Source organism: Podarcis liolepis (genome assembly GCF_965112155.1).
Source record: "Podarcis liolepis genome assembly, chromosome: 12".
Lineage (NCBI taxonomy): Eukaryota > Metazoa > Chordata > Lepidosauria > Squamata > Lacertidae > Podarcis > Podarcis liolepis.
In genome coordinates, this window is record NC_139563.1 from 6,184,202 (window position 1) to 6,328,380 (window position 144,179).

At 47.6% G+C, this 144,179-nt stretch overlaps 1 protein-coding gene across 1 annotated transcript; it reads right to left on the reverse strand.

Moving 5' to 3' along the window:
• Positions 1-53,260: 53,260 nt before the first annotated feature.
• On the reverse strand, positions 53,261-109,711 carry WNT9A (Wnt family member 9A). The gene is made up of 4 exons (XM_083467176.1): positions 109,527-109,711; positions 63,879-64,138; positions 62,521-62,783; positions 53,261-55,423 (listed from the first exon to the last, which is right to left on the reverse strand). Exons 1-4 carry the CDS (start codon positions 109,634-109,636, stop codon positions 54,950-54,952), a joined length of 1,107 nt encoding a protein of 368 aa, XP_083323302.1. The 5' UTR covers positions 109,637-109,711; the 3' UTR covers positions 53,261-54,949.
• Between the last annotated feature and the right edge of the window lie 34,468 nt (positions 109,712-144,179).

Consider the following 144,179-nt stretch of genomic DNA (forward strand, 5'->3'; position numbering starts at 1 on the left):
TGCCGGACTATAGTGGTGCAGTCATGATGCGGGGTGCCATCATCGGGAAGGGGTAGTAGGGTAGCGGGGTTTAGCGAGTTGACACGTTTAATGGTGACATTGGTTGGGGTTAGTAGGAGGGCTTCATACCGGTTGAGGCGGGAGTTCGAGAAATGGTGACATCCTTTTAAGGTTAGGAGGGTTGAGACTGAGTGGGGAACGTGAAGGGTGATTTCGTGGCCCAGAACCGTTTCTTGGGCTTTCTCGAGGAGGACAGCAGCGGCTGCAATGGCTCTGAGGCAACTGACAGCTCCTTTAGCAGTGTTGTCAAGTTGTAGACTATAATATGCTACTGGCCTCTCTTGATCGCGGAAGGGTTGGGTTAGGACACCGGAGGCTACCCCCATTTGCTCGTGGATGAACAGGTTGAAAGGGATTCGGTAGTCGGGTAGTCCTAGGGCAGGAGCGGATCTGAGTTCCCGTTTTAATCGTTCAAAAGAGCTGTAAGCTTTTTCCTCCCAGACCAATGTGTCTGGGTGGTCCTGACGCGTCATGACAGTTAAGGGCTTCGTTATTTCACTGTAACCAGCGATCCATGCCCGGCAGAAGCCGGCCATGCCAAGGAAGCCGCGCAGCTGTCGCTTTGTTTTTGGGAGAGGGATTTTAGTGACTGCCTCAATCCTGTCAGTGGCTAGACTTCTGGTCCCTACTCCCAAGATGTGTCCCAGATACTTAACTTCTTGTTTACAATACTGGAGTTTCTTTGGAGATACCTTATGTCCTTTCCTTGCTAGTTCTGATAGGAGGTGTTTGGTATCTATCTTACACGCCTCTTCACTGGTAGAACATAATAAAATATCATCCACGTAAAGAAGTAAGGTGGAGCTAGCCGGTAGGTGGATGTCCTCTAAGTCCTGATGTAATACGGCCGAAAAAATTGCGGGTGACTCTACGTAGCCTTGGGGCAGTCTGGTCCACGTTAGTTGGCCAGGCCCCCAGGTAAATGCAAAAAGGAACTGGCTAGCCGGATCCAGGGGTATACTGAAGAAGGCAGAGCACAGATCCGCAGCGGAGTACCAGGTCGTCCCTGCTGGAATGGCGTTTAGGAGGGAGTTCAGGTTGCCAACTACCGGGTGTCGGGGTATCACAAATTGGTTCACTAATCTCAAGTCCTGCACAAAACGGTACCGTATAGGTGTCCCCTCCTTAGCGGGCTTCTTGACCGGGAGAACTGGGGTATTGCAGGGTGAAGCGCATGAGACTAGGATCCCTTTTTCAAGGAAGTCCTCAATCATGGGTGTTAGACCTTCTATGGCTTCTTTGGGCAGAGGGTATTGCTTGGTGCACGGGAAGGGTAGGTCACTTCGGTAAGTGATCTTGACCGGAGTAGCGGAGAGTAAGAGCCCGACTGAAGTTGATTCAGTGCCCCATAGGGAGGGGGGCAATTCGCTTTCCAGGTCTAGAGGGAGTTCGGGAAACTGTCGGTCCGCTTTAGATTCCTGGACGATACCTTGGAACATGGGGATAGAGTTCCCTGGCATATGTAAGTAAATGCCATCCGGGGAGCACTTTATAGTGGCGTTAAGCTTGCAGAGAAGGTCTCTGCCGAGGAGATTGACAGGGCTGCTTGTTAAAAGGAAAGTGTGTTCTGCTAGTAATGGTCCGAGAGTGACCTTGGCCGGTCGCGAGAGCGGGCAAGTGCGGGGTATCCCATCCAGTCCCATTACTTTCTTGGTCACTGTCCCTGGTTCCAGGTGACTGTCGGTTAGGGTGGAATAGGTAGCCCCTGTGTCCAGTAGACATTGATAGGGGTGGCCGTCTATCTCGATAGTACAGACCGGGTCCTCAGGTGACAATGCAAGGACAGGGCAGATGGTTTGGGTCTGACTGGGATCCCCTTCTAATTGTCAATAAGTGTCCTGATCATCGGGAGGTGGTTGGTTTGGAGGGTGCAAGGGAGGAGCAGTAGCATTCGCCCACGGGTGGGCAGGCTGGTCTATGGCCGGCATTTGGGTCCGGGGTCCCGGTTGTGGCCGGGTTTGAGGTATCGGGTTCGAGGTCGTTGGTGGGGTATAAGTCGCTGGGTTGTGGTTGCTGTAGCCTGGAGTTACGTTGGCTTGCGGGGAGAAAGGGGAGTGAGCTGTCCGAACAGGGAAAGGCTTAGGCTCCTGTCCCCCGTAGGGTGTCGCATTTAGGTAGGGGCAGAATCTTTTTATGTGTCCCTCTTCTTGGCAGTAGTAGCATCCTCCCGTCCCCGGTCCCCATTGCCTATAGGGATTTGGGGGTCCTCCTCCACGGATCCCCTTTCCTCGAGGGAGTCCCCTGCCTCGATTAGGACCATAGGCAGTTTCCATGCTCAAGGCTAATATTTGTTCAACCTCGGGTTTTGTTTCTTTCTTCTTTCTTTCATCCCGAGAGTTGTAGACAGATTTTGCAATGGACAAGATTTCACTTACGCTCTTTCCATCGTATCCAATTTGGAGATTCAGAGCTTTTCTGATATCTGGGCAAGCCTGATCCTTGAAAAACCCTTTAACGATTACTTCATGCTGTGGGTTTTCGGGGTCTATTCCTCCCCATGTTTTAATGGCAGAGACCAATCTAGTGTAATAATCGGACAGGTGCTCATTTGGTCCCTGCATGACCGACTGGACTTTGGTCCAATTAACGGTGCGTCGTCCGGCGGCCTTTACACCATCCAAAATGGCCTTTTTAAATAGGTTTAAGCACCAAATACCGTTGGTAGTGTTATAGTCCCATGCTGGTTCTACTCTGAGACATTGTGCGGTGAGCGCCTGCAATCCCTGAGGCCGTCCCCTTTGGTAGTCGGGTAGTTCTATGGCTTCCCCAGCTTTAGTTAGGATGTCCGCTTTCTCCGCCTCGTTGAAGAGGGCATTCAGAAGGACGTGGACATCTGGCCAGGTGGGATTATGTGTGGAGAAGATAGCGCTGACCTGGCGGTGGCATTTGTCCGGGTCGTCCCTCAATGAGGGCATCTGATTTGACCAAGTTACCAGGTCTGAGGTATAGAAGGGTTGATGCGTGTAAACCATCCGCGGGGGCCCATCAGGTACGAGAGGAGGAATGGGCAGGGCCCTTAAGGGCATCTGGACCGCAGTAGAACTCACGGTGGAGCTTACTTGGTCAGAAGTCCCCGGAGTCTCTTTATCGCAGCCCCGGGTCCCCGTTGCGGAGCCATGAGGTTCCGTAGGAGCGGGTTTATTCCCGATTTGGGTAGGGTCCTCAATGGTGTTGTGGAGAGTAGAGGAGGGGGTTTTAGTCTTAGCTTGTCCGGGGTTTCTAACTTGTTTGGCGCCCCCCTTGTCCTTTTTTGCTTGTAGTCGTGTGACCCTTCTATTTTCAGTGTCTTGTGCCTCATCCTCCCCCGTTTCCTCCCCACTACTAGAGCTGCTGTCGCTGGATGTCGGGGCTCGCGGCGGTGGTCCTTGATAGTAAAAGGGGACCAGGGTCTGTCGTACATCGTCATCTTCGTACGGGGGGGGCATTGGCTGTCGCCCGGGATTTAATATAGGCAGTTGGTAAGAGGTTGTTCCCTTTGGGGCTTGGAGCATTCTTCTTACTGCCTCAAAGGTGGCCAGGTATTCTAACTGGCGGGGTTTTTCTTCTATCAGGGCTTTCCTTAGGTGGTTCAAGCGTTCTTCGTTAAACGAACCCCCCGGTGGCCACCGCAGTTCGGGTTTGGCGGAGGCAGTACTGGCGGGCCAGGTTTCGGAGCAGAGGTCCTCTAATTTTTCCTTAGATAACAATTTGTGGCCAGGAATCGACTTCCAATACGCGATGACGAATTGGAGAGGAGAGTCGGGATCCCTCTGGGAACGGGATGGCTTCCGGGAAGCCTTCCTCCCAGAGTGAGTCCGCTCGTGTTTGGAAGCCTGGGTACCCATAGTATGTCTCACGCGTGTCTAGATAGGAAAGAGGAGAGAGGAGGGGGTCGATAAGGGTTTGTGGATCTAGGGCTGTCCGACAAAGGACTTGTAAAAAGAAAAGGTCTTTAGTCGCTTGGCAACTTCCTAGGGAGGTTTTAAAGAGCTCTAGCTATCCGGTATTCCTTCCTTCCTTTTTCCTTAACCATTTACCTGGGGTCCCTTTTCCACTCTGCCGGTCCCGCCCAATTCCTCATGGGCTATTCCCTCCTGGCAACCTCCTACCTATCGTCAAACTTCTCAGGAAAAGGGGCTCTACTGAACGCCCGCGCCGTGCGGTGCCAGATCGGGTGATCCCTGGACAGAGGTTTGGGTCGAAAATCCCCCTTGCTTTCGGAAGCGGGCTTACGATACACGGGGTACGTAGCCCGACCGGTGCGGCTGGGATTGGGATAGAAAGCAAGACCACTTCCTGCCCCCTAGAAAGGACGCTCGGGAAGATCGGAAAGAGAGCTCCAACCCCTTGCTTTCAACTGGGATACCCGTTTGCGGAGAGTCGGCTATCTTTCAAGTCGGATCTCTCCGTCTTACCCTTCGGGCTCCCAATTGGTGCGGCTGGCTGGAGAGTTTAGATAAAGAGATAGAGCTCAGAACCCCCCTTTCGGGTCGAGCAGCGGTCCACGATCTCTCTCACCGACTGGACCAAGAGAAAGACAAGAAGGCACGATAGAGAGAAGGGCAGAGAATTCAGTTGCCAGGAGACTCCCACCCCTTCCCACCAGTGCACTGGATTTTCCTATACTCACGCGTCTTCTACGTCGATCCGATCCCGGGATCGATGAATAAGCCGGCTGGATCCCTTTTGCTCCCCGGCTGAACTCCTGGGGCTGTTGATTACCGCCCGGGAGATGGCCGGAGGTCCAAAAGGGTCTTCTCGGGCAAATTGGCCCGCAGCCGGCTGAAGAATTCGGGGCCCCCGGTCAGCAACCCGGGAGAACCGCTCAGCCCCACGTTGGGCGCCAAGCTGTTACGGAAAATCTGGGTGCGTATTTACCCTGCCACCCAGCCAATCGGACCAAGTCCGTGGATTCTAGCGGAAGAAAAGGAAGCTCAGCCGGACGCAGGAGCAAAATGCGAAGATCCAAGTTTATTGCGCAACAGGTTCAAAGTGGAATTGAACCCCGAGAATGGGGCGACATGAACTTTTAAAAGTTCCCTCCAAGTCCCAGAATACAGTGCAACAGAACGTCATGAATACATTAAAAGAAGGCTGGGTTTTACAGGTTACATCATGAATACATTACAGGAAGGTGGGATTACATGGATTAGCATTTTAGGAAGGGAGGGGGAAAATATGCAGAGTAAGAGATATGCACAGATAAACACAGATAAACGTTTCCTGAGTACAGGTGATGGCAAGACAATGGCGCAGATATGCATCGTCTGCCACCTGGCATCGCCCGGAGGGAGGGTTCAGCAGAACGATCTGACAGGATTAAGGTCTTCCTGAGTACGTGACCTGCCGCTCAGGGGATCATGGAGGTAGGGGCAGCATCATGGAGTCCAGAGGGAGCCGAGTTGAATGACACCCAGATGAAAGAAATCGGAGTTATGGTTGATTTTATATCAATTTCCAAAGGTTTCCTATGCTGTCTGACCTATTCGGTGTTGGTGATTGAAAGCGGAAACAAAATGGACACATTGTAGCAAGAATGGATACATTTTGACAGTTTTACGAGGTCTTTGGTTTCGGATCCATTGTTCTCGCCGTGGGGGGCCGTCAGCAGCTTGTCAGTAGGTTCAATGAGGCGTGCAAGGGCTCCCTGAGCTAGCTCGTGCAGGATAAATGCATGGCTGTGATTGGCTAAGGCGCAGCCATAGGGATTAGCGGAGAAGCTGGAACGCCAGGTCTACCCGTTCTAAGAATGGAGCGCAAATAGCCATAGGAAGAGATAGGAGAATATGTTCATATATTTGAGCTTATTTCGCTCAAGAAAGAAAGAAGGAAAAAGGGGTGACGGGAGACGTGTGGTGCTTGTGTAACGGTGAGGGGACTGAGGGTGGGTGCATTGTGGGCACCCTCGAGGTCATCGCCTCGGTTGTTCAAAAGGAGAAGGGGAAGGAGGTACCCCCCCCTTTCCCGGTCCGTATCAATTATTATTATTATTATTATTATTATTATTATTATTATTATTATTATTATTATTATTACCTGTGATCGGGGCTTATTCAGGTTTAAACAAGCAGGCCTGCTGCCCCAATGATGCCTTTGAGACTCTGTCAACCTACATTGGTATCAGATGCTGCTACCAGGTCAAGGAGGTCAAACAGAGCCATGCAGCCTGTCTTCTAGCTTCTAGGAGTCTTGGTTGACCACAAACTTGACATGAGCCAACAGTGTGACACGGCAGCTAAAAAAGCCAATGCAATTCTGGGCTGCATCAATAGGAGTATAGCATCTAGATCAAGGGAAGTAATAGTGCCACTGTATTCTGCTCTGGTCAGACCTCACCTGGAGTACTGTGTCCAGTTCTGGGCACCACAGTTCAAGAAGGACACTGACAAACTGGAACGTGTCCAGAGGAGGGCAACCAAAATGGTCAAAGGCCTGGAAACGATGCCTTATGAGGAACGGCTAAGGGAGCTGGGCATGTTTAGCCTGGAGAAGAGGAGGTTAAGGGGTGATATGATAGCCATGTTCAAATATATAAAAGGATGTCATATAGAGGAGGGAGAAAGGCTTTTTTCTGTTGCTCCAGAGAAGCGGGCACGGAGCAATGGATCCAAACTACAAGAAAGAAGATTCCACCTAAACATTAGGAAGAACTTCCTGACAGTAAGAGCTGTTTGACAGTGGAATTTGCTGCCAAGGAGTGTGGTGGAGTCTCCTACTTTGGAGGTCTTTAAGCAGAGGCTTGACAACCATATGTCAGGAGTGCTCTGATGGTGTTTCCTGCTTGGCAGGGGGTTGGACTCGATGGCCCTTGTGGTCTCTTCCAACTCTATGATTCTATGATTCTCAGGTGTGTCAAGGAGAGGTCAAAGAGGATAAGGAGTGTGTTTGTGGGGGCTGCTAGTTACATTCTCTTGAGTTGCTTGAAAAATGCAATACAGGAGGGCCTTCTCTGGTGTAGGGGCTTCTGAACATAGGAAGGGCCTGCTGGATCAGGCCAGGGGCCCATCTGGTCCAGCATCCTGTTATCACAGTGGCAAATGCCAGTTCCCTCGGCCTGAAAGCGAGATGAGCACCGCAACCCCATACTCACATTTGACTGGACTTACCGTATTTTTCGCTCCGTAAGACGCACCTGACCATAAGGCGCACCTAGTTTTTAGAGGAGGAAAACAAGCAAAAAAATATTCTGAATGAAACAGTAGATGCACGATTTTTGTGGTTCATGCTGTAGCCACAGACATGTGACCTGATGGTGAATTTGGGGTGACCCAATGCAAAAATCCTGAGGATCCATGTGGATCCGTGCTTTGTAACCACATTTTGGCACCATTGCAGCCCCAGGAAACAGCGGGTGCGTGTTTTTTTTGTGCAGGCTGTAGCCATGGACATGCTATGTGAACTGATGGTGAATTTGGGGTGACCCAATGTAAAAATCCTGAGGATCCATGGGCTTTCACTTCCCTCCTCCCAGGCAGCCTCCACTAGCGTCCCTTATCTCTCTTCCGATCCCACCGATCAGCTGTTTCCTTTCAACAGTCCCATCCCTCTTAGTGTCTTTCCCTTTAGTGTCTTTTCCTTAGCTGGAGCAGTTTTTTGCTCCTCCTTTTCTTCTAGTTTCTCTCCTTATTGCTTTAGTATTCCTCCCCCCCCCCCCTTTGCAAGTTTGCTGTCTTTACCTCCCCCCTCCCAGGCAGCCTCCTTTATCTCTAGCATCCCTTATCTCTCTCCCCAATCGGCAAACGATCAGCGGCTTTGTTTCAACACCCACTTCCCTCTTTTTTAAAAAAAAAGCATGATCTGCTTTTTGCCCCTGGGCAATTTGGCTCCAGGGACCACGCATTCGCTCCATAAGACGCACAGACATTTCCCCTTACTTTTTAGGAAGAAAAAAGTGCGTCTTATGAAGCAAAAAATATGGTAACTGTCCAGGTGTCCTTCATCTTTTTACCTTTACATTAGGAAGGACTAATGCATGCAGAAGATCTTTGCATGCAGAAGGTCTCAGGTGCAATCTTTGGCATCTCCAGTTTGGACTGAGAAAGCCCTGCCTACAACCCTGGAGGCTGCTGCCAGCCAGTGTAGACAGTGTTGTTGCTAATTGGACCAAGGGTCTGAACCAGCACATTATGGGAAAGGACCATTGCTTAGTGGTGGAGCAGGTGTTGGGCATGAAGAAGGTCCTGCATTAAATACCCAGCATCTCCAGTTTGGACTGGGAAAGCCCCCGGCCTGAGAACTGCTGCCAGCCAGTGTAGACAGTACTGAGCTAGACAGAGCCATCGTCTGACTCAATGCAAGGCAACGTGTGTTGCAGTGACAGAAAACGCTGCTGAAAAATGCCCTGGGGAGGAGATTCTCCCCCCCCCCTTTGTTCCTCTTACAGACCTGTGTGTAATGCAGACGTTGGCCGAAGGCCGGCGATTCCACAATCACTCCGACCAATTCTTCACGCTTGCGCTGCCAGCTCCCGCATCACCCTGAGAAAACGCCTTCCCTTGGCATGCCATTGCACTTTCTTGGCATGGCGACCCCTTCCATTTTGTTAGAGCTCTTTGCTTTTTTAAAAAACGAAGAAGAAAAAAATCTCCCTTGTATCAAATCGCAACCCCAACATCATCTTGCGGTGAGAATTCAATCCCTCCTTTCCCTCTTTTGTTTATTCTGTGGTTAGTGGAAGAGCCAGCGTCCCCTTCTCCTTGACGCTCCCGGCATCCCATAGATGATCCACGCCCCTCTCTCCGCAGAGGACGGCAGAGCAGAAATTAAACGCTTTCGGCCTGCGCTTGTTTGCAAAAGCCGAGCTCTGAGAACAAATAGCTCCCTTCAGCCAGCTGCAATAATCATATTTGTTTGCGCTTGGCACGTGTCCTGTCGCCTTCAGGGCAAGTTCGCCCGGGCTCCCGAGACTTTGGGAAGGACCTGGAACCAAGGGAAACGGGCAGAGGGTTTTGCTGCAGGAACGAGCCTTTCAGGATGGCTTCAGGACAAGAGTATGGAACCTTGATAGGCTGCATGGATCCCTGTGAAGGCGGTGAAGGTCCTGTGTGAGTGTCTGGAGGCAGTTGGAGGATGGATGGCGGTCAACAGATTGAGGTTGAATCCTGACAAGACAGAAGTACTGTTTTTTGGGGGACAGGAGGCAGGCGGGTGTGGAGGACTCCTTGGTCCTGAATGGGGAAACTGTGCCCCTGAAAGGACCAGGTGGGAGTCATTTTGAACTCACAGCTGTCCATGGAGGCGCAGGTTAATTCTGTGTCCAGGGCGGCTGTCTACCAGCTCCATCTGGTACGCAGGCTGAGACCCTACCTGCTCACAGACTGTCTCGCCAGAGTGGTGCATGCTCTGATTATCTCCTGCTTGGACTACTGCAATGAGCTCTATGGGGGGCTACCTTTGAAGGTGACCCGGAAACTACAACTAATCCAGAATGTGGCAGCCAGACTGGTGACTGGGAGCGGCCACCGAGACCACATAATACTGGTCTTGAAAGACCTACGTTGGCTCCCAGTACGTTTCCGAGCACAATTCAAAGTGTTGGTGCTGAGCTTTAAAGCCCCAAACGGCCTCTGTCCAGAATACCTGAAGGAGCATCTCCACCCCCATCATTCTGCCCGGACATTGAGGTCCAGCTCTGAGTGCCTTCTGGCAGTTCCCTCACTGCAAGAAGCCAAGTTACAAGGAACCAGGCAGAAGGCCTTCTCGGTAGTGGCGCCTGCCCCGTTGAACACCCTATTATAAACACAATAAAACATCAAACAGGAATGAAATGTCAATATCAGGAAAGATTTCTGACATTGCGGTGGGGAAAACTCTTGCATGAATTCTCGAAGAGCTCGTTGTATCGTGGAAAACTTTAATAAAAATCTCATTTTAAAAAACAATTCATGAACAGCTGCAAGAGTCAGAGACACAGAGATGGCTCCTCCTCATTGCATTTCAGGAGGGAGACAGAAATCGGGGGGGGGGGGATCTGTGCAAGTAAATTTGATGTCAAGACTTTCAGAAAACCCCATCCCTTCCCATCATAGTGGGAGAGACTGTGACCAAGAGGCCTATAGCACCCGCTCACTTTGCTAACTGTTGGCAAGTAACTTCAGAGTCTCCTCTCTTATGGTTCTTTACCGGGGGTCGGCATCCTGCGGCCCATTGGCCACAAGCGTTTAATATGTAACGCTGTACTATTTTTAACATGGATTGGGAGCCGCCCAGAGTGGCTGGGGAAACCCAGCCAGATGGGCGGGGTATAAATAATAAATTACTATTATTATTATTATAAGCGGCCCACGGGGGTTGTTTAAATGGCCCATGAGCCACCCCCGAACCGAGCTGCCTGCTTGGCGAGTCCCCGCTCGCTGCTCTAAACTGGTGCAGCGCAGAGTAGAGCAGGGACTCACTTACTCAGCGCTGAAAATTGCGTCTGCGCATGCACTGGAAATCGCATCTGCGCAGACACCAGAAAACGCATCTGTGCAGACGCGATTTGGAGCAATCTCCGCAGAAGTGAACTGGCCCAGGCAAGGCAAACCTTGTCGAACCCTGTTCTTTACCATTAAACCAGACAATCCTTAGAATAGAGGATGCTCTCAAAATTGGCTGCCATTTTATGACAGTCAGTGTGGTGGAGTGGGGTGAGTGTTAGACTAGGACCCGGGAGACCAGAGTTCGAATCCCCTCTTGGTCATGAAGCTCACTGAATAGCCTTGGGCCAATCACTGCCTTCTCTCAGCTTTGCCTACCTGACAGGGTCGTTGCAAGAATTGAAGGATTTGACATGAGCCAACAGTGTGACGCGGCAGCTAAAAAAGCCAATGAAATTCTGGGCTGCATCAATAGGAGTATAGCATCTAGATCAAGGGATGTAATAGTGCCACTGTATTCTGCTCTGGTCAGACCTCACCTGGAGTACTGTGTCCAGTTCTGGGCACCACAGTTCAAGAAGGACACTGACAAACTGGAACGTGTCCAGAGAAGGGCAACCAAAATGGTCAAAGGCCTGGAAACGATGCCTTATGAGGAACGGCTAAGGGAGCTGGGCATGTTTAGCCTGGAGAAGAGGAGGTTAAGGGGTGACATGATAGCCATCTTCAAATATATAAAAGGATGTCACATAAAGGAGGGAGAAAGGTTGTTTTCTGCTGCTCCAGAGAAGCGGACACGGAGCAATGGATCCAAACTACAAGAAAGAAGATTCCACCTAAACATTAGGAAGAAGTTCCTGACAGTAAGAGCTGTTTGACAGTGGAATTTGCTGCCAAGGAGTGTGGTGGAGTCTCCTACTTTGGAGGTCTTTAAGCAGAGGCTTGACAACCATATGTCAGGAGTGCTCTGATGGTGTTTCCTGCTTGGCAGGGAGTTGGACTCGATGGCCCTTGTGGTCTCTTCCAACTCTATGATTCTATGATTCTATGAAGGAGGAGGGGGAGAACTGAGTGTGCCACCTCAATGGTGATGGTGGCGATAGTTTTCCCTACAAGACCCTGGAAAGATACAATGACCAAGGCATTGTGGGTAAATAAAATGGTGGCCTTCCAAAGGAGCCACAGAACTTATCTCTGCTGTAGCTCCAACTGCCAGGGAGACAAAAGACGCCCCCTGCCAGCACCCAATGGCACGAAATAAAACAAATGGGTATCTTGAATGGGAGTTCAGAAATGCCTATTCATTCATCAACACAATCTTTTTGGGACAGATGAAAAGTGGACCAAAAGGGGAAGCAAGAATAAATATCGACAAAAGAAGAATGGCAGACAAAATTAATGGACTACGCAGAATTGGATAAAATGACAGGAAGGATTCGAAACCTGCGGGACCAGAGATTTACAGAAGATTGGAAGAAATGTACGAACAATTTGAAGAGCAACTGTAATCAACAAATCACGCCAGTAGGACTACAAGAAGTTTTGTAAGGAGAAATATTTGAAATATGGCAAAGAAGAGAGATATTAGTTATGAGTTTTAAATGTAATAGTGGAAATAAGAAATGTAAATCAAGTAAATAGATTGGAAAATTTTCAGATGTGATTGATGGAAGTAAAAAAAAAATTGTAGAAGATGTTAAAGTACGTTTAATTATTGTTGAAAATGATATGTTGAAAATTAATTTAAAAATTAGAAAAAAGAAAAGTGGACCAAAAGGGGTGCCCTATGGCTCAATTCTACCTTCACTTCAGATGTTTTTTAAGTAGACCCTCAACAGTCGTCCATCAGGGGCTTTGCAGCAGTGAATTTCTCAGAAATTCCCGGTCCCTTCCACCTCTGTGCTTTTGCAAATGCACACCCCTAGTCAGTCCAGACAAAGCTGCCTGGGATGGGCATGTGGCCTGACTCTGTACCCTTTCTGTTGTTGTTTTTTTAAAAAAATATTTATTAGAGTTTCCAATTTTTTACAAAACAAAAAGAAAAAAGCAAACATAAAAACATTAAAAACACATAAATTTCACAACTTATTTTCTCATAACTTATTTCCCCGACCTCCTCATACCTCCCCTTCTTGTATATCCAGTTCAAATTGTTTATACAGCAAATCCTTATCTCAAAGCATTACAGCTTAGGAAAAAAAGAAAAAAGAAACACCTTATTTTCTCTTCAACATCTTAGATTGTTATAACTTTAAATTCTTGCTTACAAAAAGAAAACCATTTTATCATAATTACAGCTTGAAACCACTTAATTTCAATCCAACATCATTCAACATTCCTTAATTTTACAATATTTTTGTAAATAGTCCTTAAATTTTTTTCCAGTCTTCTTCTGCCGACTCTTCTCCCTGGTCACGGATTCTGCCAGTCATTTCTGCCAGTCCCATACAGTCAATCAGCTTCATCTGCCATTCTTCCCTGGTGGGTAGATCTTGTGTCTTCCAATGCTTTGCAATAAGTATTCTTGCTGCTGTTGTGGCATACATAAAGAAAGTTCTGTCCTTCTTTGGCACCAATTGGCCGACCATGCCCAGGAGAAGACTCTGTACCCTTTCTGCACTCCCCTCATGGAAAGTAGATTCCTCTGAGCTCGCAGGCAGCCCAACAGTGCCCCCTGTCGCCGGTCATCCCACCCCACAGCAGGCTGTCATCTGGAAGGAGACTTTGGACTTTGCTACGGACAGAGACAGCTGTGGAGAGAAAATGCGCCACGTCAGGCCCGAGGCCTGCTGGGTATTTGCTCGCTTTCTTTAGGCACAGAGTCTGAGGGCTGCGCGGAATTTGTTTGGGACGCATCCCTGGACATTTGACCTGCCTCTTGTTGAGTGAGGAAACCTCAGCTCTGGGCATGCTGGCGATGATCTGCTCTTTGGGAAATGTTCAGCGGAGATGTTGAACTTCCTCCCGGATGGACACCAGAGAGAGGTTTTGGGTTTAATGGCCCAGATGGAGTTACTCATAGCAGAGCTTCTTGCAAGGGTGGGCAGGCAGTGGAAGGGAGGCCGGTGGGGGGGGGGGAGAAAGTCCCAACTATTTAGCTTGCATTGTACCACCGGGGTTGTATATCTATTATATGAGCGCGTTCCGCCAGACCGGCAAGAATAGAAATTCTATGCTGGGGGACATTGAGGGATGGAGAGAAGTGCCTTGCCCCAGGGCAGCGAGGGAAAACAACTTCCGCTTACAAAAAAGGTGGTATTGCGAGCTACATGCCCCCAGCACGCGCACGGCAGCTGGCTCTCAGCCTCCACTCGATTGAGGGAATCCCCGGCCGCGTCATCCCCTGAACAGCCAATCGGCTGGCTCAGGGGGAGTGGCCTGCTCTATTTAACGCAGGTGCGGCCGGGGATCTCCCTCTTTTGCCGCTTTCAGCTGCTCCAGTTTCCCACCCTCCCGCCCTTTAAGGTTTTCATCTTTGACCTTGCTATGGACCTCGGTTGGTCGCCGTTGAGGGTCCTGGTAGGAATTTTTTCCACTTGGCAAATTGGCACCAGCCAATTGGTTTTTCACCTACCTCATAGCAAATCGTCTGGGTATTGGCGGTTAGGCATTCGTATAGTTCTGTAGATGGAAAGAGGGGTGGTAGCGCCATCACCTGCCCCACATATTGAAGGGTAGTACGATAAAGGATGCCAGGGGGTGTGGCCCTGTCCGAAGCCTGGGGAGGTGAGGGCCTAAGGCACGCCCCCTATCAGTGACCCCGGGGGAGTTCCTAGTTGATGTGCATCAGCAGGACTCCCCCTACTGGTGGTTAATCCTTCCTGGACTTCAACCGGATGGCTGAAGCCGGATAGTCGGTTAGGATCAATGCCTAAGCCAATACCACTCATCACCTATAACCAATAAAGTTGTGGCCTTATTTAGCCCATTGACCTTAAAAAATAATTGTGTCATGTGTCTTCATTTCCACTGGGGGCGGCGGGAACTCAGCACGCAATGCTTAGTTCTCCTTTGGGCCCATTAGGCCCATTTTACAGATGGGGATCACTAAAGCCAAGGAATTATAGCCATGGCAGGGGGTTCTTATGCTGCCCAAACTAAAAGCAGTCCTTGTTCACAGCATGGATTGACTTTCTTTTAACAACACAACCAGGTGTTGTCTTAATTATATTTTGGGTTTTTGAGAGTTAAAAAAAAAGCAGTTCCTTATACAATATCTACATGCCTAAGGCTGTAACCCTGAGTGCATACAATTACCTGACAGTAAATCGTATTGGACTCAGTGGGTTTACTTCTGAAGTCATATGGATACGGTGGTGCTGTAAGCAACCCTTTAAGTCCAGCTGGTTTAAAATGGCATCTGACAGAGCAAGCCTGTGCGTTGTTTACTCAGGTGTAAGACCTGCTGAGTTCAGGGAAGCTTTCTTGCAGGGAAAATGTGCACAGGATTGCAGCCGGAACTTAATACAAGAAGCCCTATTCAAGGCTGTATTCATAATTTCTAAACTTAATCCGCAACTCGCTATGTATCAGACACGATGAATTTGAAGTCTGCTTTTCTATGCAAAGAAAATAGTGAATTGGGGGCAGAAATGCCCAACTCTGGAGGCCATTATACATATGACACAATGGACCTCAAACTGTGTGTATTATTGTGTAAATTATGAATATTTAGACCCCGTCATCCAAACAGCACTCTCTTTCAATGGATATAAAGTATGTACTCCAAAGGCATGTGGAGGGGGGAAATGATTAGAGCAGGCTTCCTCAATCTCATCCTTCCAGATGTTTTGGCCTACAACTCCCATGATCCCTAGCTAGCAGGACCAGTGGTCAGGGATGATGGGAATTGTAGTCTCAAAACATCTGGAGGGGGTTGAGGTTGAGGAAGCCTGGATTAGAGGCTTGGGATTATACTCTCAAGGGCCTGTTAAATTGCAAGTAGATGTGTTTTAGTTGTTATAGCCATCGGTTCACAGGTTAAATAAATGGCATGCATTGTGTAGGTTGAAAAATCCTATTTTGCATGGTGCAGCCTTTGTATCTCCTGGGTGCAAAACTGTCATTTTAGTTAATTTTTGCGTGGGTGGCGTTCTCACAGAACTGGTGATCAGTCTCTCATCCAGGTGTAGAAGCTGTTTGACAGTGGAAGGGATTCCCTCAGAAGGTGGTGGACTCGCTTTCCTAGGTGGTTTTTAAGCAGAGGTTGAATAATAAAATAATAATAATAATAATAATAATAATAATAATAATAATAATAATAATAAATTTATTATTTATACCCCGCCCATCTGGCTGGGTTTCCCCAGCAACTCTGGGCTGTTTCCAACAGAATATTAAAATGCAATAACCCATTAAACATTAAAAGCTTCCCTAAACAGGGCTGCTTTCAGGTGTCTTCTAAAAGTCTGGTAGTTGTTTTTCTCTTTGACATCTAATGGGAAGGGGTTCCACAGGGCGGGCACCACCACTGAGAAGGCCCTCTGCCTGGTTAGCTGTAAGTTGGCTTCTCGCAGAGAGGGAACCGCCAGAAGGCCCTCGGCGCTGGACCTCAGTGTCTGGGCAGAACAATGGGGGTGGAGATGCTCCTTCAGGTATACTGGACCGAGGCGGTTTAGGGCTTGAAAAGTCAGCACCAACACTTTGAATTGTGCTCAGAAACGTACTGGGATCCAGTGTAGGTCTTTCAAGACAGGTGTTATATGGTCTTGGTGGCCGCTCCCAGTCACCAGTCTAGCTGCCACATTCTGGATTAGTTGTAGTTTCCGAGTCACCTTCAAAGGCAGCCCCACAGAGAGTGCATTGCAGTAGTCCAAGCGGGAGATAACCAGAGTATGCATCACTCTGGCGAGACAGTCTGCGGGCAGGGAGGGTCTCATCCTGCATACCAGATGGAGCCGGTAAACAGCTGCCCTGGACACAGAACTGACCTGCGCCTCCATGGACAGCTGTGAGTCCAGAATGACTCGCAGGCTGCGCACCTGGTCCTTCAGGGGCACAGTGACCCCATTCAGGACCAGGGATGGCCCTCTGCCATGGATTCCCCATTGCTGGAAGTAGCAAGGCTTCTTAATCCCAGTTGCTGGAAACCACCGGATCGGAGAGTTGCTCCTCAGCTGCTTGCTTACTGGTTTCCCACTGGGTTATCTGGTCGGCCACTGTGCAAAGACTAGACGGGCCATTGGACTGATCCAGGAGGCCCTTCTCATGTTCTTAAATAGTAGGGACAGTTCCTGGAAAATAGGGGCCACTGGAGCATGTGCAGTGCAGAGACCCCACCCCATCTAATAGCATCATCGCTTTAAAAAGAGATGACTCCTTTGACCTCCCCCATCGGCCTTGTCTATCAAGTTCCTTATAGCCTCCATCCGGCTGCTGTTTCCATATCCCGAGCAGCGAGAGAGAGTTTGTATACAACGCTGTCAACACCCGTACGAGTGGGCGGATTTTCCAAATCATCAGTAACCCGAGTGGCACTCCGAGCCCGAATTCTTTCTTCCTCAGTGTCAACAGCACACGGCCCCGGGGGTATCCCGTTACAAATGATCTCCCGTCCACTTGATGGGCAGAAGGGAACCCTGCCAGCGGTAACTGTGACAGGCTCGGGTGTTTTTATAGGCGCGGTAGTTAATAGGCTGGATAATGTGAAGGATTATCCCCTTTAACCCCAAGATGTCGGGGGCGGTGGCAGTCGAGGGAGAACCCTGTCACAGAAGCCCCTTTAGGGAAGTCGTGGCCAAAGAAACTTCCCCTCCCAAGTAGGAAGGGGCGAAATTCCCCGTTTTGATTTCACCCAGTTTCTCGTTTTTCAGATCTTAAATTAGGTCCTTCACGTTGCCACGCCAGTTTTGTAGCCATTCATTTTTTTTAAAAAAAAAAGTGTTTTATTGCTTATAAACGTAGTACAATATGCAACAACAATAGCAGCCGGTCTGTCGCTTCTTCTCATTCCATTCGTTTATTTTTAAAGTCCTTGTGAAAGTTCGTCAACATCATAGTGCGAGTTTTCCCCAATACAGTGGTACCTCGGGTTAAGTACTTAATTTGTTCCGGAGGTCTGTTCTTAACCTGAAACTGTTCTTAACCTGAAGCACCACTTTAGCTAATGGGGCCTCCTGCTGCCGCCGCGCCACCACCACGTGATTTCTGTTCTCATCCTGAAGCAAAGTTCTTAACCCGAGGTACTATTTCTGGGTTAGCGGAGTCTGTAACCTGAAGCGTATGTAACCCGAGGTACCACTGCATACACTATTTTTTCCAAGGTAGCCTAGTGGTTAGAGTGTTGTACTAGGACCTGAGAGACCTGGGTTCAAATCCCCATTTGGCCATTGGGTGACCTTGGGCCAGTCACTGCTTCTGTCATCCGAACCTGCTTCACAGGGTTGTGGGGACTGAAGGAGAACTTGAGCTCCTTGAAGAAAAAGCTGGGATATAGATGCAAAAGCTAAATAACGTGCGTTTTTTGTAAAGCGATTTCCCCCGGATGCAATACATTTTTCTATGTCATTGTCACAAAGTATATTCGCTGTTCGTGCACACTTGACCCCAGTTCAATGCAATCTGTGTTCTCATTACTTGGCCTTGTCTCTTCCCAGGGCTAGCAGAATAAGGGATGCCAACTATGGAGATGCAAATATTCTTAAATTGCATGATTTGCACAGGATGTGGAGCTGAGCTTTGGATATTTTGTGATGGATTCAAATTACAAGAAAGGAGATTCCAAGTGAACATTAGGGGGAACTTTTTGCCAGCAAGAGCTGTTCAACGTGGAACAGTTTCCCTCGGGAGGTTGTGGACTCTCCTCCTTGGAGGCTTCTAAGCAGAGGTTGAATGGTCATCTGTCGTGGATGCTTCAGTTGAGATTCTTGCATTTCAGGGGGTTGGATCCTGTTCCCACAGTGGCCAGCCAGATACCTATAGGAGGCTAACAAATAGGACATAAGGAATGTCGAGGTTTTCAGGAAAAAAGGGATACAGTGATATAAGATCAGATTATAGAAAAGATTAAGACGACAGAGGTTGGAAAGGAATATTTAGAAGTTGCTAAAAAATTATGGACATTGGGATGCAGAAAGGGGGGGTATGGGGGAGTCCCGGAAAAGAGGTTTATGAAAAAATGTTATGAAACTATACGTGTTTGTATGTCTTTTTAAGTGTTTGTTTGTCTTTAAAAAATTCTGTAAAACCAATAAAAAATTTATTAAAAAACAAAAAACAAATAGGACATAAGAATAACAGCTACTTTCCCCACTTGTGGTTCCACCTGGCATTCAGCAGCAGAACGTGGACTTATCTTCCAACGGGATAGATTAAGAAAAGTGATGGATAATGAATATAATAAGAAGCAAAATGTATAAGGAGATTAATCTAACTAACAGTAGTTGTAAATGAATACAGACAGACAACGAGAATTGTAAAAACAGGAGGATTTATTTGTTTATGGTTATACAAAGGACAAGGGACGTGGGTGGCGCTGTGGGTTAAACCACAGAGCCTAGGACTTGCCGATCAGAAGGTTGGTGGTTCGAATCCCCGTGACGGGGTGAGCTCCTGTTGCTCAGTCCCTGCTCCTGCCAACCTAGCAGTCCGAAAGCACCTCAAAGTGCAAGTAGATAAATAGGTACCGCTCCATCGGGAAGGTAAACGGCGTTTCCATGTGCTGCTCTGGTTCGCCAGAAGCGGCTTAGTCCTGCTGGCCACATGACCCGGAAGCTGTACGCCGGCTCCCTCAGCCAATAAAGCGAGATGAGTGCCGCGGGTCCCTTTACCTTTAGCTAGAGAATGCCATTGCAAAATTCAGAGAAGTGCAGATTTCATGGAACAGGAGTGTTTGGGTTCACATATTGTTTTGGAAGATGCCAATTGGATAGATTTGCCTTCCATTTCTTCTCTATGCCAAGGCTCTTCTCTTCTCTTCTCTCTCTCTCTCTCTCTCTCTCTCTCTCTCTCTCTCTCTTTCCTTCCTAAGATCTGGGTATGCTTTAGGATAATTAGGTAATGAGGGTTGTCAATGGCTTGGAGCAGGTTTCTGCACTCTTTGCCAAGACTAGTGGAGTGGGAAAGAACTAGGAAAGAGAAGACGGGGATAAATTTGTCCCATCAGGTTTTAATAAAACAGCCGGAGGCCGGGTGAGAAGTTGGTGGGGCAATTGCAGCAACTCGCTTGATGTCATCCCAAAGCCATCGCCTACAATTTGAGGGAGTTGGAATGCTCCCTTTGATACAATTCTTGGACCTCCCTCGATACGGCGGGGGAGAGGAAAGTGTGGGCAGAACAGTCAGGGTCACATATAGTCTCTGCTTAAGAAGAGGGGATGGGAAAGGAAATGGGTTTGCTCCCGAAATTTCTCAGAATTCACTTTGTCACTTTATTATTTTATGTATTCCAATTATATACAGCACAATGGTGCTGGAGGAGACTCTTGAGAGTCCCATGGACTGCAAGAAGGTCAAACCTCTCCATTCTGAAGGAAATCAGCCCTGAGTGCTCACTGGAAGGGCAGATCCTGAAGCTGAGACTCCAAGACTTTGGCCACCTCATGAGAAGAGAAGACTCCCTGGAAAAGGCCCTGTTGTTTGGGAAAGATGGAGGGCACAAGCAGAAGGGGACGACAGAGGATGAGATGGTTGGACAGTGTTCTTGAAGCTACCAGCATGAGTTTGACCAAACTGCGGGAGGCAGTGGAAGACAGGAGTGCCTGGCGTGCTCTGGTCCATGGGGACACGACTAAATGACTAAACAACAATGGTGCAATCGCCCTGCCTCCTGCCAGCCAGCCTTTCTTGGTGCTTCTGGCCTCCACTTCTAGGCGATCTCTGCTACTGATGAGAACCTCAGCGTACCTAACCAAACTGTGCCTGGACACAAGCTATGGGCAGTGTGATACTTTGGGCAAAAGACTTTGGATATAATATACAGCTTGAGGAATGGGAAAGGCTGTGGAATGAAAGGATAAAATTTACAGCCTGTAATGCTTTGAAAGAGAATATGGTGAAAATGATGTATAGATGGTATATTACACCAGTGAAATTAGCTAAAATGTATAAGACAAATAATAAATGTTGGAAATGTAAAGAAAAAGAAGGAACATTTTGTCATATGTGGTGGGAATGTAAAAATGTAAAGAACTTCTGGGAAATGATATATAATGAGATGAAAAAGATGTTGAAATACCAGAAGCATTTTTACTTGGTATTATAGGTCAGGACATTAATAGGCAAGATGTTAAATTGTTTTTATATGCAACAACTGCGGCAAGAGTATTGTTAGCCCAGAAATGGAAACAAGAAGAAATTCCGACGAAAGAAGAATGACAGACGAAATTAATGGACTATGCAGAATTGGACAAAATGACAGGAAGAATTCGAAACCTGCGGGACCAGAGATTTATAGAAGATTGGAAGAAGTATATGAATTATTTGAAGAGCAACTGTAATCAACAAATTACGCTGGTAGGACTACAAGAAGTTTTGTAAGGAGATATATACAAAGTGTTACAAAGTGGAAAAAGATAGAGATATTGGTTATGAGTTTGAAATGTAATAGGGAAAATAAGAAATGCATACTAAGAGATTAGATTGGAAAATTTTCAGACAGGACTGATAGAAGTAAAAAAAATGAATAAAATGTAAAAGTATGCTTAATTACTGTTGAAAATGATATGTTAAAAAACTAATAAAAAAAATTGATATACAACAAGCTACTGGCAATGGTCTCCCCACTGGTGCCAGTCATGGTGCCAGCCAGGCTAACTTCCAGAGGCAGACAGACTCATCAGACAAAGGCCTCTGAAGCCAATCTCAACTGGAAGAAGTCCATCTGGAAGAAGACTGTCCTTTAGATAATCTGGGCCTATGCCATCTAGTGAATCTAAAGCAGAGATGGGTAATAACTCTCCAGATTCACCTAGAAGTGGCTCAAGGCTTGCTGAACATTTGGTGAACCCTGAGAAAGCTCTCCTCCTCCTCTGCCTCTCCAAAGGCCCCAAAATTTACCTCAGATGGCACATACTTCACCACCCAGTGTCCCAGAATACCCAGCAGGAAACAGACAGACTTTTCATGAGGGAAAAGGCAGGCGGGAAATTGAAACTGTGCACCTAGATAGACAAAAATGGTGAACATTTTCAAAACTGAAATTCGTTTGTTTCAAAGCAAATGGGTTTCTGTTTTGTTTTTTAAACCCAATTCTTTGAGAATTTTGCCTCTTTCTAATTGCAAAGAGTAAAAGTAAAGGGGCCCCTGACCACTAGGTCCAGTCGTGGCCAATTCTGGGGTTGCTGCGCTCATCTCGCTTTATTTGTCGAGGGAGCCGGCGTACAGCTTCCGGGTCATGTGGCCAGCATGCCTAAGCTGCTTCTGGCGAACCAGAGCAGCGCACGGAAATGCTTTTTACCTTCCCGTCAGAGTGGTACCTATTTATCTACTTCCACTTTGACGTGCTTTTGAACTGCTAGGTTGGCAGGAGCAGGGACTGAGCAACGGGAGCTCACCCCATCACGGGGATTCGAACTGCCGACCTTCTGATCAGCAAGCCCTAGGCTCTGTGGTTTAACCCACAGTGCCACCACATCCCTAATTGCAATATGCACGGCCTTGCATTTAAAGAGTATGACCCTTCTTCATTTCCTTTCACCCGCGAACGATCTCGAAGGAGGATCCCAGGTGGAAAAAAATATCCATCTTGACTCAAGCGAGGAGGACCTCTTTGGAAAAAGTCACGTCACGTCGGGAGATATGGAGCCTCCCTCCGTCTCCTGGCGTCTGTCCTCCCACCTGCTCCAGGAGGTGCAAAATATTCCATGGTCTTTAGCAGAGGCATTCTCCACAAAGGGAGAATGGGCTGGAAATCTCTTTGGGGGAGAAGTCTGCCATTACCGACGTGCCGAAGGGATGGAGTAGGAGGCAAGTTTGGCAGGCAGTTCAAGGGACAGGAGAACAATAGACCAGGCGCGCAAGTGGAAAGTCTATTTCATTTTATTCCCTTCTCTCTTTTTCCCCCTGGTCTTGGGCTGCCCCTGAGCGTTCTTGGGGTCTCAAAACGCAACTGCTGTGCCTTAGCATCAAGGCAGGAGTGATATCACCGCGCTGATTCATCTCTCTGCAGTTGTTCCGAATCTGAATGGAACTAGGGTTTCCCATCCTCAGAGGATTTGGGCTAGTCAGACAGGATTGCTTGGTATGCAGGGCACTTTGCCAGCCCATCACAAGTGTTTGCGCTGCTGGCTGCTTCGTTCCTAGACCTTCTCCCCCCCCCCCTTCTTTCCAGAGAACCCTCGCTTGCAAGCAATATTGGATAATCTTTAATTAGAGTTCTTTACTGCTCTGTGCTTCAGAGAGAGGGGGAGGCTGCCGTGACTTGCAGCGTAAGCCTAAGATGTCTAATCAGAAGGCCTACTGAATCCAATGAGGCTTCCTCCTGGGTAAGTGGGGTCAGGATTGCAGCCGTTACCCAGGCAAGGCTGAGACGGCTACATGGACGGATCACACAGGGTCCCCGGACATTTGACGGTCTATTGATCCCTGTGCCACCGCTGTGATCGCTTCCCCGCTGCCACCAACCCGTTTCTCTCGAGTACACACGGAGTCCAGACAGTTGTCAACATTAATCCAAATACAGTGGTACCTCAGGTTACATACGCTTCAGGTTACAGACGCTTCAGGTTACAGACGCTTCAGGTTACAGCTAACCCAGAAATATACCTCGGGTTAAGAACTTTGCTTCAGGATGAGAACAGAAATTGTGCTCTGGCAGCGCGGAGGCAGCAGGAGGCCCCATTAGCTAAAGTGGTGCTTCAGGTTAAGAACAGTTTCAGGTTAAGAACGGACCTCCGGAACAAATAAAGTAATTAACCTGAGGTACCACTGTAAACAAGTTTATTTTATAAGCATTAACAAGTTTATGGTTTCGGATAATTTTTCTTGACAGTTTCTTAATCTTAGTTTCTTTACCGGCCTATACCTTCCTAATAACTTCTAACTGATTATCCCAACTGTCTATCTGACTCCTCTTAACAGATTCTCTCACTCTCTCATATCAAACTATCCCAACCCACAGACTTATCCTCCCTCTCTCTTCTCTAACACCCGACTGACTCCTCAACAACTCTAACTCCTCCCCTTGGGTTCCCACTGCCAATCACTTCACACTCATTTAACCCTTTCCTTATGACCCAGCATGATGTCACCTAGGAGAGCAAACGCCACAGGCGTCACACCAAGGCTGGCACAAACGTGAAGTTGGGAGGCTGGAAGCAGGCGTGGTTGGAGGGCCGAGCAGGCGTGAATGACCATGGCCTGGCAAGGCTTTCAAATCTCAGCTCAAGCATCCATGACAGATGGCCATCCAACCTCTGCTTAAAAACCTCCAAGGAAGGAAAGTCCACAACCTCCCGAGGGAGTCTGTTCCACTGTCGAACAGCTCTTATTGTCAGAAAGCCCTTCCCAATGTTTAGTCGGATTCTCCTTTCTTGTAACTTGAATCCATTGGTTTGGGTGCTACCCTCCAGGACAGGAGAAAACAAGCTTGCTGCATCTTCCATGAGACAGCCCTTTGCTTGGCATCCATCTGTCTCAGGAGACAATGGGAAAGTGTGCCTTTGTGGGTGAGGTCAAGCTGTTGGAGGGTTGCAGCGCCTGCTGTGGCAGTAGAGCCCAATGTGGGAGAGACATGTTTTGTTGCAGCGGGAGCAGATGAAGGCGTCTGCTTGTGCTGCTTAAGCTGCACCACGTCCTTTCTTCTGTCTCTTTCTTCTGTCTCTTCTGTCCTTTCTGTCCTTTCTGACCACGTCCTTTCTTCTGTCTCTTCTGTCACTGAGAGCCAGTGTGGTGTAGTGGTTAAGAGTGGTGGACTCGTAATCTGGTGAACCGGGTTTGCTTCCCCGCTCCTCCACATGCAGCTGCTGGGTGACCTTGGGCCAGTCACATTTCTCTGAAGTCTCTCAGCCCCACTCACCCCACAGAGTGTTTGTTGTGGGGGAGGAAGGGAAAGGAGAATGTTAGCCGCTTTGAGACTCCTACGGGTAGTGATAAAGCAGGATATCAAATCCAAACTCTTCTTCTTCTTCTTTTTATTATACATTTTTTCTTTTCATTCATTACATACATCTGAAAATCTTAACATTTACTATATATTCCTTCCTCCCTCCCCTCCTAGGCTTCCCCCAACTGGTTTGTTTCTCTTTTCAACCACTTTGCTACCTCTTAACAGAAAACGTTATTAACAACATAACATCAAACTTAAAAACATAAAAAGAAAAGTAAATACACCATAATACTTCTCTATCTTCTAAACAATTTCTAAGCTATGTTTTTCCCAGTAGTGATGTATGGAAGTGAGAGCTGGACCATAAAGAAGGCTGATCGCTGAAGAATGGATGCTTTTGAATTCTGGTGCTGGAGGAGACTCTTGAGAGTCCCGTGGACTGCAAGAAGATCAAACCTAGCCATTCTTAAGGAAATCAGCCCTGAATGCTCACTGGGAGGACAGATCATGAAGCTGAGGCTCCAGTACTTTGGCCACCTCATGAGAAGAGAAGACTCCCTGGAAAAGACTCTGATGTTGGGAAAGATTGAGGGCACAAGGAGAAGGGGACGACAGAGGACGAGATGGTTGGACAGTGTTCTCGAAGGTACCAGCATGAGTTTGACCAAATTGCGGGAGGCAGTGGAAGACAGGAGTTCCTGGCGTGCTCTGGTCCAGGGGGTCACAAAGAGTCGGACACGACTAAAGAACAACAATAGTATGAATGTTTATTTAAATCCTGCCATCAAGTCTATCAGCTTTCTTTGTTTCTGCAGCTATAATATAAATGGTCCCCATTCTTTTTCAAAGTCGCTGTTGTCATTTTCTATTAGTCTTTCTGTCATTTTTGCCAGTTCTGCATAGTTCATCAACTTCCATTGTTCTTTGGTTGGTATTTCTCCAGTCTTCCAATTTTGTGCAGTCAACATTCTTGCTGCTGTAGTGGCATACATAAATAAAGTCCTCTTTTCTTTCAGTATGTCTTGACCTAAAATACCTAATAAGAAGGCTTCTCATGCCCTTCTTTCTCTCTACATTCCTCCCAGTGGTCATTTGAAAATGGCTAGTGTATATCCTCTCCTCTTTCCTAGAATGAACTCCTTCAACCTTGCCTCCTAAGGCTTGGTTTCCAGACCCTTGATCATCTAGGTTGTTATCCTCTGCACACCTTCTGACTTGTCAATATCCTTCTTAAATTGTGGTGCCCAGAATTGGACACAGTATTCCAGGTGTGTCCTGACTAAGACAGAATAGAGAAGGCCTATTACTTCCCTATGGAAGTGAAAGCTGGACCATAAAGAAGGCTGGTTGCCGAAGAATGGATGCTTTTGAATTATGGTGCTGGAGGAGACTCTTGAGAGTCCCATGGACTGCAAGAAGATCAAACCTCTCCATTCTGAAGGAAATCAGCCCTGAGTGCTCACTGGAAGGACAGAACCTGAAGCTGAGGCTCCAATACTTTGGCCACCTCATGAGAAGAGAAGACTCCCTGGAAAAGACCCTGATGTTGGGAAAGATGGAGGGCACAAGGAGAAGGGGACGAGATGGTTGGACAGTGTTCTCGAAGCTACCAGCATGAGTTTGACCAAACTGCGGGAGGCAGTGGAAGACAGAAGTGCCTGGCATGCTCGGGTCCATGGGGTCACGAAGAGTTGGACACGACTAAACGACTAAACAACAACAACAATTACTTCCCTTGATCTGGACACTATACTTCTGCTGATGAAGCCTAGAATAGCATTAGGGTTTGGGGGTTTTTGCTGCTGCATCACACTGTAGACTCATGTTTTGCTTGTGGTGCACTTCAGAATTAAAAAACAGTTAAGCAGAGTCATGGTAATAAGGTGGCCCTGGGATCAAACATCTCAGGTTCTTAGCATTCAGTGAAACCTGTACAATGAGGAAGGATTTCCACAATTTAGGGACTGCCACAGAGAATGCTCTCTTCTGGTCCACCACTACCCGAATTTCTGAGGGAAGGTAAAACTAGCAAGAGGGCCCCTTCTGCTGGTCTTAGCACCCAGAAGGTCTGTAGGAAAGGAGGCAGCTTTTCAGATATTTAGGGCGTAAGTCATGTGCCATTTGCTGCCACAAAAGAAAATATTCATTCGCACAGCACAGAGCTTAACTCTGGAACTTGCTCCTACAAGAAGCAGTGAGATGGTTTAAGGTGCTGGTTTTAACCTTTAAAGCCCTATACAGCCTAGGACCCTCATACCTACGGGACCGCCTCTTCTGGCATGTCCCACGGAGGACCTTATGGTCTTCAAATAAAAACATCTTGGAGGTCCCAGGCCACAGAGAGGTTAGGCTGGCCTCAACCAGAGCCAGGGCTTTTTCGGCCGTGGCCCCAATCTGGTGGAACGCTCTGTCACAAGAGACTAGGGCCCTGAGGGACTTGACATCTTTCCACAGAGCCTGCAAGACAGAGCTGTTCCACCAGGCCTTTGGCCAAGGCACAGTCTGACCCCCTCTCTCCTTCTTTAATCCTCAAAGAACTCTAGCCCAATGGTTGCCATGAATTTGACTCTGAATTGATTTCAGAATGAATTGATTTTAGAATGTATTTCAATTAATTGATTGTGATTTTATGTAAACTGTGTTATTTTTACTGTTGTTAGCCACTCTGAGCCTGGCTTCAGCTGGGGAGGGCGGGATATAAATAAAAAATTATTATTATTATGGCCAAAATGGATGTCTTTGAAAGAGGATAGATAAGTTCACAGAAGAGAAGACCATCAGTAGCTACTAGCCACAAGGGCTAAGTTATGTCTCCACTGCCCCTGAATATCACAGGGAATCACAGTGCTGTGGCACTCAGGTCCAGGTGAAGAGATGCCTGGTTGGCTGCCGTGGCAACCGATTGCCAGACTAGATGGACCTTTGATCAGATCCAGAAACACTCTCCTTCCCTCGACGCTACCAACATCTCAAGTGAGAGCCTCGCATAAATCCAGCAACTTTGTCGTTGCCTGCTCTCTGCTGCTAACCCCCGCGGGAGCATCGACCCTTTCGTTCGCCGAGAAAAGCATTTCAGCTTAGATAACATGCTTTGGATAGTTTGATACTGAGCGTCAGTGTTTCCAATTACATCTCCCCGTTTTTATCTCCTTTGTATAATCTATGCAATCCCTCCCGCTAATTGGATCCTTACTTTCCATTTTTTAAAAAAGAAGAAAAAAGATTGATTTATTTATTTAAAAAATGCAATGTTTACCCTTCATATTGTTCCTCGCATCTCAGCTGAGCTCCTTGTTATCTTTACTTCTGAAAGATACATTTAGGTTTTATTGGCACAGGCCGGCGTTCAAACTCTCCAACTATTCATCAGAGACCCCGCAATTTTCCATAGTAAATTTGCTAGACAATCAAACACCGATCAACGTTCGTTTACTTTTTTCATCCCATTCCACATACTTTCAAAGAGGGGTGGCGGGGGAGGGCAGATTCTTACCTTTCATTCGCAACATGCCCTTAGGATTGGTTCGTATCTGATGATATTCCAATGGCAGCGTGCCCAGACATTTTCTTTTGTATATCATACTTGGCTCTCTCCTCCAGACTGCGTCCAGGCTATCCTCTGATCTCTCAAAGGTTGTTCAACAAATTCTATAAGGGAGACGAGTTATGATATGTGGAGAGATCTGACATCAAATCAAGGGAGTTGAGATACAGCCTGGTGAGTGATTCTGCAATTTAGTATCCTGTCCAATATGCATATAAAGCAAAACTGGCTGTAACATCTGAACTTGGGGGGGTAATTGTGCCAAAAAAATTCAAGCGCATGCACACACAGCCCGTCGTGGGAAGGAGAGGTTGTGTTTATTTCACACCCTGAATGGTGCACACACAATTGTCTGCAGAATTCTGCACCTTCTTATCGTAGAATCATAGAAGTCCTCCATCTTCTCCAACCCACTGAAATGCAGGAATCATAACTAGTTCTCGTATACTAGACCATACCTCCCCAACTAGGGATGGGGGTAGATTTGATTTTCATGAGAAACTGTCAGGAGTAGGTGCCTGGAGTACGTCAGCAATAATAATAATAATAATAATAATAATAATAATAATAATAATAATTTATACCCCGCCCTTCCCGGTTCAAAAACCAGGCTCAGGGCGGCTAATAACAAATTTAAAACACTTAATTATAAAAGCAGCATAAAATACAGTATAAAAACAGGAATAACAATAAAAAAAATCAAAAATCAATTTGATAAACCCCCAGGGCTAGCTGGCTGAATTGGTCCTACTTGGGCCAGCGAAGAGGCCAGGGGAGAATTAGCTGTGGGGTCTCAGAGCGGGCGATCTTCATAAAAGGGGAGGGGGAGGGAAGAGAAGTAAATTTTGCCCCAACGAGGCTGTTCTTGGGACAGAAGATCCCTGGCTTCCCAGAGCTGCCTACGTCCCCTCCATCCCTGGTTCCTTCCCAACTAATCTGAGCCTCCGTTGTCTTGCCTGCCTTTACTCCACTCTCTTCATACCTCTTCGTGTTTTGGGAGACCAGATGGGAGGGGAGCTGGTCGCAGCAGGAGGGAGAGACAGCCTGGCTTCCTCACCAGCCAGACTCATCTCTGCCTCTCGGTCCCCCTTCTCTCCAGCCTCCACTGCTGCCTCTAATTCTAGACTGCTCTCTGCCCCAGCCTCTCCCAGCTCACTAAGGACACCCCTAATGATAAGAAGAGAATATTTTTTTATATGCCACGGCTGCTGCCAGGTTGTTGATAGCTAAAAATTGGAAAGGGGACGTCGTCCCCACAATAGAGGATTGGTTAAACAAATTATGTGAATTTATAGAACTGGCTAAAATGACAGCAGCCATTAGACGTTAGTCGAATCAAAAACCTAAGAAGGAATGGAACTGCTTAGAAAGTATCGTTCCAAAACCATGATATGCATGGATTAAGTTTGTAAACATAAGGAAAAATTATTGTTAAGATTGTTCGGGGGGCCAAAGTAGTCAATGTATATAACACAATGATAGTTTCAAAATATATTAAAGGATGTCGAGCTGTGATGGAGGGAAGTCACAATAATAAAATGATACAGATACAGAATGGAAAACAGAGATTTTATTAATGTAATACATTACACTGCATACCTTAGGCAGTGTTTCTCAACCTGTGGGTCCCCAGATGTTGTTGGACTACAACTCCCATCATTCCTAGCCAGCATGACCAGTGGTCAGGGATGATGGGAGTTGTAGTCCAACAACATCTGGGGACCCACAGGTTGAGAACCGCTGCCTTAGAGCATATATTCCATGTTATAATAATTAAATGAAATAAAGATTTAAACAAAACAAAACAAAACGATCGGTTGCCTCTTCAGCTTCTGACACCACCTCTTCCCAGTCTTCTCCCTCTGACTGATCATCGTCCGTCCCCCGTCCCCCCACCAATCCTCTGGCTCTGAGCCGTTTTTGCTTCAAAGGATCCCCAGCTCGTGCCTCCCACCACTCCTCTAAATCCTGCCAGTCCATGACAGCAACTACAGTATTTTTCACTCTATAAGACGCACTTTTTCCCTCCTAAAAAGTAAGGGGAAATCTGCGTGCATCTTATGGAGCGAATGCAGGCTGCGCAGCTATCCCTGAAGCCAGAATAGCAAGAGGGATCGCTGTGCTCCCTCTCGCTGTTCTAGCTTCTGGCTTAGTCATGCTCTGTCCCTTCCCCCACCTCCCAGAAAAGAAGAAGAAGAAGAGGAGTTTGGATTTGATATCCCGCCTTTCACTCCCTTTAAGGAGTCTCAAAGCGGCTAACCATCTCCTTTGCCTTCCTCCCCCACAACAAACACTCTGTGAGGTGGGTGGGGCTGAGAGACTTCAAAGAAGTGTGACTAGCTCAAGGTCACCCAGCAGCTGAATGTGGAGGAGCGGGGAATCGAACCCGGTTCACCAGATTACGAGACTACCGCTCTTAACCACTACACCACACTGGCTCTCAGTGCCGCGCTCCCTTTAAAGAGCTGCATGGAGCGTGTGTGTGGTTCTTGGGGGCTTTTCCCCGAGTAGGGAGAAGGGCAACCCGTCAGTGATGGGCTGCCCTTCTCCCTCCTCGGGGAAAAGCCTGCAAGCGCCGCACACACGCTCCACGCGGCTCGTGAAAGGGAGCGCTGAGCAGAGCCTGGGATGCACACAGGCTCTGCTCTGCGCTCCCTTTAAAGAATATTTTTTCACTTGCATTCCCCCTCTAAAAACTGGGAAATGATATATAATGAACTGAAAAAGGTATTTAAATATACCTTCCTGAAGAAACCAGAGGCCTTTCTCCTGGGCATGGTCGGCCAAATGGTGCCAAAGAAGGACAGAACTTTTTTTATGTATGCAACAACAGCAGCAAGAATACTCATTGCAAAGTATTGGAAGACACAAGATCTACCCACTTTGGAAGAATGGCAGATGAAGGTGATGGACTACATGGAATTGGCAGAAATGACTGGCAGAATCCGAGACCAGGGAGAAGAGTTGGTGGAAGAAGATTGGAAGAAATTCAAGGACTATCTTGGGAAATATTACAAAATTAGTGAATGTTAGAATGATGTTGGTTAGAATTTAAGTGGTTATCAGCTGTAATGATTAAGATAATTGGGGGGGAAAGAAAGGTGGAAAATTAAGTGAAAATTAATGGTGAGGATTTGCTGAATGAATAATTTGAATTGGAATACAAAAAGGGGAGGTATGAGGAGGTCTGAGAAGTAAGTTAAAAGAAAATAAGTGAATGGAATTATATGTGTTTTTATTTTTGTAATTTTGTTTTTTGTGTGTTTTTTGTATAACCTTTGAAAAGTTAATAAATATATTATAAAAAAATAATAAAGAATATTTTTTTTCTTGCATTCCCCCTCTAAAAACTAGACGCGTCTTATGGTGGGGTGCATCTTATGGAGCGAAAAATACAGTGCCCAATTCCCACTTTTCAAAGCAATGTGTGATCCGGAACACATCTACGTTTTTAAATCTGCCAGCTCTCCCAACTGTTCCCAGGCTTCTACCTGAGATGATGGCCTCACCAAGGCTAATGGGCCCTGCCCCTGGCCATTGGCTATGGCATGATGGGATCTGGAGCCCCACAAGATCTGGAGGGCTACAGGTCCCTCGCATCTCAAATAAGGATGTGCAGGTGAGCCTGTTCTGTGCGTCCTCGCCTCTGTTGCATGCGCCATAGTGCCTTCCTTCCTGCTTAAGCCTCCATTGTATCGCAACCAGGAATATTGTTTGCTGGGTGAAATGTCAGGAGATTAGCATTTGCCTAGTTGAAATCGGGAGGGGGGCAGCCAGCGGACAGAGGAGAATTCCCACCAGATGGCACGGCCGTGTTTCGGGGACAACGGCCCTCCGGCAACTCAGACCTCTAGGCTCTCTCGCTTTCCCAAAGCCAAGACAACGTTGGACATTGTCTTTTGCCTCCTGATTAAAACAAGCAGAGCGTTTTCCTGCCCTTATTGAATCCAGTTAGCAAACACTCTCCCAAACAAAACCTCCAAGCCGGGGAGCTTTGAGGCCTGCACTGTCTCGCATTTGCCAAATGGATTAAGCTACTAAATTGCCGGCTCCGTCAAATACTAAAGGGTTTTAATGCATTGGGAAAGGGATTTTTTGAATTATTATGATGTTGTTTTCCTTTGTGAGGCCTCGAGATCTTGTTCTTAAATCCCCCTTTTTCATTAGGAAAAGCAACAGGGCCTTAAAAAAAAACCAAAAAAACCAACGCCACTGATTTGGGGAACTGAGTTATTACTCTGGAAGGTTCTTTCAGTCCTGCGTTACAAGGAATAATCCCACATTCCACAGCATGTTGGGAAATACATTTAAAATAATATAAGTGAGGGCAAAGATCAGATCAGACATTGTGCGGAATTTACATAGGGCAAAAGAAAGGAAAGGAAGGCAAGCATTAAAACCAGGACAGAGAGAGACAATCAGCTTTGGTTTGGATTTTGCTGTGAAACTATGCTTTGCAGGCACATTTCTGGAAGGCTGAACAGACTCTCCAGTGAAGGCTGTCATCAACTGCATGGTGCAAATGGATACATTCCAATTAACAAAGGGCAGAGGCGACAATCCCTTCTGGGCGACTTTCCCGAGGCCACAGGTTAGTGTTTGGTGGGGCCAGAGGCAGGACAATGAAGATCATGTTTGCCTTTGAACAGTAGGCTGGTTTCCACAGACATTCGCACTCAGCTCTCTGTCCTCCATTTACACAAGGAAGAGGCACCTTCAGAGTCCAAGGATGCCCCCCAGCCAAGCAAAAACCCTAAATGAGGGTGAGAAGTATTGCCAGTAAGTTTGCCACCCGTCGCTAGAAAAATGGGATGGGACCATTTTTGTGTGGGATGTGAAACACAAGAGCAGTCAAGTACAACATTCCTCGAGTGAACATGTTTACACATGGGGAGGAATGTTTGTCCAGCCAGCAGATAAACTTCCTGTTTCCTTCTAGGTTGGAACAGACTTCCTCTGCATGTGACTAGAGGTGGGTGTGGCCTCACCTGTGCAGGTAATGACAATAGCACAGGGCAGGGCAGGGCAGGGCAGCCATTTCTCTCTCTCTGACTACATTTGTCAAAGAAGCAACATCGGCTTAGCCAAAGATGCTCTCTTGGCTTCCGGCCAAAGGAGGACAAAGGTACTGTCTCCTTATGAGATAGTTTCCAGGTGTATGTTACTTTTCTAAGCTAAGTCTGCCTTCTGGGATCCGATTGTGAACAAAATGTGAGTGAGTAAACTCTTTTTATACTTTTATAGAAGACTGTGTCCTGTCTTATCTTTTATGAGGGAATAAGGGGGAAATACCAGAACAGTTATTATAGAGGCTTTAGCGAGCCTGAGCTAACGCATCCGCTGTGAGTTTAAAAGGGGGAATGTTACTCTGCTAAACTGTGAACTTGTTTACCCAAGTTGGAAAGGCTATAATCAAACAACATATCCTCTCCTGCATCCCTGAACATTCCCACATTTTGAACAAAAGTGTCCCCTGCCTGGTTGCACTTCAAACAGGACGCCTTTTCCCCTCAGATTGAAGCTTGGCCAGCCCAAAATAGTGGTTGTGTCTCTGTTGGTGTGGCTGACAAGGAGCCCAGGCTGACATGAGCAACAATAGAGCAAAGGCAGAAGGAGCAACCTCCTCACCCTTCCTCGTTCCTCTCCTTCCTTCCCTCTCATTGGCGCTCAGCTGACTCCGCCAGTCTAGCATGGTGCAGGTTCACTGTTGCTTGGCCCCCTCCATGGCCCCAACATGATTTCTCCTCCTCCTTCTTGCCTCACCCTCCATGCCTGAGTCTCTTCTGGCATCAGCATGGGCAAGAGGCTTGGAGCTGCAACTCACTTCACCCATGGGAGCCAGCGATCTACCCTGGCACCTGTCCAGCTATGTGAGTCAGTGTGGTGTAGTGGTTAAGAGCAGTAGTCTCGCAATCTGGTGAACTGGGTTCGCATCTCCGCTCCTCCACACACAGCTGCTGGGTGACCTTGGGCTAGTCACACTTCTCTGAAGTCTCTCAGCCCCACTCACCTCACAGAGTGTTTGTTGTGGGGGAGGAAGGGAAAGGAGACTGTTAGCCGCTTTGAGACTCCTTCGGGTAGTGATAAAGCAGGATATCAAATCCAAAATCATCATCATCTTCTTCTTCTTCTTCTTCTTCTTCTTCTTCTTCTTCTTCTTCTTTTTCATGGGCTTTGGTGACTCTTGAACTCAGGACACAAGGGAGAAATGCGCTAAGAGGAAGGCACACTTGGCAAACCCTCTCCGTAATCAGCTCCCGCCCGTAAACCAATGTCCCCACTGTGGAAGGACGTGTGGAACCAGAATCGGCCTCCACAGTCACTTACGGACTCACTGTTAAAACCATGTTTATGGAAGACAATCTTACTCGGCTACGAGGGATCGCCAAAGAAGAAGACGACGTGAGTTGAGGGGAAGAACAGGGCTGGTAAGGTGGTAAGGGAGGTTTACTGTGGGGGACACCCCCCCCTCCACAAAGGAGCGGGAAGATTTGGTGTAGTGAACGTGTGTGTGCCCCCCAATTCCCACCCACGACCTGTCCTGTATTTTACCCAACCTTTGGTGGCAACCCAAACTGCCAGCATGGGATATGACTTGAGAAGAGATGTGAGGGCCAGACAGAAAGCCCTCGGGGGGCCGCATCTGGTTTCCAGCCCCGACGTTTCCTAGCACAGACATCAAGCAGACCTCCCTCCCTTTAATTAATCCACTATTAACAGACAAGTAGCAAATCAGGCTCCCTTCCCTTCAGTGAGTTTTGCAACAACAGGTCTCTGGCCTGTTCCATTTCTATGAAAACTGAGGGAGGGTTACAGGAGGGAGCAGATTAAGTTGCCATCCTTTGGGAAGGGTGCGACGGCTGGCAAAGATCAGTTTCCTCTGCCCTAAGCACTTCTCAGAGAGAGGAAAGGCGGGCGGTTTTTCAGCGAAGAACAACAGGCCTTATCTTGACCCGAAAATATTATTCTGAAATCTCCCCGGATTGTTTTGCTAATTTCAAAAAAAAGAAAAGAAAGACAGAGAAGGGGGGGGATGATCAAATAGTGAGCGATTCTTCTTCGTCTGCCAATATTTTTAATAAGCAACTTAGTCAATGTTAGCACAGCTGTTTGTCCAGATCGGTTCTCGGGATGACTCACTTTTGGAAGCGGGCGGCTTCCCGGAGTTTATCTGCTCTTTTAACACATGCGGCGAATATATGTCCCCATCTCCCGTCGCCCAGAAGAGCGAGGGATGCTACCGGATCCAAAGCACACAGGCTGCAAGGCCGAGGGCGAGGGAAAGTGGATCAGAGTAAGCAGGGAAGTAGAAGGGAGGGATCCGGCTGAGGCTCGGTCTCTGGATTTCGACGGGACGTCTGAAACCGGGTTGCGTTTCTCCAGAGGCCACCGTGGCTGCTATATTGATGGGGAGCTTTGCATCACCTGCTTTCCCCTCTGAGTTGTTGTTTCCAAAGAAGACGTTGACTTCCTGAAGCGGCGCCAAGAGAAATCTTAGCTACAGAGGAGTTTTCAAACGAAACAGGAAGGAGGAGTCTGGGCGTGGCAAAGAGCGGAGTGGGGACTTGGCTCCCTGGCGGATGCTGGCTGAGGATCCAGAGATGATTCAAGGCTAAGAAGGGAGAAACGCGGCGAAAATGTGTGGACGCAAGAGGTAGCCCTTGTGGAAGAAAACACAGGCGGGCAACCAGAAGAAGCTGCGCCAGGGGGATTTGTGTAGTGGTTAAGAGCGGTAGACTCGTAATCTGGGGAACCGGGTTCGATTCCCCGCTCCTCCACATGCAGCTGCTGGGTGACCTTGGGCCAGTCACACTTCTCTGAAGTCTCTCAGCCTCACTCACCTCACAGAGTGCTTGTTGTGGGGGAGGAAGGGAAAGGAGATTGTGAGGCGCTTTCAGACTCCTTCGGGTAGTGATAAAGCGGGATATCAACTCCAAACACTTCTTCTCACATAAACAGAGAGGGGCATAGCTCAGTGGTAGGGCATCTGGTTTGCACGTAGCAGGTCCCAGGTTCAATCCCCGGGCTCTCCATTTAGGATGTGTATAGATGCTAAGGGAAGATATTTTTATATTTTTATACTTTTCAGGTTTATACATTTCATTAATTTTACAATCATTTTAACATTTCAAAGCTTGACTTCCTCCGCCCTCTTTCTGCAGTTCCTTAAATTTATTTTTAATATCTTCTGCCTGGGACGTGGGTGGCGCTGTGGGTTAAACCACAGAGCCTAGGGCTTGCCAATCAGAAGGTCAGCGGTTCGAATCCCCGCGACGGGGTGAGCTCCCGTTGCTCGGTCCCAGCTCCTGCCAACCTAGCAGTTCGAAAGCACGTCAAAGTACAAGTAGATAAATAGGTACCGCTCCGGTGGGAATATATTTATTAGATATTATCCTTCCTCCCTCATGTTTGCGAGTTCAGCAGAGTGCATCCCTTTGCATCTTAAAGGGGAAGCCTAGATAGGCTAGATTAAGACTTTCGGTTTAAGTAATTCAGGATGCTTTAAGGCAGACTGGGTTCTCATGGCATTTAGCCCTTTTCTCCCCCTTAAAACAATAATCACACAAACGGACTTGTAAAAGGTAAACATAACATTTACTCAGAACACTTGCTGAAGAATAACAGATAGCAGCAGCTTTGTTTAGGCAGGCTTAAAATGGCAATCTACTTACAGAGACATCCTTTAGCTTAAAGTGGTGTCTGAGCTATGGAGCTCAGACATGCAGATGTTCTGCGTTGCTAGAATGAGGTGAAAGAGCAAAGAGGAACTTGCCCAGCCAGGTGAGGAGATTACAGTGGTGCCCCGCAAGACGAATGCCTCGCAAGACGGAAAACCCACTAGACAAAAGGGTTTTCTGTTTTGGAGGCACTTCGCAAAACGAATTTCCCTATGGGCTTCCTTCGCAAGACGAAAGCCCATAGGGAAATCTCCGGGACAGCGGGGAAGCGCAGCGCGTCTTCCCCACTGTCCTCGGACCTCCTCCGAAGGCTGGCGGTGGGGCGGAGAGACCTCCTCCCGCCGCCAGCCTTCGGAAGGCTGTCCTGAAGACTTGCGGTGGGAGGAGGGTTTTCCTTCCCACCACCAACATTCAGAATGCTGTTCTGAATGTTGGCGGTGGGGAGGAAAAACCCTCCTCCCACCGCAAGCCCCGGAAACAGAGGAGAAGCTCTGCGCCCCTTCCCCTCTGTTCCCGTACCTGTCCTGCAGGCTTGCGGTGGGAAGAAAAGCCCTTCTCCGCACCGCCAGCCTGGCAAGTGGTTTCCATAGGAACGCATTAATTGATTTTCAATGCATTCCTATGGGAAACCGTGCTTCGCAAGACGAAAAACTCGCAAGACGAAAAAACTTGCGGAACGAATTAATTTCGTCTTGCGAGGCACCACTGTATATGTATGGCTTCACCCTCCTTCTGACGGCACAGTGGGAGTGTCTCTCAGAGTCCTCTCTGGGCTGATGCTGGAAGCTGGAGATACTGAGATACGTCTGCTCTGTGATGGAACCCAACCTGTGACTTGGGGCTTCCCTGGAAACCTAAAGACGAAGCAAAATCTGCTGGGGTATTGATGCTCAAAGATCCTCCATCCTATGATCAGGGTGTGTGTGTGTGTGTGTGTGTGTGTGTGTTTAAATACAACCATATATTCTAAAGATACCACGTTGACTTCCATTCAAAGGAAACTGAGCCTTGGGTAAGTGCTGGAACCCCTGGTGTGTCTTGCCACTTGGAGATCGGGGTGTATAAACATCACAGGAACTTAGGAAGCTTCTTTACACTCACTCAGACCACCATTCATCTAGCTCTATATTGTCTATACAATATGGCAGCGATTCTTCAGGGTTTCAGGCAGGGAACATTCCCAGCCCTTCCTGGAGTGTCGGATGTTTACGGTGCAGTCAACCCAGCAATGCATGCTTGCTAGATAGGCACATGATAGGAGGTGAAGTGCAGAGTTTTCCTGTAAGTTTCCTAGAGAGAGGGAGTGTCTCCTGATACAGACATATGCTAACAACATCAATAGAAGAAGAAGAAGAAGAGTTTGGATTTGATATCCTGCTTTATCACTACCCTAAGGAGTCTCAAAGTGGCTAACGTTCTCCTTTCCCTTCCTCCCCCACAACAAACACTCTGTGAGGTGAGTGAGGCTGAGAGACTTCAGAGAAGTGTGACTAGCCCAAGGTCACACAGCAGCTGCATGTGGAGGAGCAGAGATGCGAACCCGGTTCACCAGATTACAAGTCTATCGCTCTTAACCACTACACCACACTGGCTTTCAATAGAATAGAAAGGCCAGTTCTGAGTCCTCAGACAAAGTTTTGCGCTCCCTCATTGCCACACCCCAAAACTGAAATGCTACCTTTCTTAAATTCAGAATGGTGTGGGAAGGAATATAGGAACCTACAAAGCTGCCTTATATCGATTCCAACCACTAGTCTAGTTACCTCAGCATTGTCCACACTGACCAACAGTGGCTCTCCGGCCTCTCTTCCACAGAGCCACAACCATTCCCTCAACTGGTGTGGCCACCCGTCCCTTGCCGTTCCCTCACTTGACCAGAGCCAGGTGGTGGCACACTTCCGTTCGTGTTCCCAGGTCACCACTTGGAGACCTTGCGAGTGCCTGGCCTAAGCCCCTTTTAAATTTGGAAGCACAGCTGCAAATCCCGCCTGCATTTAGGCTCCTTAAATCCCATTGATGTCAACGAGGTTTAAGGAGCTTGTGCTGAAGACTGTGTCCCAGTTCCCTAATGGCTGGGCTGTCTCTGTTCTGACACACGGACAAGCGTGATCTTCACAAGGCTTGAAATCCTGGCCCAAAGCTGTCCTTTGAAGCCAAGTCCCATTACGCATTCTTTGCGAGCTACGATTTCCTGCATTGATTAATCAAGTCGTATCCCCACCGTTTGAAGTGTCAGCTGTGTAGTATTGATTAATAGGTCTTCTTCTCTATACGGAAAAGAGTGAGCGGTCCCAGTCTCGACAGTCGCCAATGAAAATAAAACCCATGCTAACTGCTCCCCTCAGATTTATCTGGAGAATTCAGAAGGGGCTGGCAGGGTGTGGCAGAGATGGGGATCTTGAGTGACAATTGAAACCTGTAAGGAAAACCAAAACAAAATCAAAGTTGGATCCTTCCCAGCAAATGGAATAAGCCTAACACGTTGAAATGTGGAAGGGGCAAGCAGAGGGAGGGGGCAAGGAGGGAACGGCAGACGTTATACTTTCCAGGAGTTTAGAAAAAAAGGACAGGTTCTTTCCACAGTGCGAAGGGGAAACGGGTTTACTAAACAGTGTGACATAACTTGTTTGCCCAGCGCTGAGGCGACAGCTGCTTTTATTACCCTGCGCTACCTCGCAGAGTACACCCCCCCCCAGCCTTTTCGAGAGAGGGGCTGGAAAAAAGGATAACGTTTGCGTGGAGCTGGGTGGCATCTCTGGGAGCAGGGAGGGAGCCCCAAGCAAAGCAGACCCACCCGCCGTGTGGAGCGTAAACAAACCCCGCCGAGGAGGGAAGGGTGAGGTGGGGGGGAGAGAGAGAGAGCGAAGGGAAGAAACTCCATCTCCCTTTGCTCCATGCCAGCGAGAAGTTGGGCATAACGTCGACTGACATATGACAGGTACGCCCAAGTTGAATTTGCCTTCCCCACGGTGGTCGCTAAGCTGGTGGAAAGATGGCAGCTCCATCAATGGCTCCTTGTTTGGGTCCAAGAGCTTTTTCTCTTTTTTTGCAGAAAGTATGCACACCAATTAATGGGGGTTGTCGAAACAGGGAGATGTCTGCAGCTACAACCTTTGATGAGACGCGGATGGCGCTGTGGGTTAAACCACAGAGCCTAGGACTTGCCAATCAGAAGGTCGGCGGTTCGAATCCCTGTGACGGGGTGAGCTCCCGTTGCTCGGTCCCAGCTCCTGCCAACCTAGCAGTTTGAAAGCACGTCAAAGTGCAAGTAGATAAATAGGTACCGTTCCGGCGGGAAGGTAAACAGTGTTTCCGTGCACTGCTCTGGTTCGCCAGAAGCGGTTTAGTCATGCTGGCCACATGACCCGGAAGCTGTATGCCGGCTCCCTCGGCCAATAAAGCAAGATGAGCGCCGCAACCCCAGAGTCGTCCACGACTGGACCTAATGGTATGGGGTCCCTTTACCTTTACAACCTTTGATGCCATTAGAAGGGCCCATCATAGAGGATTTGTCTCACATCTCAAAGCTTCCAAGTTTGAGTCCTGGCATCTCCAGTCGAAAAGGATCTTGGGTAGCGGCTTTCTCTGTCAGGAGACAAACCAACCAAACTGTTGGGAGCTTTTGATCCAGATGTGGCAAGCAGCTGTCCTCCAGAATATCCCCATCTGGGAGCAAAGGTCACTTCAGACCAACGGTCCGTAGCTCAATTTTGGCTACAGTGAGAGCTGCCAAGGGACGCGGGTGGCTCTGTGGTCTAAACCACAGAGCCTCTTGGGCTTGCTGATCAGAAGGTCAGCGGTTCAAATCCCCATGACGAGGTGAGCTCCCGTTGTTCGGTCCCAGCTTCTGCCAACCTAGCAGTTCGAAAGCACATCAAAGTGCAAGTAGATAAATAGGTACCACTCCAGAGGGGAAGGTAAACAGTGTTTCTGTGTGCTGCTCTGGTTTTGCCAGTAGCGGCTTAGGCATGCTGGCCACATGACCTGGGAAAATTGTCCGCAGACAAACGGCTCCCTCAGCCAGTAAATTTAGAGCAGGCTTCCTCAAACTCAGCCCTCCAGATGTTTTGAGACTACAAATCCCATCATCCCTGACCACTGGTCTTGCTAGCTAGGGATCATGGGAGTTGTAGGCCAAAAATACCTGTATGGGTTTCCAGAGTTTCTGGCTGATTTTATTTAGTAAGAATTGCATCTGGACATTTCTACATGCAAAGAACTTTTTCTTCCACCAGAGGCGTTCACCCAGGCCTCAGCTGACAATACTGGAATCTAGTGTTGATTTGGATTTTATAAATGGTGGTCCCTTTTAGCAGGTGGGTTGTGTTATACCTCTTCTGATGTATAAGAATGCTGCAATTAGATTCAGCAAAGCTTCTGAATGCTTCTGAAACCGCTGGAGGGGAGAGAGCTCTTGTGATCGAATCCTGCTTGCTGGTTTCCCACAGGCACCTGAGAACAGGATGCTGGACTAGACGGCCCACTGGCCTCATCCAGCAACCTCATCTTATGCTCTAGCTTCTATTCTGTTTCAGTTTTAGATTAGTTGTAATTTTTGTACTTATATGCAGAATTCATCATGCGAAAGGCTGGGCTGGATGAATCTCAAGCCGGAATTAAGATTGCCGGAAGAAATATCAACAACCTCAGATATGCAGATGACACAACCTTGATGGCAGAAAGCGAGGAGGAATGAAAGAATCCTTTTAATGAGGGTGAAAGAGCAGAGCCCTAAATATGGTCTGAAGCTCAACATCAAAAAAACGAAGATCATGGCCACTGGTCCCATCACCTCCTGACAAATAGAAGGGGAAGAAATGGAGGCAGTGAGAGATTTTACTTTCTTGGGCTCCATGATCACTGCAGATGGTGACAGCAGTCACGAAATTAAAAGACTCCTGCTCCTTGGGAGAAAGGCGATGGCAAACCTAGACAGCATCTTAAGAAGCAGAGACATCACCTTACCAACAAAGGTCCGTATAGTTAAAGCCATGGTTTTCCCAGTAGTGATGTATGGAAGTGAGAGCTGGAGCATAAAGAAGGCTGATCACTAAAGAATTGATGCTTTTGAATTATGGTGCTGGAGGAGACTCTTGAGAGTCCCATGGACTGCAAGAAGATCAAACGTATGCATTCTTAAGGAAATCAGCCCTGAGTGCTCACTGGAAGGACAGATCGTGAAGCTGAGGCTCCAAGACTTTGGGCGCCTCATGAGAAGAGAAGACTCCCTGGAAAAGACCCTGATGTTGGGAAAGATTGAGGGCACAAGAAGAAGGGGACGTCAGAGGACAAGATGGTGGGACAGTGTTCTCGGAGCTACAAACATGAGTCTGACCAAGCTGCGGGAGGCAGTGGAAGACAGGAGTGCCTGGCGTGCTCTGGTCCAGGGGGTCACGAAGAGTCGGACACGACTAAACGGCTAAACAACGATATAAGACACATTGAGCTATCTTTTTATTTAAAAATGACTAATTCATATATATGAATGAATGACTGTAATAATGTTTCTGCTACTGAACCTGACCTCAATTTCAGGGTATGTCAATGGATTCCATCAACAAACGAACTATAAATGAACATATGATATTGCGTATGTGTAGCGCTTTTTTTCTGGGGGGACGCATACCCCTAACCATTTGGTGCACCTAAATTTGGCCTCATTGAGGGGCAGTGTTTCAATATGAGTAAGAAAATGAGAGTATCCCTTAATATTTTTAAGGGGGGTAAAGCACTGTGTATGTTTACAAACTTCCAGCTGCTTTTTAAATGAAAAACCCCAGCCATTCCAATGCTACGTTCAGTAAAGATACGGGAAAGATTACGGCAGGCATAGGCAAACTCCAGCCCTCCAGATGTTTGGAACTACAATTCCCATCTTCCCTAGTTAACAGGACCAGTGGTCAGGGATGATGGGAATTGTAGTCCCAAACATCTGGAGGGCTGGATTTTGCCTATGACTGGATTACGGCCTTCGCCGCAATCACTCTCATCACCCTCTATGATTTGGGGAGGGGGCGCTGTCCAAAGTGGGGACCCTTTCATACTTGTGAAGGTGCATTCTAGAAGGTGTGAGTTTCTAAAAGACACAGGGAGCCTCTGCAATTGCAGGGGGCTCCCCATTTCAGCCATTTATTCTCCAGTCTACGGAAAGTCAGGTAACCCAACCACTACTGAGAAGTGAAAGAATGAGAACATGAGAGCTGTGGTTGTGTCCTGATTAGTGTTGGAATAGGACCTAGGAGGAAGGGACGCAGGTGGCGCTGTGGGTAAAACCTCAGTGCCTAGGACTTACCGATCGTATGGTCGGTGGTTCGAATCCCCGCGGCGGGGTGAGCTCCCGTCTTTCAGTCCCAGCTCCTGCCCACCTAGCAGTTCGAAAGCACCCCTAAGTGCAAGTAGATAAATAGGTACCGCTTTATAGTTGGAAGGTAAATGGCGTTTCCGTGTGCCGCGCTGGTGCTGGCTCGCCAGAGCAGCTTCATCACGCTGGCCACGTGAACTGGAAGTGTCTCTGGACAGCGCTGGCTCCCGGCCTCTTAAGTGAGATGAGCACACAACCCGTACGGGCAGGGGTACCTTTACCTTTACCTAGGACCTAGGAGACCAGGGTTCAAGTATACAGTCATGGGGTAGGAATCATAGGAAGCTGCCTCCTACTGAGCCAGACCATTGGTTCATCTAGCTCAGTGTTTCTCTACACTGACTGGCAGTAGCTCTCCAGGATACCACGCGGCGAGTCTTTCCTAAGCTCACTGAGTGACATTGGGCAGCCACTGCCTCTCAGCCCAACCTACCTCAAAGGGTTGTTGTGGTAGTGATTAAATGAGAAGAACCTAGAACTCCTTGGAGAACTCCCATCACCCCGACTACTGGTCCTTCTAGCTAGGGATGATGGGCGTTGTGGTCCAACATCATCTAGGGACCCAAGGTTGAGAAAGGTTGCTCTAGGGCCAGTCCACAGCCAACCATTGTATGAGGCCTGTGGAAGATGCTCAACCATCTCAATGGTTGCACCAGGGCTGCGGAACTCCTCCAGGTATTACGGGACTACAACTCCCATCATCCCTGAACATTGGTGGGGGTTGATGGGAGATGTAGTCCAAAGCATCTAGCTTAAGAAAGGCCATAGGCATTCTACACAGCCTTCTAGATCAGGGATGGGGAAGCTGCTGTCCTCCAGATGTTTCTCCACTGCAGTGTCCATCTTCTCTGACGTGCTGGTTAAGGTTGATGGGAGTTGGAGTCAGCCAGAGGTTTCCCCATCACTGCTCTAAGGCGGTAGCCAGCTACACAGACCAACCACCATGAGGAACTGAAATTCATTAAAGGGTTGAGTGATCCTGTTCCCAGCCTGCACTGGAAAGACTTTTGTTTTGTTTTAAACAAGCACATTTGTGGTTTGTGAAATAAATAGGGTGTTTTAACATCTCGGCAGTATGAGGCCCATATGGCAAAAGCCACATTAAGGGAGAGATGGGTGTTGTGCGTCTGTCGTCTTAGTCAAAGAGCCAAAGTAAACAAAGGCATCGCAATATCAGCCTGTATAAAGGCAAGACAGCAAATGACAGAAGGAGGTCTGGATTAAGGCTTAGGGTAAGTACACTGCAGCAACGAAGTCTCGATTTAGGGTCAAAATGGCCCTCACTTTCAATGCATAAATGGATATTTGACCCAACTCAGTCTCATTATGCATTTCTGAGAGCAGGTAGTGTCTGCCTTATATGTGGAACCCATTTTCCATTGGAGCTCAATGTCCAGCCGTTCAAAGTCAACAACCCTGAAGAGATATAGGTAAGGGAATAAATTCCATCAGCTAAATGGAACTTTGAAGTGAACAAAGAATCTACAAATGTACTGAGTCCAGTTCTGGGCATCACAGTTTAAGGAGGATATTGAAAGACTGGAACACACACAGGATGAGGAGGACCAGGATGGTGAAGGGTCTGGAAACCCAGCCTTAGAAGGAACCATTGGAGGAGTTGGGTATGTTCAGCCTGGAAAAGAGGAGACCGAGAGGTGCTATGACAGGCATCTTCTGATATCCGAAGGGGGGGTCACACGGAAGATGAAGCAAGCTTGTTTTCTGCTGCTCCACAGGGAAGGACTCAACCCAATTGATTCAAAGAATGGAGGTTCGGACTACACATCTGAAAGAACATTCTGACAGTAGAAGCTGATTGACTATGGAAGAGTCTATCTAAGAAGGTTGTATCTCCTCCTATGGAGGTTTTAAAAAAGAGCTTGCATGGACCATCTGTCAGGGATTCCTGCATTGCAGAGGGATAGACTAGAGAGGACCCTCTAGGACCCTTCCAACCCTACAAATCTATGATTCTAAGAACATAAGTGGAACCTGGCAGTTGGATCAGGCCAATGGCCCATCTAGTCCAGCATCCTGTTATCACAGTAGCCAACCAGATACCTATGGGAAGCCTGCAAGCAGGGCATGAGTGCAACAGTGCTCCCCACTTGAGTTTGACTCTGGGGTTGCAGCGCTCATCTCGCTTTATTGGCCGAGGGAGCCGGCGTACAGCTTCCGGGTCATGTGGCCAGCATGACTAAGCCGCTTCTGGTGAACCAGAGCAGCGCACGAAAACGCCGTTTGCCTTCCCGCCGGAGTGGTAGCTATTTATCTACTTGCACTTTGACGTGCTTTCGAACTGCTGGGTTGGCAGGAGCAGGAACCAAGCTGTATTCAGAGGCAAAACATGACATTTTCCTCCATATATTCTGCCTTTCTAAGGCACCAGAGTTGGTGGTGATCACTACCTGCCATAGGAGCAGGTACTTTAAAAAATAAATAAATGAAGTTTTTATCTCTACAAAATAAAAGAAGGAAAGAAAGGTTTAAACATGTGTACATGTTAGTAACACAAAGCATCCCCCTACCTCACCCCCCACCATTGCTTCGAAATAACTTGAAATGTGAGTTAAAATTTTACTTCCTTCCATCGTTGCTTGACCTTAATTCTATAACTTATCTTTACAGTTGTGTTGTTATATGGTATTTGACAAACATTCTGATTTTACTTGCATTTGTAACCTTTTCCCCTTACAACCCTTCGTTACACATCAATATTTCTGTACCGGAGCAGTGTTTTTTCATATATTCATTCACGCAACTCCATTCTTTTATTAAATTTTGATTTGTTTGACCTCCGATAGCTGTCTTCATTTTGGCCAATTCAACAAATTCAGTAAGTTTGATTTGCCAATCTATTATTGTGGGTATTTTGTCTCCCTTCCAGTTCTTTGCTATAAGAACTCTTGCGGCAGCAGATGCGTATAAGAATATCCTTTCCTTATTTATGGGGATGTCACTTGTTATTAATCCCAGAAATTACGCATCTGGTTTCTTGTTGAACGATTTTTTTAAAATCTTTATTATCTCTTCATGAACTTTATTCCAAATTCGATAGCATAATCATGGACTGTGTGGTTGCACTCCACAAATAGTTTAGCTGAATTGGCTATAGAAAGCTTTTAACCCATGTTATCTGGATTGTCCTGTACACCAACCTTCTATTACTGGGCGGTGAGAGGAACCTTGTAGTTCAGTTGTTGCTGAACTACAACTCCCATCACCCTTTGCCATTGGCTATGCTTGCTGGGGCTGTTGGGAGTTGTAGTTCAGGAACATCTGGAAGGCTAAAGGTTCCTCACAACTCCTCTATGATTAAGAGTTGGACACAACATCATACTACATAGACAGCTGCTCTACCGGTGGAAAGCACTCTGTTTTTGGAGACTTCTAGAAGTCTTGGAAGACCCATGGGACCCACACTCCCTCCCCCCCCCCCCCGGCCATCATTCCACCTCAGCAAGATATCAAGACAGGCTCCATGATATAATTTAAAATACATTTATTGTTTCATTTGTTCTCATTTGTTATACAAAGATGTTAAATAATTTAAATACATTCTCCACAGTCACTCAAGAATCAGATTTATACCTAAACAAAGCTGTACATATGAGGTAGAGAAAAATAATTTAGGCTCCCATAAGACATTAACCACCCCAAACCCGCCCCCTGGAAAATATAATAATACATACTACAAATCCTTCATATGTCAGAATTTGCTCCTCACAACCCTTCCCAAAAGGACCTCAGTTTGCACAACAAGTCCCCGTTCATGCTTCCTAGATGAAAAAATGGAATCAGAGATCATTAATGAGCTAAACAATACTTTTTTGACTAAAGATTGATACACCCAAAACAGAAACGGAGGATGCTGATCCAATTCAGATGGCAATTTTAAAACTTAATCATTCATACCCAAAGGCTGGTTTTGTTTGTTTGTTTCATATTCAGGGAGATCACCTCTCCGTGTCTTTCTCCAAACCAATAAATAGAGGCTGAAACGATGAACCTTGAAATTTAAGAAAAGTGCTGCTGAACACATCTCCTGCAGAGTTCTCCACCTCCCCTCTTGCATTGGCTTAGGTAAACAAGAAGCTCTCTTACGCAGACTCATACCTTTGGTCCATCTAGTACAGTACTGTCTACACGGACTGGCAACAGCTCTAGAGCATTTCAGGCAGAGATCTTTCCCAAACCTACCCTGAGATGCCAGAAATTGAACCTGGAGGCTTGTGCATGCAAAGCAGACACTCTACCAAAGAGCTACAGCCTTTTTGACATCATGTTAAGACTCCCCACCCCTACAATCTCCACTCCAAATTGTGACATGCAAGGGAAAGAGATCCTAACAATTTTTTGGGCAGGGAGAGAAAACCAGTTGACATGGGGGTGCCATTTTGGCTGTACTTTTAGCTTCAAAAGGGAAGCATTGTACTTCCCCCTTTCCTCACATGTCTTGGAAGTAAGACCCTAACAGGTCTTACCCTGTTAGACCTAACAGATCTAACCCTTTTATTACGGCACCTGACATCAACTTATCATATCCTGGGTCCATCTCAAGGACAACCACATGGCTGCCTTTACCATCTGAAAGGACGTTGACAACTTTCTATGCACACTACCAAATCCTCCACCTTCGGCCTAGCCTTCCCCAAGTTGGTGACCTCTAGCTGTTGAACTACAGCTCCCATCGTACCTAACAATGGGCAAAGCTTGCTAGGGTTGGTGGGAATCGGAGCCTCAATACCACCTAGAGGTCCACAAGTCAAGGGCTGCCTGAGGCAGTCTTAGAAGACAGAACCTGGTGTGGCGTTTTGTGGGTTTGAATGTAACACCGGAAAACCTACCACAGAAGGTGTCTCAGTTACATCAGGTTGGGAAAAGTAGTTTGTAACTATATTATTGAATAGTAATTTATATAAATAATGGATGCACCCCACTAGAGGAAGAATGTTTGTAAGACAAGGTTGATTGGGCAAGGAGAACCAATTATTTATTATTATTAATTATTATTATTATTTATTATTATTATTAATTTATTTATAGCCCGCCTTTTCCCCTGATAGGACTTAATGTGGTTTCCATCAAGATTGAGAGAGAGGTATAGGAAATCAATGAGAGGCGAGATGGCCACCACAGCAGTCCAACTCATGCACAATCCACTGGTGCTGTGCTCAACCAAGTCTGCTTTGTGTGCAGAACATTCCAGGTTCAATTCCTAGCATCTTCAAGAGGAGCTGAGATTGTCCGCCTCATCTGAAACCCTAGAAAGCGGCCACGAGTTAGGATAGACCATGCTGAGCTAGATGGACCAAGGTTATGACTTGCTATGTTATGACTTGCCTATGTTCCAGCCTTCTCTAGGTTGCCCCTAGCTGGCCCTGGACTAGCATAGCTGTGGCAGGTTCTTCTCCATTCTCTCCCCTTCCTTGATTAGGTTTCATGTGGAGTCAGATTTACACTTTTGCCTGGAAAAGACTGACAGTCAAAGTGTACTGTCGCTCCATGTTTTACAAAGGAGCCAACCCTTATGATTGTCACAATAGAACCAGTTGCCTTAGATTGAAGCAGCAAAAAGTGTTCTAGGAGACCAGGAAAGTGTCTACCTTAAGGCATAACCAATGTGTTAAAACAACACATCATTTTCAGCTTTGGGTCAACGACCTACTTTTGGGCTACAAATAGGAACAAGCCCACTGCTAGGTCATGGAACAAAAAACCCATTAAGAGCAGATATTTCTTGGACCCAGTGGGAATTTGGCAGATGATGAAAAACCCATCTCCATGAACACCATGATCATGACCCAGTACAATTCAATAGGGGAGCAACAGTCTCAACATGCCCATTTAAGTCAATTGGTGACTGCATGGACGGCCACAGGTTCTTTGCAACTTCAGTAGGTTCAACAAAACACATCCTCCTGGGTTTGTTTCATTTTGTCTGGCAAAAAAACACCCTAACGCTGACTCTCCTGGCTTTCCACAAAACTGCCATAAATATGCAGAAGGCAGATGGTCACAAGGGCATTTGCTACAAGGCACCATGGCTGAGCGAAACATCCTCTGCAGTGTGTGCACCCATATTGCATATATATTACTACGAAATATCGTTGTGTGTATATTAGGAGCATTTGCTAAACACGTTAACTTATGAAACAGCCGCAAGAGATTAAGCAACAAAGAGAAGCAAAATGGAAGGTGTAGAATACAAGGGATCTGCTGGCCCTCAGCTACTAGAGGACACTTTCATTAAAACTTAATGGAATTTAAGGCCTCTCTTTACCCACATGGTACCCTCCAGATGTTGTTGGACTGCAACGCCCAGCTGTGGCTGATGTGAGCTACAGTCTAACAACACCGAGAGGTGGGTGAAGGTTGGATTGAGGGCTCTCTCTCTCTCCCTCGTTCTGTTTCATAGGGAGCATCTAAAGAACCAACACGGCTAGCTAGTTACGCAGAACCCGGCGGGCTTTCGACTTGCAGTTCCGCAAACAACAGAAACTCCCTCGCCCATCTCCATGACACAAAAAGGTTTTTTCAGAAACCAAGGAGAGTCGAGAGCAGTTTTGAGATTCAGCTCGGGGGTTAAACTTGAAATCAAAAGTCTCACTGGACACAAGCCAGCCTTTGGAAGCTTCTCCAAAGGGTAGCGTGATGGATCCTGGTCAATTGTCTCTCCACCAACATTGATAGCAGGGGGAGCCAACATATTGTCCTCATATTGTGTAGAGACTCATAACCCTCACCGCGCTCAGCTTGCATGGGCCAATGGTCAGGGCAATGGAGGGCAGTCTGAATCCTACATAGTATGTAAGACACCATGTCAGTTTACAGGATTTAAGGCAAGGAAAGCACTGCACACTAGCATCAAACTTACTGGGGAGGACAACTTGTAATAAGGCCTTGGGTTGATGAAAGCCCCATAAAAGCTAGCCCAATCTCAAAAGGGGAATAATAATAATAATAATAATAATAATAATAATAATAATAATGTGTATTACACCTGCCTATACAATTCAATGCATGTGCCTCAATACTATTTATATATATATATATTTTAAAAAACCACAGGAGAATAAACCTTACTATTTACAATATATATATATATCTATATAACATGAAAGCAATAATATTTGCATTAACATAAATACATTTTTAAATACTTACAGAAACACCCGGGCTTCAGTGCGTGAATTATTATACAAAGAGGAGTTTCTCCCACTCAGTAGTTCACTCACTCCTTTGCCTCTCAGCTCAAAGGCCACACTCCTACACACGCTTACTCAGGAGGAAGTCCTATAGAATTCAGTGGGACCAACTTCTGAGCAAACGTGGGTGGGAAAAGACTGCAAGAGATGCTCTGCTTCTCCTTTCTTTGCACAGCTGCACATAAGACCATGTTCACACATCAGGGTAAGCCATGGTTTACTGTGCATAAGCCAATTATGTTCATTTTGCACCTCCCTGCAAGAGTTGGGGAATAGCAAACCATGGTCGTTGGCTTGCATTCATTCAAACCAAGGAATAGGATTTATTTTGCTCCCCAAGCAAACCATGATCTGTAGCCAATTATGGTTTGTTTGAGATACACCACAGTCCCTGGTTTAGACATAACACTAGGCAAGGAGTCATGACCCTTTTCCTCTGTACGCAAGAATAGGTGTGTTCATGCAAAATCGCTGACTGTGGTTTACTGTGATGTGTGATCTGGGACAAGGTTTCAACAAGCCAAGCATGTACAAAAAAATGGGGGCCACATTCCCAGAATGTACACCTGCAATTTCACTACTCTGCCTATCTGAAGTCCTAAAAAGTTGGCCTTTTACTATTGCAATGCTCTCAGTTCAGAAGGTTGACACATTTTCACCCACAAGGGAACTCCATCCAGGATTTGGGGCCTAAGACATTTTGGTGTTGGAGGCAGAAAATGCAGAATCCCTCCTTCCCCTTTACTGGGGGTAAAATTACCAATCTGAAGCTGCAATCCAATGCACGCTTACTTGTGCAAGTATCTCAATAGGGCTTACTGAGGAGTAACAATTCACAGGATTGCCTTTAATGGTACACTCAAATTTGCCACCCAGTTAGGGGCTGACCAACTTTGAGATGCAATATAATTTAGGGCTGTGATCCTATGCAGATTTCTACAGGAAGTCCTAAGTGAGCCCAGAGATTTGCTCCTTTTTAAATTGCACAGGACCCGTGATGGTTTCCCCCACGTTTTGAGAACATTTTCGCAATAGAATGCGGGCATTTTGCGGGTTCCCCCAACTCCAGTTCAAACTGGCATATCAATATTTGCAGCAAAGCTGGGTTCCTACAGTCAGCTACAGCGCCATCCTACCCATACGGGCGAGATGTCAAAGAAAGAAAAAGCCCATTCACACTTTTTGTTTTCCGGTGAACACAACATTTAGCCAGATCTCCATGGCAAAATACCACAGTGGCATCCATCACAAGGGTTTGATTCCTTTACAGCCAGGTTTATCACCAGCGGCAATCCATTGAGTGAAACTAGCTCAGTATTGTCTGCCAAGTATCAGACTGGAACTTTTTCCAGCCTGACCTGGAGATATGGAGGATGGAACCTGGGATCTTGTGCAGGCAAAGCAATTGCTCTGACACTGAGCTACAGCCATTAAGACTATCACCTAGCCAATAGCCCTCAAGGTGGGGCTACCCCTTCTTCCACTTAACTGAAAGCCAATTCATTGCATGCTGGTCTCAATCAGGATGGTTTCACAAGAGAGGAACCCCAGCAAAAGCAAGAAACTGGTGTGTGTGTGTGTGTGTGTGTGTGTGTGTGTGTGTGTGTGTGTGTAAGGATGTCTGCCTTTCGTCAGCCAATCTGGGCAAAGATCCAGAAAGCAAGGTCATCTACAGCTGATAAGGGGGACAGGCCCAGGAAGGCACAAGGCTACCCCAATCATGGAGGCTGCACAGGGCAACAGGCAAAGTTGTTGGCTCGGAAATGGGGGAAGAAATCCCCTCACTTCCTCTTCAACACAGATCTTTGGGGTCACAGTGTCTTTGGCAAAAAGTTTCCCAGATTATACACTCGTTCTTGCCAATTGCAAGTTGGGAAACACTCCCTAGGGAGAAAAACATAAATGGTGGCCCTCCGCAACTCAACACACTCAAACAGGTTTCACCTGGGACAGCAAAATAGCTCAGTCTGGCCCTGCCCCCAGTTTAGAATGGAGCATAACTGTAATAGTTAAGGTACCATAGCGAGATCAGGCATGGATGAATCAGTACCCATATCCCAGGCATAGACAAACTCGGCCCTCCAGATGTTTTGGGACTACAATTCCCACCATCCCTGACCACTGGTCCTGTTGGCTAGGGATGATGGGAGTTGTAGTCCCAAAAACATCTGGAGGGCCGAGTTTGCCTATGCCTGCTCTACCTCATATCAAATTCTTAAGAATCAATCCCTATATCTGTTTGGTTCTACCCCATTTTTGCATCTGGAAATACTTTTATTTTTTTTCAATTTGGAGACGGGCAAGATCCAAAGGAAAATTATGTTCCAAGTCGCACATCAAACCCAGGGGGTGTAAATTCAGGTCAGTTCGCTGAAAAAATGTGGACTGGCCTAAACTTTCCTCCCTGACTATTTGCGATCCGTTCTTCCAGTGAGCAAGGACTGAGCTGAGTGGTCCAGATCCCACACACAAGAAGAAAATCTGGAGAATGTGGCATGTGGCGTGCATCTTAAATTTTGTCAAAGAAGTAATGATTTGGATAAAGTTATGTGGGCGTGCAAAACAAGGTGGGGAGGAGAGCTCAAGCATGCTCAAGAGAGGACTGGACATAATACCACATTGAAACCATAAGAAGGTACTTCTGAAAGGCTTAATAAATAAATGTTCCATATTTATATTTAGGCGCATATATATATATATATATTTATATATATCCACATTGAATAATAGGTTTCTATTCAGCCTTTTCTTAAACCAATTTGCACAGAACTTCAGGACTGGTCCATCTGGTGTGACACCCAAGGACAGAGTTCAGATTGAGGAGTCTGTTGCATGGAGAGCCACCAGGGCAGAGAGGGAGGGGAATATGTGTCTTTGAGGTTCAACATCTGTTGCAACCGGTCTCATCTGGCCTTCCAAAAGATGGACAAGAAGTACCGTCTTCCAATTTTGCAGAATCCTGGACCAGCAAAAGCAGTCCTTGCCTCTTGACCAACCCTCAATCAGTTTTCCAATCTGACAGTATACAAAGCCAGTCAAATCCATCCCCTCCCGGTAGATGCTCAATAATATAGCTTAGATACGAGGCGAGTGGCTACTATTTTTTATTATTATTTTAGAGAAGCGGCAGTAAAGGAAAAAAAGATAGAGAGGGCATCCTTCGAAGATTGGACAGCCCCAGGCACACAAACGGAAACCATGCAGAAGTTTTTTTTTTCTTATCCAGCTCCCCACTGAAAACCAGGTCAACAGGTTTTTTAAAAAAAAAGTTTAAAAAAATGCTACTACTGGAGAATCAGAAATGCTGATCACTGCCTACAGTGGGCACTTTGCCAAGAAGTTAGCTAGCCGCTTCTGATCCAAGTAGTATTGTTGAAGGAGAAAAATCGTCGCAGCCAAGTCATCAGATCTGTAACGTTCCAATTCTAAAAAAGCAATGGAAGAATCGCAAGTAGCCCAGACCACCCTTTGGTTTTGGTCACTGCTGTTGGTTCTTCTCTGGCTTCCCTTCCCCTCTTGATGGTCGCCAGTCAGTCACTCAGAACCCAGTATTTGCACTGCTGTTGTACTTGATTTCTAACACACATGATGCCTCAATCTAACGGCTTAAGGAGGGACATGTTACAAAGATCTTTACAGAGATCTGTGCCGGTATAAACCACTATCGCTGTTGAGTGTAACTGGAATGAGATCCGAAGAGATGTAGAGTAAGTTGGGTTGTGCGATCCGGTCAAGAACGGCTCACGAGGAAAAGTCAAAGCAGCATTGCAGCCTATAAGGCAACAGGGTTTCTCCATAAAACCAGAAAGGCAACTTGCATGTCTAGAAGTTAGGATTTCAATACGTACTGGAATTTAAGGCAGCATCCACAGGGTGAGTTTTGGAGCAATAAGAGGTACAAAATAAAAACAATAATAATAAGGAGCTATAGAGTGCTGGTGTGTCCCTGGGAAGGTTTAAGAAGGCCTCTAGTGGTTTTCATCATTTACAAAAGTAGATCGTGAAGGTGACAAGAAGTGAAAGGGGGATTGAAGTGGGGCAATGCAACGGGACGTCTTGAAATCTGGAAGGAAATCTCACAATGTCTGCTTCAAAGTTGAGGTGGTCAAACCAAACCCTCCACGTTGAGGAACTGCCTTCCATCAAGCAGGCCACATTGAAACATCCTATTTTAGGAGATCCCAGTATGTAACTTTTTAAACTTTGACCCTCCTCCTTTAAAGAGGTGCTGAAGTCCGACATCACCACCCCTTCCCTTGATACTCTTTTGGTATCGAATTCTTCATAAAGCGGGGTGGTGCTTTTTCCCCGTTCCTCACCATGAATCTCAAGGCAGCCATGGAACAAATAGGACAATCCAGATTACAGGCCAGAAGGTTCTCTACCCAAAAGAGAATGCCTGATGTAGCCAAAGTTTCGTGAAGGTCAGTGATGAGGGAAAACCGCTAGGGATCCCATCTCAGTCACCACAAATTATTTTGTTGCATTTTCCGCAACAGCGCACAATTGACACGGACTCCATGCAATAGGCACTTGTCTCCAGAAGCGTCAGCTGGGTTTGCAGAGAAGGGGGCAGAAGGTCGAGGAAACAAGAAGGCAAGAGTTGGGGGGGGGGGTCACCTGTACCCTACAAAGTGCTTACACCATCTCGGCATCGCTTCTCAAGTCAACCGTGAAAAACACCCTTTCAAACCCTGTTTCACCTCCCTGTGTGGGCCCTCTCCCGTCATCAGCAAAGGCAATCGGCTGGTGTGCAAGACCCCTCTCGTGCGCCACATCAGTCCTTGCACGTGTAGACCTCCTCCCTCTGCGTACACTGTTTGCACTCCACGTAGCAGCACCAGCGGACCTGGCACTGGCAGGGTCTGGTCACCACGCGGCTCTGGGTGTTGTGCCCCCGGCCGCAGCAGATGCTCTCACAGTTCTTGTCCTTGTAACACTTCCTGCCCGACGTGCCGGGCGAATAGCGGCTCACCAGGCAGAAGCTGGGCGAGTCGTCAATGTAGACGAGGTCCGTAGTCCGTGGGATTTGGTCGCCGTGGCCCGGGATGGACTTCTTGGGCGGGGAGATGTCCCCCTCGCCCGTGGCCTCGTTGGTCGTGCTGCCCACTTTGAGGGCCATCTCGTACCTCTGCTTCAGCTGCTTGCCAATCTCGTGGAAGGGGGAGAGCTGCCGCCAGCACGTCCGGACAGTGCAGGATCCAGAGACACCGTGGCACTTGCAGGTGGTCTCGACGCCAGCTTTGATGACCTGCAGGTAAGGAACTGAGCGTTAATGATGGGCAAGGCAAGAGAGCCGGCAGCAAAATGGAGCTGTGGGGAGCAACTGAGTTCAGGCTTCCAGGCAAATGAACTGTGCCCTCTTTCCTTTTTAAAAAGAACGCTTCTAAAAGCTACGAAGACAAGTGTTCTCTATTAACATTGACAAGAGGTTCCCAGAACTCTACACATGAGAAGAGGAGCATAGCCTAGGCTTGATCACGTCAATGAGCCATTATTAGATAGGTAGCCGTGTTGGTCTGCCATAGTCAAAATAAAAAAAAAATTCCTTCCAGTAGCACCTTAAAGACCAACTAAGTTAGTTCTTGGTATGAGCTTTCGTGTGCATGCACACTTCTTCAGATACACTGAAACAGAAGTTGCCAGATCCTTCTATATAGTGAGATGGTGGGGAGGGGTATTACTCAGAAGGGTGGTGGGAATGGGAGATTGGCAGGTAGCTGAGAGAGCCTGTTGACGACTCTTAACGACTGTAATAGGTCTTACAAGGAAATACATGACTAAACCATTTCTCACCTTCTCACCCCTTGCCTTTTCCTGTAAGACCTATTACAGTCGTTAAGAGTCGTCAACAGGCTCACCCCTCCCCACCTTCTCACTATATAGAAGGTTCTGACAACTTCTGTTTCAGTGTATCTGAAGAAGTGTGCATGCACACGAAAGCTCATACCAAGAACTAACTTAGTTGGTCTTTAAGGTGCTACTGGAAGGAATTTATTATTATTATTATTATTATTATTATTATTATTATTATTATTATTATTATTATTATTATTTGACATTGAGCCATTATGTCTAGCATCCTATTCTCACAGTCACCAACGGGGCCGGATTTAGGTTGGATGAGGCCCTAAGCCAGGGATCAGCAAACATTTTCAGCAGGGGGCCAAGTCCACCGTCCCTCAGACCTTGTGGGGGGCCAGACTAGATTTTGGAGGGGGGAAATGAACGAATTCCTGTGCCCCACAAATAACCCAGAGGTGCATTTTAAATAAAAGCACACATTCTAATGTAAAAACACAATGATTCCCGGACTATCCGCGGGCTGGATTTAGAAGGCAATTGGGCCAGATCCAGCCCCTGGGCCTTAGTTTGCCTACCCATGCCCTAAGCTACTGAAGGTAATGGGGCCCTTTATATGTCCAGCTGTCCCTGTCAACAACAAATTGTCACAGTTTTTTGTGTTGAATGTATGCTATATGGTAATTTATGGACCTAATAGGTTGTTGTTGTTGTTTAGTCGTGTCCGACTCTTCGTGACCCCATGGACCAGAGCACATCAGGCACTCCCTAAAGCCATTTGCACATGCAGAATGTAGGTACCCTATATACAGAAATGAGCAAACCAGTGATATTTTAGGGAGCAGGCTAGCAGGCGGGGCACATGACTTACATCATAGGAGCCTACACAACACAAAACACTGTTGCTGCATGTAGGTTTTTATTTTATTTGTTTTTTATCTTGTATTTTGGAAGTGTACATCCAGTTTCTATTCCTTTAAATTTTTTTGGGGGTCCCAAGAGAGTGGGGCCCTAAGCTTGTTTAGCTTACAGTGCTCCCTCGCAAGACGAATGCCTTGCAAGACAAAAAACTCGCTAGACGAAAGGGTTTTTTGTTTTTTGAGCTGCTTCGCAAGACGATTTTCCCTATGGGCTTGCTTCGCAAGACGGAAACGTCTTGCAAGTTTGTTTCCTTTTGCTTAACACCGTTAATACAGTAGCGACTTGACTTCGAGGAGCAACTCATAGAACGCGGTGTGGTAGCCTTTTGGGGGGGGTTTAAAGACTTTGGTGATTTTTGAAGCTTTTCCAAAACTTTCCCGGCGCCGTGCTTCGCAAGACGAAAAAAAATCGCAAGGCGGCAAAACTCGCGGAACGAATTAATTTCGTCTTGCGAGGCACCACTGTATACGTGAATCCAGCACTGGTCACCAACCAGATGTCTCTGGGGAAGCTCAAACACAGGGCTTGAAAAGTTATCCCGCCCCCAATGTCTTGACTATTCATTTAACTGGTATAATTCATTTGGTTTCCATTCTCTTAGAATACTTGCTCCTCTTTTGTAAGAAATCAGTATTTTTGTGAGAGCACCCACACTTTGGATGAAATTCAAAGACAATTCAACTACTTCATAGAGGAGAGGGCTGTCAGTGGCTCTGCCTCCACGGTCAGAGGCAGCAACGCTTTTGAGTACCAGCTGATGGAAACCGCAGGAGGGCAGAGGAGTCTTCTGTTCGAATCCTGCTTGTGGGTTTCCCATAAGGCAGGGGTCTGCAACCTTTAAGACAAAAAGAGCCACTTGGACTCGTTTTCGAAGAAAAAAACAACTGGGAGCCGCAAAACCACTGCGGCATTTAAAACAAATATATCTCCGGAGCCGCGATCTGACAGCGGGCGGGAAGGTGACGTCGGGACGGTGCGTGACTAACGCACACACCGCCCCCATGCGACGTCACAGCCAGTACAGCGCCCGCCACAGTGGGGAGTGTCGGGGCGCACAATGCGCCTCCTCCCCTCGCTAGTATCCGCCCCGGAGCCGCGGCAAAGGTGTAAAAGAGCCACATGCAGCTCCGGAGCCACGGGTTGCAGACCCCTGCCATAAGGGGCATCTGGTCAGCCCCTGTGAGAACAGGAAGCCAGACTAGATGGGCCCTTGGCCTGATACCAGAAGGCTCTCCTCCTCCTCCTCCTCCTCTTCTGATGAACCCAGCAAGACTGGGAAGGGCAAACATGGATATTATCCTGCCCAGGGTAACAGCCTCCCCTTTCATGGTGCCCCTCAGATTTGTAAGACACGCTTGAACAGACATACCTCACCGGGGGGGGGGGGCGGGAGGTGGAGTGGAAGGGAACGAGAAAGAAAGAAAGAAGGGGTCAGCCCTTTGGGGGATTAAGGAACTTAGCAACGCTCCGGAGAGGTAGTCAGAAAGTTATGCTTAATGATACTTTGCTGAGAAACATGGGCAAGAGGCCGGGGCGGAGAGGCAGATTTAATTAAAACATCACTTAACTCTGGCCTGGTGGAACAAAATCAAGTGTGCTAACACTCTGACTTTTCATTAATGGGACACAAAAGGGAGAATTGCAATCGAGGGGAGGTTTGTTTTTTTTCAGGGGAGGGGGGAAGGTACCATATGCAGAAGAGAGGGGGGGCATTGCTGGAATTATATAGCCGCTCGTTTTTAATATACATTAAAATCATCTAGCAAGCTTGGAACATGGGAGGCTGGAGGGTGGGAGATAGAGATGGAGTTCTTTGGTTTCTCACTCCTGCTTCTTTCTCCACTATTCCCATTCCCAAGAATAGTTGAATGAACTGGGATGGATCTGGCAGGAGCCAGGGGGGATGCTTTCATTTTCTTTTTTTTAAATAAGCTGCAGAATTCTTAGGCTTGGTTTGTTTTTTTTTTCCCCTCACCGAGAAAGAGAAAGAAGGAGCTTGGCCGAGTCCTTCTGGCTAATTACCTCAACCCCCCGTGCCAGACAAGCTGGCCTTGTCACTGGCATTGAGGTCATATCGTAAGCGCTTGAGCGAGGAATGAAATGGGCGCAAGAGGGTCAAAGAGGGCGATTCTTGCACTCTTCTGGGGCAAAGAGACACTGCTGAGGTGGGTGTGAAAAAGGGAGAAATGAAATCCTCACTGGCAAGCAAATTTTTAAAGCGGTGGCAAAGGGGTGGGCTGGACGGCAAGCGTGGCATTGGAAGACTTGCATCACTCAAATTCTCCAGCGCGGGGTCAGGAAAAAGGTTCCCCTTGTCCCCATAGCAGCAAGCAATCCCGTCAAAGGGTCGGGAGGGAGAAACCCGTCTACTGAGCCTCAGGAGAGCCATTACGATCAGAAGTGTGTGTGTGTAATGGAAAACACAACATTCCAGACCGCTGAGAGACCACCAAGCCAGGGCAATGGAGAAGACACTTTCAGAGGGCCCAGCAGACCTGCCTATTTCCAGAGCGTATTTCTCAACCATCACAAAGATGGGGAAGACCATTTGATGCAGCTCACCTTTAACGGCAAACCTACCAGATCTGCACTCCCCGAAACAATACGAGAACCAAAAAATCCACAGCCACGCTTGGAAATGCACACTTCTCCGAATTTTGCAATGCTGCTTTCCAGCCAAGTAACATCCATAGAAATGCATATGTTGGAGGTAAAAAGTGAAAACTTACAAAAAATGCATTCTATTCCAGGAAACAGCTTTGCAAAAGAGTCGTTTTAGGCAACGTTACGTACAACAACGGGTGGTTCTAGGAGAAATTTGCACCCTAAGGCTGGTGAATTTTCAGGTCTTAAAAAATAAATTGCATGGTAATGTGGAGAACCAAATTTAAGCGTAGAGAAATTGACATAGACTCCCTAATTATCACCTGGGAGTCATACAGTGGTACCTCTGGTTATGTACTTAATTTGTACTGGAGGTCCGTTCTTAACCTGAAACTGTTCTTAACCTGAAGCACCACTTTAGCTAATGGGGCCTCCCGCTGCTGCCGCCAGAGCATGATTTCTGTTCTCTTCCTGAAGCAAAGTTCTTAACCCGAGGTACTATTTCTGGGTTAGCGGAGTCTGTAACCTGAAGCGAATGTAACCCAAGGTACCACTGTAGTTGTGTGTGAAGTTACAGAGCCAGAGAATTCCTCAGCCCCCTCAAGAGACAATGCCCAGGATTCTTTGAACAGGGAAAGTTCTGTTAACAGATAAACATTTGAAGTGGGATGGGGCCCGGCCACTAACTAAGCAGAGCAAAAGGCTAACAGGGCATGGTTCACCAAGCCACCATGGGCTCACAGTATGGCGGCCGCAGGGCTAAGGAAACAGATTTGGAATGGAGAATTGTGCTGGAATGGCAGCAAAGCCTAGGACAGGTCTTATATCTCCTTTGACTGTTTCTTGCACCCCTAAGATTAGAATTTAATCTGTGCATACAGCAAGCATCTTTAAATAACCACTGCTCAAATTCAGGGTCGATCTTCGAGGGAAACCTAGAATAAACTCTATTGAGCGCTTGTTATCAGTCTCTCTGGCTAGTCATAGGCTGGGACCTATGACCCAAGGAAAGTGTATTCATACATCCATCTGGTAATTTAACCCAGGGATGTGCAGCCCACTTGGAAACATCACTCTGTAAGCTTAAGAGCTACAAACGTGCCTTTTTAATACCAACAAAGAGCCAAAATCCTCAAAGTGTTCTGTACACACTACCACTCCCCACTGCACCTACCATACTCCCACAGAAGTGTGGGAAGACAGGGGTTACTGGTATAGGGTCACCTGGGTTCTAGTTTCACAGTTAAGGAGCTAGGTGGGGAGGAATCAGCATGGTATAGGCGTAATAGCATCAAAACTGGTCCTGAGAGACCAGGGTTCAAATCCACATGAAGCCACGAAGCCCACCAAGTGACCTTGAGCTGGTCACTCTTCTCACCTAGCCTACTCTCATATAGGACATGCTCCACCTCCACACAAGTCCTGAGCTTTGAGGCCAGCCTTCCCTATCTGGACCCCTCAAGGTGCTTTGGCCCACAATTCCCATCCATCCCAGCCAGTGGTCCAGAACATCTGGAGGAGGACACCAAGCCAAGAAAGGCTGTGCTAGGAAGGGGAAAAATAGGACAGAAACCCAATCAAGATCCTTGTCAGAAATGCCAGCTTTTCTGCTCTGCAAGAACCTGCAGATTCTAGATCTCCCCTGCTCAATGTGCCTGCACAAAACATTTCCGACAGCTCTCTGTCTCAGAAAAGCTACACAGACACCCATGCCCACGCCCCAAAGCCATTCCCATAGCAACACTCCTGTGAATCTTCTCAGGTCTGATTAACACACTGCTCAAACCCAAATCTTATTAGTGTCAGCTTACCGTGATCAGTTTCCCTCCCCTTTATCCCCCCCCAACCCAATGGAGGCTCTCTTTGTTTGCACTGAAACAGAATCTCAGTGACTTCAACCAGCTTATAGCAGCCTTTAAGTTTGGGGTGCAACTGCACTTGTTGGGAAAGCCTAAGTGGCAACAAGGCCTTTCCGATACAGGAGACCACTTTTTTTGGAGGGTTAGACAGCAGGGGCGGGGTGGAAATAAGGTGAATGATCAGATTCTTGAGTTGTTGGAGTGCAATCCCTTTCATTCTCCCCACTTGAACTGCAACAGATTTCCATAGTACTTGTTCTTTTCCTGCAAGAAGTCCCATTTGGGAACACTACAAAGTTGTCTCCAAAGGAACACCTCAAAGGCAAGGGGAGAATTGGTCTTTGATGCAAAACCTGACCTGCCAACTCTGTCTAGAGCAGCCTTTCTCAACCTGTGGGTCCCCAGATGTTGTTGAACTACAACTCCCATCACCCCTAGCTAGCAAGGCCAGAGCTCAGGGATGATGGGAGTTGTAGTCCAACAACATCTGGGGACCCACAGGTTGAGAACTGCTGGTCTAGAGAGTGGGGAGAGCCACATTGACCAACAAGATACCTGCAAGCAGGACTTGAGTACCTGTGATTCCTGCGATTCCTAGGAACTGGAATTCAGTAGCATTACTGCTTTTGACCTTGGAAACCATCATGTCTAGAATCCATTGATAGCCTTCTCCTCCATGAATTTGTCTAATCCTCTTTTAATGCTATCCATGTTGGCAGTATCAGGACCACAATAACCCAAGGACTGCTTCTCTCCATAGGAACCTACCCAGACCCTGTGATCATCTTCTGAGGCCGTTCTTCATGTGCCGCCTCCTCGAGAGGTCTGGAGGGTGGCAACACAAGAACAGGGCCTTCTCTCCAGTGGCTCCTCATCTGTGGAATGCTCTCCCCAGGGAAGTTCGCATGGTGCCTTCATTATACACCTTTAGGTGTCAGGCAAGAACCAGGCCTTTGGTTGATCTGATTGACATACTATGCCCTTTTAAAATGTGGCTCTTTCTTGGGGGAGGGTAGTTGGTTTTATTTTGGTTATATATATTGTAGTTTTTCTGTTGATCTTTCTGCCCCGAGACCTCCAGGTATAGGGTGGTATATAAATCCAATTAATCAAGAAGAAGAAGAAATAACAACGATCACCTCCATCACTCACACAGCCTCACCTTCATGCCAACCAGGTTGTTGTGGAAGTCCACCCTGGCTCGCAGGTCCTTGTTGGACTTCTTCCCCAGGAACTCCTTGACAAACTTGTTGCTGTACTTGAGGTTGTCGCCGCAGCCACCCCACTGCCAGGCCTCCCGATTCTCTAGGTCGGGGGCCTCGTCGCAGGTGCATCGCTCCATCCGCCCGGCGCTGCAGGCCTTGGCCATGGCATGCGTAAGTCCTGCCGAAGAGATGGCGTAAAGGAAGGCTGTCTCCTTGAAACCTGCAAAGGGCAATGGCATTGTTACCCAGAGGAGGATGGCACCAGTAAAGCCTACAGAGCTACACACACACACACACACACGGGTTTGGGTTTACATCTTTTAAAATCCTCACTGTATATCTCCACCCCCATCGTTCAGCCCGGACACTGAGGTCCAGTTCTGAGGGCCTTCTGGCAGTTCCCTCACTGCAAGAAGTGAAGTTACAGGGATCCAGGCAGAGGGCCTTCTCGGTGGTGGCACCCACCCTTTGGAATGCCCTCCCATCAGATGTCAAGGAAATAAACAACTATCTGACTTTTAGAACACATCTGAAGGAAGCCCTGTTTAGGGAAGTTTTTAATGTTTGATCACATTTTAAATATTCTGTTGGGAGCCACGCCCATAGTGGTTGGGGAGGCACGGCCACATGGGCGGGGTATAAGTAATAAATTATTATTATTATAATCCTTGTGGCCCACAGAGCCACAAAACATTAGGACAGTGTTTGCTGAAAATGAAATTCCATAAGCTAGAAAAGGCTGACTAACGTAGGTTTTCTAATAAATGAAGGTGAGATGTTTATGCACCGTCTAGCTTCTGCCCCACTCTAAATGGCAGACAAAGCCAGAATCATGGAAAACGAGTGTTCTCCATGCACGCAACAGGAACCAGCTTTTGCTTAGAGTAGCTTCTCCCAATGTTCCTCAACATGGTGAGTCAGGTGACATCTCCTCAATCCTTTAATCCCCTGGGAGATCAGGGGAGAGGGGAGCTTGTTGAAGCAGGAGAGGGAGACACCCGTGATTCCTCACCAGTCGGACTCATCTCTGCCTCTTGGCCACCTTCTCTCCTGCTTCAGCTTCAGCCGCTGATTCTGGACTTCTATCACAGACTCGCCCAGCTCACTAAGCCCTGTTGCCTCTGCAGCTTCTGATACCTCCTCCTCAGAGTCTGTTCCCTCTTCTCCCTCTGACCACTCATTGTCATCCCACCACCAACCCCCAAGCTGTGAGAGCCCTGAGAACCAGAAAGAGACACCTGGAGGGCCACATCTAGTTCTCAGTCCAGAAGCTCCCCCACTCCCGTTCCACTGCCTCCCTCCTCCGACTGCTCACCTCTCTTCAGAAGGCTGGCCCGATAGCGCCCCTCAAGGGTGCAGTTCCACCGCTCAAAGCGGAACTGGTATTGGCACTCAAGGGCGCTCATGCTGATGGCCTCCATCAGGGTCTCGGCCACACCGGGATCTCGCCGGCACATCCTCCGCTGCTTCTTCTCCAGTTTCAGGCGGTCACAGACTTTGTAATGGGCCTTGACGGCAGCTTCCTCCATTTCTGAAGTCAGAGGGAGGATGGTCAGGGGTTCATTCCCAGTCAACCTTTGGAGAGGAGAAGAAGGCGACGCACGTCAGTAATCTTGAGGCTCAGACACAACACGGCCACAAGCAACGACCTGCCATCATGTAGGAGTATAGCATCTAGATCAAGGGAAGTAATAGTGCCACTGTATTCTGCTCTGGTCAGACCTCACCTGGAGTACTGTGTCCAGTTCTGGGCACCACAGTTCAAGAAGGACACTGACAAACTGGAACGTGTCCAGAGGAGGGCAACCAAAATGGTCAAAGGCCTGGAAACGATGCCTTATGAGGAACGGCTAAGGGAGCTGGGCATGTTTAGCCTGGAGAAGAGGAGGTTAAGGGGTGATATGATAGCCATGTTCAAATATAGAAAAGGATGTCACATAGAGGAGGGAGAAAGGTTGTTTTCTGCTGCTCCAGAGAAGCGGACACGGAGCAATGGATCCAAACTACAAGAAAGAAGATTCCACCTAAACATTAGGAAGAACTTCCTGACAGTAAGAGCTGTTTGACAGTGGAATTTGCTGCCAAGGAGTGTGGTGGAGTCTCCTACTTTGGAGGTCTTTAAGCAGAGGCTTGACAACCATATGTCAGGAGTGCTCTGATGGTGTTTCCCGCTTGGCAGGGGGTTGGACTCGATGGCCCTTGTGGTCTCTTCCAACTCTATGATTCTATGATTCTATGTATGCCATATCCGTGAATGCCACTCCCATTATTTCCAATGTCCAAGGTGTGTGTGCCATTCCTTAAATAGCCTTAACAGCACTATCCATGCATAAAGAGGAAGGCAGCAGCGGGCTTGTGGAAACCCGGAGGTTTGAGTAAAAATGAGCCAAACCCTTGGAAAAATGGGTTTTTAAAAACCCAGTGAGGGCTAGGCATCCTTTAAAAAGGTAAAGGGACCCCTGACCATTAGGCCCAGTCATGGCCGACTCCGGGGTTGCGGCACTCATCTCGCTTTATTGGCCGAGGGAGCCGGCGTACAGCTTCTGGGTCATGTGGCCAGCATGACTAAGCCACTTCTGGCAAACCAGAGTAGCACACGGAAACACCGTTTACCTTCCCGCCGGAGTCGTACCTATTTATCTACTTGCATTTTGACGTGCTTTTGAACTGCTAGGTGGGCAGGAGCAGGGACCGAGCAACGGGAGCTCACCCCGCTGCAGGGATTCGAACCGCCAACCTTCTGATCGGCAAGTCCTAGGCTCTGTGGTTTAACCCACAGCGCCACCTTAGCAGCCATGAAATGCAATTGCTGGGATGAGAAACCTGATACAAAGGGAGATTAGGGAATGGATCAGAGTGCTTGGACTATTGAATAGTAGCACTCCACACAACAAGAGTTTTGTTGCAACTTTAACATAACTAAGGTTTTGCATGGTGTACCCCGTTTCAAAACCAACCTAGTTCAAAATGAAAAGCTGGATTTCAAGCTTGCGTGCCTTGATCTCTTGCAGTGAAGTCCCAATTGCCCAGTATGAAAGGTCTGCTTCAGCCTTCCCCAAGCTAGTGACCCCCCCCCCACTCCAGAGGTAGTTGGCCATAACAACGCCCTTGCTGGGGCTGATGGGAAATGTGGCGCAAAACATCTGGAGTGAAGCAAGTTGGGTGGTGGAAGAAGCCTGACGAAGCCTCAAACTCACAGTCAAATGCAAGGGTTTAAGCCAGCGGTCCCCAAAGGGAACAGTATTACCCCCTGGGGGAGTGGTGGGATTACCTGGGGGCACTGGAAATGCCCACGGCCATCAGACTTTGAAAAGCTGGTACCACTGATTAAGTTCAATTTTGTCAACTCAATTAAACTAAGTAGCTGTAATTAGATTTAATAAATGAGCAATTCCTTGTTACTGTTTTTGCATTTTATTTATCTTCCTTAGTAGGTCGTGCAAGCTGCTATTCTGAACAACGCTCTTTATAGGGTAGAGGGATGAATTCATGGAACCAAGGGGGCAGCGGCCCCCAAAAGATTGGGAAACACTGGTTTTTAAGCTCTCTAAAGCAGGAAGTGCTAAGGATCCACACATACTGTTATGTACTGAGTTGAAGAGGATCCAAAATGCAGCAGTATGATTGGTCCTAGAACAATAGGATCCAAAATGCAGCAGTCTGATTGGTCCTAGAACAATAGGATTCAGAATGCAGCAGTCTGATTGGTCCTAGAACAATAGGATTCAGAATGCAGCAGTCTGATTGGTCCTAGAACAATAGGATTCAGAATGCAGCAGTCTGATTGGTCCTAGAACAATAGGATTCAGAATGCAGCAGTCTGATTGGTCCGCAGGAGCCACCCAATCCAGCTCCAGATAGAAGTGAATCCACAACCTGATTGGCCTACAGGAGAATCCAAGAATTAGCCAATCACGTGCAGCCCATTGTGTAAATAATGCATATAAAGCAGATATTTTGGGGAAACTTTCATTCCTCCTCACCACTATGAGCTGAATAAAGAGCATGAAATCCACTCTCGACTCCGTATATATTTCACATACGCAAAAAAGCAACCATATTTCAACCCTCTATTCCACCCACAGAGCAGTCCGTTTTGGAGAGCGGCCTGCTAGCTCCCCTCCCCAATATCCCTGTACCTGCAGCCCACCCAGATCCTGACACGGCTTAAGGGCCCGACTAATTTTTGGGAAGGAAGCCTTCGAAAACAAACATACCAACCCACCAAGAACACGGGTCCCTCCCTGTTCCTTCTCCCAGAGCTGCTTCGCAACACATGGCCCGGCTGTTCTCTCACAAAACGTGCAGCGAAGTGTAGCCAGGACAGTGTTCCCAGTGCCGGGTGACAACATGCTGGATGGGGACCAGGCTGGCACCGGCTGTGGGGGGTGAACACAAGCAGCAGAAACATCTGTTGGCACTGCGACCAGGATTGCTGGCCAATCACCCGAGGTCCTGGCTCAAGCTCTCCTCTAACCAGGTGTCAGGGAGGGTGGAAGCTGGAGAGTCAGGAAAAGCTGCCGTAAAGTAGTTTGGGTACTTTTCCCCTGCGCTAAAAAGAGGAAACACACACAGAGAGAGTCACTTCTGGTGCCAGAATTAGGGATTGGCTAAAACTGCTGGGAACTAAGGCTGTTGAGCAAGAGTCCTGAAGTCACGCCGGATTCTGGTCCTCAAGCGAGGTCTTTGGTTCCATAAAGAGGCTGTGATCCAGGAGGTGGGTGGATCCTGCCAAAGACCTGTCTAGCCCCACATCCTGTTTTCACAGTGGCTGACCAGATACCCCAGTGGAAGCCTGGAAAGCTGGGCCCAAGCCATAGCTGTCAACTTTTCCCTTTTCTTGCGAGGAATCCTATTCAGAATAAGGGAATTTCCCTTTAAAAAAAGGGAAACGTTGACAGCTATGGCCAGTGGCGTAGCGTGGGGGGTGCAGGGGGGGCCGGCCGCACCAGGCGCAACATCTGAGGGTTAGGGTTAGGGGGCGCAAATCCACGGGTTAGGGGGCGCAAATTACTTGCCTTGCCCCGGGTGCTGACAACCCACGCTACGCCACTGGCTATGGCCCAAGCACAGGAGTCTTCTCCCCTCCCAGGGTTTCAAGCAACTCATATTCAGAAGCGGAATGTCTCTGACAACAGAGACAGAACATAGCCGTTGTGGCTAGTAGCCATCTAGAGCTTTCTCCTCCTGTCTAATCCTCTTTGAAAGCCATCCAAAGTCGGTGACAGCCCCCTGTGGAAGGGAGTTCCATAGTTTAACTCTGCGCAGCATGAAGCAGTGTCCGGAATCTCCCAACGTTTCACTTCAATGGGTAGCACCACTAGAGAATATCCACTTTCTCCTGTTCATGCAGAATTTTAATACGCGGGTGGCACTGTAGGGATGCGGGTGGCGCTGTGGGTTACACCACAGAGCCTAGGACTTGCCGATCAGAAGGTCGGCGGTTCAAATCCCCGCGACGGGGTGAGCTCCCGTTGCTCGGTCCCTGCTCCTGCCAACCTAGCAGTTCGAAAGCACGTCAAAGTGCAAGTAGATAAATAGGTACCGCTCCAGCGGGAAGGTAAACGGTGTTTCCGTGTGCTGCTCTGGTTCGCCAGAAGCGGCTTAGTCATGCTGGCCACATGACATGGAAGCTGTACGCCGGCTCCCTCGGCCAGTAAAGCGAGATGAGTGCCGCAACCCCAGAGTCGTCCGCGACTGGACCTAATGGTCAGGGGTCCCTTTACCTTTATCATGTCCACCTCCCCTTTAGTAGTCATTTCTCCAAACCCCCAAAGCACTGCAGCCTTTCCACATAGGAAAGGTTTTCCTGCGTTAGGTTTATCTGCGCCTCTTTGATCTTTGGGCTAATTTATTGCAAGTAGTTCTATGCCAGCTATCCTGTGGTGCTTGAAAGGGTTCAAACAGCCCCAATAACTCTTCAACACAGCTGAGCCACCATCTGAAATCTCAAAATCAAAGATTATCCCCCCTTCAAAAGAGAGACAGAGAGGGAAACACTCTCCATGGCTGCTGTGGACAAAGGTTTTGTGTACATAAGCAGTACATTTTTGCTATAGAATTTTGATATTTTGTGGCCCAGGTGCTTTCCCTTTTTAGAAAGAGTTCACAAGGACAGGAATTACAAACCAGATCCATGCCCAGGGCTTAGGACATTAGCTGAGAGCAGCCTCTGCATGGCACCCATATAATCCCTTAAAACTCTTTTATGCAATTTATGAAAAGGATGGGGGAAAGGTGGGGGGGTCATGTGCAGCCACTGTGTCAAAAGAGACCCAGTTGAGCCCTCCAGCTTTGGCACAAGGTCATCGGAGTCCCCAGCTGGAATGCCAAGAGCGGCAGTGTGTCCTGAACGTGCGTCCGACACGCAGCTTGTTTTGGTGTTCAAGGGGATTCAGGCAGACAGAGGTCAGAGGGATTCATCAGGACAAGAGCTGCTCTATCAAAGGGTCGGGCTACCTTTCTCAGCCCCAGGGCCACCTTCCCTTCCAGGCAATGTTCCAAGGGCCACGTGTCAAGTGTGGGAGGGGCCAGAAGCAAAACTGGGAGGAGCAACAAGTGTTCATTTACTTAAACATGCCTGTAGATCTAGGAAGCAAGAGGCACCATCAGAGTTCAAGGGGACATTATAGACCAGCAAAACAGTTACTGCAAGATTAGGAGCAACATCCAACTACAGTCTTGGAGTACTGCAGAATTAAGGCAGCCTTTGCCGTGCTGGAGAGGACCGATAGGAATTATAGTCCAAAAAACATGGAAGGCACCATGCTGGCATAAGCTGGAGTGATGGAATTCAACAATTGTGGCATGCACCTATTTAAGAGGAGGAACCAAATTCTTGCTTGTAGTAATCCAACCAATTAGCATTCCAGCCCTGCCAACAAACTAGAGAGGGACTTTGCTGTTTTATCCAAAGATGAATCCTGCGTGCGATGCCTCCTGGCTTTGGCCATGTACTCCTGGGAGAGCAACAAGAACTGTTGTCACTCAGAGCTGCTGAAAGCTTACTTGATAAATCACTGAAGATAGGAAGGCTCAAGTCCTCATCCCTAGAGGGAGAGGCCAGGCAAGAAGCATCATTTGCCAACAGGAATGTGTGTATCTGAAGAAGTGTGCATGCACACGAAAGCTCATACCAAGAACTAACTTAGTTGGTCTTTAAGGTGCTACTGGAAGGAATTTTTTTATTTTGACTATGGCAGACCAACACGGCTACCTATCTGTAACAGGAATAGAAGAGGCTGCCTTAGACAACTGGGCCCATCAAGCTCAGCAATGTCTACACGGACTGGCAGCAGTTCACCAGGAAATGTCAGGGAAATGGGATCATCTTAATAGACGGTCCTGGTTGCGGGCAAGCTCTCAACCTGGTTCCCCCTACCCTGGCATGGGTGGAGCTATCACCCTCACACAAGGGTGGCACCACAACCACCCAGGGCTATTGCCCAATCATGTTAAAGGGTGATAGTGGGGGGAAGTATAAAAGCGGCAGCACGACATGTGCTTGGCTCCTGCTTCGCGCTGTCGAACACCCACCCACCCTCCCTTTAATTTAGATCCTTTGGCCTTGCTTTGGACTTTGGTTGGTTGCCCGGCTTGAGTCGGGGGCCGGGTAGGAATTTTTCCCATTTGGCAAATTGGCACGGGCCACTTGGTTTTTGCCTACCTCTTAGCAATCGTCACAACTTTGTAAGGTTTGGCGGTTAGGCATTGGGCTTATGGTGAACGGGGGAGGGGAGGTCGGCCATCGCCTCCCCCTCCAGTTTCAAGGGTATTCCGTTAAAGGAAACCAGGGCCTGATTCCTGTCCAAAGTCCACTTGAAGGGTGAGGGCCAGGCCAGGCCTCTGGGAACACCAGGGGAGCTGCAGGCGGGTTCCCCCAATTTCCCTTTGGGTGGTTTACCCTTACAGACTTCCTGCAAACAGGGCAGGAGTCAGATATAGTCTTGCCAATTCCTAAGCCAATACCGCTCTCATTCCTGTAATCAATAAAGTTGTGGCCAAATTTCTGCCCAAAAACCTTAAACAAAATATCCGTGTCTGTGTGAATTTATTTACCCTAATGGGGGGGGGGGGTTTTCAAGGTGATGTCTCTGCATCCTAAAAAGCAGAGACATCACCTTGTCAACAAAGGTCCGTATAGTTAAAGCTCTGGTTTTCCCAGTAGTGATGTATGGAAGTGAGAGCTGGACCATAAAGAAGGCTGATCGCCAAAGAATGGATGCTTTTGAATTCTGGTGCTGGAGGAGACTCTTGAGAGTCCCATGGACTGCAAGATCAAACCTCTCCATTCTGAAGGAAATCAGCCCTGAGTGCTCACTGGAAGGACAGATCCTGAAGCTGAGGCTCCAAGACTTTTGGCCACCTCATGAGAAGAGAAGACTCCCTGGAAAAGACCCTGATGTTGGGAAAGATGGAGGGCACAAGGAGAAGGGGACGACAGAGGACGAGATGGTTGGACAGTGTTCTCAAAGCTACCAGCATGAGTTTGACCAAACTGTGGGAGGCAGTGGAAGACAGGAGTGCCTGGCGTGCTCTGGTCCAGGGGGTCACAAAGAGGGGGACACGACTAAACGACTAAACAACAACAACAATGGGGGGGTCGGCTTGAGGATCTTGCCACGCAACTACTGCATGCAAAATGCAGGTGCTCTACAGCCTTTCCCCAACAGCAGTGGGGACCTGAATGGTTGGGAGGGAGAAAGAGGTGAACACTGGCCCATAGGCACAATGGCTATGTTCTACCTCCATTGTCAGAGGCTGCATGCCTCAGTAGGCCAGTTGCTAGGAATCACAAGAGGGGAGAGTGCTGTTGCATTCAGATCCCGCTTGCAAGCTTCACATGGGACTCTGGTTTGGCCACCGTGAGAACTGGACTAGATGGGCAGGGTTCTCTCCATGTTCTCAGGAGGACCAGGCCTGCCACAGCCCCCTTACAAAAGCTGTTCCTCACCGTGCCAGGAAGCAGCAGTCATGGATCTCAGAGATGCTCAAGGTCTGCCTCTTCCACCTCCTTTGTGCTGGGACACGAAATTCAGAGTTTGCTCTCCTCAACAAGTATTTTGGGTTTAGGATGGGGACTCAAGATACAGGACGATTCCACCCCCCCCCCCCCACTTGCAGATATCAAAAGAATGCTTCCCCAATTACACATGAGTTTTGATGTGCCAAGTCCCACCCCACAACATCAAAGAGCAAAAACACCCATTTAACAGCCAGTGGGCTGACAGGCTGATGAGATGCTGAGGAAATATTGCATTCCTGCCCCAAACCTCCCACTTCCTAAAGAGTAAGCTTTAAGAAAATCCAGAGAAGAATAACTTGGCCCACATTCACACCACACATCTAAAGCACTATGGTACCACTTTAAACATTCTTTGTTTCCCCTGAAGTATCCTGGGAGCTGAAGTTTGTTAAGGGTGCTGTGAGTTGTTAGGTGAGCCTGGTTCCCCTGCCCAGAGCTACAATTTCCAGAGTGATTTAACCCTCAATCTTCCTAGAAGATTGAGCCAGTGTGGTGTAGTGGTTAAGAGCGGTAGTCTCGTAATCTGGGGAACCGGGTTCGTGTCCCCGCTCCTCCACATGCAGCTGCTGGGTGACCTTGGGCCAGTCACACTTCTTTGAAGTCTCTCAGCCCCACTCACCTCACAGAGTGTTTGTTGTGGGGGAGGAAGGGAAAGGAGAATGCTAGCTGCTTTGAGACTCCTTCGGGTAGTGATAAAGGGGGACATCAAATCCAAACTCTTCTTCTTCTTCTTCTAGGGAACTCTGGGAATTGGAGCTCTGGGAGGTGACCAGGGGAGGTCTCCAAACAGATCCCTTAAACAGCAACTCCCAGAATATTTGGGAGAAGCCATGACTGGTATGACAGCGTTTTAAATGTATGGTATGAACGTGGTCTTGGTTTCAGACCACAGCCTGTCCCACCATGCGCCACTTGTTGAAACAGGCCAACATAGGGATCTTCTCAGCATTAAACAGAGAAGTGATATGGCAACTGGGCTGGGGATCCTGGCGCCCCTCCAGGTATTGTCGGGCTACAACTATCGTATTTAATAAATCTTTATTGATTTGAAGTAAAAAACATAAAAACGCAACCACATTTAATACAGACACAAAGCAAGAAACTAACAAAGAAAATAAAAAGAAAAATTAAAACAAAAAACCTATACATTTCATATATGTAAATGCCATACCATATTTACAAACTCACAAAAAAGAACAAAAACATTACTGTGAATTAGCTAAAAAAGACTACCAAATATTTTCATTTACTTTATCTATTCTTTCCTTTATAATGCACAGTCTCAAATTTACTTAATCATTTTCGTACGTCCAAACCTAATATCATTTCCACCTTTTATTTACAAGATTCACTCTAGTTCTGCCAGGAGATTCTGATTCTTACAATAATTTTTTAGGTATTCTTGAAATATTCTCCATTCTTTATATACATTCAGTTTCAATTCATCTCTTACTCTCCCTGTCATCTTTGCTAGCTGTAGATATTCTGTCCTTAGGGCTTGCCACTCTGCTATTGTAGGCATTGCTTCATTTTTCCAGTTTCTTGCCACTAATATTCTGGCTGCCATCATTGCATACACGAACATATTGCCAATAGAAACACGAGCTACAACTATCAACACCGCTAACCATTGGCCATGCTGCCTGGGGACGATGGGAGCTGGGAGCCAGCATCGCAACCCTACCATGGGCTGATCATGCGACGGTGGGGAGGGGGAAGAGAAAGAAGAAAGAGTTCTCTAGGCTGCAAAATGACTTGCAGTATCAATGGAATGTACACAGAGCAGAGAAGGCTGGAATTTCTTACTCTTCATCTCAGGTATCTCCCCTCGCCCCACTCTGCTTCGGCTTTTTGGCACTGCGCTTGCCAAGATTTATTCCTTCCCTCCCACGACTAATGACTTGCTAGATCCATGCAAACCACCTCCAAGATTCTTTGCAGCAACATAGATACTGTTAATTCCCCCCCCCCCATTGGATGTGGGCCAGTAAACTGAATCTGAATCCTGAAAAGACAGAGGCATTATGTGTCCCAAGTTCCCACATCTGGGAGGTGGGGAGCCAGGCTGCTCTCGATGGGGTTGATCTTCCTTGCAAGGAGCAGGCCTGCAACTTGTGGGCGATCATGGGTTCAACACAGTCACCGGAGGCTCAGGTGGCCTCGGCGGGAACTGCCTTTCTCCAGCTCCAGTTGGTTTGCCGGCGACAGCCCCTTGTATGCCTCGTGCTGTAGCAACTTCCAGATTGGATTGGATTGTTAAACCACAGAGCCTAGGGCACGCCGATCAGAAGGTCGGCGGTTCGAATCCCCGCGATGGGGTGAGCTCCCGTTGCTCGGTCCCTGCTCCTGCCCACCTAGCAGTTCGAAAGCATTAGGTGCAAGTAGATAAATAGGTACCACTCCGGTAGGAAGGTAAACGGTGTTTCTGTGCGCTGCTCTGGTTCACCAGAAGCGGCTTAGTCATGCTGGCCACATGACCCGGAAGCTGTACACCGGCTCCCTCGGCCAGTAAAGCGAGATGAGCGCCACAACCCCAGAGTCATCTGCAACTGGGCCTAATGGTCAGAGGTCCCTTTACCTTTACTCTACATGGGGCTGACATTGAAGATGACTTCAACTGGTCCAAAATGCAGCCTTCCAGATTACTGGCTGGGTTTCCCTTTAGCTCTCATATAGCCGCCCTTTCAAAACAGCTGCGCTGTTTGCCAGTTTGCTTCTGAGCCCAATTCAAGGTGCTCACATTAGTGTTTGAAGCCCCAAACGACCCACATACCTGACAAATGCCTCCTTCGCTGTTTATTCAGAAGCTCAAGGTGTGTGCAGCCAGGGAGAGGCCATTATCAGTGGCTGGACCTGAGCAGAAGGACTCCCTGCCCACAGAGGTGTGTCTGGCCCCTTTGTTATACGGCTTTCAGCAAATGCTGAGGACCCACCTCTTTACCAGGGCCTTTTACAACCCGCCTTATTTCTGCAATTACAACCTGTTCCAAACTTTTTTAAACATTGTGTTTGAGTTGTTGTAACATGCCCTGGGACCTTGGAGTGAAGGGCAGGTAATAACTTATGAACAACAACAATCCTTCAACCTAAACGTAACTCCCATTTGATATTAAGCTTTTCAACTAAGAGGGTCAACACTTGGATCAGAGAGTGGTGGAGAAAACTAACCCACAAAGCCAGTTTACCTGCTTGTTCTCCATCTGCTTAAAACACTACCATGCCACTTTAACCAGACATGGTTTCACCCAAAGAATCGAGGGAGTTGTAATTTAAGGGTGCTGGGAGTTGTTCCCCTCACAGAGCAACTATTTCCAGAGTTCGCCAGGAAGGAGGATAGGTTATTAAACCCCTCCAGGAATTGTAGCTCTGTGAGGGCGTCTCCTAACCGTGACTGTTTAAAGTGGCATGGTACTGTTTTAAACATGTTGTACAGATGGGGCCTCTGTTACCATATTACAGATAAAGCCTGGAGAAAAGCTGGATTCTAGAGATTCAGCAATCTACCTATTTCTCCTGCTGAAAGAAAAATACTTCCTTTCTTCCCCCAGCCCCTGACTACAACGTATCATCTCGAGTACCACAAAAGCTATAGGTACCTATTTCAAAGTACAGTGGTACCACGGGTTACAGACGCTTCAGGTTACAGACTCCGCTAACCCAGAAATAGTACCTTGGGTTAAGAACTTTGCTTCAGGATGCGAACAGAAATCGGGCGGCGGCAGCAAGAGGCCCCATTAGCTAAAGTGGTACCTCAGGTTAAGAACCAACGTCCAGAACGAATTAAGTTCTTAACCCGAGGTACCACTGTATGTGTTTTTAGAGATATGCATTTTCCCCCTAACTGATAATTTTTTAGTGCTTGACATCCAGTCACAAAATTAAAATACACCTACTTCTTGGGAGAAAAGCAGTGACAAACCTAGACAGCATCTTAAAAAGCAGAGACATCTCCTTGCCAACAAAGGTCCGTATAGTTAAAGCTATGGTTTTCCCTGTAGTGATGTATGGAAGTGAGAGCTGGAGCATAAAGAAGGCTGATTGCCGAAGAATGGATGCTTTTGAATTATGGTGCAGGAGGAGACTCTTGAGAGTCCCATGGACTGCAAGAAGATCAAACCTATCCATTCTTAAGGAAATCATCCCTGAGTGCTCACTGGAAGGACAGATCCTGAAGCTGAGGCTCCAATACTTTGGCCACCTCATGAGAAGAGAAGACTCCCTGGAAAAGACCCTGATGTTGGGAAAGATGGACGGCACAAGGAGAAGGGGACGACAGAGGATGAGATGGTGGGACAGTGTTCTCAAAGCTACCAGCATGAGTTTGACCAAACAGGAGTGCCTGGCGTGCTCTGGTCCATGGGGTCACAAAGAGTCGGACATGACTAAACAACAACATCTGCATTAGCACAACCAAACACAACCAACCTGCCCCATCTACAACAAAACATGTCTCTGCCATATCGGTCTCTGCAACCAAAGCAGGCGCTGTAACTCTCCAATGGTTTGACTTCACCCTGAAGGCACACTCCTCCATTGTCTCCTGAGACAGATGGATGCCAACAACTGGGAATCTAAAGTTCAAATTAGCAAGAGTATCAGAACTACAAGTTTCCTGACAAATACCTCCCACCCCCCCACTACTCTGCAGACGTTCTGAATCGTATTTAAGCAGAGCAGATGCATGTTGCCATATCGAAATCTCTGCATATAAATGTGCCCTGTGATCTGGCAGCCCCTATGGAAGTTAAGCAGGGTCACTCTCATAACATGCCATGAGGAGCCATTACCACAGCAGAGTGCTGGAATCTGGAAGTGGGGTGAGCCAGCACAGGTTTCACAGAGAGTAGCCAAGAGGTAAGGAAGGCCACTGACTCGGATGGCTCCAAACGAGGATTAGAAAAATCCATGGCACATGAGTCTAGCTGTGGCTACAACCACTGGTACCTTCCCCTGTTGGAAGCAGGATACTGGGGCGAATGTAGGATGAAATTGATGGACTGTGCAGAACTGGATAAACTAACCGGAAGAATTCGAAACCTGCGGGACCAGAGATTCACAGAAGACTGGTGTAAATTTACGGACTATTTGAAAAATAATTGTGTTGACCAGATTACGTTTGTAGGTTTGCAAGAAGTTTTGTGAGGTAAATTATTTGAATTAATGCAAAAATGGTTAAAGAGGTGAATTGTGAGTTAAGATAATTAAAGGCAATAAGAATTTAAGAAATGCAGAAGAAATGAAATGGTGGTGGATCATCAGAGGAGCATGCATATATATATATATATATATGGAAGCAGGATGCTGGGGCTTCCAAGTAGGAAGGGAGCCGCTGTTGCACTCAGGTCCTCCTTATGAGCATCTTCCAAGCGGCATCTGGTTGGACAATGACAGCAGAATGCTGGACTAGATGGGTTTTTGGCCTGGAGCAGAAGCTGGGCTCGCCTGACATTCTCTCCTGCCTTAAGGACAGCTTTCCTGCAACACCCGTCACGGGCCATGTGTGCGTGTCTGTCTCCGATCGCTCCCGCCAGTGCCAAACAATACACACACACAGCTGACTTTCGTAATCAGCCACCCATTTGTCTCCCTAACACGGCCAGCCTTTTGTTCGGTCTCACCTCCTAAATTTAAAACAGTTCCGTGATGGACAGGCCGTCGTGCTGCAGGCTGCCAGCAGCTCCAATAAGCGCAGTCGAGGTTTGCTGCTTATGTGCCTGGGTCGGAAAGAGGCCGCTGCAGACAGACGAGACGGGCAAAAGGGAGGGATTCCCCCACCAACACCCCAGCTGGAAAATTAGAGGCCAAGAATGTAGAGGAGAAGGGAAGGAGAAGGATTTGGTGATTATTCAAATACTGTTTCTTGGGCTAGTTCTGCTTACTTAAGGAAGACACCATGCATGGGGGAGCTCCAGAAGCCCAGGTGTTGACAGACTACAGCCCCCATCATCCCCGACTACTGGCCACACTGGCTGGGGCTGATGGGAATTGGAGTCCATCAAGACTTGGAGGGCATGGGGCCAGCTACCACTGCAAGACATGATCCTTGATGAGATAAAGCAGGAAAGGGCCACACTCCCTTCTAGGCAACTCTCCAGGGGCCACCTGCCGGTGGTGGGTGGCGCTAGAGGCAAAAGTGGGTGGAGCAATGGATGCAAATTTGACCTTTGCACAGTAGCTTCTCCACACATTCACACGCCTTTCTCCATCCAGCCAAGTGGCATCCATCAGCGTTTCGAAGACACATTCTAATCAGGGGGAAACAGTCAAGGAAGGAGAAAAGGACCAGTGAGGGGTATGGCTTAGGGAGAGTTCCAAGGGCCAGACAGAGAGCTGTGGAGGGCCACACCTGGCCCCCAGCCTTGAGGTTTCCCAGGACAAAGGAAAAGGAACTGTTTTTACTCCATGGCAAAGCAGAGTCCACAGCAGAGTTTGGCATGCCAAGAATTCTCTGGTTCAAACTGCCGGGACCTTCAGGTAGTGGGCCAGCAAAATGCATCTCTGTCCCGAGACCCTGTAGAACCCACCGGGACAAACAGTCCTGGGTTCAAAAAGTCTGAATTTGTTAAGGCCAATTCACAAGGACAAATCTGCGTTGTGAAGGGAAAGAAAGCACTGCTCATACGGGATCCTTTTGCTGGTAGATTTCTGGGCTGCGTGCCAATAGCCACTTTGCACTGGCTATGCACTGCCTTCCTGGACAACAGCATGGCGCAGTGGTTAGAGTGTCAGACCAGGACATGGGAGACCAGGGTTCAGATCCCCAGCTTTCCAGGGAACTCCCTGAGTCATCTGGGGCCAGTCATTCACTCTCTGCCTAACCTACCTCTCACTGGGTTGTTGTGGGGAGACGGAGAATGTTGCACACCACCTTACGGGAAAGGTGGGATATGGAGGCAATTAAGAAATAATAAGATGCACAGAAAATGTGGTTTGGCTAGGAAGGGCTCCCACGGGAGTGTTGCATGAATGCAGCCTCCTCTGCCATCATCACTTCTTCCTCCCCCTCTCCTGGTTTCCTTTATCTCAGAAAAACTAAGCCAACTTAGCTGCAAAGCTGCCAGAATTTGATTCTCATTAGAGCTGGGCAGAAATCCGTCCTCTCCATTTCCCCAGAGTTTCCTTCCCCCTGTGAAAAGCAGCTTCCATTTTTCTGCCTCATTCTTTGGGTGCTTAAAAAAAATCACCGGCTACGGGGGTTCGAGCTTCCCTGATCCCGCCAACCCTAATTTTAGCATTCCATTAACTGACACATCACATTTAAGCCTCAAGGCAATTTGCAAGCATGCGACAAAAACAACTAAAAGGAGGGTTTTGCAAACCAACACAAGGAAAAAACACCCAAGGCAAAGAGACCAATAGATTCATGGAGTTGGAAGGAACACTGAACGCCTTCAGTTTGTTTCCAGAAAGTACAAATAGTGGGGAGCGGCTGTCTTCCAGCAGTACGGATGCTGTTCCACAAAAGCAGGGGCAGCCACACAGAAGGCTCTGCTCTAAGTTGCCGTGAAGCTGGCTCCTGGTATTTTAGTGATTTCTAGAATTCTGCTGCAGAATGCAAGCTAAACATGATCCAGTGAGAGGTGGATGAGAGTGGGGTGTATATTTTTCTTTCCAGTAAACATTACCAAATATTATTTCCCAATATTTCTTCCCTGGCTGCCCGCACTTCCTGATTTTAAAAAGTCCCTTGGGAAGAGTTAAGAACAGAAGAGCCTGGCTGCCAGCATGGCCACTGAAATGGAATTTCTGTTGCTCTTTATCTGTGAAGCCAGTGTAATGTATGGGAAGAGCATGGTCTGACCACAAAACTGGTAAGAACCAGTTTAAAGGTAAAGGGACCCCTGACCATTAGGTCCAGTTGTGACCGACTCTGGGGTTGCGGCGCTCATCTCGCTTTACTGACCAAGGGAGCCGGCGTACAGCTTCCAGGTCATATGGCCAGCATGACTAAGCCACTTCTGGTGAACCAGAGCAGCGCAAGGAAACACCGTTGACCTTCCCGTCGGAGCGGTACCTATTTATCTACTTGCACTTTGACATGCTTTCGAACTGCTAGATGGGCAGGAGCAGGGACCGAGCAACGGGAGCTCACCCTGTCGTGGGGATTCGAACCGCCAACCTTCTGATCGCCAAGCCCTAGGCTCTGTGGTTTAGACCACAGCGCCACCCACATCCAAGAACCAGTTTAGAAGGACCCTAATATTGACTGTCAAGGTGGAAATGACTCCAGATACAAGGAGAACTCTGTGTGTACAAGTAAAGAAAAATGGGTTGAGTAAGCATTTCCAAGGATGAGTGGTTGGATGAGAGGTGGTGGGGGTGATGGGGTGGCACAAAGTGACTGGGGAGAGACTGAAACAGCCAAGATCACGTATGTTTTCCTATATAGTGTGTTCAATAATGGAATGCTCCCAGAGAATTATGGACTCTTGTGTAACGCATTACTGAATAAACTCCGACCAATTGGTGTGAGCTGCCTCTGTACTTAAACCCGCATGATAAATTTATCCCGTACCACCTAGATGCCTGTGGGAAATGGGTTAGCTCAGGAAGTCTTCCCTTGGGATTTAATCAAAGCAGGGGCACCCGGGAACAGTGCCAGATTTACATATAAGCTAAACAAGCTATAGCTTAGGACCCCACTATCTTGGGGGGACCCAAAAGAATTAAAGCGAAAAAAATTGGATGTACATTTCCAAAATACAAGATAAAAAACAAATAAAATAAAACCTAAATACAGCAACAGTGTTTGTTTGTTGTATAGGCTCCTATGATGTAAGTCAGGGGCCCTGCCTGCTAGCCTGCTCCCTAAAATATCACTGGTTTGCTCATTTCTATATATAGGCTGCCTACATTCTGCATGGCAACATGTGCAGATGGCTTGAGATACCTATTAGGTCCATAAATTACCATACCTTTAAAGCACTAAACAGCCTCGGTCCTGTATACCTGAAGGAGCGTCTCCACCCTATCATCCAGCCCGGACACTGAGGTCCAGCGCCGAGGGCCTTCTGGCGGTTCCCTCATTGTGAGAAGTGAGGTTACAGGGAACCAGGCAGAGGGCCTTCTTGGTGGTGGCACCCACCCTATGGAATGCCCTCCCATCAGATGTCAAGGAAATAAGCAGCTATCCTGTTTTAAAAGACATCTGAAGACAGCCCTGTTTAGGGAAGTTTTTAATATTTAATGCTGTATTGTTTTTAACACTCGATTGGGAGCCTCCCAGAGTGGTTGGGAAAACTCAGCCAGATGGGTGGGGTATAAATAATAAATTGGTGGTGGTGGTGGTGGTGGTGTTCGGCATATATTCAACACAAAAAAGTGACAATTTGTTGTTAACAAAGGACAACTGGACATATAAAGGGCCCCATTACCTTCAGTAGCTTCATCAAACCTATATCTGGCCCTATCCCGGAAAACTCCAAAGTTCAAGTGGCTGGTGATGCAATTTTGCAGCATGGGGGGGGGGGACTTAAGACACCTCAACGTTGCAGTAAGTGCAATGAAACCCCTGCATCACCACCCCATGAGAAAGCTCCTCTTTGCTCATTTATCAAGGGAGAACAGCCAAAAACCATAGGGTAAAATTCTGGCACAGCACTTGTTATCGTAAACAGGATTTCTTGCATAAGCCATAAGTGAATGAGAGCCTCGCTCCCTGTTAGCATTACACGCCACTGGGTCAATCTTCTGTGTTAGCTGTTAAATATATATTGGCTAAAAAGTATAGCTGCGTAACTGAGCAAAGCAGCACAATGCACAATAACTTTTTGTGTAAAACCGGCCGATGTGATGTGCGCTGCATGAGGACTTTGGCACTTGAAGTCAGCGAGAGAAACCACTGAGCACTTTGGGCATGTCCATGATTTTGTTTGCACCACCGAGGGAGGGAGGCTGGTGGGAAAGTGTTTGCACCTTGCTTGCCAGAGATAGCACTTTGTTTGCACCTGCGATGCTGGAACAGCTGCACATCAGATCAAGGGCAAACATGGACTCCATTGCCAACAGCCAGATCAATGGAGGGCATCCCACTGAAAGGCCAACATCTAGGGACTCTTTAAGCAGACCAGGCTGAACTCACCCTCCAGCCGACTCCACGTAATTGGCCAAAACACACACAACATTAAATGCGTCTTAGCATTTTAACATGTAGTTTTAAAAATGCATCCACTGAAAGGGCGCTGATCAATCGAGACCACAGCATGCTGGTGGCAGGGCAGAATTGGTGTTGGGGGTGGGTGGGTGTTAAACTGGTTCAAAGGGAAATCCCTCCATCGAAGCAGTTTGCTTTGAGGGTGGGGAACCCCACACAGCTACCACTGGGGGTTTCCTCCCAAGGCAAATAGCACCTTCGGAGGAGCAATTTGTCATCCAAGCTGCAGCAGACTGGGATCTTTGCCTTCTAGAACTTAAAACCACTCCTCAGCAAGTGTCGAGAAATGCTGGAAACCAGAAGACTGGCCGAGGCAGGCTTTGCTTTCTGAAGGTGGCGTGCCTCTTGATTAAACGGGGATTTGCAACACCCAAGGCAGAGGTGTGAAAAGTTAACCATTTCACCTCCGCCTGTTCTCATGACCTCCCAAGATCAGGACAGTCCAGCGACAGAACGCTCTAACTTTGGGATCGGGTTTGCAGTCCTGCCGTTCCGACTGCCGAAGGCAGCACATGCCGTTCCGATCAGCAGGCAGATTCATGGCACGAGATCTTTGTCTTTGCGTAAGGAAGCCTGAGGATTGGCAAGCAATTGTAGCAGTAAGACAACTCGTCCTCCCCGCTGGACATGAATAGAGAGGAACACAGACCAAATACTATGTGTGTTAAAGGTAAAGGGATCCTTGACCATTAGGTCCAGTCGTGACTGACTCTGGGGTTGCGGCGCTCATCTCGCTTTATTGGCCGAGGGAGCCGGCATATAGCTTCCGGGTCATGTGGCCAGCAGGACTAAGCCGCTTCTGGCAAACCAGAGCAGCACACGGAAATGCCGTTTACCTTCCCACCGGAGTGGTACCTATTTATCTACTTGCACTTTGACGTGCTTTCGAACTGCTAGGTTGGCAGGAGCTGGGACCGAACAACAGGAGCTCACCCCGCCGCGGGGATTCGAACCGCCGACCTTCTGATCGGCAAGTCCTAGGCTCTGTGGTTTAACCCACAGCGCCACCCGTGTCCCTTACTATGTGCGTTACAGGAGACCTATCAATGGTCGCAATTCACAAGCCACATGCTACAGGAGCAGGCAGAACTGTTTCCTGGACCCACATATGCTGATCAGATATAACATTTAGCAAGGGAAAAAAGAAAGGAAAGAAACAGACTGTTTTGGTGACCGAACCAACCTCCCTTTGCACCTCAACCCAGCAGTATTTTTAAAAAGCGGCAAAGCACTTCAATCCGATTAGGCTGTGTTCAAACTGCAGTAATTGGGAGCAATCCAGTTATGTAAAGGGCTCCCCCACCAGGGTGCCATGAGGGTTTCCTACCCACCTAAAAATAGATCCATGATTTAGGCAGAACTTACCATACTGATTTAGACTGACCCAAATAGAAGCCATAAAGGAGCGTGCATTGTACAGTGAACTGGAAGGGAATGAGAGGAGAGAGAGAGACAGACCACGATCGCAGGAGCAAAAGCCTATCCCATTTCCAAAGCTTGTTAAGTACCCTGGTCCAGAGATTATGGGTGAAGGAGAAATTTGATTCAGTTTGCACTTTACAGTGGTACCTCGGGTTACAGGCGCTTCAGGTTACAGGCGCTTCAGGTTACAGACTCCGCTAACCCAGAAATAGTACCTCGGGTTAAGAACTTTGCTTCAGGATGAGAACAGAAATCACACGGCTGTGGCAGCGGGAGGCCCCATTAGCTAAAGTGGTTAACCTCAGGTTAAGAACAGCTTCAGGTTAAGAACGGACCTCCAGAACGAATTAAGTTCTTAAACGGAGGTACCACTGGACTGAAAACCTAATTCGAGCTTCCCAAAAATCATATCCGAACCAGAGGGCAGCTAAGTTGTTTCTTCTTAAAAATTCAAATGACTTATTTTAACAGGTATGTGGTGGCATCGGAGAAAAAGGGGAAGGAAATACAGTGGTGCCTCGCAAGACGAAAAGAATCCGTTCTGTGATTCTCTTCGTCTAGCAGTTTTTTCGTCTTGGGAAGCAAGCCCATTGACGGATTAGCGGATTAGCGCTATTAGCGCTATTAGCGGCTTATCGGATCAGCTGATAAGCGGCTTAGCGGCTTAGAAAAAGGGGGGAGGGGGGGAAACCGCAGGAACTCGCAAGACATTGTCGTCTTGCGAAGCAAGCCCATAGGAGATTCGTTTTGCGAAGCACCTCCAAAACGGAAAACTCTTTCGTCTAGCGAGTTTTCCGTCTTGTGAGGCATTCGTCTTGCGGGGCACCACTGTAACCAAGAACAATGAAGCAACCAAAGGGCATGAGTACAGCAAGTATACATAAAAGCAACAGAGCTCTGCAGAGTTTGGAACAATAGGAGTGTAAAACAGAATCACAGCATTGTAGAATTGGAAGGGACCATGAGGGTCATCTAGTCCAACCCCCAACAACCCCGGAATCTTCTGCCCAATGGGGGCTTGAACCCATGTCCCTAAGAGTCTCATGCTCTACCGACTGAGCTAGGAAGACATATGTCCATAACAAGGCTAGCAGAGGATGAAAACATTTCCCAAGATACGTAGGGAAAAGGCAAGCAGCCAGGGTGAAAGTTAGAGGCATTTCCAGACAAACTCATGCTCAGCAGGGACCATATTAAGATGTGGGCAATGGTTGACCTATGAGAGTCCACCAGACAGCTGCATAGTCCTCTGGGTTTCACAGCATCCCACAAAACTCAGATGGTGAGTTTTTCCATGAAGTGCAATACAGTGGTGCCTCGCAAGACGAAAAGAATCCGTTCCGCGAGTCCCTTGGTTTTGCGGTTTTTTCGTCTTGCGAAGCAAGCCCATTAGCGGATTACCGCTATTAGCGGCTTAGCGGGCTTAGCGGATCAGCTGATAAGCGGCTTAGTGGATCAGCTGTTAAGCGGCTTAGCGGCTTAGGATCAGCTGATAAGCGGCTTAGCGGCTTGGGAAAAGGGAGGGAGGGGAAAAACCCCGCAGGAACTCGCAAGACATTTTCGTCTTGCAAAGCAAGCCCATAGGAAATTTGTTTTGCGAAGCACCTCCAAAACGGAAAACCCTTTCGTCTAGCGGGTTTTCCGTCTTGCGAGGCCTTCGTCTTGCGGGGCACCACTGTACGCACAGCCAATTTTCAGTTCTAATGTTTGAACCATCTTTCCACCCCGGGCCAAGCTTGCAGCTACCAGCGGCTTCAATACAATCAAGTAGACATTGTGACATCTAAAGTCACAGCAGACCCAAAGGTGCAAACCAGTAAGTGAGATCACAAGAGATGCCAGTAAATCCCTATAGGCAGGAGGCAGCTATTTGAAGAAATTTGCATTCTTCTGAATGGTGACGCATCTCTCCAACCCAAAAAGCAATCACAAAAATTGCATATATTGTGAATAACAATGCATAGTGAAAACAACATACAAAACTCAGGGGAAAATTGTTTGCAAAACTACGTATTGCAAGAAATGTGCCCTAAAACGCTGACAAATTTTGCGAAGGGAATTTTGTTGTTTAAATAATTACAAACTTGATGTTGAAATGCGGTGAACTGAACTTAAAATATTGGGAAAATGAGCAACTGGGAAATTGAACAGTGGCAGGTTCAGCAATCCCTAGCAGAAATGCAGAGAGATTTCTCTGAATATTTTGAATATTCAGCCATGTTAACACAGGTAAAGTCCACGGGAACCAAAATGGGACTTCATCCTACAACTGCACTTTGAACAGAGCCAAACAACACCATAAAAACGCTATTTGAGACATTTATATGGCGCTTCCTCATAAGCAGTTCTAAGCCGCGCAAATAAAATAAACCACAGAGAATAAAACAGTAAGATCGGGATAAATCAGAAAGCCAAATACTGCCTTTTAAATGCCTGCCTGAATAAGAAAGTCTTTGACACTCGCCTGTAGCCTTCCAGAGGTCGCTGGACTCCAACTCCCATCAGCCCCAGCCAACATGCTCAACAGACAGGATCATGGGAGTTGTAGTCCCCAACATCTGGAGTGATGCAGGTTTCCCACTCTAGCTCAAATTTAAGGAATGAGCTTTTCCCACCCCCAATGCAAAGTTCAATAAGATCAGCAGCCACTGAAGGTGGTTGAAGGAGATGTAAATTGCAGTATTTGTCGTTTCTGGGGGTCCGTCCCCCTTTAAATCTGTTGAAACTTGGAATCTTTCTGCTCTCGTCACCATTCACCAGCCTTCAAGCCGAGCGATGGGAGTCAACCAAGAAGCCTTGCTTGCCAAACATTTCTGTGTTGACAGCCAAGTTTTCACTCATCTCCATCCATCCCTGAGAGCAGAGGGGGGCTTTTGGGTGGGGAGAGAAGGATGGTAAAATCATCCTGCCCAGGAGAGCCTGGAATTTTTTTTTATTTAATGAAACTGGAGAGGCCGGCCACAGGAACTGCCCAGGTTTCACACGGCATGTTCCAATGGAATTAGTTCTTGCCAGATTACAACATGCCAGAAGGGGAAAGTGGAGTTATGAGGCAGGGAAAACTGCTACACCCAAAAGGTTTGGCGAGGAGTCAACAGATGGGTTTTTCCTGAAGAAGAGAGCCTGGTTTGAACAGGGCAGCTATCACAGCATTGCATATAAAGACACAGGGCCGATGAGTGTGCAAATGGCACACTCCTGGAGGTAGATTATTAGCATCATTGTTGGTGAACAGGTCCAACATTCAAACACACAACCAAAGAACAAATGTTATAGAGCGGGCAGAACATAAGAAGCTGCCTTAGACTGAGTCAGACTTTATGTACGCCACAACAGCAGCAAGAATACTTATCGCAAAGTATTGGAAGACACAAGATCTACCCACTTTGGAAGAATGGCAGATGAAGCTGATTGACTGTATGGGACTGGCAGAAATGACTGGCAGAATCCGTGACCAGGGAGAAGAGTCGGCAGAAGAAGACTGGAAAAAATTTAAGGACTATTTACAAAAATATTGTAAAATTAAGGAATGTTGAATGATGTTGGATTGAAATTAAGTGGTTTCAAGCTGTAATTATGATAAAATGACTTTCTTCTTGTAAGCAAGAATTTAAAGTTATAATAATTTAAGATGTTGGAGAGAAAATAAGGTGTTTCTTTTTTCTTTTTAAGCTGTAATGCTTTGAGATAAGGATTTGCTGTATAAACAATTCAAACTGGATATACAAGAAGGGGAGGTATGAGGAAGTCGGGGAAATAAGTTATGAGAAAATAAGTTGTGAAATTTATGTGTTTTTAATATTCTTATGTTTGTTTTTTCTTTTTGTTTGTAAAAAATTGGAAACTCTAATAAATATCTTTTTAAAAAAACATAGACTGAGTCAGACCACTGGGTCCATCTAGTTCAGTATTGCCCACACGGGCTGGCAGCAGCTCTCCAGCATTTCTGATGGGGACATTCCTAGCCCTACCTGGAGATGTCTGGGATTGAACCTCGGGCCTTCTGCATGAAAGCAGATGCTCCAATGCTGAGCTTTGGTCCTCCCCACATTGTTCATGCCAAACTTCTGCAAACAAAGAAGACTGTCCCAAGAGAAGTGCACGATATTAAAGACAAAATCAAATGTATCCAAGCGCCATTGGCAACCCAGCTTCAAGCCAAGGATTCTCTCCAGGAAGACCTGGGAGTGTGGAATCCAAGCTCTCCCGGATTTGATTAAGACAGAAAACAAAAAGGCAGCCAATCAGGATCAAAGGCGTCGTGAGATTTTGCTTTTAGCCAGCCCCTCTCTCTGCAAAAGCTTGTCAGCTAATGCAAAATGCCAGGTTCTATTATATCATTCCCTCAAGGCAAATTCTTCAGCACTCCTCAGCTGGGAATGGCCACCTTAGAGAACTGCTGGCAGTCAGTGTAGGCAATCTGAGCTACGTAGACCAATGGCCTGACTCTGTACAAGACAGTTTCCTGCGCTCCTGTTGCAATTTCAGTGTCACCAAAACCGGCACATCAGATGCAGCATGTCAACATTTGTCCTAATTTATGTGATCCATGATGGGTTGGACTCCAGAGGCGTCAAAGGAGAAAGCAGTGGCCATCAAGGGAAGCCCTGGCTTTGAACAAACACTCATGCACCTATAGAAACATTTGTCAACACAGTTCAGGGAAAAGTTGAAAACCTATCAGACTCGCTGGTTACAGCCAAGATCATTTAATTTTTGCTAGACTCAAGAAGATCTCTTCTCACTCCTTTGCTACCCACATGTCCCAAAGTGTTCTTACAAAAAATGCCTGTGCCCCAAAGATCTGGCCAATGGAACACCGTTCCAGGTCATGACTCCTTGGACCCAGGCCCCAAACCCCAAAGGTTTCGCAATAAAGAGGCAATTAGTGTTCACCTAGGAAAGGGTTGGGACGCGGGTGGCGCTGTGGGTTAAACCACAGAGCCTAGGACTTGCCAATTAGAAGGTTGGCGGTTTGAATCCCTGCGACGGGGTGAGCTCCCGTTGCTCGGTCCCTGCTCCTGCAAACCTAGCAGTTCGAAAGCATGCCAGTGCAGGTAGATACATACATAGGTACCACTCCAGCGGGAAGGTAAACGGCGCTTCCGTGCATTGCTCTGGTTCGCCAGAAGCGGCTCAGTCATGCTGGCCACATGACCCGGAAGCTGTACACCGGCTCCCTCGGCCAATAAAGCGAGATGAGCGCTGCAACCCCAGAGTCGGCCACGACTGGACCTAATGGTCAGGGGTCCCTTTACCTTTTAGGAAAGGGTCAGAGCTCATTGGCAGAACACCTGATCTGAATGAGCCTTGGGTTCAAAAGCCGGCATCTCTTGGTCGAAGTGGGCAAGACCACTACCTGAAGCCATGGAGTGCTGCTGCCAGTCCGTGTAGACAGTACTGAGCCAGATGGGCCAATGGTCTGACTCTGACTCAGGATAAGGCAGCTTGCTTCACTTCGGTGTATACTCATCATGTGGAAAACTCTGGAGGGGTAGCAACTCTTCCAGAGTCCCAAGGCAGAACCCTCTTTCGCAGCCACATCAAAATATTTTCACTCGACGGCAGGGGCCAGCAGTTGACCTCTCTTGCACCCCCTGCCTTGTACAACATCTGCTGTGCCCCTGAACTGCAGGCACTCCCCACTTTTGCAACAAGCAGAGAGAGAGACAAAGTGGCTCAATTTGGCTCTCGCCGTGTCCACAGCTCCAGTTTCGTGCTTTGCCTCTCGAGTTCAGAGGCACAAGTCTTTTTGTTGGCTACGCCGCTCCGGTTTTTCTGCATTCAATCCAAGCTGGGTCTCTCCTCTTCCCGCGCTGCTACCCCCCCCCCCCGATCCCCTCTCTCCCCACATCCCGCACAATCCCCTCGGCTGCTGTTTTGATTTATTCCTTGCCATCTGCATGCAGCAATGTTTTCTAGCGGGCAGATTATACAGGGGAGAGCAAGGAGGGCTCTGTGTGTGTTCTCTCGAGTTAATGTTTCCTGTGCGGTTCAAGCTGCTCTGCCTACAGGTATGTTTATTTCACTACTCTAGCAAAACCGGCAGACTTTTTAATGGAACTGTTGATATTTTCTCTGGCTGAACTTCCTGGAGAGGAGAGAGAGAGAGAGAGAGAGAGAGAGGGGGAGAGAGAAGCAAGCAGCGCATGGCCGCGGTACTCTCCCAAGCTGCGGCCTAAAAAGCTACAGTCCTCCCCTCCTGGAACTGGAGGTTTCCATTGCATTAGGCAAATTTCTTCCCTTTTACAAGCAGAAGGATACATAAACAAAAAGCTTGGTGCTTGGTGGCAGCTGACAAGTTCAGATGGGTCTCGCCTTGCAAGTCAGAGAACACAAGGAAGCCTTGTGGCTCTGTTGTAACGCACATGTCTTTGCATGCATCACATTCCAGGTTCAACTCCCAACATCTCAGGTATTGGTGGGAGAGACCCTTGTCTATAACACCGACGAGCCTCTGCCAGGTAAGGTGGATAATACCAACCTTCCAACATATAAACCAAATGCCTATTCACTGCTTCCCCACCCTTGGACCTCATCTAAACAGTTCAGGATATGATTTACCGTATTTTTCGCTCTACAAGATGCACCCGACCATAAGACGCACCTAGTTTTTAGAGGAGGAAAACAAGGAAAAAAATATTCTGAATCAAATGTTGTTGAAGAGGTTTTGCGCAGCTATCCCTGAAGCCAGAACAGCAAAAGGGATTGCTGCGCAGTCTGTAATAGCTCCATAAGACACACACACACATTTCCCCTTACTTTTTAGGAGGGAAAAAGTGTGTTTTACAGAGCGAAAAATACGGGGGTTTTTTCCATATGCCTGATGCAGCTGGAGCAATACAAGACACCCAAGCTCCTGACTGCGACAGTCCCTCATCTCAGTGGCAGCTACACAGCCCATAGGTCTCACCCCTAAAAGGGTGTTATAAAGCTTGAGAAACGTTCAGGAGGAGAGCGAGCAAGATGCTCAGAGGTCAAAACATGCTCCCTACAAGGAAAGGCTAAAATGCTTTGGAGGAGCAGGCAGCATTTGGCACCAGAAAAGTAAACCATCAGGGTGAGGTGGGGAGATCAGAGTTGAGGTTTATGCAGTTTTAGATTCCATTGGAACAAATGGGGGCAGATATTAACCCACCCACCCCCACCCAAGCATTCGAACTCTGGGTCACCATGTTGCATCAGTGAAAGCAGATATAGCTGTACCTTTCAGCTCCTGGTTTCTGGAAGGCAAGATCAAAACAGTGCAGTAATATGCAACAACAAGGGTGGCTTTCAGAATATAAGAGCGTGTCAGACAATTTGCTCACCTAGTTCAGCATTATAGAATCATAGAATCATAGAGTTGGAAGAGACCACAAGGGCCATCGAGTCCAATCCCCTGCCAAGCAGGAAACACCATCAGAGCACTCCTGATATATGGTTGTCAAGCCTCTGCTTAAAGACCTCCAAAAAAGGAGACTCCACCACACTCCTTGGCAGCAAATTCCACTGTCAAACAGCTCTTACTGTCAGGAAGTACTTCCTAATGTTTAGGTGGAATCTTCTTTCTTGTAGTTTGGATCCATTGCTCCACGTCCGCTTCCCTGGAGCAGCAGAAAACAACCTTTCTCCCTCCTCTATTTGACATCCTTTTATATATTTGAACATGGCTATCATATCACCCCTTAACCTCCTCTTCTCCAGGCTAAACATGCCCAGCTCCCTTAGCCGTTCCTCATAAGGCATCGTTTCCAGGTCTTTGACCATTTTGGTTGCCCTCCTCTGGACACGTTCCAGTTTGTCAGTGTCCTTCTTGAACTGTGGTGCCCAGAACTGGACACAGTACTCCAGGTGAGGTCTGACCAGAGCAGAATACAGTGGCACTATTACTTCCCTTGATCTAGATGCTATACTCCTATTGATGCAGCCCAGAATTGCATTGGCTTTTTTAGCTGCTGCGTCACACTGTTGGCTCATGTCAAGTTTGTGGTCAACCAAGACTCCTAGATCCTACATTACCTACACTGACTGGCAGCAGCCCTCCAGGAGTCCTTTCCCAACCCGACTTGGTGATGCCAGAGGCTTAACCTGGCACCTAGAACCTTTGGCATAGCAATGCCCAAGCTCTGCCACCAAGCTCTCTTTGTCCAGGGCAGCTGGGCATGTGAGTGGGTGATAGCCAAACAGAAGGCATTATATTTCAATATACAGAACAATGGGCAGAAATTGCCTTCACACCCCACTAAGTGGCTTCCCAGAGGCAATTGGTTGCTCAGTGATCTGGAGTGGGAAACTGGAAAACAGGCAGGAGAGGGGCATTATTTTTCTGCAGAAAATTCTGCTTTGCAAGCTCATTAGTGACAAGGGATGGACACAGTTGGAAATGCAGTTATCAGGCAGGTTCAACAGCTTAAGCGTTTAGCTTTGCTCGCTAAATATAAGCAAAACAGAACATTCCAAATAGGTTCACTCTCTAGGACACTGAATAACTTCCCAATGGAAATTGCCCTTTGCAACTTTAGCATCATTTGCGTTGGGGTTTTTGAAAAAAAACCCAAATCAAAAATTCCCATCAGGCCTTACATCACTTGCTGCCAACATCAGAGACAAGATCCTGCACTTAATGGGCTTTTGGTCTGATCCTGCGAGGCTCTTCAAAGGAGCGTTAAAGGGAGACCTGCTTATACCCAGTTCTCCATTGTAGGTCTCCCATAGAATCGCTGACCTGCTTTGACTCAGCTGCCTGGCGGGATCACAGCACATAGTGGTGTGGCAGTGCGCCACACACACACACACACACACACACCCCTCGCTGAAGCTATTTTCATTCATGGTTTGCTCCTTCAGAGAATAAAGCAGCCCAAGAGGCAAGTAACCAAGGTAAATAAGGCTCTAATGACCAAGATTTAATAGCAGCCCTACACTCTCTATTACGTCCTGTTCGAATCCACCCCAGATCAGGCCAATTAGAGGCAATAGTTAATGACACAGTCCATGGAGTTAACTCCTTTTGCCCTCCATATCCTGGGCAACCCAAGACTATTCTACCGGCCCTCCATGCTCAAGCCCTGTCTACCTTCACTTGGCTTCTCAGCTGCATTAGTCGCAATCACTGAATTTTACAGCATGTTCATCCCTGAAGACTCAAGCAACAAATTGCAATGGGAGACCTGTACTGGGAGCCAAAGACAATAGATGCACAAGTACGTTTCCAAGCACAATTCAAAATGTTGGTGCTGACCTTTAAAGCCCTAAACGGCCTCGGTCCAGTAGACCTGAAGGAGCGTCTCCACCCCCATCGTTCAGCCTGGATACTGAGGTCGAGCTCTGAGGGCCTTCTGGCGGTTCCCTCGCTATGAGAAGCCAAGTTACAGGGAACCAGGCAAAGGGCCTTCTCGGTCATGGCACCCGCCCTGTGGAACGTCCTCCCATCAGATGTCAAAGAGAACAACAACTACCAGACTTTTAGAAGACATCTGAAGGCAGCCCTGTTTAGGGAAGCTTTTAATGTTTAATATATTGTATTTTAGTGTTTCGTTGGAAGCCACCCAGAGTGGCTAGGGAAACCCAGCCAGATGGGTGGAGTATAAATAATAAAATTATTATTATTATTACAAGGTGTCACAACTGCCACAGCAAGAATATAATCCAGTAGGTTCGAAGGGAAATTACTTTGCAAAGATGGGTATTTTAGGACAACTCACACAGAAATGCTAGTGAATCTTCATGTGGATTTTTTTTGGGGGGGTGGGGGGTTTGAAGCAAACTGATGGGGATAACTGAAAAAAAGAAGCTGCAGTTGATGGATTCACCCGTGCCTTAAGAGCAACTACTAAGCGTCTCAATAAAAAATTCCTTCCAGTAGCACCTTAAAGACCAACTAAGTTAGTTCTTGGTATGAGCTTTCGTGTGCATGCACACTTCTTCAGGTACACGAAAGCTCATACCAAGAACTAACTTAGTTGGTCTTTAAGGTGCTACTGGAAGGAATTTTTTATTTTGACTATGGCAGACCAACACAGCTACCTATCTGTAACTGTCTCAATAAAGGCATTTCTTCCAGGCTTCCCTGGGAATGCTGTAGATTGAATTCCAGACCTTCCGCACAGGTTGCAAACCTTTTGCAGGAGAAGGAATATCACAGGGTGTGTGCATTTTAAAGATCAAACTTACTCGATATTGAATTGACATCAAGCTTTCTGTGTGCATGTGCACTCTATGTTTTTAAAGATCAGGAAATTCCAGCGACTTGATATTTTTCAGATAGCGAGTTTCCCAGCTTCGCTTCAGAACTCAGCAGCGTATCTGCTTTAAGTTCATGAACCGACATGGTGGAGGACCTATTGCGTACTCTTAATATTGCAGACGGCTGCCAAATTTGAAGCCAGAGGGAGTAACTCAGTCTTAAAATGCTTTCACACTCCCCAAGTTTTTCTTCATTTTTATTTTTTTTTAAAAACCAGAGCCATGAAGTTACCCCACCCTCAACTCTTGCTGGAAAATGAGCAATTTAATATCAGAAACAGAAGCTGACAACCACATGCAACATGCAAGACATGAAGTTATTTCAACTCCTTGGAACAAGAGCCATAAGGAGATTTTGGTCTGCTTTTTCCATCCGGAGACCAGAAAACCTTGGCATTTGCCAGCCTGTTGAGTCCAGTGTTTCTTCCCATCAGTTACAACTGTGCTTCTGCAAACAGGGAAAAAGAAAGTTCACTGGAGAACAGACAAGATTTAAAACCAACAACAGGGCTTGCTTGCTGTCCTATTCCACAGACAAACCGCAGATGGGTCATTCATCCTCTAAAAGGAAGACCCTCAATAGCCTCATCTGCGCTATCTGCCAAAGCTTGGTTGCTATGTCCTTCCTCATGATGTCACTAAATGCTTGCATGCTTTGTGTCATTACCTGAAGCTTATTCAAAGTAGAGCAGTTCAGGTGGCGCTATGCATGGCTGTGACAACCCAGCCCATTGCTAGGCCAAACTTGACATGATGGAGCAGCCATATACCGCATTTTTCACTCTATAAGACGCACCAGACCGTAAGACACACCTAGTTTTTGGAGGAGGAAAACAAGAAAAAAAATATTCTGAATCTCAGAAGCCAGAACAACAAGAGGGATCGCTGCGCAGCGAAAGCAGCGATCCCTCTTGCTGTTCTGGCTTCTGGGATAGCTGCACAGCCTGCATTCGCTCCATAAGACGCAAACACATTTCCCCTTACATTTTAGGAGGGAAAAAGTGAGTCTTATAGAGCAAAAAATACAGTATTTCTTTATCCACATGGTTTCCTCGCTCGTGTGTACAGGTGAAGTGGACATCTGGGCTGCAACTTAAGACCCAGACATCGAGCTGAGGAGGACTGGAAGCAGAGTGGTCCTTCCAGCAGCTTATATAGGAGAGGGTCCCTCTCCATCAGCTCTGCTGAAGACCTACTCTTTTAAGCAACATCCACAGCTGCTATTCCATCAGGCTACAGTAGATGAAGAGTCATGGTACCACAGGGCTTCTGTATCTGCTCTGCTGAAACACCTGCAACTTCCGGCTCCCCCTCCACTCCTTGACATGCAAATTTTGAAGGATGGTCATGTTTCGGTTCTCAGATGATTTTGGAAAGGGTGAATTTGATATATTCAGCTTTAAACACAAACGGAATTGGTTTCCTCGGTAGGAACACCCTCCCACCAGATGTCAATGAGAAAAACAACTACCAGACTTACAGAAGACCTCTGAAGGGTTCAATCTCCAGACAGGCTCTTGTCTGAAACCTTGGACAGTCCCTGCCAGGCAGTGCAAACACTACTGAACTAGATGGCCCATTGGCCTGACTCTGTATAAGGCAGCTTCTTCTGTTCCTTTGCAACTGCTGCCAGTCAGGGCCCAATGTACAGGGATCCAGTATAAGGCAGTTTATTATGTTCCTATGACAAAATACACAGAGAAGCTTTTTTCCCCTGCACATATATGTATTGCAGTTAACTTCCTCTCCCCACCCCACTCTGAACACTCAGCCTCCTGCCTTGAATGCCAATTAAATTACCTGCTCACAGGAAATGTCCAAATAAGAGATAAAGCACGTGCCCAGTAATGATTAAACAGAAATGGTTTCCTGTTAAGGGGGTACCATGGAGGTCTGCATATTTCCCCTCTACCCCTTCAGTCTCATGGCTGCCACTGCGGCATCTACAAGGCTAAGTTAATCATTGGCCTTGCTGTCTGCCTCTGCACAGCCACAACTTCGTTTCATTGCAGGTACGCCCTCCGTCATCACAAACCCTCCCCAAACAACTGCAGCCTTGTTGCTTGCGAGCCCCACCCACTGCCAGATTGTCTATGAAAGGGGGGGGTGTTCGCTTTATATTTAATTATGTACAGTGGCACCTCAGTTGTCGAACGTATTCCCATTCCGGAAGACCGTTTGACTTCTGAAATTTTCAGGAACTGAGGCGCAATGGGCGGCCAGCAAATCTCATTGAGAAAAAAGGAGAAACTCACCTCGGAAGCCATTCGACTTCCGAGGCACATACAAAAAAGGAAGCATTTACTTCCGGGTTTTTGGCGTTCGGCTTACAAAACGTTCGGCAGCCGAGATGTTCAGAAACTGAGGTTCCACTGTACAGTGGTACCTCTGGATGCGAATGGGATCCGTTCCAGAGCCCCGTTGGCATCCTGAAGAGAATGCAACCCGCGTCTGTGTGTCACGATTCGCCACTTCTGTGCATGTGTGAGCAGCAAAACCCAGAAGTAACGTGTTCCGTTACTTCCAGGTCGCCGTGGAGCGCAACCTGAAAACGCTCAACCTGAAGCAACTTTAACCCGAGGTATAGCTATGGTTTTCCCAGTCGTGATGTATGGAAGTGAGAGCTGGACCATAAAGAAGGCTGATCGCCGAAGAATGGATGCTTTTGAATTCTGGTGCTGGAGGAGCCTCTTGAGAGTCCCATGGACTGCAAGAAGATCAAACCTCTCCATTCTGAAGGAAATCAGCCTTGAGTGCTCACTGGAAGGACAGATCCTGAAGCTGAGGCTCCAATACTTTGGCCACCTCATGAGAAGAGAAGACTCCCTGGAAAAGACCCTGATGTTGGGAAAGATGGAGGGCACAAGGAGAAGGGGACAACAGAGGACGAGATGGTTGGACCGTGTTCTTGAAGGTACCAACATGAGTTCACCAAACTGCGAGAGGCAGTGGAAGACCGGAGTGCCTGGCGTGCTCTGATCCATGGGGTCACAAAGAGTCGGACAAGACTAAACAACAACAACAACAACAACTGTATTTTGTGTTTTCCTTTTGCACTTTTATGTTATCCGCCCTGTGATCTTCAGATGAAGGCTGGTGGTGTACGAATTTAATAAATGAACAAACAACATGGACCATGGGCTGAAAACATTTCCCTGATCTAAAGCAATGTAGACACAACCCAAATCTCAACACAGGCCATCCTGACCCAGTTCTTCCTGCCTGTATTATGACCACTGCACCACCCAGCATGGCTTTGCCGTGGACATGGAAGGGTTATGTCAGCAACTGGAGTAAACCCACTGGCTTCCAAAAAAAACCCATGCTGATGTCACGGCATGACATCATGCTGGGTGGAGGCAGCTGTAGTAAAAGTGGAGGCAGCTGCAGGACTTTGGGGGCTTGTGCTGTTTATGGGCAGGGCAACCCATTTGCAAGGCTTTAGAATTAAGAGGCACTTACGGTTAGGGCCCAACCCAAGCCAGAGTATCTAATAAAGCTCAGCTACATCTTGCGAACTTAGAAACTGGGAAGATGCTTGTGCCAAAATGTGGGATTCCTCCCTTTTTGCACGCAAGGCAGAGGCAGATGAAAAGCTCTCCCAGTCCCACCCCACTATCCACTGAATCACACCGTCCTCCAGACTTGAATCAGCATGGGGTTGGGGACTCTTTAAAGAGCCGAATTTTGCTAATAAAGATAGTAGCTCTAAGCTCACAAAGGAAATCCACACACCCAGCCAAGCATAACAATCGGGCAAATTGCTGAGTATTACGGATACTGTGGTTCAAGCATCTTGCCAAGAGCTGGCTAAACCACCAGGACGACCGACTCGCCAATGCAAAACTTCGTGCTTTGATTTAGATGGGGAAGCTATTTCAGCTTGCATTGGTTGAACACCTTTGGAGCAACTACCAATACCAGGGGGCGAAGGGAGAAAGAAAGCAAGTCAAGCCATCCAGCGCTACTTCCGAAAATGAAAGCAAATTCTCATATCCTCTTCCAGCTATGGCAGTACTGCAGGTTGCGTAGACCTTACATGCTTAAAGCTAGGCCCATGCATTGGTGTCAGTTCTGGTGCTGGAGGAGACTCTTGAGAGTCCCATGGGCTGCAAGAAGATCAAACCTCTCCATTATGAAGGAAATCAGCCCTGAGTGCTCACTGGAAGGACAGATCCTGAAGCTGAGGCTCCAAGACTTTGGCCACCTCATGAGAAGAGAAGACTCCCTGGAAAAGACCCTGATGTTGGGAAAGATGGAGGGCACAAGGAGAAGGGACGACAGAGGATGAGATGGTTGGACAAAGCTACCAGCATGAGTTTGACCAAAGTGCGGGAGGCAGCGGAAGACAGAAGTGCCTGGCGTGCTCTGGTCCACGGGGTCATGAAGAGTCGGACACGACTAAACGAGTAAACAACAACAATGCATATGGTGTCAAAACATGATGTCTCTGCATCTAACACACAACATATCACACCCTCCCCATTCAGGTAAGAGGAGGGTATGTTTGTGTGTGGAATATAGCTAAACACAGGCCAGACACAGCACCATCCAGGTCCACTTAGTGGGACATCCCTACAAGGCCAGGCCAGCATTTTGCTGCCCAAATTTGAGGACAAGACAGCACATATACAAATGTGTCTAAATAAATGCACAGGATTTTTCTTTAATAATAATAATAATAAATGACACGCTGATGGGGAAATAGAGCATACCAATCTTTCACACTGGAAAAAACCACAAAAATGGAGTTGACAAGTTCCACTCATTCCGATATGCCACGATATACCTAACCCTACATAATCACTCTCCTTTAAAACACACAACTGTTTACAGTTAAGAACCTTGAAAATCCCAGTGGGCACATCACCTAGTGAAGGCCCTATCCAGGCCCACCAACCTACCCCAGGAAAGAAAAAGAAGAGGACCACCTGACGCAGCCTGCTTCTCCCCCAGTTGCCAACACAGCCGAGTTGCCAGACAAGCAGCATAGCTTTGGGCTGACACCATCTCATTAACAGGCAACCATGAAAGATTTGTCCCGCTGCTCCAATTCCTGGATAGGCCACACATTTGGAAAGGCCAAAAATTCTTTGCTCGAAATAAAAGAGAGAGGGAGGGGAAAGTTTGGGGTTGCTGGAGATTAGCCCCAGCTGTCTCAATTGCTTCGGCAGACCGTGAAACGGAGCAGCGGTGGCTCAAGCAGGCTGCTTCACCCAAGCGACATCTGTTTAACACGGCTGCTGGTGCCCTGGATGCACAAGAGCAACATTAATAGCTGCTACTAGGAAGGAGTCTCGCTTATCAGGATGCTGTGAAACAGGCAGGGAGGTTTGGCTTAAAACTGCAGAGATCTCCAGGGCGTGTATATATACACAGGCAGATCACTTTGCTTGTGAAGAAGAAGAGTTTGGATTTGATATCCCGCTTTATCACTACCTGAAGGAGTCTCAAAGCAGCCAACATTCTCCTTTCCCTTCCTCCCCCACAACAAACACTCTGTGAGGTGAGTGGGGCTGAGAGACTTCAGAGAAGTGTGACTGGCCCAAGGTCACCCAGCAGCTGCAGGTGGAGGAGCGGAGACGCAAACCCGGTTCCCCAGATTACGAGTCTACCGCTCTTAACCACTACACCACACTGGCTCTGACTGATGTGTTACATCTATTAGAGAGCTGCCATTTACCATGTCAGGCTATCAATCCATCATTGCCTACACTCCCTGGCTGTGGCTCTTCAGGATTTCAGGCAGGATCTTTACCTGGAGATGACGGGGATCAAACCTGGAACCTTCTGCAGTCAAGCAGATTCTCTACCACTAAGCTACACCTCTTTCTCAGGCCAGGGTCCTCCCTTGTCCTGAATGCAGGCCCCACTTACACACATACCTGCTACTATGATTATTTTCTATACCACCCTCAACCTCTCCATTCTGAAGGAAATCAGCCCTCAGTGCTCACTGGAAGGACAAATCCTGAAGCTGAGGCTCCAAGACTTTGGCTACCTCATGAGAAGAGAAGACTCCCTGGAAAAGACCCTGATGCTGGGAAAGATGGGGGGCACAAGGAGAAGGGGACGACAGAGGACAAGATGGTTGGAGAGTGTTCTTGAAGCTACCAGCATGAGTTTGACCAAACTGCGGGAGGCAGTGGAAGACAGGAGTGCCTGGCATGCTCTGGTCCATGGAGACACAAAGAGTCGGACATGACTAAATGACTAAACAACAGCAACAGCAACAACAAACCACCCTCTATTAGAGGATCACAGTGTGGTTTACAATATAAAAACATAAAAATACATAACATAATAACAGACTAAAACAATGTCCCACCCACCCACACATAGATTGTTTAATTAGCCAAAAGCTCAGGAGAAGAGGAATGTTAAACTTTAGGAAGCAGATACCCTTCCACCAAGCTACATCCCTGGCCTGCTCAAGTTCCCGACTGGTCCACTACTGCTCCTCTTATCTAAGGAATTCTGTGCGAAGAGAGATGTAGCCCCAACAAACTGAAGCACCTCTCATTTAATCTCATGGTTAATAAGGGCTTTAAAGCTCAGCGGGAAAGCACCTGCTTTGCAGATATCCTATACCCAACAGCATCTCTGGGAATCTCCCCCACCTGACAAGCCCCTGCCAGTCAGTTCAAGATGGGCCAAAAGTCTGCCTTGGTATAAGGCAGCTTTCTATGATGCTAGTCTGGAGAAGGGCTGTGTGGCTAAGGCTGTGTGGTTCAATCTCCAGGTAGGGCGGAGAAAGAGAAATCCATGCCCAAAACCCTGGAGAACTGGTGACGGTCAGGACCGACAATAATCTGATGTGGCAAGTCGGCTTCCTCTGCTAAGAATGGAGTTCTGCTACTTTCACAAAGAATTCCTTTTCTTGATTGGAAGGAGGAATCATCTGCAAAGAATACATACCAGTGGCACTGTGGTATCTGGAATGATTTTACCACGGGGCTGTACGCAAGCAGATCACATTGCCCGCCCTGAGACAGGTTAAGTCCACCACACCTGAGATATCTCCCCTCCTACTACAATCTACCAAGAACCAGGACTGGGTTTTCGTTTTACCAACCTCTGCTACTTGGGGTTGCCTCCTCTTCCTTTAACCCATCTCTTAGAGCAGGTGTTTTGCATGCAAGAGGGTTCAGTCCTTGGCATCTCTCCTTGAAAAAGAACCAGGCAGAAAGTGGCAAGAGGGGCAGGAGGGACCACACATCCCTACCCAAGATCCTGGAATGCCAAGCTGATGCCAGGCAGAGTAGATGCTACTAGGCTTGCATTAAACAAAGTGGGGGCCCACCACAGGGGGGGGGAGCAGAGACATCACCTTGCCAACAAAGGTCCGTATAGTTCAAGCTATGGTTTTCCCAGTAGTGATGTATGGAAGTGAGAGCTGGACCATAAAGAAGGCTGATCGCCAAAGAATGGATGCTTTTGAATTCTGGTGCTGGAGGAGACTCTTGAAAGTCCCATGGACTGCAAGAAGATCAAACCGATCCATTCTGAAGGAAATCAGCCCTGAGTGCTCACTGGAAGGACAGATCCTGAAGCTGAGGCTCCAAGACTTTGGCTACCTCAGGAGAAAAGACTCCCTGGAAAAGACCCTGATGTTGGGAAAGATGGAGGGCACAAGGGGAAGGGGACAACAGAGGACGAGATGGTTGGACAGTGTTCTTGAAGCTACCAGCATGAGTTTGACCAAACTGCAAGAGGCAATGGAAGACCGGAGTGCCTGGCGTGCTCTGGTCCAGGGGGTCACGAAGAGTCGGCCACGACTAAACGACTAAACAACAACAACCACCGAGACAGCCCTGCTCTTTCTAGCTACCAACAGAAGATCTTTGTGGCGCTTCTGAGGGGTTTTTTTTATTAATAGACACACCGCATCTCCAAGCACCACAACACCAATCCAAACTACCTGCTTTCAGTTAAAGGGTGGAGGGGAGGAAGAGAGAGATATCAAAAGTTTCAAGCACAAGACTTCTGCATCAGGTCAAGCTTGGCTCTCTGCAATCATAGCACTTTGTATGAAAATTTGTTTTCAGCCGCAGAACCGAACACAGTCCTTTCACACAGAAGTCCACTCCTGGTTAGCTTTGTCCGTTTCACCATCTAACATGAGAGGAGAGAGATCCCCTGAAGTTCTACCAGCAGATCCTGATCCACCTTCTTCCCATGACTGCCCTATGAGTAGCCCAGGGTTTCGCTAGCAGGGTCTCCACTTGAAGAAACAAAAGGGTGCTTAGCTTCCCCAGCACAGTCTAAAGTAGGACAATTCAGCTGGCGCAACCTATACAGGCAGACAGAGGCTTAAGGAAAGCTGACATGCCAACAAGACTCACTGGAAAAGAGCATTAAGCACGTTGCAACAGCTGCTGCAGGCCAAGCCAAAGACTGAGGCAGGTGCTGCAGACAGCTTCTGCATTATGGCCGTCGAAACCACACACACATTGCACAGCACAGAGGAGGGTGGCCTATTCCACTCGCTTTAAGCTTTATCAGGAGATTCTGGGGCAAGGTCTATGACCATCCCTCTTAAGATGGTAAGAAGAACCTGCTGGACCCATCTAGTCTAGCATCCTGTTCACACAGTGGCCAACCAGATGGCTGAAACAACAGAGATCTGATTGGTTTCTCCCACAGCTTCCCCAAGCATTTCCTTTCCGCTGTGTCCAATATTTTGCTGCTGATCACACCAAAGTTGGGTTACCAGATGTCCCCGGTTCCCGGGGACAGTCCCTGGATTTGCAAATCTGTCCCCGGGAAAATCTGCTACCAGGCTGGCCCCGGGCTGCTGACTGCCACTGCCAAAGGAGAACTGGGGATGTTCGGCGGTACAGATCTCCTAGGAAGCTGACTTCTACAAACTCAGTCCAATGAGCTCAGCATTGTTTCCACCAGAGATGGGGACCCAGAGCCCTCACACTTCCTTGTACACCCATTAGCCTTTGCCGGCAAGGGCAGTGGTCCAGAGTGATGGGAGCCATTGTTGAACAAGCCTGGATGGACTGCAGGATCCACCTCCTGTGTCTACACTAGCTAGGAGAGGTTCTTCCCAGGTTTCACACTGGGGTCTTCTCCCCAGCCCTCCCTAGAGATTCCTGGGACTGAAACTGGGTCCTTTTGCATGCAAAGCAGATGTTCTACCATTCAGCTATGGCTACTTCAAACTGCCTTGAGTCAAACTGCCTTGAGATCCTTGGAAGAAAAGGCAGGGATATAAAGATGTAATAAATGGCAAAGGGAAATGCATGGAAAACAGATTTTGGAACGTGCTCCAGAACTCTTCACATTTCCTGCATCTGGACTCTAGTACAAAGAACAAGTTCCCCTTCTGTCAGGATTTTGTGGATTGTGGCCAAGGGAATTTTACTCAGAAAAGACCCACTAAAATTAATGAACCTAAGTTAGCCATGCAGGAGTGTTTTGGATTCGAATACTGTCAGATACAGCCCTATGACTCCTGGCACACAGATATCCTGAACCATTGCACCTCCTGGGACGTCAGCAGTGGACTGAAACATCTACAGGTGTTCTTGCAAAACTATAAAACTACATCACAGCCAGAAACTACGGTCTGCTGCTCGCCTATCAGCAGTAAAGCGTGTCATCCAGCTTCAGAAACGGCACCAGATTGCATCAGAGTGAGGTTTGTCTTAGCCCAGAATTCCCTTTCTATCTGGCACCAGTTGCCTCTGGAAATGAGATGCATAAGACACAGTGATGATAGCCATCCTCCCTTTTCTACCATGATCAGGTAGGTAGAGATGAACTGCTGCCAACACTGGGGACCCCAGTGACCTTGCCTGGGTTAATCCAGAAACCATCTTCCAAACCAGCTGGGACTGTTGAGTCCAGTCAATACTGAAGCTCATACAATACAGTCAAATATTTGCAAGTTAATTGACAAAGGGTGATTTCCTCAGCTGCTTACACTGGGAAAGTTGTAAGAGGCAACAGTTACAGATGTTTGGCCAGACTGTCCCCTACACAATTACCACCAGGTTCCAAGGGACACTTCCACGCAATGTGTTCCAAGCAGCTGTAGCCAGAACAGATTTGGTGGAAACTGCAAGCATCCTCGGAGCTTGCTCGTTTCTTTACAAAGCATCTTCCAAGAGGCAACGTCCACGTTAAAAACACACTTTGCCATCGCCACCAGCTTTCCCAAGCACAGAGGATGTAACTTGCCCCAAGTTGTGATGAGGATCTGCTCTGCCCAAGGAATTCTGCACAGTCATCATGCCAAAGGCTTTCCCAGTTCCAGCTCCATCACCCAAAAACCTCCTGCCTCCAGTACTCTCTGCCCGCTCTCCCATGCCATCCCATCAGCCTAGAACTGCCTCCGCCTTTTATTCCAAAGGCTCAACCTCATTCCAGCAAGAAGCCTCCATGGCCTTCATCCCACAGCAAACCCAGGCCTGAAGAACATAGAATCATAGAGTTGGAAGAGACCACAAGGGCCATCGAGTCCAACCCCCTGCCAAGCAGAAAACACCATCAGAGCACTCCTGACATATGGTTGTCAAGCCTCTGCTTAAAGACCTCCAAAGTAGGAGACTCCACCACACTCCTTGGCAGCAAATTCCACTGTCAAACAGCTCTTACTGTCAGGAAGTTCTTCCTAATGTTTAGGTGGAATCTTCTTTCTTGTAGTTTGGACATAAGGAGAGCCTGGTGGCCGATGGCCCATATAGTCCAGCACCCTGTTCTCACAGTGGCCAACCAGATGCAGGATGCATTGCAATAGCGTTTACTCACATTCATCCCATGGCAATATCTCCACTTCTCCCACCCCTCCATTCTTAGACACCTACCTCACTGCCTGGGCACTTATTTTTCCTACCCTGCTCCATAATGCACCTTGCACAGTTGATGCTGCTGCGATATCCAAGACAGCTCAAAACATTCCTGCCTGACATTCCGTCACACCGTGTTGTGACCAAGAACAAAACCCAGCAAGAGGCAAAGCAAAGAGGAGGAGGCTTGGTCGCAAGGGGATCAGGACCCCACAGGTTTCTGCTCCAGCCACAGGTACATGAGGACAATATCAGAGCCCAGCTAGGTAAAGGGACCCCTGAACATTAGGTCCAGTCGTGACCGACACTGGGGTTGTGGCGCTAATCTCGCTTTACTGGCCGAGGGAGCTGGCGTACAGCTTCCGGATCATGTGGCCAGCATGACTAAGCCGTTTCTGGTGAACCAGAGCAGCGCACGGAAACGCCGTTTACCTTCCCGCTGGAATGGTACCCATTTATCTACTTGCACTTTGACATGCTTTTGAACTGCTAGGTTGGCAGGAGCAGGGACCGAGCAACGGGAGCTCACCCCGTCACGGGGATTTGAACCACTGACCTTCTGATCGGCAAGTCCTAGGCTCTGTGGTTTAACCCACAGCGCTAGACCACGCTAATAGTTCGCTGGGTCTGTCCATCCCCAGCCTGGTGCTGGCTGAGGCCAATGGGTGCTATACTCCAAGACTTCCAGAGGGCACCAGGCTGGAAGGATGGACTTCGTCTAATGTCCTGCTTCTGCCTAACCACCAGAGGTATTTGGGAACCCCACAAGCAGCACATGAAACCATCAGCCTCCCCCATCTGACAGCCATCAACCGTGTTATAAACACTGAGCAAAGTCAAGTCTTCTGCCTGCAGGGGAGACCTTAATAGGCATTAACATTTCTGCAGAACAGTCTCTCTCTAAAGGCATGCCCTGAACACCCATGCCTGGCGTATTAAGTGATGCTCTTTCCCTGTGGGTTTGCAATGCACCCATGCACATCAGCCGCACTGCAGGAAGCCCTGCAACGCCCTGGGTTCCCCTGTCATTCTGAAAGGCATCGCACACATGAATTAAGTGGCCTTTTCAACATTCTTGCATGTGGAAAGGATTCAATGGGCAAGGGCCATGTTCTGCACCCATGCACCGATTCCTGCACTGCAGGGGGTTGGACTGGATGACCCCTGGTGTTCCTTCGTGGAACGGTAAAGTTGGAAGGGACCCCAAGGGTCATCTAGTCCAACTCCCTGCAATGCAGGAATCTCAGCTAAAGCATCCAACTTCTGCAACTGTATGATAAGCAGATACCTATTCCACCATATGTGGCACCCAGACTCCTCTTGTCCATGCAGAAAGAGATCCGTGCATGATTGTTATGCGCCTGCACGCACACTCAGGAGTGCTTCTTTTCCAGGTATGATACTTGTCGGGAATCCAAAACATCCATTAAGCATTGAGGTTTAAGAGGAGGCAAGCAATGGCCACGCTTCAAGGAGAGGACCTCAGCAGGTTGAAGAGGTGGAAGGTACAGAGGGAAGCAGGTTAAAGCAACCTCCTTGCATTTTATTTAATTCTTTCTGCACTAAAACAGAAACCTCATCTTGCTATGGTGCGTGTGGGTTGGGGGGGGGGGTGAGAGGCTGGCTATTTGCCTCCGATCCCAGCCTACAGAGAATGGATCCTCCCAGAGAGAAACAAAATAAATAGAAATGAACAAGACGAGGGGAGGGAGGGAGAGTGCAAAAAGAAACTTTCCCATGAAAATATTTTATTTTCTTAGAGAACAGGATACACCTGCGAGTCTTAACACCAGAGGGTAGTTGGGGGTGGTGGGTTTTTTTTTATGAACTTAATTCATGGATTAATGGACCCCTCTGCTGGCAGGAGCCAGAACTGCACTTAAAACCATCCGCTCCCCACCCCCCTCAAACTAGAGTGGTTTTAACAAGTGGTAAGGAAGGTCAACTTTTTACAACTGCATCCAATTGCTCCAAATTGCCATCAGGCTTAATTAGGAGTAGGGGCAGCAAAACACAGAGCCATAGGGATGCTTTTGATCAAACAGGAGCAGATTGGGCTTCTCTTTCAAACTTCATTAAAACAGGGGAAGATGTAGCAAGTCTTTGGCGGATGGGGGAGTAAGGAGGAGAGAGAGACAGCAGCCACAACAGGACACCCAGCACGCAATAGTTTTGCTCCTTTTTTCCTCTCCGGTGGGAAGGATCTGAGATCAGAAGAACAGCCTTTCGACCTATGACAGCTCCCCACCCATTTTGCATTTCCAGAAAGGAAGCTGCAGAAATCAGAGCAGGCACACAGAGGAGGGAGGATGGGGAGGGACTCAGACATACCAGCTCAGAAGGGTGGGGGACATACTTCCAAGACAGGCCGGTGAGGTTTTTTTTAAAAAAGGGGGGGGAGGGCACTTTCCCAGACAGAGAGTCTTATGAAATACAGGAAGAAGAAAAGAAACAGCTTATTCTCGCTGTTCTCTTTGATTGCCTGCCCACCAAATGCCAGAGCTTAGAAACACATGGCAGCAGTAATCACTATAGCTGGGGCAGGGTGGGAGAGAGAAGGACACACACCAGGGCACCAGAAACACACATTCCAGACCCCGCAATTGCATCTCAACAAACGCATTCACAGGAGCCCTGGTGCCCCTTACAGCAGAAATCTCACACCCCATCTCTGCAGCATCAATGTACACCCCTGGTGACTAAAGCTCATTCTCACAGCTGGCTTCCAATGTAAGATCTTGCAGACTAAGTGGTTAAGTTCCACCATCTCCTTAGTGGAGATACCTACCATTCTCATGCAAAATGCCTCCCACCTGTGAACTCCAGGTGAGCAACAAGTAAAAGAAATACTTTGGTTTTTCTTACAGGAGCCTGTTCTTGTAAGCCACTGCAGGTAGGTAGGAATCAGAGGGCTACATCCTTGATTGGCCTGTAGGGTTGCAGGAGGACCATGCATCTGGCAAAGTAGACTGTTGCCTTCTAAGTTTGTTCTACAGGGAGCCATTTCAGCCTCAAAAGGTAGCACAGCTCCACAAGACACGCCAGCCTATGGCTATAAGGAACAACCAGCATGATCCATCCCATAAATAAAATGTATCTTGCCATTTCCTAACAGAGTCATCTGTAAATTGCACGGCCAGCAAAAAACTCACAAGACACAGAAAGGAAGAGTGACCACAAACATTTAAAACCGATGTCAGCTTGCAGAACCCAGGCTGTTGCCCACCACTAAACGCCGCGGAAAAGAAAAATAAATAGAGGGCGTCCAGATCAGCACAATGTTTTATAGCAAAAAGAAAAGAAAACCCTCTCACCTCACTCTTCCAAGCCTGTTCAGCTTCCAGGGAAATTCAAGGCAAGCCAAGCAATGGATATTCTTCCAAAGTGCAAAGCGGAGCGAGGAAAGAGCTCAACAAACTGTTCCCAGCTGACAGCCTGGAACTTCAGACATGAAATTAACGTGGAAAAGGGATGCAGTTCAAGCAAACTGGGAGACATGCCTTGAACAGAAAGGCCAACTCGCCACCAGCAGCACTGAGACTCAGGCCAGTTTCTCAGGACCAGCCTAAGGCCAACTTAAAGCAAATCCACAGAGTTTAAACAGGTTGACATTGCCATCATCTTTGCCCAGGACAAGGCTCATGAGTCACCCACACAAGCAGAGGAAGGGAGGGTCATTGCTAGAGTGCCAAAGGAGAAGCAAAGACCCAGCCCCCTTAAGCTTTGCCACTTCTCCTAAAAACCCACCACTTTGACACCGGTAGCCCAGGAACAGCGTATTGTTCTTATGCAATCTACCGAAGATTTTCATTGCAGGGTGAGGAACACACAATACAATCATTGGACATTTCCTAACACACATTTAAGAAGAGTCAATGTGTCTTCTTTGGAAAGAGCGTCAGAAGGGGCTACACAGGTAGTTTGCAAGGAGGGGAGGGGAGACAAAAATTGTGCATTTGTGTTTCACACACACACACACACCCCAAGAGAGTCGCTTGGTTCTGCAGGGAAAGTAGCACCACCAAATTACTCCTCTCCCACTTCCTGTCCCTTCCGATTCAATGCAATCAGATTTTTAGAAGGGTGACTGCGTGGAACAAGGAATCGTTTGCCACTTTTTGGATGCACCTGACCCCAAATAATTTGGGGAGGGGGATAATAAAGAAGGGGAGTATTGGTCTACATAGCAAACAGCCCTGGATGCTGCAAAACACCCTGAACAACCTATAATGCGGAGAAGGGAGAGTGAAAACAGGTGGTTCAGGTAAGAGATTCGTGCAAAATGCACCCCTCATCCCTGAACATTCATACTGGGCAGGGAGGGGGGTCTGCAAAAACTTTGCCGGGAGATGTGGTGGGCTTTGGGTGGAGAGAGGGGAATACTGAAAAAGGGGTTTTAGTAAGGGGAAAATACAGACTGCATAGAGGCTGGGTTAAGCAGCCTGCACGAGATTATGCAGTATTTTGGAGCGGTGCGTTTTATGCGCCGGAGAGAAGCGCTCGCGGGTCGTCCAGCGGGCAGGGACGCCGCCGGAGCGAGCGAGCGAGCAACCTGCCGCTCTCAGCTGGAAGGTGAAGCGGGATTATGGGGCACACCTAAGGGAGACAGAGGCAGTCGGATTGCTGCCAAGTCACGCAGGGGTGGGGGTGGGGAGGGGGCACAGCGGGCGCCCTATATGAAAATGGAAGGGAGAGAGAATAGGGAAGGGCGTCGAGGCTTTGGCTTAAATGCAAAAGTTGCAAAACTTCAGGGTTTGCAAGCAGCATGTTGGAGAGAGGAGGAGGAAGAGGCAGGCTCGACGGTACGGTGATGGGCGCACGCCACGGCTGCGAGGGGGAACGCTGCTAGCAGGTTGTAGTGGGGGCAGAGGAAGGCACGAAGGTGAACTTGCAAAAGACAAGCCCCGTTTCCAGGGAAGCATTTTACGAACAAATAAAAAGCGGACAGCGGGTTTGCTGTGAAGCAGGCCCCTCCCAGGTCGAGGGCGCTTTACTCGCGAGGAAGCGCGCACAGCGCTGCAGCCCCAGCCACCGCAACCAGATCCCGCTCCCCTTGCTCCTACCGGCCCCCCAATACCCAGCGGCGCTTTACTTCCCACGAAGCGCAGCGTCGCTTGCGCGCGGGTGAAGCGCAGCGCGATCCAAAGGCAACCGATCCCGGAGCAGCCAGCGGCGGCCCGGGGCTCGCTTCCTCGCGAGCAAAGCGTCGCAGCGCCACGCGATCGCCGGCTGCAGAGTCCGACCCCGCCGCGTTACCTCTGGAGAGGAGATTAGGGGGGTGTCAGCTAAAAAGCAGCCCCCGAGGTGAGGCAGCCGCGCCCGCCGCCGACTTACCCGAAGTAGGCAAGGGACGGTCCCGGAGCGCCGGCGAGCAGCAGCACTAGGAGCGCGCAGGAGGCGGAGGAGAAGAAGAGCCAGCGGAGCAGGCGGTGTCCATCCAGCATTTTGCTGCGGCGCTCGGGCTGACCATCTCGTTCCTTCCCCCCGCGGAGCCGGATCAGCAGCCGGGCGGCTGGAGGCGGCCGCTTTATAGGGAGGCCGGCGGCGGCCCGAGCCCAGCTGCGAGCCGGGGGCGGGGCCCCGAGCACGGAGGCGAAGGTCGGGGGCGGGGCCAGGAGGGGAGTCCCGCCCCCTCCGCTCCGCCTCCCTCCCCCCCTCCCGCGCGCTCCCGGCGGAGAGCGGCGCAAAGGAGGCAGCGCTGCGCTCGGCTAGAGCGAGGCTGAGAGGCGAGCTTCGGGTCCTGAGCTGAGGACGGAGAGGTGGATCCGAGAAGGGGAAAGTCGATCTTCGGCCAGGGTAGCAGCAACTGGTCTCTGAAACTCCCCGCCTGTTGCCCTGCTGGCTTCGCAGCCTGCTAAAAACTCTCCTTTCTCCCCAACCCCCTTCCCCTTACGCATCAGGAAGAACTTTCTGATGGTAACTTACCTGGCAAGGTGATGGACTTGCCTTTGTTGGAGGTTTTCCAGGAGAGGTCGGGGGGGGGCACCTGCCAGGGATTATCCAGCAATGATTAGTGGATTGCAGGGGGTTGGACTAGATGACCCGAAGGGGTCCCTTCCAATTCTACAATTCTGTGTTTCCAAGCATTTGGAGGTTTTTTTAAAAAACAACAGTTGCTTTTCCCTATATCTTGATGCTTTTAATATGTGCGCTGTTTTTAAAAGCCTGCCATTTTTTAAAAATGACAGATTTGTTTATTTACTTACAGCATCTATTTATTTATTCTACTGAAGGTATACAGTGGTACCTCTGGTTGCGAATGGGATCCGTTCCGGAGGCCCGTTCGCAACATGAAAAGAGCGCAACCCGCAGCGGCATGTCTGCGCACGCATGGATCGCAATTCGCCACTTCTTCGCATGTGCGTGATGTCATTTTGCGTGCATACGCAAGCGGCGAAACCCAGAAGTAACCCTTTCCGGTACTTCCGGGTCGCCATGGGATGTAGCCTGAAAGAACATAAAATAAAGTGGACGTAACTAGAGGTAAGGGACCCCTGACCATTAGGTCCAGTCGTGGCCGACTCTGGGGTTGTGGCGCTCATCTCGCTTTATTGGCTGAGGGAGCCGGCGTACAGCTTCCGGGTCATGTGGCCAGCAGGACTAAGTTGCTTCTTAGCAACTCAGAACCAGAGCAGCGCACGGAAACGCCATTTACCTTCCCGCCGGAGCGCTACCTATTTATCTACTTGCACTTTGACGTGCTTTCGAACTGCTAGGTTGGCAGGAGCAGGGACCGAGCAACGGGAGCTCACCCCGTCGTTGCGGGGATTCGAACCGCCGACCTTCTGATTGGCAAGTCCTAGGCTCTGTGGTTTAACCCACAGCGCCACCCGCATCCCAACCAGAGGTACCACTGTATATATATATATATTTCCTCCATGGAGCTCGAAGTGGTGTATTTTGCTTCACCTCATTTAATCCCCAGAACCCCATGATGTAGGCTAGGCTGAGAGGCAGTGACTGGCCCCAAGTCACCCAATGAGTTTCATGGCTGAGCGTGGATTCGAACCTGGTTCTCTCATATCCTAGTTCCACACTCTAAGCCAGGCTTCCTCAACCACGGCCCTCAAGCTGTTTTTGGCCTCCAACTCCCATGAATCCCTAGCTAGCAGGACCAGTGGTCAGGGATGATGGGAATTGTAGTCTCAAAACATCTGGAGGGCCGAGGTTGAGGAAGCCTGCTCCAGATGTTTTGTGACTACAATTCCCATCATCCCTGACCACTGGTCCTACTAGCTAGGGATCATGGGAGTTGTAGGCCAAAAACAGCTGGAGGGCCAAGCTTGAGGAAGCCACTACACTGCATCATGTTATGTAACCCCCTTACAGGTATATTTTTGGGGAGGGGTTTAATCGAGCACTGAGACCTCCGGGTATAGGGTGGTAATAAATTCAATTAATAATAATATATTGTATTTTCTTTGCTGTTTTTATTATAGGTTGTTCTCTTTTTTGGCATTTATATCTCACCTTTTTTCTCTAAGGAGCTCAAAGTGGTCTACATGGTTTTCCTTTACCCTCCCCAATTTAATACCCTTGTGAGACAGGCTATTGGCTGAGAGCCAGTGACTGACCTAAGATCACCCAGTGAGCTGCATGGTCAAGTGAAGATTTGAACCCTTTACATTGCCTGGAGATGTGCATGTGGAAGGCGATTAACAATTAAGAATAATAGTAATTAAATAGTGCATAAATCTTATGTGGCAGCCAGCGGCGTAGCGTGGGTTGTCAGCACCCGGGGCAAGGCAAGTAATTTGCGCCCCCTAACCCGGGGCAAGGCAAGTAATTTGTGCCCCCTAACCCCTAACCTGCCGCGTCAGGTGATCTGAGGCGAGTTGCCGCTGGCGCTGCCGCCCAAACGACACCGCTTGCCCGGAGGAGGAGGAGGGCAGAGAGGCGAGGAAAATGCAACACGGCCCAGCAGCTGCAGCAGCGGCGGCGGGGCTGTGAGGAGGGGCTGCCTGGCGCACCCTCCGCGGCCCTGACGCGCGGGGACCGCGGCGAGCGCTGAGAGCCGCTGCCAGCTCGTCGGTTCCGCAAGACATGGGGCTCTGCTACAGCCTGCGCCCGAGGCTCTTCGGCGACTCCGGAGGCAGCGAGCGCGCCCCCCCCCAGATGTTGCGCCCGGTGCGGCCGGCCCCCCTTGCACCCCCCACGCTACGCCACTGGTGGCAGCGGCTGTTGGGGGGAAAGGCAATCTCAAGGCAGCTTGCAGATAAAATAAGAACAGATAAAATAAGAATAAGATAAAATAATAAAGTGTGCAGACAATCTCAACAGAAAAAGCATGACCCTCATTAAAAGTGACCAATTCCCAAAAACCTCTTCACCTGCCAGCAGAAAAACTGTGCTGTGGGTGACGATTAGATTAGGCCTGCTCTGCAAGGGCACCTAACAGAGTGAAGGGGTAGAAATATTGAATGCTCCCCCCATATATAGGGAAGAAGGAATCGGGAAAACTCCTTGACAGTTTAAGGTTCATAGAATCATAGATAGAACTGAAGAGTTTGAAGGGACCCCAAGGGTCATCTAGTCCAACCCCCTGCAATACAGGAATCTCAACACGTGTTCCCCCATCCAATTTGTAACCAGACCAGACTCTGCTTAGCTTTGTAAATCTGCTAGCAGTTTTATTGCTGCACCAATAAGAGGACAGTTCTGTTTCCTGCTGTTCTAGATTTCTTCTTGCAGGGAGGGTTGTTTTTATGGGGTGGGGAGGTAATGCAAGGAACCGTTCAGAAATGGAATCTCCCGAGACAATGCATGTAAACCGAGAAAATCTTTAATGAACATAATTTTTTTAAAAAGAAAGAAATGGAATCCCCCCCCCCACCTGCAGCCCGGTGTGATACCATTTGCAGAGTTTGGACCCGGTTTATTCATTAAGTGGCTTCATTTGCAGCACGTTTCATTCATGATTGCTAGCCACGATGGCTATGCTTTTCCTCCACAGTCAAGAGGCTGCTTGCTTCTGAATAGCAGTAGCTGGAATCCACAAGATATTTATTTATACATACATACATACATACATACGTACATACATACTGGACATACATATGAAATGCGGGTGGCACTGTGGGTTAAACCACAGAACCTAGGACTTGCTGATCAGAAGGTTGGCGGTTCGAATCCCCACAATGGGGTGAGCTCCCTTTGCTGGGTCCCTGCTCCTGCCAACCTAGCAGTTTGAAAGCTCGTCAAAGTGCAAGTAGATAAATAGGTACCACTCCGGCGGGAAGGTAAACGGCGTTTCTGTGCGCTGCTCTGGTTCACCAGAAGCGGATTAGTCATGCTGGCCACATGACCCGGAAGCTGTATGCCGGCTCCCTCGGCCAATAAAGCGAGATGAGCGCCGCAGCCCCAGAGTCGCCCACGACTGGACCTAATGGTCAGGGGTCCCTTTACCTTTACCTTATACATACATACATACATACATACATACATACATACATACCCTGCCCATCTGGCTGGGTTTCCCCAGCCACTCTGGGTGGCTTCCAACAAAATATTAAAAATACATTAAAACACCAGTCATTAAAAACTTCCCTAAACATGATGGTGGAGCAGACCCCTTCAGGATCACACACTTGGTACATGGCTCAATATCAGCTGTCACTATTACAAAGGAGGACAAAACCAATGGCAAGAGATCTCTTTGGAGACGTCCACATCAGCACAGTGTGGAACTGCTACATCACATTGGGCAGCGATAACTTCAGATTTTCACAGTTTGAAATTGTTTGGTCCACCAGCCGAATTCAAAACAGTGTCTGATGGAATTCAAGCACAGGCCAAAATCCACTCCTCAGTCTTGGGAACAGACCTACCTAATTGGGCAGCAATATTTCCAGAGGCATCTGAAGTGGCGGAGTTCAGAATGTTTTGGTCCACCATATTGATTCAAAATAACATGCAGTATCCAAAAACTGCCTCCTCCCTCTCGGAAACCACCGTATCAGGTTTGGTCATGGTATCTCAACGGCAGCAAGAGTCTTAACAGCACAAGGATGGAGGAATGAGGAAATCCCGACTAAAGAACTGTGGCAAGAGAAACTGATGGACTACGCGGAATTGGCAGAATTGACACATAAACTACGCGACAAGGATAACTGTGATTTTAAAGAGGAATGGGAACCTTTTACGAAGTATTTAAAGAAACAACAAAATGAACTGGACTCCTTGGCAGGTTTTGAATAAACACTCACAAAAATTTTATTGGTAACATACAGATAGATAAATTGAGGATCTTCACAATTTTATAATATGCAGAGAATAACATATGTTAAGAAACCAGAGAGAGGAGCTGAGGGAAGTCGGGCTGGGGTGGAGGGTGGGTTTTTCTGAAATATACTCGGAGTCGAGAGTGGATTTTATGCTCTTTATTCAGCTCATAGTGGTGAGGAGGAATGAAAGTTTCCCCAAAGTATCTACTTTATATACAGTATTTACACAATGGGCTGCACGTGATTGGCTAATTCCAGGATTCTCCTGTAGGCCAATCAGGATGTGGATTCACTTCCATCTGGAGCTGGATTGGGTGGCTCCTGCAGACCAATCATACTGCTGCATTTTGGACCCTATTGTTCTAGGACCAATTCGACTGCTGCCTTTTGGATCCTATTCAACTCAGTACATAACATTTTCCTTTTTAGGGGGTGAGAGGGGAGGGGGAAAATGGGGGGGACATGTGGATGGTGTATTTTTGATAAATTGTTATGTTGAAATTCCTAATAAAAAATCATTTATTAAAAAAAAAGGTTTGGTCATGGTATCTCATGAGGCTCTGCATGCCTGGCTATGCCTCTCTGCCTCCCTCTTCTCTCACCATAGAAGGCCAGTTCCCAAATGTTGGTATCTACCGAGAGGCCATGACAGAAGATCCAGCAGGTTCTTGTATTGCTGATTGGTCTCCTCTCGCCCTTTTCTTCCACAGGCCCTGCGTTACTTCCTATTCACAAGAATAGCTTTGGATTCTGCACTACGTGACTGGAGCTTGCTCCATGGTAAAGGTAAGGGGACCCCTTACCATTAGGTCCTGTCGTGACCAACTTTGGGGTTGTGGCGCTCATCTCGCTTTACTGGCCAAGGGAGCCGGCATACAGCTTCCGGGTCATGTGGCCAGCATGACTAAGCCGCTTCTGGCGAACCAGAGCAGCGCACAGAAACGCCATTTACCTTCCCGCCGGAGTGGTACCTATCTATCTACTTGCACTTTGACGTGCTTTCGAACTGCTAGGTTGGCAGGAGCAGGGACCGAGCAACGGGAGCTCACCCCGTTGCGGGGATTCGAACCACCGACCTTCTGATTGGCAAGTCCTAGGCTCTGTGGTTTAACCCACAGCGCCACCCTTGCTCCATGGTATCCTCTTGAAAAAGAGGGAGAAGAGAAGATGGGGAGAGGGCTCTTGCACTCAGATCCTGCTCGCTGGATTCGCACAGGCATTTGGTTGGCCACAGGTTGCTGGATGGATGGGCCATAGGCCTGATCTAATCAGTTGTTGATTCCCAGCAACTGGTCTATAGAGGAATTCAGCCTCCGACAGTACTTGGCGGAATCCCATGCCAAAACTCTACATCCATAGGCTAAATTTTCAGAGAAGGAAATAAAGGTCAATGCCACCTTCCTTAACAGCCCCCGCACTTCAGACTTTTCTCCTTCCAAGAAGACCATACATATTTTTTTTTAATTTCTGCATGCCATGCGGTTGTGAAAGGACGGTACACTCAGCCAGCAACCCAAAATTAAAATGCATTTCATTTTCAGAAAACAATATCGCCCTGTTTTTGGAAGCGGTCCCTCTCTGTGTGCCTGGAATTCAAATATTTGTTTCCTTTACCAAAAAGAACTGAAAGGGTCTCAAATATTTAACCTTTCAGAAATTTGCTATTGTGTGTTCAAAAGAGAGAGGTTTGCCTCTTAGGATGATTAGGCGTAATTCAGTTTGAACGCACTAATTTGATTTAACTCTAGGATTGCTTTCACAGGCAATCCTAGGGTGAATGATTAACGATTTGGGCTGAACAAACTCCACCAGGGCTGAACTTGCTTCTGATAGATTTTGGAGCTGGCGCAATTCACTTCAGCCTGATTTCTCTTAAGATTGTGTTGAGCGGCCTGTCTACACCGGTTCCCCTTTGTTGGATTTAATTTGATCAGGTAACGCAGTGGCGTGGGCCAGGCTCACTCAGCCAATAGCTGAGCTTGATCGGTTGCCTGTTTAAACCAAACATCCACGCAATCCAGTATCAGCCACCAACAAATTCCACAAAGGGTAGCCTGACGCCTACATCATCAAATCAAAGGTGTGTCGGCTGCTGATGTCTTGATCTGTGGCATTGTTGCAACGGAATTGGTTTCAGAATCTCAGGCATCCATGCTTGCTCCATTTTAAGAAAGAACTTTGGGTTAAATGTAAAATCTTCCAGTCCAGGACTTGAATCTGGTTCGGGGGGTGGGGATAGTTTTACAAGTTGTGTGTCCTTGTTTCTCAGTTTGATCCTTTAACGTGGTTTTGTATGTTTTGTGGTATTTTATGCATTGTGACTTGCTGTTACAGTGGTGCCCCGCAAGACGAATGCCTCGCAAGACGGAAAACTCGCTAGACGAAAGAGTTTTCCTTTTTGGAGGTGCTTCGCAAAACGAATCTCCTATGGGCTTGCTTCGCAAGATGACAATGTCTTGCGAGTTCCTGCGGGGGTTTTTCTCCCCCCCCCCTTTTTCTAAGCTGCTAAGCCGCTTATCAGCTGATCCGATCAGCAGATAAGCCGCTAAAAGCCGCTAATAGTGCTAATCCGCTAATCCGTCAATGGGCTTGCTTCACAAGACGAAGAAACCGCTAGACGAAGAGAATCACAGAACGGATTCTTTTCGTCTTGCGAGGCACCACTGTATTTTTATTGATTATAGATTGGTAATTCTTTATTGTGGCTGATAAGTGTAAACCGTTTAATTATTATTTGCTGGTGTCCAATTTTACTCTTCACAATTAGATTCCGGTAGTTGAATGTTGCTTTGTCTGATAAAAGTTGTTTATTTTAAAGTTATCGTGACTTTTTATATTGGATCAGATTGTTGCTGTTTGATGTTTTATTGTGTTTTTTCTATGTGTTGGAAGCCTCCCAAAGTGGCTGGGGCAACCCTGCCAGATGGGCGGGGTATAAATAAAAAATGTAATAATAATATAAGGTCCTCGTACAGCTCATCAGTGGATAGGGCTGAGGACACAGATGCTGTTCAGAGATGTGGGAGGGCTCTGCTCACTTACCGTATTTTTCATTCTATAGGATGCACATTTCCCCCTCCAAAAATTAAGGGGAAATGTGTGTGCGTCCTATAGAGCGAATGCAGGCTGCGCCGCTAAGCTCAAAGCCAGAACAGGAAGACGGTGCACTGCGGAGCGCTCCGTCTCGCTGCTCTAGCTTGGGGATTGCTGCGCGCAAACCTCTGCAGGGCAGCGGGGTGCCTTCACCCCGCTGTCCTGCAGAAGCTAGCAAGGCTGTTCCCAAGCCAGAACAGCGAGACGGAGGGCTCCATCTTGCTGCTCTAGCTTGGGGACGGCTGCGTGCAAACCTCTCTAGGGCAGCGGGGTGCCTTCACCTCGCTGTCCTGCAGAAGCTAGCAAGGCTGTTCCCAAGCCAGAACAGCGAGACGGAGGGCTCCATCTCGCTGCTCTAGCTTGGGGACGGCTGTGCGCAAACCTCTGCAGGGCAGCGGGGCGCTGCGCTCCAAAGGCTTCAGGGATCTTTGAGGCTGGCAGTGGGGGAAAGCAGCGCTTCCCCCCACCGCCAGCTCCACAAGCTCTGGTGAATGTACCTTGAACGCACCTTGTTTTAGAGGGGGAGAACAAGAGAAAAAAAATTTTCCCTGTTCTCCCCCTCCTATGGTCCGGTGCGTCCAATGGAGCGAAAAATACGGTAGATCCTAGGAATTGGAAGTGGAGGGGGTCCTGTAGTTGTTGAATGCTGGGGGAAAGTGTATAAATGCCAGGTCAAAAATAAGAACTGGATCAGGCCAGTGGCCCATCTAGTCTTGCATCCTGCTTTCACAGTTGCCAGCCAGATGCCCCAATGGTTAGCCCAACAGCAGGACCGGAATACAACAGCATTCTCCCCACATCTGGTTAGAGGAGAGGATAGTCAGTGCAGGATTTACGTATAAGCTAAAGAAGCTACAGCTTAGGGGCCCCCAAAAAATCTAAAGGGGGAAAAAACCTGGATGTACATTTGCAAAATACAGTCATACCTTGGGTTACAGATGCTTCAGGTTGCGCGTTTTCAGGATACGGATGCGCCAGAAACCAGAAGCATCGGAACAGGTTACTTCCGGGTTTTGGCGGTCACTCATGCGCAGAAGCATTAAATTGCGCTTTGTGCATGCGCAGAAATGCCAAATCGCAAGCTGCATGTGCGCAGATGTGGCGCTGTGGGTTGCGAACATGCCTCCCACATGGATCATGTTCGCAACCCGAGTGTCCACTGTGTAAGATAAAAAACAAATAAAATAAAACCTACATACAGCAACAGTGTTTTGTTTTGTTTTGTTTTGTTTTGTTTTGTTTTGTTTTGTTTTGTTTTGTTTTGTTTTGTTTTGTTTTGTGTAGGCTCCTATGGTGTAAGTAATGGGCCCTGCCTGCTAGCCTGCTCCCTAAAATATCACTGGTTTGCTCATTTCTATATACAATGGTTCTCAAACTTAGTTACCATATAACATATATTCAACACAAAAAAACAGATACAATTTGTTGTTGACAAAGGACAGCTGGATATATAAAGGGCCCCATTACCTTCAGCAGCTTAAACGTAAATGTAAAGGGACCCCTGACCATTAGGTCCAGTCGTGACCAACTCTGGGGTTGCGGCGCTCATCTCGCTTTATTGGCCAAGGGAGCCGACGTACAGCTTCCAGGTCATGTGGCCAGCATGACTAAGCTGCTTCTGGCGAACCAGAGCAGCACACTATAATGCCGTTTACCTTCCTGCCGGAGCAGTACCAATTTATCTACTTGCACTTTGATGTGCTTTCGAACTGCTAGGTTGGCAGGAGCAAGGACCAAGCAACGGGAGCTCGCCCCATTGCGGGGATTTGAACCACCGACCTTCTGATCGGCAAGTCCTAGGCTTTGTGGTTTAACCCACAGCGCCACCCGTGTCCAACTCATCAAACCTAAATCTGGCCCTGAGGATAGTGGATTGATCCAGCATGGTTCATCTTATGTTCTTTATAAGGGGGGGGCAGTTTTTGGAAGTATTAACACCAAGGTACTTTCCAGTTAGAGGGACGCGGGCTTAGTCATGCTGGCCACATGACCCAGAAGCTGTATGCCGGCTCCCTTGGCCAATAAAGCGAGATGAGCGCTGTAACCCCAGAGTTGGCCACGACTGGACCTAATGGTCAGGGGTCCCTTTACCTTTACTTTCCAGTTACTTGGAATATTAAAGGAACATGTGAATTGGGAGCACAGTGGTGGCTACTCAAAGGCAGACACTGTGTAAATTGAAAGACTACACTGCTTGGCTACCCTCACCCCTCCCTAGATAACTGGCTCCACCCACCCCACCCACCCCAGAAGGAAGAAGGACAAAAGAACACACCCAGCATTGTGTCTGGGATTCAATTACTCCACTGCCACTCTCCCACTGGCTGTTGAAAAATCTAATCAATAAAGACCTGAGAAAATTTAATCATGTATATTTCACAACAACTTGAGTTTCCCCCATAGTGGTAATGTTTTGCCTTTAGGACACACACACACACACGTACTCCAGGAAGTATCAAAAGATGTTCAACAAAAAGGAAATGCGTCTCAAATATGCCCCCCCCCCAAATGGGTTTATTTTAATTGTTAAATATGCTCAACGTATTTTGGCATAAAATAAAAAAAATTCCTTCCAGTAGCACCTTAGAGACCAACTAAATTTGTTATTGGTATGAGCGTTTGTGTGCATGCACACTTCTTCAGGTATACTGAAGACCAACACGGCTACCTACCTGTAACTAATATTTTGGCATGACGGCTTAGCCTTAAGAAATAATATTTATTTATTTATTGCATTTGTGTCTCACTATTTCCTCCCAAGGGGCCCGAGGTGATGCATATGTGTCTCCTTCTCCTCATTTAATCCCCACAACAGCCCTGTGAGGTGGGTCAGGCTGTGAGGCAGTGACAGGCCCAGGGTCACCCAGCAAGCTTTATGGCCAAGTGGAAATTGAATTTTGGTCTCCCAAGAGATGATAATACAAGAAGTGTTCACATCGCTTGAGTAAAAATTGCAACAATACAAGAATTGCTAAATCACACATATAACAAACCCTTAGGATTTATTTTTTTAAAAAAAAAATGCACTAAAGAATCATATTCAAGTGAAATTATCAGCAAGAATCTATTTAAACTACAACCAGCCATATTTTACACACTCTTTCTTTGGTTACCTTGTGAACTGGTCAAGCAAATCTGTTATTTATTTATTTTTTTAAAAAACTTGCTGGACAAGAGCTCCTAAGAGACTCACCTGGCATTGCACAACTAGATACTTAATGCCAGACCCAGGTGTCTTAATAATAATAATAATATAAAAAATTATTATTTATACCCCACCCATCTGCCTGGGTTTCCCCAGCCACTCTGGGCAGCTCCCAACCGAATATGAAAAACACAATACAGCATTAAAGATTAAAAACTTCCCTAAACAGAGCTGGCAGTGGAAGACAGGAGTGCCTGGCATGCTCTGGTCCATTGGGTCACGAAGAGTCGGACACAACTAAACGACTAAACAACAACAACAAACAGGGCTGCCTTCAGATGTCTTCTAAAAGTCAGTTGTTTATTTCCTTGACATCTTCTGGGAGGGTGTTCCACAGGGTGGGTGCCACTACCGAGAAGGCCCTCTGCCTGGTTCCCTGTAACCTCACTTCTCGCAACGAGGGAACCGCCAGAAGGCCCTCGGCACTGGACCTCAGGGGCGCAGGAGGAGAAGGAAAAGGAGCATCACCAAACGTCCATATTCCTTATAAATAACCCCTAAATGCCCCTTGAGAGTCAGTGTGGTGTAGGAGTTAGTTTCTGGCTTCTAGCTCCTACCCCTCTGAGCCACCCCAGACCAACTGCAGTCAGGAATATTGCCACCCTGCAGAAATCAGTTATCATTGTTATACCATACATTCTCCAGAAGAGCTTTTCTCCCTTTTTGGAAAATAATAATAATCCTCATGTGTGATTATTATGTTTTGGCTGTTGAAGTGCCCTCAAGTGCCCTCCCAGTAGGGTGGGCCAGGAAGGGACGGTATCTTGTGCGCAGCAGTTGCTGTGAATCACAACAAACTCTGGAAACTCAATGTGACGTGGCTGCAAGCGGGTAACGCCGCTGAAGGCTGCCAAGGCTTTGCGTTGCCCTCCTCTGCAACCCCAGCCCCCCTTGGGTTTCCTTGTTGCTCTTGGAAGGCAAAGGGGAGCTTAGAAGAGATGGAGGGGACTCAGGCAGGCGGGAGGGAGACCCAAGAAGGAGGAGAAAGAGTGGAATTATCCAAGCAGGGAGGTCACAGAATCAGCATGACCCCGGCTCCATAGCAAATGCACGGCATTTTTCATTAGTACTCATTTCTAGATTGCCTAGGGAAAGTCTATTCGGTTCATGTTTTAATGAGAAACGACCTAAATCGCACTTCTCGGAACGATACGCAAACCAGACTGAAGCCAGCCTTTGAAATTCGCACAGCTCCAAATTTTGCAACTCAGTTCTCCCGCCTCAGTAATGGGTACAATCATGCTTTATATTTGGGGACAGTGTGGGGCACAATGCAGATATTATTATTTGTTTGTTTGTTTGTTTGTTTGTTTGTTTGTTTGTTTGTTTGTTTATACCCCGCCCATCTGGCTGAGTTTCCCCAGCCACTCTGGGCAGCTTCCAATCAAGTGTTAAAAACAATATAGCCTTAAATATTAAAAACTTCCCTAAACAGGGCTGCCTTTAGATGTCTTTTAAAAAGAAGATAGCTGCTTATTTCCTTTACATCTGAAGGGAGGGCGTTCCACAGGGCAGGTGCCACTACCAAGAAGGCCCTTTGTCTGGTTCCCTGTAACCTCACTTCTCGCAGCGAGGGAACTGCCAGAAGGCCCTCAGCGCTGGATCTCAGTGTCCGGGCTGAACGATGGGGGTGGAGACGCTCCTTCAGGTATACAGGACCGAGGACGTTTAGGGCTTTAAATTCCAACACTTTGAATTGTGCTCGGAAACGTACTGGGAGCCAATGCAGATCTCTCAGGACTGGTGTTATGTGGTCCCGGCGGCTACTCCCAGTCACCAGTCTAGCTGCCGCATTCTGGATTAATTGCAGTCAGGATGACATACAGAATGCATTGTATATGGGGAAATGACTTGCAAGAATGTGTGCATTAATAAAAAAATCAACAAAATGTGAATATTTGGTTACATTTGTGTTAAAATGTTGACAAATTTTTGTGAGGATATTTTTTTAAAAAAAGAAAAACACAGATTGTTGTGGAAATGTAGAGAAGTAAATTTAAGGTTGGAAGAATGAGAAATTGAGAGAACCAGAATTGACAGACTTGTCCATCATCCCTACCTAAAAGCGTATGTAATTGATGTAGGTCTGTGAGATAAGAACTTCAGATTTTCATCAGTTAATCTGCCTGAATAATCAAAGAATGAGAAAACAAACTACACTTTAAAAACACCTTTGTAAATTAAAAATGGGCTGTAACTCCAGAAGTACTCAGATCCATCACTGATCTTGGCAAGGAGTTGTCGCTCTTCTTTGCAGTACAAGAACTCTAATTTCAGAACTTGTCATTGAACTTGCTTTTCTCTCTTCCCCCACGCACCCACCCACCCATTCCATTTTCCTAGCATGTCCTATCTTTCTAGATCTTAAACCTGAGGGCAGGGACCATTTTAATGCTAATTTTTGTAAGCCACTCCGGGAGCCGTTTTTGGGCTAAAGGGTGAGGTCCTAAATGCTATCAAGAAAAAAATGATAAGTAAATCAGTCCAAATTGCAGCCCTTGTATATGCAAATCAAGCTATGCATGCATGCATCTGTTTACTTTTGCAAAATTTGCTTGGTTTCTTAATGTCAATCATGGAGAACATGATGAAGTGCTGGGCGATGGAACCTCACCCTCAGATATACACAGCAGACCCCCTTAGTTCCTGATCTTCACTTCTAAAATTTGCCATACTTTCAAATTGCCCACACATTCTCAAGGTTACCACCATAGGCATGAGGGACAGAAACCCATTAATGAAATTTGGGGTTCATGTGGATTTCTGCACCGCGTGAGTTTCCACTGGTGTGATCCTGGCCCTGGCAGTAGCTCTCTTACAATGAGTTGCCTTTTCTTGGTGTGCATTCATTCGCTTACCCATTCTTGCTATTGTGCCCCCCCCCAAAAAAAGAGGGATTTGCGTTTTAAACTGTAACCACGAAAATCTAGAATAAAAAGAGGGGTTTGAAAACAAAAATAAAAACTAATAAACTGATTGAACAGACAGACAAGCTTTTTGACAGATGAAGCAGTTGATCCCAAGCAATTGGACGGCACATTTTTTTGTAATTATTTGTTATTTTTAAGTACAGATACTTAACACAATAATATGAATAGCTTACTGTGACTGACAGGCACCATATCAGAAGAGGCAGTGCAGCAATGGTCTCTTCCTATGGGGCAAGACACCTCTCCTGAGATGAGAGGCCTCTGAAGTGAAAGGTAAGGTAAAGGTAAAGGGACCCCTGACCATTAGGTCCAGTCGTGGCCGACTCTGGGGTTGCGGCGCTCATCTCGCTTTATTGGCCGAGGGAGCCAGCGTACAGCTTTCGGGTCATGTGGCCAGCATGACTAAGCCGCTTCTGGCGAACCAGAGCAGCGCACGGAAACACCGTTTACCTTCCCGCCAGAGCGGTACCTATTTATCTACTTGCACTTTGAGGAGCTTTCGAACTGCTAGGTTGGCAGGAGCTGGGACAGAGCAACGGGAGCTCACCTCGTCACAGGGATTCGAACCGCTGACCTTCTGATTGGCAAGTCCTAGGCTCTGTGGTTTAACCCACAGCGCCACCCGCGTCCCTTGAAGTGAAAGGTAACATCATCCCAAAACCGAATAGTGTATAGGGTGAAAGTCAACGTCTTACAATTGTAAATGTTCCCCCTGCAAAGTCTTGCAGTTTTCCAGGTCGAATGAGTCTTCCTATCTTCCCACTGACCCCCATGCACCCCTGTTCTGGGGATTCTCCTGACTGTCTCAGAGCCAATTGAGATGGGCACAGTGGAAGCCCCATTATACAAGTGGAATTCCTTCCACAGGGCTTCCACTCACAGGGCGCATTAGATGAATCCTGCTCATGAGTCTTCCTTTCCTTCAGATCTGGGGCTTGAGACGTGTGCAATCTGGCAACCACCCTCTTTCAGACCCATGAGTTTCTACTCTTCAGTATGTGTCCCATGGGCTCAATCCAGTTCCAGGTGCAGCGATGGATGTTAATGGAAATACACACACACACACACCCCTCTTATCAAGTTCAGCACAGACTGGATGATCAGGTCATTATGTACCTATGCCAGCATGGGTGTAGCCAGGGGGGCGGTGGAGCAGCTGCCCCTCCTGAATCAGTAAAAATCAATACAAATCTGAGGTTCTGCCTACCTAACAAATGCCTGCCCCCCCCCAAAAAAAAATCCTGGCTATGCCCAAGCATGTGAGCTATCTGTGGAGATCTCCGCAACAGATCAGAAAACAGCTGCAGAGACAGCCACAGCGGCACTGTTATTACTATTTACAAATTCATGTGACAGATACAATCTTGCTTAAAATGTATATAGGAACTGCAGTGTAAGCAATGGAAGTCAATCAATGAAATTTTATTACTATTTTCATATTGAGATATTTGTAGAATAAATTTGGAAGAAATTCTTCCAACTTTTCTACTTCTTCTTTTCTCTTTATTTTTTCTTCTTTTTTCTTTTCTTCTTTTTTCCTCTCTTTTGTACCTTTTTTCATATATATGTGCTTATGTGAAATATATATGTATGTATGTATTTGCAATATTTTGCTTATATTTTGTAACCATTATGTTAAATAAATTAAAATTAAAAAACAAAACAAAACAAAACTATTCCACAAATTCATGAATCACCTTTTATCCATGTCTCAAGGCGATTTACAAATGCACCATAAAAACAATTTTATTGATTGATTGATTGTACAAAAAACAACTGAAGATACAACGAGCACCTATGGCAGAAAGCGTTTAGTATATCATCATCGTTATCATTGCCCGATCAGGCTATCTCAGCTTCCGCCAACCTGCCTGGGATCATTTGGCACTGTAGTACAAAGCGGCTGTAGGGTTGCTTCACACATGCAACAGCCGCAAAAGCAGGTCTCTGCCCTCAGGAGAATGCAGCCAAAATTATGATAGCTGGAAAGAGGTAACACCTCTGAGCAGATGGGAGAGAAGAGATAACAGTAAGAAGGTGGTAAACGAAAGCAATTTAGGTTGGGAGTTTGGAGGCATCCAAAGCAGCCCCCACCCCAGTTAGAAAGCCTTCCTACTTGGTTAATGGGTCGGCAACCTCTATTGCTTTAATGGTTAATCATCTATCCACGTGGTTCAAGTGAGTTAACCCCCACCTCCAGATGAAGCTCTGGGTGTCTATGGGTCATGATAAGCCCCACTGGTTCCTTCCATCAGTGAAATGGTACTGACCAGGTGTCTTATTGAGACGTGGTTGAAACTGGAATAACCAAACCAGGAATATCCTGGACAAGTGAGGTGTGTTCACTTCCTTCAACTGCAGCAAATTTGTGGCTGGTTTCAGTGTGTTGAATCGCTCTTTCCCCACTTGCTGTTCACATCAGCATGGCTTCAGTAGTGACCAATTTGTTTCCACTGGTGTCCATACCAGGAAACACTGAAGGGGAGGAATGGCTTTACCCTACACAAAGGTGTTCATACCTTGGCTAGGAGATAGGACTAGATGACCCTTGGAGTCACTTCCAACTACAATTCTATGATTCTTTGTAATATATTATTATTATTATTATTATTATTATTATTATTATTATTATTAGCACTCTCACGCTCCTGGAGATGGCCAGGCAAACCTGTTCATACCTGGATGTCTAGCAACTCTACTGGAGAGAGCCAGACAACTCAGAAGGAAGCTTTGCCAACCTGTTGTCCTCCAGATGTTTCTGGATCACAACTCCTTGGGCCCACACAGATTGTCATAGTCAGAGAAGGAGAAGGAGAAGGAGAAGGAGAAGAAGAAGAAGAGGAGGAGGAGGAGGAGGAGGAGGAGGAGGAATCATAGAATCATAGAATCCTAGAGTTGGAAGAGACCACAAGGGCCATCGAGTCCAACCCCCTGCCAAGCAGGAAACACCATCAGAGCACTCCTGACATATGGTTGTCAAGCCTCTGCTTAAGGACCTCCAAAGTAGGAGACTCCACCACACTCCTTGGCAGCAAATTCCACTGTCGAACAGCTCTCACTGTCAGGAAGTTCTTCTTAATGTTTAGGTGGAATCTTCTTTCTTGTAGTTTGGATCCATTGCTCCGTGTCCGCTTCTCTGGAGCAGCAGAAAACAACCTTTCTCCCTCCTCTATGTGACATCCTTTTCTATATTTGAACATGGCTATCATATCACCCCTTAACCTCCTCTTCTCCAGGCTAAACATGCCCAGCTCCCTTAGCCGTTCCTCATAAGGCATCGTTTCCAGGCCTTTGACCATTTTGGTTGCCCTCCTCTGGACACGTTCCAGTTTGTCAGTGTCCTTCTTGAATTGTGGTGGCCAGAACTGGACACAGTACTCCAGGTGAGGTCTGACCAGAGCAGAATACAGTGGCACTATTACTTCCCTTGATCTAGATGCTATACTCCTATTGATGCAGCCCAGAATTGAATTGGAGGAGGAGGAGGAGTTTGGATTTGATACCCAAAGGAGTCTCAAAGCGGCTAACGTTCTCCTTTCCCTTCCTCCCCCACAACAAGCACTCTGTGAGGTGAGTGGGGCTGAGAGATTTCAGAGAAGTGTGACTGGCCCAAGGTCACCCAGCAGCTGCATGTGGAGGAGTGGAGATGCGAACCCAGTTCACCAGATTACAAGTCCACCGCTCTTAACCACTACACCACACTGGCTCTCAGGTTGGCTATGACAAGGGTAGCCAATCTGGTGCCCTCCAGACACTGTGGACTCCAACTCCCATTAGCCCCAGCCAGCATAATCAAGAGTCAGGACCGATGGATATTGCAGTCCCAAAAACATCTGCAGGGCACCAGGTTACGAAAGCTTGTATAAAGGGACACTGGTGCCAACCGATCCACCATACGGAAATCTGCCCCATGATTTTGGGCAGGAAACATTCAAGCGCTGCAGCTATATCTTGACTTTGAATATTTCATATTGAAGATTTTTATATTTATATTCCGCAAAGAGCCCGATATTCTCCCTGAGCCTGGGGGAATCAGACAAGCTTTTTATATATATAAGAAAAGAAAAGAAAACCCTAAATAAATAAATCGACACGTCCTTCCAGCCTCGGCTTGTTTACATTACTAGTTTATCGCAGGTCAGTCCTGAGTTGAAGTTGATTTAGCCTGCAGGTGACCCACAGCTGGTGCACTGGAAACATCTGGAAATCAGTACAGCCAGGGCCTAGCAGAGAAAGAATTCAGAGCTGCTGTGTTGCTTGACGTTTTTAGGGAAGAAAGGAGACAGTGCCTCACCCTTCATTGGATATTCTTAATAAATGGAGAGCAGAGAGTGCTGCTCTCTTGAACTGACAGATCTTCAGGGCAAGAATGGGAAAGCTCAGGCCCAACTGTGGCCCTCCAGGTCTCCCTATTTGGCCCTCAGAACTCTTCCCAGGAAACACCTCTTGTCCCCATGCCACACCCCTCATGGACCCTGCTTTACACCCCCTTCAAGTGTTCCTGTCTGAATAGAATGTGCCTTTGAACTCCGATAATGACTCTTGCTTGCCAGACGTTTTTGTAGCCCTCCATCTGAAAAAGGGAATGCCAGCCACTGCTGCTTGAACAGCTGTACAGCCTGCTATCAGCACAATCGGTTTGGATTTTATTAGATTCTGCTGCATTTTATCTTGTTTGTAGAGGATAATATATATTTCTGTTTTTTTTTGCCCCAAGTTTATGCTTTGTGGTTGTTGTTCAGTCATTTAGTCGCGTCCGACTCTTCGTGACCCCCTGGACCAGAGCACGCCAGGCACTCCTGTCTTCCACAGCCTCCCGCAGTTTGGTCAAGCTCATGCTGGTAGCTTCGAGAACACTGTCCAACCATCTCGTCCTCTGTCGTCCCCTTCTCCTTGTGCCCTCCATCTCTCCCAACATCAGGGTCTTTTCCAGGGAGTCTTCTCTTCTCATGAGGTGGCCAAAGTCTTGGAGCCTCAGCTTCAGGATCTGTCCTTCCAGTGAGCACTCAGGGCTGATTTCCTTCAGAAGGGAGAAGTTTGATCTTCTTGCAGTCCATGGGACTCTCAAGAGTCTCCTCCAGCACCAGAATTCAAAAGCCTCCATTCTTCGGCGATCAGCCTTCTTTATGGTCCAGCTCTCGCTTCCATACATCACTTTGAGCAGTGAGGGCTTCCCCACAAAGAATCCTGGGAACTGTAGTTTGTTAAGGGAGCTGAGAGCTGTCAGGAGACCCCTATTCCCCTCACAGAGCTACAATTTCCAGAGTTCCCTGTGACGAGGGATTGACTGTTAAGCCACTCTGAAAAATTGTAGCTCTGTGAACAGCAGTTTCCTAACGATTCTCAGCTCCCTTAACAAACTACAGCTCCCAGAATTCCTTGCAGGAAGCTATATGACTGTTTAAACTGGCATCAGTGCTTTAAACGTACAGTGGGAATGTGGCCAAAGTCTTCTTTAGTGGCATACAGTTGGGAAAGCGCATCTCCTTGTGCAAGGGCTCAGAGGTAATGTGTGTGTGTGTGTGTGTGTGAGAGAGAGAGAGAGAGAGAGAGAGAGAGAGAGAGAGAGAATGCTTTTTAATAACATACACCATGTATCATATTCCAAAAAACATAAACCTCTGTCATTCCAATTTTTCTTCAATAAACCCTGGGCTCACCATATGATATATTATGGTGCTGCAGACTTTTGTAGCTTAAGAAAATTAGTCATAAGGTCTTCTGCAGTGTTCAAGCCCCGGTGGAAAATATTCCCTCCAGGTTCTTTCCTGTGAGCATCTAATCTATGAATTATTATTATTTTCCTGGAAAACATTCTGATAGTTCAGTAGTTGCTTCACTTTGCTCTGCAATGTCTAGATGGATGGCTTTGATCTGTTTTACATCGCCAAGTCACTTTGAGCTTCCGATTTTGCGTATTAGTGATTTTAAAAAATCATTCAATAGATTAATAACAGAAGTGTGTCTGAAAAGCAGCCAAAAGAGTTCAGAGCATTGCAACATTATGTGTCCCCCATATGGAATTTCTGCAGTGGCCAACAAGAGGCTTTTTCTAAGATGTAGCAGCAGCTGTGGGAAAGGCAAATCCCATGCTAGGGATCATTAGGAAAGGAACTAAGAAGACAACTTGCAAAATTATAATGCTGTTATACAAATCTATGGCGAGGCTGCATTTGGAATCTACTCTGTACAGTTCTGGTCAACTTGCCTCAAAAAGGATATTGTAAGTGTTGGAAAAGGTTCAGGCAAAGGCAACCAAAATGGTCAAGGGGAAGAGCAACTCTCCCATGAGAAAAGGTTGTAATATTGGGGATATTTTAGTTTAAAGAAGTGACATGATAGAAGTTTATAAAATTATGCATGCATGGAGAAAGTAGATAGAAAAAAGTTTTTCTCCCTCTCTCATAACACTAGAACTCACATCCAGTGAAGCCAAACGCTGGAAGATTCAGGAAAGGTGAAAGAAACTATTTATTCACACAGTCTAACTATGGAACTGGCTCCCAGAGGAGGCAGCGAGGGCCACCAACTTGGGCAGCTTTAAAAGACGATTGGACAAATTTATGGAGGAGGCTATCAATGTCTGCTAACCGTGATGGCTGTGCTCTGCCTCTACAGTCGAAGGCAGTCATTTTTCTGATTACCTCTGAAGTGAAAGCCATGAGGCAGGAGTTGGTAATGCAGGTGAGCTGCGCACAGTGAGCTGCAAGCAAGCTGCCGGCCAGCTCTGTGGAGGCTCCTTTTATTGACACAATATGCAAACCCAGGCAGATACATTTTGGGCTGTGACGTTTACACATCTTCCAGTCCCGAGATTGTGGGGTGGTACAAAGTTATTTTGCCACCTGTTTCCACCACGTCATTTTCCCCCTTGCACAGTGTATGACGAAGGAGACAAAGGTCTCAGAGACAAAGGTCACAGACAGGACACCGCAGACGACTGAGACCAAAAAAGGTTAGACAGAGGGCAAGATGTTCACACAGCTGTGGCTTTATCTGTGAGGCAGAGTGTGCTCCCCACCCAGCAATCATTCCTACAACCTCTTGTTGAGGGAGACTTGCACTTGTGCTTGAATCCTGCTTGCGGGTTTCCCATTGGAGCATCTGATTGGCCACTTTGCAAAGAGGATGCTGCACTACACAGGCACTTGAGCTCTTTTGATGCTCTTAGGAGGGATAGCTAACATGGTCCCCTTCAGCTGTTTTTGAACTACAGCTCCCATCATCTCTCACCATTGGCCATGCCAGCTGGGGCTGATGGAAGCTGAAGCCAAATATCACCCAGAAGGCATCACAGAACCATAGAATTGCAGAGTTGGAAGGGACCCTGAGGATCACCTAGTCCAGGCATCCCCCAACTCGGCCCTCCAGATGTTTTGGGACTACAATTCCCATCATCCTTGACGATTGGTCCTGTTAGCTAGGGATGATGGGAGTTGTACTCCCAAAACATCTGGAGTGCCAAGTTTGGAAATGCCTGATCTAGTCCAATCCCCTGCAATGCAGGAATCCTGTCCACAACCGACCCTGAGTGGGCTCGAACCACCAACCTTCTGGTTTCAGCCAGACACACTGACTCATTGTGCTCTATGGCTACTCCTGCCATAGAGAAAAAAAATCATATTCTGGGTTGCTCCACTGGATTTATAACACAAATGGGAAACTGTGGTCCTTTGGATGTTGTTAGGACTCCTCCTCCCATCAGCCCCACCCAAAATAGGCAATGGTTAGGGGTGATGGGAGCTGGAGTCCAACTGGAAGACCAGCCATATTTCCCTACTTTTGATTTATCATCACTGCCCAGTGCCCACAGTAGTTTATTGCAAACCACAATCAGTAGTTTATTGCAACCCTGGTCCTTCTTCTGCATGATAAAGAGAGACATCTAGTGGTTATGGAGATAACGGCAATTTGCAATGTTGGGGACACTTGTTCGTTGCAACGGAGCTTTGCTTTACACAGAGAAGGCATATTAATTCCTCCAGAAGAGGGTTCTTTCTTCCTCTATATCAGCATCAAAAGCAGCCCTCAGAAGATCTGGTTGGGCTTCCTTGTCTTCATTGGTTCTGCAGGTTATGGAAGGAGGGCAGGTCCCGGTGGGATTCAATCAGTAGCATGTCAACCAAGGCCTGGGATTCAATCATTGTGTGCGCCAGGTAGCAAAACCCCCTGTGATTTCAATCAAGAAATATGCCGGGCAGTGAACAGCCTGTAAATCATTGCTAGCAGCACATGCCTGCCCACCTGGGTCCAAAGGTCAGGGACTAGCAAATGAGGCGTCCCATGTTTGGAAAGCTGAAGCACAAATGAGAGACACAAATACAAGATGGGTGACACCTGGCTTGAGAGCAGTGCATGTGAAAAGGATCTAGGAGTCTTGGTTGACCACAAACTTGACATGAGCCAACAGTGTGACGCGGCAGCTAAAAAAGCCAATGCAATTCTGGGCTGCATCAATAGGAATATAGCATCTAGATCAAGGGAAGTAATAGTGCCACTGTATTCTGCTCTGGTCAGACCTCACATGGAGTACTGTGTCCAGTTCTGGGCACCACAATTCAAGAAGGACACTGACAAACTAGAACGTGTCCAGAGGAGGGCAACCAAAATGGTCAAAGGCCTGGAAATGATGCCTTATGAGGAACGGCTAAGGGAGCTGGGCATGTTTAGCCTGGAGAAGAGGAGGTTAAGGGGTGATATGATAGCCATGTTCAAATATATAAAAGGATGTCATATAGAGGAGGGAGAAAGGTTGTTTTCTGCTGCTCCAGAGAAGCGGACACGGAGCAATGGATCCAAACTACAAGAAAGAAGATTCCACCTAAACATTAGGAAGAACTTCCTGACAGTAAGAGCTGTTTGACAGTGGAATTTGCTGCCAAGGAGTGTGGTGGAGTCTCCTGCTTTGGAGGTCTTTAAGCAGAGGCTTGACAACCCTATGTCAGGAGTGCTCTGATGGTGTTTCCTGCTTGGCAGGGGGTTGAACTCGATGGCCCTTGTGGTCTATTCCAACTCTATGATTCTATGATTCTATGATGACGGACTCAACCACACATCTGCATTTTTAAAATGGAGAGGATCCCCCCCAAAAAAATAATTGGATGAGATTGTTCTATCCAGTCCTCAGCACCCCATTCTTGAGGCCACACACCCTCTCCAATCACATCCCTGTTTCGCACCCTCTTGTCTGAAATGTGTCCTTAATTGTGACCATGACTCTTGCTTACGTTTGTGTGTATAGTCATCCCTGGCTTTTGCCTGGCAAGAATGTAGCTTACCTTACGAGGGTCATATGGTTGCTCCACCCACCTCTGCCTTAGGCCCCACCCACCATGGCCAGGTGGCCCCCAGAAAGTTGCCCCTGTGGGAATGTGGCCCTTCGGCTGAAAAACGTTCCCAACCTCTAACCCTAAAACTCAGAAAGTAGGTTCTATATTCTGGCACAGACTTCAAAAAAGATTTAAACTGGACTTTCCACAATTTGTTACTATAGATCATTATCATCTACATGATCATCATTTCCATTTTTATGCAACCCTTTCTTTTATATAAGCCAACGTCAGTGAATGCCATCAATATGCAAATATGCAATCTATACAATGAAGCATATTTATAACACAACCTTAAATACGAAATATAAACAATGTGAGCTGCTGAGATTGCAAGGGGCAGGTCGTCATGTCTCAAAAGCTTCCATATGTCTTTTGTCTTCATTGGAAATCCAACCATGTAGAAGGTAGACACTCTCCCTCTCTCTCCCCCTCCCTCCCTCCCTCCTTCTCTCCCCCCCTCTCTCACACACAGCAGAGGCCATTCCACAAACAGGGTGCCACCTTGAAGAAGGCCTTGTTACAGTTCACCACCTATGGGGCCCGAGCTCATTGGTAACACCATCAAAAGGGCCTCCCCTACAGAACTCAAAGCACAGGTGAGCTGGTATTGGGAGTTCATAGAATCATAGAATTGTAGGGTTGGAAGGGACCTTGAGGGTCATCTAGCCCAACCCCCTATAATGCAAGAATCTCAGCTAAAGCATCCATGGCTACCTTGGCTTTAAAACCTCCAAGGAAGGAGAGTCCACAACCTCCCAAGGGAGATTGTTCCACTGTCAAACAGCTCTTACTGCTAGAAAGTTCTTCCTGATGTTTCATCACAATCGCCTTTCTTTTAACTTGAAGCCATTGGTTCGAGTCCTATCCTCCAGAGCAGAAGAAAACAAGTGTGCTAGTCCCGGTGGGAAGGTTATCGTTGTCGTAGTCAAAGTCCAGTCCTGAGTCACTAGCCTGGAAACAGTTCATAAGAAGCAAGGCGAGGTCCGAAGCAGGAAGCCGGGCGGGGACAGGAACACTGGAAGGTCAGGTCTGGGTCCGGGTAGGAGCAGGTACTCAACGACGACGTTGCTTCCGCAACCTGGGACCGGGCTGACTGGCCTTTATCTTCTCTGAGGCCAGGGGCGGTCCTGGCCCCCAGGAGACCCGCCTCCCCTGGCCTTAAGGCAAGCACTCCTCCTGGGAGAAACCAGCTCCCTTCGCCTCTCTGCCCTGAGCCTCTGCAGTTCAGGAGAGGCTGAAGGGTTACTGGGCCCAGGGGGAGACTCACCTGTAGGCACTGAGTCCTCAACCACCTCTGGAGCCAGAATGGATTCACCTGGTGCCTGCTCCTGAGGATCCAGCACAGGTGTAGGTGCCTCAGAATCAAGGCCCTGCCCCAGTTCAGCTGGCCCTGGAGGTGGGGGCTCCTGTGCAGGCTGGGATTCCTCTGGTTCATTCTCTGAATCAGATTCCCAGGCCATCACAACAAGCTTGTTCCATCTTCTATGTGGCAGCCCCTGAGATATTTGAAGATGGCTATCATATCTCCTCTCGGTCTCTTCAGTCACATCTTACAGGATGTGATCCTGTAAGCACTTGGGCCTCAAACCATGTAGGACTTGGTTTGTGAATGCCAAAACCTCAGACTGAGTCAGGTAGCACATAAGCAGCTATAATGTTCCCCTCTTGCCCTCCACAACCTTGCAGGCTCCCTTCAATGGCAGGAGAGCCAAGCCACTTCTCTCCATAGAGATCAACATGTTCAAAGTTCTTGAGGGCTAATTCCATGGCTTGGAAGCAGGAACTCCTGAATACATCTGCCACAGGGTTGGCTCAGAGCATTTTGATGCTTGAGGGAAATGTCTCCTTCTCCACCTCCTCTGCAGCACCAAAGTGACATCCCTGGGGTGGCGCAAGCCTGGGCAGTGTGTCTTGAGGTCCTGGGTTGCCCAGGTGACAAGACCCACCACCTCTCAGCCTTGCTGATGTGGTCCAAAGGAAAGCACAGCAAGATGTTTAGCTCCAGCTTGGATGCAGGAGTTGCTGGAAGAAGGTGTACAAAGTGCCATCCCACCGTCTCAGCGACTCCAGTCTGGATTTGTGTAGGGTTTGGTCCTGAGTCTTTTCCTCTCCTGAAGATATCCCTCAAGGCAACGTAGGTTTAGGATGAGAGTTTTCCTTTCCTTTATTGAGAGCCAGTGTGGTGTAGTGGTTAAGAGTGGTGTACCCGTAATCTGGTGAACCGGGTTCGCTTCCCTGCTCCTCCACATGCAGCTGCTGGGTGACCTTGGGCTAGTCACACTTCTCTGAAGTCTCTCAGCCCCACTCACTTCACAGGATGTTTGTTGTGGAGGAGGAAGGGAAAGGAGAATGTTAGCCGCTTTGAGACTCCTTCGGGTAGTGATAAAGCAGGATATCAAATCCAAACTCTTCTTCTTCTTCTTCTCCAAGATGGACTACCTTCCAAGGTTGACAAGCCCAATCTGCCCCTTAAACATCACTATTATTACTAATGCTATGAACAACACCCAGGTTTAGAGCCCAACTGTCCCTAGGCCCTTGACAACATGTGGCTGGGTCTGTGAGCTGCCCTTTTGAATCTCCTACAGTGCCTCAGAGTGGGAAATTCCGAAATACTGCCTCAGAACCATCTGTAGCTGGGGTCCCACCAACACAAAAGAGGGTCTCCCTCAAACACGGATTGTGGCTTGAGGCAAAATCTCACTGGCAGGCAGCCCAAGCTTACAGCCTTTCTGATTTCGGTTCAGCAGGGAGGAGTGTTTTGCTGATCAGATGGTGCTGACCAGTCGGGAAATTGAGTCGAGGTTGACCTGCAACCCATTTGGTCATGGGGTTAGCCCTGCAACACTGCCACCCAACGTGAGCATTGAAAACATGACTGAGCAGGCTTAGATGATGGGCCTGGCTTCCTTCAGCATGACAGAGTTCGCTTCCCCCGGTGGCTACCAACAGTTCAAGCTCAGGCCTCTGAGGAAACCCTCTGTTCTCTCGTGTTTTCCTCAGCTCGTCCTTAGGAGTGAGATTCCGCAGACTTTGTTAGCAGGGCAGGAAAGTTAAAACTGTAATGTGGGCCTCCTTGGTTGGCCCTGCCTGGAAGAGAAGGTCATAGCCCAGGTTTGGCCTTGGCCTTCTCCCCTAACAGCCGACGTCAAAATAATTCAGTTAGATGGGGCTACAAGGACCAGAACTTCTTCAGGCTGGGTGTGTTCAGTGGAGCTCACCTTGTGTGGCCCAATTTGTTGGGCCTTTCATCAAGTACCGGTATGTTTCAGTTGAAATAAATTATCACCATCCTCATCCTCATTATATATTCATTTATACCCCACCTTCTCCCCCGAAAGGGACTCAAAGCAGCTTACAGATAAAATAGGAACAGCTAAAATTATTTTAATTGGTTTGTTTTTGTTTTTTGTTATGCATTTTTGTGTTCTCATTTTGTATTTTTATGTTGTGAACCGCCCTGGGATGGTATACAAAGGGTGGTATACAAATTTAATTAATAATAATAAATAATAATCTTTAAAAACAATTAAACATTAATAGAATAAAAACTATAGGTATATATAAAATATATTAAAACATACAGATAATTTCAATAAAAACAGCACGCATCAGCCCTTTCATTACAAGCAGTCAGTTCCCAAAAACCTATTGGAACAAGGTCTTCACCTGCTGGCAAAAGGTCTACAAGGAGAGAGCCAGTCTGGCTTCTCCAGGTAAGGAGTTCCTGAGTCTGGGAGCAGCCACCAAGAAGGCCCTGTTCTGCATCTCCACCAAGGTCCAAATAAATGGCCTGTGGTGAGGTGTTGGAGGTGGGCAAGGCCTCCTCAGCTCTTGCCTGGAGGTTGCTGCAGGCCAGAGTCCAGGCATCAGCTACACACCAACACTTCAAAAGGATCTGAGGACAATCTGTCAGATGGGACAAGTAGCTTAGGAAGCTGCCTTCTACCAAGCCTGGTCCACCTAGCTCACTGCTATTGTTCTTCTCCAGAGGTGAATTTCAGCCCTCAAGGCTTCCATATCTGATCCTTGGGACACTCCCTTCCCAGGCTATACATCCATCAGTGTTCCTACTCACTTCCCTCCAGGCGTTTTTGTCTGGTTTGAATGTGTACTTGAGCTGTGATCATGCCTCTTGCTTCCTTGGGGTGGAGAAGTGTGTGTGTGCTTGTATAGAAACGTAAGACCATAAGAAGAGCCTGCTGGGTCTAGCCAATGGCCTGTCCAGTCCACCATCCTCTCCTCCCAGTGGCCAGAGATGTCCAGCGGAAACCCACACGAAGGACCCGACCACAAGAGAATCTTCCCTTCCTGGGGTTTCCAGAAACTGCCCAATAAAGATTGACCACCTTCCCATTGACTTCTGCTCTTCTCCTTGCAAGAGATGTGTGTGCTAGAGCCATTTATGTTATGCTGGCATTTAGGTTTTCAAGGGGGGAGCAGCTGTTGTGAGATCTGGGCTCCTCTCTTTATCATGGGTAGGCAAACTAAGGCCCGGGGGCTGGATCCAGCCCAGTCGCCTTCTCAATCTGGCCCGCGGATGGTCCGGGAATCAGCATGTTTTTACATGAGTAGAATGTGTCCTTTTATTTAAAATGCATCTCTGGGTTATTTGTGGGGCATAGGAATTCATTCGTTCCCCACCCCCCCCAAAAAATAGTCCAGCCCCCCACAAGGTCCGAGGGACAGTGGACCGGCCCCCTGCTGAAAAAGTTTGCTGACGCCCGCTAACCAAATCAGCCTGCTTCACGTTGGAAGTGTGCAAGGGGCCTCTCAAGTTCTCTCGCTACTTTGTGACATTTTAATAAATGCTAACGAGTTTATTACACTACTGTCAGTTTGCAGCTTTCTCCTACACACTTGGCCATCAGAACTATGCTTGCAACTTTTGTGTGGATAGCTCAAAGAGATCTATCACCACCTTGTGGCTGCAAATGCATTTATGCTAGGCTGTGTTGCTCTCTCTCGCTGTGTGTGTGTGTGTGTGTGTGTGTGTGTGTGTGTGTGTGTGTGTACTTTCACACACTGCTTTTTCGGGGGGGACGCATACCCCAAAACATTTTGTGAATCTAAGTTTGGCCTCATTGAGGGGCAGTATTTCAATATGAGTAGGAAAATGAGAGTACCCCAAAACATTTTTAAGGGGGAGAAAAGCACTGCTTTCACACCTGGGCCAGAGACAGTGTCAAAATGTGCCTCTTTTTTAAATTGTAGCCATGGGTGTTGCTTTGGTGTTGCCTTTTTTATTTTGGTATGGAAGGTGCTGGTGGTAGTCTAAGTTAATTGTGCTGTCTGTCTGTCCGTCTCTCCCTCCCTCCCTCCCTCCCTCCCTCCCTCCCTCCTTCTCACTCCCAGGCTGTCACTACAGCCTCATGTGATCTCATTGCCTTGGGGCACCTATGCAGATCTACAGCCATTCCTAAATAGATCCTGGATAGATTACTGTAGTGTGCTCTCTGTGGGACTATACTTGAAGACTGTTCAGAAGCTTCAGTTGGCGGAAAATACAGCTGCCCATCTTCAAGAGGGTGCAGACAAGAGGAATCACAGCACCCAATCCAGCTGGCAGTGAACTACTGAGCTTAAATTTTGCTATGGGCACAGAAAGCCCTGGAGGGCGGTCTTCCTCACTAGCAGGTGACCTGGGTGTTGCGATCAGCAGGGGATTCCCTACTTGTGGTTCTATCCATAGCAGAAGCTAGGGAGGTGGTAACACAAGACAGGTCACTCTTGGTGGTGGCACCACATCTATGGGGCACCCACATCATGGGTGACATTCAGTCTGCTCCCACAGGTAACATCTTTAAGAGCAGGCTTGAGACCCTTCTTCAAGGGCTGCATTCCCCTCTGGACAGTCCTCCAGGGGTCACACCCCAGTAGTGGGCAGGGCCGTGGCAAAAGTGGGAGGAGCCACTGATGTAAATTCTACCTTTGTACAGTTAGGCTAGTTTCTAGACACAGCCCTCTTTATTCCCTATTTGGGCAAACAAGGAGCTGGTCATGGGACCGAGACGGCTCTGGTCGCCCTAACAGATGACCTTCGTAGACAGCTGGATCGAGGCGGGTCGGGGCTGCTGATTCTTCTAGATCTATCAGCAGCTTTCGACATGGTCGATCACGAACTTCTGGACCACCGCCTTGCCGACGTGGGGATCCAGGGCACAGTCCTTCAATGGCTGCGCTTGTTTCTCTCTGGTCGGGGACAGAGGGTGGCGCTTGGGGGGGAATTGTCATCGCGCCACTCCTTGGTGTGTGGAGTACCTCAGGGTGCGATACTCTCCCCGATGCTTTTCAACATCTTTATGCGCCCCCTCGCCCAGCTTGTTCGGAGTTTTGGGCTGGGTTGTCATCAGTATGCCGATGACACCCAACTCTATCTGTTGATGGATGGCCATCCTGACTCGGCCCCAGACACACTGACCAGATGTTTGGAAGCTGTGGCTGGATGGTTACGTGGGAGCCGGTTGAAGCTAAATCCTTCGAAGACAGAGGTCCTGTGGCTGGGACGGGGCGATATGGGATTGGGGGGGGCAACTCCCATCTCTTGCGGGGGCGCAATTAGTGCCAGCACCGTCCGTTAAGAGTTTGGGTGTAATCTTCGACACCTCCCTTTCCATGGAGGCGCAGATTGCAGCTATAACAAAGGCGACATTTTTCCATCTCCGCCAAGCTAAGCAGTTGGCTCCTTACCTCTCTCGCCCTGACCTAGCCACTGTGATCCACGCGACGGTCACCTCCAGACTGGATTATTGTAACTCGCTCTACGTGGGGCTGCCCTTGAGACTGACCCAGAAACTCCAGCGGGTGCAGAATGCTGCAGCGAGACTCCTTACGAGGTCTTCGCTGCGAGATCACATTCACCCGGTGCTATACCAGCTGCACTGGCTCCCGGTGGAGTACAGGATCAGGTTTAAGGTGCTGGTTTTAACCTTTAAAGCCCTATATGGCCTAGGACCCTCGTACCTACGGGACCGCCTCTCCTGGTATGCCCCACAGAGAAACCTACGGTCTTCAAATAAAAACATCTTGAAGGTCCCAGGCCACAGAGAAGTTAGGCTGGCCTCAACTAGAGCCAGGGCTTTTTCGGCTGTGGCTCCGATCTGGTGGAACACTCTGTCACAAGAGACCAGGGCCCTGCGGGATTTGACATCCTTCCGCAGGGCCTGCAAGACAGAGCTGTTCCACCAGGCCTTTAGCCAGGGCACAGCCTGACTCCCTCCCTCGGCAATCTTCGCAGAGCTCTGGCCCAATGGTTGCTAGTGGCTTGAATTAATTAATTTTATAATGAATGGACATATCCCAGCCAGGCAAAAACACTCAAAGAGGGTGCAAAGCACAGGTTTTTTGGGGGGGAATTATTCCTTCATGTAACAATATTCCACCCGTTCTACACTGTTTAGATCCCATTTTATGTGTTGGCCATATGAGACGGAGGGTGGGAGTCAGCTGTTTTTTGTGTGATTTTCCAGCCCATATCAGTGTTACACTAGGACAGGCTTCCTCAAACTTGCCCATCCTGATGTTTTTTAGCCTACAATTCCCATGATCCCTAGCTAGCAGGACCAGTGGTCAGAGATGATGGGAATTGTAGTCTCAAAGCATCTGGAGGGCCGAGTTTGAGGAAGCCTGCACAAGGAAAACATGCATGAGAAATGCAAATACTGTAGCCAAATAAATTTCATTTGTGAAAGTGACTTTTATAGCTTTTCATCAAAACTGCAATTCCTGGCTGGGAGCAGATGGGCATTCAATAGTTCTGGCCAGGAGGTGGCAGTAGAGATTCATGTGTGTTTATTCCATCACTATGTGGATACAGGAGTGAGCTTTATACAGAGAAAGGCTATTTGTCCTAGACAGCTTTTAAACCATACGTTTTTACAACAACATTTTACCACTTTAAATAGTCATTTTGGCATTGCACAGGGCACAACTGAATTTTGAGACGCCAAGGTCTGCCACTGCAATTGTCCCAACAAAGATCTTGCCTGAGTTAAGAAAAATCTCTAGCCAGCTTTGCATGGAACACCACTAGGGGGCACCAGCCTGCAGATCAGAAGGCTGTACCTTTGTCCCTCTCAATATGGTGGAATCACTGGCATAGTTGACAGTAATCTCTCTCTCTCTCTCTCTCTCTCTCTGTGTGTGTGTGTGTGTGTGTGTGTGTGTGGTCACACACAAAATGACATATTTTGCCTTGAAAGAATCCCTGGGAGCAAAAAATGCCAAGCTAAAAGCCCTGGTGCATATATTTCAAATATTTCAAATTAAAATATCCTTCCGGTCTGAGTGGGGCAGGAAGACACATGCTCTTGATTAGGGAAGAGGGGTAGTCATAAAAGAAAAAAATAAGAGTACTGTATTGTCTATGGCATGTGGGACGCGGGTGGCGCTGTGGGTTAAACCACAGAGCCTAGGACTTGCCAATCAGAAGGTCGGCGGTTCGAATCCCTGCGACGGGGTGAGCTCCCGTTGCTCTGTCCCAGCTCCTGCCAACCTAGCAGTTCGAAAGCACCTCAAAGTGCAAGTAGATAAATAGGTACGCTCCAGCGGGAAGGTAAACGGCGTTTCCGTGCGCTGCTCTGGTTCGCCAGAAGCGGCTTAGTCATGCTAGCCACATGACCCGGAAGCTGTATGCCAGCTCCCTCGGCCAATAAAATGAGATGAGCGCCGCAACCCCAGAGTCGGTCACGACTGGACCTAATGATCAGGGGTCCCTTTACCTTTACCTATTGTCTATGGCAGGGAAGTTCTTACTAAAAGGAAATGTCTTTACAACAAGATACACATCTTCCCTTCCAAACACCATTTCATGTTGAGTCCCGTCCCCCCCCCCCCCCAATTATGTTTTTTAATGCAAACATTCCAGTTTTGGCAACCTTCTTTCAAAAAAAAAAAAAGCTGTCCTCCTAGTGGTGCAGCAATAACACTGCTAGCACATTTGCAAAGCTAAGCAGGGTCTGGTTCCAATTGGACAGAGGACTGTGTGTTGGCATTCCTGCATTGTAGGCGATTGGAATAGATGACTCTTGGGTTCCCTTCAGGTTATAAGAAAGGAGATACTGACTAACATCAAGAGGAACATTCTGATGGTAAGAGCTGTTCAACCGTGGAAGGTGGTGGACTCTCCTTCCTTGAAGGTTTTTATGCAGATGACCATCTGTCCTGGATGCTTTAGTTGAGAATCCAGCATTGCAGGGTTTGGACTAGATGGGGTCCCTTCCAACGAAAGGTGCCAACTTTAATAAAATATTGGAGGGGAGTCCCACCCCACATAATGATAAGAGAGTTTGTACTGGTCCAGTAAACACTTCCGCTGCGCCACCAGCAACAGCTCTCTTTGCAGAGTATTAATTAAGTCCAGTGCAGAGATTCTTGTTGCAGTACAAGCTTCAGAGTCTCAGCAGCAAAGAAATAACGACACAGGGAAGCCTGTCTTTCCAAAGACAGGTTTATTGCAGAAAGATAACAGAAACACCTCCGGAGCTTTCAGACATTTTTGCTTCACGCCCCACACACAGAGAAAACAAACACTCTTTATATACTGAGCAACTTAACAACTTAACGAGCTTGACTACTTAAAGTTACATGACATTGCTAACTTGCCAGCGTCTTAGGTTTCACACCCTAACACCCCCTCTCGCTGGCAATACAAAAAACAACAAAATTACTTCAGACCCATTTCTTCACAAAAGTTTTCATGCCGCTGAAACCCAAGCGGTTTTGTAAAACCATCAGCTTGATTTTCATGACTGGGACAGTAATTTAATTTAACAATTCCTGCTTTTACCGTTTGACAAACATTTTGAAAGCGGATATCCAAATGTTTTGTACGACCTTTAAACTGCCCATTTTGTGCTAACTTAAGACACGGTTGATTATCACCCCATACAGTGATTGGAGTGATGGCCTTTTCATACATCTCTTGTGCCAAGCATTTGTAAAATTCTAGATCTCTACATAACTCAGATAAGGCACAGAACTCAGCTTCTGTTGACGACAAAGCAATTAGGTTCTGTTTCTTGGATCTCCACCCAATCAGAGAGTTACCAAATTTTATTACACAGCCAGACACTGATTTTCTATCCTTTAAATTTGCCCAATCACTGTCTGCCCAACAAGTAATCTGTGCTTGTCCTTCCGAAGACAATTCAAGGCAAAAATCTTTGGTGTATTGTAAATATCTTAACACTCTTTGAATTCCTTTCCATGCATTTACACTAGGTTTCGAAGCTTCTCTGCTGAGTAAGTTAACAGCGTAAGCAATATCTGGTCTACTCCATTGCGAAAGATGAAGTAAGCTTCCCAGTGCTGACTGAAAGATTTCAGCATGCTTGAATTCAGCACTATCCTTGAACTCATTGTCTTTTACAAAACCCATTTCCATTGGTGTTCTAACGCCTGCACACTCCGTCATGTTAAACTTTTTCAACATTTGCAATATCTTGCCTTTTTGATTCAGTAGAAAACTGCCATTTTTGGTCCTATCTATCTGAACACCAAGATAGACCTTCACATCACCAAGATTCTTAACTTTGAAGTGTTTATTTAACTCTTTGGCTAGTTTTTTTACTTGTTCTTGTGTCTTTGAAGTATAAATCAGGTCATCTACATAAACAAGCAAAGATTCTTGAGCATCTCCTGAACCTCTGAAATATAAGCAATTGTCAGCCTTGCTCCTGCTAAAACCAATGCCTACCAAAACGTCATTCAAACACTCATTCCAATAATGAGCAGATTGCTTGAGTCCATAAATAGATTTATGTAGTTTCCATACCTGATTTGATTTACCAACTTTCAATCCTGGTGGTAGCTCCATATAGAGCTCTTCAGCCAAGTCTGAATGAAGATAAGCTGTAGAGACATCAAATTGATTCACTTTGAACCCTTTCTGAGCAGCAACTGCTAATAGTGCCCGTAGGGTTTCACTCCTTGAAGTGGGTGCATAGACTTCGGAATAATGTAACCCCTTTCTTTGCGTAAAACCTCGAGCTACAAGCCTTGCTTTGTACTCTGGTTTCCCCATCGCTGTTGTTTTTATCCTGTACACCCACCTACAACTTACTGCCTTGGTACCTTCTGGCAGTTTGGTGATGGAAAACACACCCAGTTCTTTCATAGAATTCAACTCCTTTTGCATGGCCTCACGCCACCTACTGGCCTCCTCCTGGGGTAATTGTTCAACCTCCTCAAAACTTTCAGGTTCG

Bases quoted from the DNA above. Each gene is read 5' to 3' on its own strand.
- WNT9A (XM_083467176.1), bottom strand. From the start codon at position 109,636: ATGCTGGATGGACACCGCCTGCTCCGCTGGCTCTTCTTCTCCTCCGCC. The intron at 62,784-63,878 runs GTGAGCAGTCGG...TGCCCTTTGCAG, and splicing joins GGCCAGCCTTCTGAAGAGAG to GTTTCAAGGAGACAGCCTTC. The intron at 55,424-62,520 runs GTGAGGCTGTGT...CCTTACCTGCAG, and splicing joins ACAACCTGGTTGGCATGAAG to GTCATCAAAGCTGGCGTCGA.